At 41.7% G+C, this 144,179-nt stretch overlaps 4 protein-coding genes and 1 non-coding gene across 13 annotated transcripts in view; 2 read left to right on the top strand and 3 right to left on the bottom strand.

Annotated features, from left to right (window-relative positions):
• Window positions 1–43,019: 43,019 nt before the first annotated feature.
• On the bottom strand, window positions 43,020–54,913 carry TNNC1 (troponin C1, slow skeletal and cardiac type). Its single transcript, XM_048491122.1, has 6 exons — window positions 53,449–54,913; window positions 49,456–49,486; window positions 47,492–47,638; window positions 46,958–47,072; window positions 45,326–45,462; window positions 43,020–43,512 (listed from the first exon to the last, which is right to left on the bottom strand). The coding sequence occupies exons 1-6, from the start codon at window positions 53,470–53,472 to the stop codon at window positions 43,481–43,483; spliced, it is 486 nt and encodes a 161-aa protein (XP_048347079.1). The 5' UTR covers window positions 53,473–54,913; the 3' UTR covers window positions 43,020–43,480.
• Window positions 54,914–59,251: 4,338 nt separating this feature from the next.
• Window positions 59,252–76,292, bottom strand: PPAN (peter pan homolog). 3 transcript variants are annotated; one of them, XM_048487651.1, is made up of 12 exons: window positions 76,139–76,292; window positions 69,416–69,586; window positions 67,769–67,870; window positions 67,187–67,237; window positions 66,419–66,589; window positions 65,490–65,566; window positions 64,054–64,161; window positions 62,524–62,647; window positions 62,201–62,279; window positions 60,707–60,836; window positions 60,411–60,571; window positions 59,252–59,718 (listed from the first exon to the last, which is right to left on the bottom strand). In XM_048487651.1, the coding sequence occupies exons 2-12, from the start codon at window positions 69,443–69,445 to the stop codon at window positions 59,312–59,314; spliced, it is 1,440 nt and encodes a 479-aa protein (XP_048343608.1). In that variant the 5' UTR covers window positions 69,446–69,586; window positions 76,139–76,292; the 3' UTR covers window positions 59,252–59,311. The 3 variants fall into 3 exon arrangements, with proteins under 3 accessions (XP_048343608.1, XP_048343609.1, XP_048343607.1); XM_048487652.1 differs by lacking the exon at window positions 76,139–76,292 and adding an exon at window positions 75,702–75,719; XM_048487650.1 differs by lacking the exon at window positions 76,139–76,292 and adding an exon at window positions 71,710–71,865.
• LOC125430364 lies at window positions 67,356–67,437 on the bottom strand. Its single transcript, XR_007244150.1, has one exon. It is a non-coding gene; the product is annotated as a small nucleolar RNA U105B (small nucleolar RNA).
• Window positions 75,708–118,764, top strand: NISCH (nischarin). 3 transcript variants are annotated; one of them, XM_048487648.1, is made up of 21 exons: window positions 75,708–76,069; window positions 82,116–82,199; window positions 85,487–85,669; window positions 86,524–86,572; window positions 87,086–87,249; window positions 88,939–89,034; window positions 89,834–89,929; window positions 92,967–93,119; window positions 93,447–93,515; window positions 94,611–94,796; window positions 95,844–95,972; window positions 98,388–98,501; window positions 103,010–103,118; window positions 106,355–106,473; window positions 109,331–109,386; window positions 110,130–111,455; window positions 111,799–111,973; window positions 113,296–113,449; window positions 113,922–114,050; window positions 115,112–115,315; window positions 115,722–117,368. In XM_048487648.1, exons 1-20 carry the CDS (start codon window positions 75,983–75,985, stop codon window positions 115,303–115,305), a joined length of 3,672 nt encoding a protein of 1,223 aa, XP_048343605.1. In that variant the 5' UTR covers window positions 75,708–75,982; the 3' UTR covers window positions 115,306–115,315; window positions 115,722–117,368. The 3 variants fall into 3 exon arrangements, with proteins under 3 accessions (XP_048343605.1, XP_048343606.1, XP_048343604.1); XM_048487647.1 differs by lacking the exon at window positions 115,722–117,368 and adding an exon at window positions 117,375–118,764 and having other exon boundaries at window positions 75,710–76,069; window positions 115,112–115,273; XM_048487649.1 differs by lacking the exons at window positions 109,331–109,386; window positions 110,130–111,455; window positions 111,799–111,973; ... (2 more) ...; window positions 115,112–115,315; window positions 115,722–117,368 and having other exon boundaries at window positions 103,010–103,126; window positions 106,355–106,476.
• A 5,557-nt stretch (window positions 118,765–124,321) lies between these two features.
• STAB1 (stabilin 1) overlaps window positions 124,322–144,179 on the top strand; it is a 127,254-nt gene continuing 107,396 nt past the window's right edge. For 3 of the 5 annotated variants that reach the window (XM_048491299.1, XM_048491296.1, XM_048491298.1), the window contains exons 1-6: window positions 124,322–124,577; window positions 129,471–129,604; window positions 134,160–134,275; window positions 135,853–135,938; window positions 137,958–138,027; window positions 142,459–142,554. In XM_048491299.1, the coding sequence (XP_048347256.1) occupies window positions 124,497–124,577; window positions 129,471–129,604; window positions 134,160–134,275; window positions 135,853–135,938; window positions 137,958–138,027; window positions 142,459–142,554 (583 nt within the window). In that variant the 5' untranslated portion in view covers window positions 124,322–124,496. Of the gene's footprint in view, window positions 124,578–129,470; window positions 129,605–134,159; window positions 134,276–135,852; window positions 135,939–137,957; window positions 138,028–142,458; window positions 142,555–144,179 lie in introns of those variants that run through there. The other 2 variants (XM_048491300.1, XM_048491301.1) reach the window with 2 other exon arrangements.

Below are 144,179 nucleotides of genomic sequence, written 5' to 3'. Positions count from 1 at the left end.
CAAATCTTATAGGCTATTCATAGCTCACAGTTACTTCACTGTTCTTGATGTGATCAGGAGCTTGTAGCCACTATCAGGTCTGCAAGGATTCACCTGTCACATTTGGTCTCCCCCTCCAGGAGAGATGAGAGAAAAATAAATAATCTTCCTCAGCTGACATTTCTTTCTTCAAATGTCCCACAGTGAGATAAACCCCAGGACATTTTACAAGTGCTGCCATTCAGACCACCATTTCCACAATCTTCTCTAATGTGGTGAGATGAAACCAATACACTTAAAGCAAAACTTGATGCAGTATAATATCACAGGCTCATTCCACACATGCAGAATAATGCACTTTCAAGAAGCTAGCTTTCCAGGTGCCCTTTCAGAGACTGTCTTGAGGAACAAGCAAAATCCACTTGCAAACAATTTGTGAAAGTGGTTTTGAAAATGCGATGCTATTTTGATGACCATTTATTGGAAGGAACGCCATAGACTCCATCTTCCAAAGCAGCCATTTTCTCCAGGTGAACTGATCTCTGTCACCGGAAATCAGCTGTAATCCCAGGAGATCACCAGCTACAACTTGGAGGTTGGCAACCCTACTTGTTGCTAATGAGTGTTGAATAATGTTATCACTTGGACAGTTCAGCAATGGGAAGATGAAAAGGATGATAACAAGAGTTAATAAACAGAAGCCACGATAAATGGTAACCACTATGACTTAACCTGCTTTTTAACAAAAGGAGAGGCATGTTTAATGTACAGTTAATTTTATTCAAATGAGCTAAAGCACATTTTAAAAATCTAAGCTGTCCACAATCTTCTCTAATGTGGTAAGATGAAACCAATACACTTGAAGCAAAACTTGATGCAGAAATATATCATCTGTTTGGGTCTACAACATTTTGTGCCCAATGGTGATGCAGTGGGAACTTATTAAATGTATCTGAAGGCAGAAAATGCCTTCTGAATTACATGTGAACTATATGAATACCTGTCAGGAGGCCTGTTATTTAAGGGATTTGCTTTTGCTGCTTTCTGGAGGCTGAGGGTGGAGGAAGGGGTTAATTGCATTTCTAACTGACTTTTCTCTGTCTTCTGTATGATGTTATACTGTACCAGGTGCTGCCCAAGGTCAGTGCCTGGCTGTATTCACTGTTATCTCATTTGCAGTTCTTTTGGGCACGCATTCCCACGATGGGGGGAGGGGGGGTTGTGCACTCTGCTTTAACTATAGGGGTTTGCGCGGGCAAACCTTAGTTCTGGCATTGGCCAGAGAAGATCTCAATACAAATAAACCACTGTTCTTCTACATGAGTTTGTTGCAGTTTTTGGGATTCTGACAATACCATATGTGAACACAAACAATAGAGTTAGGCTAGCACTTAAGAGAGGAGATCATGGTCAACTCCTACCTCTGCCTTGAAGTTCATTGAGTGACCTCAGATTAATCATAACCTCTCAGTTCAGTTTACATTGCAGGGTTGATATGCAACACAGAGGATAAAATTGTGGGGAGGGAGGAAAAGTTTGTCAACAGGTGTGGAAAAAATGTCCTGTCCTTTAATAGAGACTTATTAAGTTGCTTTCACATTTGCAGAATAATGCACTTTAACAGTTGTTTACAAGTGGATAGTAAAATTGAGTTGCAAAGTACATTGAAAGTGGATCATTCAGCATGAAAGTCCCCTTAATGTGCAGAAAAGAGCCACTGAAGTTTTCATGGCATTGAGGTACCACCCCTCCACACACGTGCCAAGTCAGTCAGTTAAGCAGCTGTTGACAGTCCAGTAACAGAGCAGGGGAGGCTAAAAGAATGTCCTCCACATAGAACCCCTACCTGTTGTTCCTATATTATAGCTGCTGCCTTGGTTACCAATTAGTTAGTGGGTCCAGCTCAAGGTTCTATAAAGTAATTCACGGCTTAGGACTTAAACATCTGCAGTACTGCCTCTCCTGATACATTCCATTGCAGCAGTTTCATTTGAGTAATGTTTCCTAAAGATACCTCCTTGGAAAGGGATAAGAACAACAGCTAGCAGATGGCCCACCTGAGGAAGGCTCCTATAATACCATAGAATGACTAAATGAGTGTTCAGGAATGTATTTTTATAAAGGGAATTAGAGACAGATAATGTCTGTAAAATTTTAGCCAGCTTTCATTGCTTTTCTCATGTTATATATTATTTTGTTTTGTGGTTTCTTTAATTTTGTAATCCAGTTTTAATTTTGTAATCAGTTTCCCTAGAGAAAATGGCTGCTTTTGAGGGGGAACTCTATGACATTATACCATATTGAGGGCCTCCCCTTCCCAACCCCTGCCCTCCCCAAGGTCCACCCCCAAAATCTGCAGGTATTTCCCACGCTAGAGCTAGCAGCCCTGCATTTGTCTCACCTGAACAACCCCATGAATGAACCCATTTCACCACAAAGCTTAGGGTCATGCAGAGAAACTGCTTGGCTGAAAGGTTATCACAAAAAGGGTTTTTTAGAGGCCAGGGTGCAAAGCCTTTGGGATCCATGTAACTGTAGTGCTGCATTATTTGTTCAGGAAATTCTCTTTTCTGAAATCCCTGGATGTTTTTGATGTCTGTGCTAACAAGCTCATGCTTGCCTGTACTCAGAAAAACGTGAGATTCATGAGCACACACAGCTGTTGCTATGACAACCTTCATACGGAGACTCACAAAAGGCCCCAGATTTATAACAAGGAAAAATATAGATGTAAGGCAGCTTTTGTGCAGGACTATTCTGTATTTTTTCTCCTTCTTCCCCTATCTCCCCCTTTCTTTCCCCCCTTTCCTACTCCTTCTCCCTCCTCACAACACTGACAGCAGCCTATGCTCCAAGAAGCAAAAGGATCATGCACCTCCAGCTGAAATATGTGGCCACAGATCTCAACTCTGACAAGGAATGACAAGCCTTCAGTTTCCAGGTCAATATGATTTCATTCACTACATCCTTGAATGGGAAGACTTCAAAGAGCACAAAGTTCTTCAGCCTTCTCTTTGCCTGTCATAATAGTCCCCAGAGGAATTGGCAAGAGCACCATGCCGTGTTGGAGTCTCAGTGCTTGTTCACCCACCAGAGCCAGTGCATGAGCTGTCAACAGCTTTAAATACCATCTCAGTTGGGCGGAGTGGAAAAGGCAGGAGTTAGCATGGCTTGGCAAACACCTGCTGTCTGATCATAGCAAGTGACGTTGAGGCTGTAGAGATGCTCAGTGATGAAAGGTTTCCTCAGTATCTTTGTGCTAAGCCTGGGTTTGCAGGAAGAATCTGTGCTTCTAGAAAGGCCTTATTTAATTTCCTTGCATTCCGTCTTCATTCAAGACTCCTTTAAGGAGGGATTAGACAGATTCATAGAAGGTAGATCTATCAATGGCTACTAGTCATAGTGCATAAAGGAGAACCTCCACATTTGCAGGCAGTTAACCTCTGAATACCAGTGCCAGGAGGCAACAGCAGAAGGCCTCTACAGACTGTTGTTGGCACCCCAGAGTAACCAGTTGGTGACTGAGTAAGACAGAATCCAAGGTGTCACTGATGATAACACCCTCCCTTGAAAATTCTGATTATTTATGACACATGCAGAAGAAAATAAACTGACTCCACAACTGTGAAAATGCAGAGGTATAGTAGCAGATATGTGAAAGAGCCATGCCCAAATTGATTCCAATGCTTGTGGATTGACGGCCAAGAAAATCAGAGTAAACCAAGCGAAAGGGAAACCCTGTATGTACCCCACAGACATGCATTCTGTTTCAAAAGTGTTACGAAAAGTAAATAAAATGTTATTAAAAAATAATTAAAGGTTATTTTTAATGAAGAGGAGAAAGAATCCTATCAGTCCAGGAACAACCCAGTGGCAGTCACACCACCTGGCTGGTTCAGTGCACTAAGTGTATTCTTTGTAACTGAAAACTCTTAGAGAAATCTTCTGATTATTCAAGTCTGTCCACATGTTTAATCTAGGCAGAAAGGGCATATGAGAAGATATTTAATAATTAGTGTGGTGTAGTGGTGAAGAACAGGGGACTCTAATCTGGGGAACCAGGTTTGATTCCCCACTCCTTCACATGAGCAGCAGACTCTTGTCTGGAGAACCTTGGGCTAGTCACAGTTCTTTCAGAATTCTCTCAGCCCCACCTACTTCACAAGGTGTCTGTTGTGGGAGAGGAAGGGAAGGTACTCAAGGGAGTTTTTAAACCGCCTGGAGTCTCCTTACAGGAGAGAAAGGTGGGGTGTAAATCCAAACTCTTCTTCCTCTTCTCGTCTCTGGTGATGTTACTTGCTAGCAGTGCAGTCCTAATACAATTTTCAACTTCCAGGTGGCACCTGAAGATCTCCAACCATTACAAAAGATCAAGATCAGTTCCTCTAGAGAAAATACCTGCTTTAGAGAGTGGACTCAATGACTTTATGTTGTTCTGAGATCCCTCCCCTCCCCAAAGCCAGCTCCTGCCCCCCGACTCAATCTCCCAAAATATCCAGGTATTCCACAACCCAAAGCTGGCAACCCTAAGTCCTAACCAGAGTTACACTCTTGTAAGTCCTATTGAAGTCAATGGACTTAGAAACATACAACTCTGTTTAGGATTTCACTGTTATTCTCCAGTGTTTATGGAGCCATCATATTCATAAGCAACTGCTTTATACCACATCAGACTATTGGACCATCAAGTTTACTAGTGGCAGGAATTGTATCTGGAACATATTGCACACAAATGTGTTTTTATCACTGAGTGTGGCCTGTGCCACAATTTGGGGGACTATATTATAGTCACATTTAGAAATAATATTGCAACATTTTCCTTTCAAATGTAACATTGTGACTGTAGGAAGACCCAATGATAAACAGTATGATGGCCTGTGAGAAAATAAATTTAGGATTCTGGTTTTCAATATATAGGGATTCTATTTGATTACTTTGAAACGGTTGCTCCTTCACCCATGTTTATCAACAAAGCAAGCATTATCTACAGTGCTTGATCAGGCAGACAGATAGTGGACAGAAATGTTGTCCTGTACTATTTAGCAAAAAGTGGGAACTGTAAAAGATCAAAAAGTAATATTTGACATTGCATCTCAATTGCAAATTCAGTATTAGAACCAGGAGTAGCCTTGGGAATGTCTCTTTAATTACACCGTGCATTTAAACTATAGATAACACAATTACAATAATAATCAGATTATATCATTCAGCTTCAAGTTAAGTATGAAACAGAAATACAGTCCGATTTGGTCAAAAACTTGATCTAATTCTTCTCACCAGAGCAGCTGAAGACAGGCTGGAGTACCCAGTCTTTATACTGGTTTGTATCTTCAAGTCTGAAACCAATGACAAATCTCATGTAGCAAGGGGAAGCCCTGCTTGTGGAATGTACTCTCTTTCAATGCTGCTTTTGCAATGCTCACTCAGTTGTTTAGGTTGGTGTGACTGATTTTCCCTTTTAATATGGCAGGCTGAATTTTATGTCTGGATGGAAGAAATCATGCTTAATGTCTGCTCTGTAAATACTTCTGAGACAGGCATGTAAATGGCTATCTTGTTGCCATGACACTGGTGCTCTGCTCTTCTCCAAGGTTGCTATGCTTGAAGGCATAATCCAAAGGCCCGAGGCCAATTGCTTTGAGTAGCTTCGGCAACACTGTGTAAAATAAAAGTCTCAACTGCTTCAAAGTACAAGAATGGTCTACTCAAAAGGCTAGCAGTACCAAGGAGGGGCAGAACTGATTCGACTCTTGTGAGGATCCACTATAACCTTCTGTGAGATAGAGAGGAGGGAGGAACTCTACAGAGATTTTACACTTGCGGAGGATGGGAAGTGGGAGCCATCGAGTTACTTTTTTTTTAATGCACTTGAATCTCCCAAAGCAGTTATTCCTGTTAAGTATTAGACTAATTCTGATCACTGAGCAATTCATTTGGTGAGGTGAAGTTGGATTTCTAGTCGGCTGCAGTAATGTCTGCACGAGTTCTCTGATTCATTATAGTACGCACACACAAGCACCCAATTCAACTCTGGCTGTAAACAAAGCAATCTGCTACTTCTGTATAGCTGTTGTGAATTTTAAGATGCCAGGACTGTGGGTGAAATCAGCCAGTCACATGTGGAGCAGTGGGAAAACATGAAATTATTGCAGCTTTGCTATGCCAAAGCAACATGTTGGATCTCTGTCGAATTGTCAGGACTTAGCTGGTGCTAGTGCCACTCAATGGTATCTGTCTTTTAAGCAATAGCTCTGCATTTTCATTTTAAAAATTCCCAAAATGGTCAGAATTTGCACTCACAGTGTGCCATTAGACAACCAGTAGTAGTTCTTTGCAACTCCTTCCAAGTACTGCCCCACAGAACCCACAGAAAGAGGTTACACAAGCAATGCTTGCAAACCTTCATTTAACAAACATTCATTGAAATTGCAACTCTAAGGCGTTTTCCCTATGGCCAAAATATCCCGGGGGAACACTGGGATCATACATACTGGGATATTTCTACCTCAGTTTCTCCCTCCACACAGCAGCCTGTCAGCACGTTCAGACTGAGGGGAAGAACCCCAGGTGATTATGCATGGCCCCAGTTTAGTTTCATTTTCCTTGCCAACATTTCTGTGCATGTGCAAACTGTCCTGTTTGTCTGCCGTTCTGATTGGCTGCAGCCGGCGAGGTGGGAAAAATAAACTGGTCTGTCTCCTGCAGTGTTTGCATGGGAGCGGGAGAAGCACAGTTTTTTTAAAAAAAACCCCAATTTTATCGGTTTTTTTAAGGTGCGGTGTTGCGAGATGAAAGGAGATGGAGACAAAGATGCGGTTTCGGTGAGAGAGCTGGTGGCAACTCTGCCGATAGCTGTCCCTGGTCACCTTTTATTACATGCTTATCGGTAGAAAGACAATAGGGGCTACGTGATACAAGTCATGCACTGGCAACGTGACTGATGAGTGGTGTTTGCTTGTAAGTCTGCCTAGTCAGCGTTCTTTAAGGCCGAATCCACATCTGAGGGTCTTGAGGTGGGGGTCATGTCGTCTCGTGATGGGAACCACCCTGCCGGGAGCATTCTCAACCAGACCATGAAGTTTCCCTTAGAGCTCGCCACCTCCCCACAGTGCGGGGCAAGGGAAATCTCACGGGGTAGGCCCGAGTTATGTAGAAATCATGGCTGAACTGGGATGTTTCACTTCCTTATCCCAGGATATATTGGCCATGGGGAAAACACCTAAGATCTTCCCAGGTTTGCATTTCAGCAGCCTCACTGGCCAAGAGTCTGTGTCACCAGAGCAGTTAAACTAGCAGCTGCTCAAAGGATCAGCCGGGAAGCCTTTACTTGCCCTACAGAATAGATCAGTCAGAGACATCAAGAGAAGTGGTATGGCAAGTAGAGTGGTCAGATTTGAAGAACTTTTTAAGCTTCATAAAACACACAGGTTGGGTCTGGGGGCCATGTGGACTGTGGGTCTTGTGTAACAATCAGGTGTTAGTTGCAGGTTCTCAATACTGAGGGGTGTGATATCTAATTCAGATTGTGAGTGGGGCAAATGCACAAGAGGAGCTTCAGCCTTCTCTGCCACCCCTAACCTTGAAATGGTTCTGGTGGGCACTATTTGACTCACTGAGGAAACATTATTGGTTGTTCAAATGGATTTCCCCAGCAGGCCAAATAGTGCTCCTGCGGGACTATTTTAGGTTGGAAACATGGTACATGGCTGAAGCCCCTTTCATGCAAACAGCAGTCACAAATGCAGCACCAGGCACATGGGAATCAAGACAGACCTGTAACTCATGGACCCCAGAGTGGGCGCACAGTAATCTGTACAAGATGTCAAAGTGAAGAAGTCGGAGGACAAGGATTGGAGTGTTTAACAATATTCCCATGCTGCAGGCTCTCAATGCACAAGTTATACAAATAATATTTACTCTTTTTTCCTCTAAGGAATACTTAATTTCCTTTTACACTACATATAGAATTAGTACTTTATGAGATGGTTCTTTGAGCTCAGTGGCAGAAGAACTTAGTTCTACTTTTGAAGGTAATAAGCCATTTCACTTAAACACTCCACCAATTGAGTTAGAGGAAACTCAGGCATAATTGATCCTCCTCCACGAGTCAAACTAGGGTGAAGCAAAACTCAGATCAAGAACTGACAGAAACAGCAACCTATGGTGATCGAAGTTATTCAAGCATGGTTCAGTTGTGGGAATGAACTGGGTAGGGAGTTTGCATGTCTGCACACATGAAAGGCCAAATTATTGATTTCTTCTCCTTCCTATGGTCATTGTTGAAAGGTTTTGGTTTTGCTAGCCTAGTTTGTTAGCCTAGTTTTGTTTCTCCTTCCTTTGGTCACCTTTGGTCACTGTTGAAAGGTTTTGGTTTTACTAGCCTAGTTTGTTAGCCTAGTTTTGTTTCTCCTTCCTTTGGTCACCTTTGGTCACTGTTGAAAGGTTTTGGTTTTGCTAGCCTAGTTTGTTAGCCTAGTTTTGTTTCTCCTTCCTTTGGTCACCTTTGGTCACTGTTGAAAGGTTTTGGTTTTGTTAGCCTGGTGTGTATTCTGCTTATTCCTTCAACTCCTGTGGAACTGTATCCTATCGGTAAAAAGAATGGGATTTCTTCTAGGCCTCGCTAGCATACAGCCTTTTATTTTACTCATCCTCTGACAGACCAGAAAGTTCTTTGACAGGAAACTGAGAAATTCGATTGTTGGCTAAACCCTCAGTCATTAGGCAACCCTATGACTTCTGATCCAAAACATCTGATAAAAGTACACTGCACTCCAGCACGTTTACTTCCCTGAGTTTACAAAAACAGTACAATGTCGGCTGCCTGACTTTAACACAGTTCTCCAACCAGAAACTTTTCAGAAGGTCATGTTAATTAAGAGATCATACCCTTGTCAAAACTATTAATGCAACTGCATCGCTGTTTGCTCATGAATACTGAAAGACTGACTGCAAATTAAGACTGTCTCTCTTAAAAGCGTGGTTAATATCCTGGCTCCCAGCTATAGGAAATTCCACGAACAATCCTGTATTAAGGACATACATTTTTAAACAGTTTACTGCTGCCATCTTTTCCACAGTCAGACCAAGCAAAAAAAGCCTGGTACAGATCATGCGTGTAAAATCAAAACTACATCTTCATGGCTATATTGTGAGGCTATGTGCCAGCAAAGAGATGTTTTGCTACACAACTCAAACTCTGTATGTCAGGTGCATACTTATAAAACATAATTGGTGCCAGATTTGTCTTCCATCTGTTTGTTAACAAAGACCTTCTACTTCCCCTCTAGATCTGCAGCTGACATCTACTGTAACAGAAAGGGCCATGGTCATATTACTTCTTAAACTGAGCAGCCCCCTCTATGTTTAATCTGTATTTAAAACATTTACATAACTCAGTTATGGCTACTTCTCCCCTATTATAACAAAGTTCAGAAATGCAGCTGCAAGTGAAGTTTTGAGGGGGGGGGGGTTATTTACTTAATTTATACCCTACCTGTCTTCCCATTTGGGATACCAACCTTCAGGTGATGGCTGGCGATCTCCCACAACTAGTACAACTGATCTTGAGGCAACAGAGATCAGTTCATCTGAAGAAAATGGCTACTTCGGAAGGTGGGCTCTATGGCATTATACTCCATTGAAGTCATTTTGTGGTGCTCAATATTTCTTTACCATACATCAAGCCAAGAGAAGAGAGTTTCAAGTAGCTTTATTTGCAAAGAAAGGGGAGCCAACCCCACATGGGCAGACTCCGCCAAAACAGTATATCCACAGCATGTTTATTCCCTTCTCCCGAATTGGCCACACCTTCTCTGTTCCTTCATTGGCTAAAGGTACTTAGATTCACAACTTTCCAGTCCATCTATTTATATGTTACTCCTCAATATGTGCCCCCTCCCAGGTCTCTTGCCTTACAAAGGGACAGCCAGAGCACACATACACACACACCCATTCAATTGGAACCCGGGGCAAGAGCCCTTGGAACATGTTACGCACCTGAGCACTGTACAGCAAGAGTATAAGAAAGGAACAGAAATAAAGGTAATGATTATTAAATGAACAGCAGTCAGTCTCTAACAAAGCACAACCCAGACCTTCTCAAATGGAAGACAAGGCTTTGGCAAAATTAGCTAGAAGAAAGAGTAACTGTGAAGACTCCAGGGGCAGGAGATTTTTCCTGACTCTATACTATTCTGAGAAATTCAAGTTTACCTTTGTAACAGTTAGTACTTTAGCATGGCAAACCTTTAGAACATAAAAGATCAGCCCATGGTGGAGCAGACCAGAGGGACATCTTAGCATCTAAAAGTGACACATACACATTTTAGCAATGGGAAAGAAAAACATATGTTATTTATACCAGGCAGCCTCCGGCCAGATTCAAATCTGTTGCAAATGTGCGCCTCTGCTGATTTTTATGCATCACTTAATGTCAGATTGAGAAGCAGAGTTTCTCTCTCTCTCTCTCTCTCTCTTTGAAGATCTCATGATAAATTGTGGTACATAAAAGCACAATGATAATCATATCAAAGTAAAGTGCTGAGTGTTCAATGAGAAACAGAGAGAACAAAAGCAACTGGAGAAAACTGAGTTCTGCTCCACAATTATTTCACAGGTGAAATATATGGTATGAGAAAAAGAGAAAAGAAAATATTTTCTTTTGTAATAAGATAAGTGTTTAGAAAAATAATAAAGAACAAAATTGAATAATATTTTAACTGTAAAATATACTGTTAAATTATATGATAAACTTCACAAATACTTCTGAGAGCCCTCCCCTCCACCCCCATAATGTTTGCATTTTGCTCATACAGTTCAAAGATTGTCAGCCTTCCTGATGGATAAACAGTTCAGTGCTGTTGCTGGGAGCACCTTTTCTCAATTACATCTAGCTCATAAACTGGCCACTTATTTAGGGTCTGCTGACCTAGTTGCTTTGATCATTGCAACTGTAACATTCACATTAGACTACTGCAATGTGCTCTGTGTGGGACTATCTTTGAAGACCTCTTGGAAGCTTTAACTGATACAAAATGTTGCAGCATTTTGTAATCTGACTGCGATGAGCTGCTTGGAACTCATAACTCCCAGGCTACATCAATTGCACTGTTTACCTATTTGCATATGAGCTCTATTCAAAGTGCTGTTTATTATCAAATATCTTCAGGGCATGGGGCCTTATACTTGTCAAACTGCATTTCCCAATATATTCCCATAAACCAACTGTGCTTTTCAAATAGCCTTCTTCTGGTAGTAATCCTTCTTTGTGAATGGTCTTTCTGACACAGGCTGTTTCTGTCATATATGTCCAGCTCTCTGGAATGAGTGCTCTCACTTTCTGTATTTAGGAAGGCATGTGAAATGGTTTTGTTTCAAAGATATTCAGATGGACAATGAGAAGTCTGGGCAGATTTAGCTGTATTTTTATTGTGTGCGTGTTTTTTAAAAAAAATCTTGTTGAGTGATTGTTATGTTGTTTTTGTATTTGCAGCTTCTTGGTTTATTAGCTGCCTTAAGTCTAAGGAGATAAATCTAAAGAGTTACCAGTATTTCAATTTAATCAGTAAATATTAGAATCTAATTTCAGAACACATAGGACAGGGGGCAATAAAGAGTGCACAGAACTGGGAGACACGTATAGATAGGTAAGTGACTTTCACAAGGGATTATTTGTACAAATGAAAATCAAATCACTAATGCTGACTCAGAAAACCCTGGAAAGAGAAATAACTGCTATAACAGGAGTCTGCTGATGTGATTGTATTGCGGTTACAGCTGGAGAAAATATTCTAGAAATAACAGCATAGTTTTATTTATTTATAGGCACTTCCTTGATGTTTACAATCCTGGCTTTCACATGCACACATGAACACGACACATGCATTTCAAATCATAAGAAAACCATTAATTTTTGTCCTTTGAATGCCAAACCTACAAGAATGCAAGGTAGCAATAGAAAAAATGAATTCATTTCCTTTCACATCCTGGTATTAATAGTAGGGAGAAACTGATTGATAACCAGGCTTGTGAGCACTGTGTATGGAAGACGAGAACCTGACTTCTTGTTAGTGTTGCTGTGAGTGTGATTGAAAGGACAGGGCTTCTGCTATGGAGCCACATTACCAAGGCTAACATTTTAAAATGTACCGTGTGGTTGTTTGTTTTTTAACTAACTAAGTTCTGAACAATTTAATCCCAAGCAAGCCTTAGAAACCAGGATTTTTCGAGTATAGGCTTTCAAGTGCCAAAGCTCCCTTCATCAGATACAGCAAATAAGAGAGATTCCTGAAACCTTATACTCCTTAAATCTTTTTGGGCTCTAATATATTACTAAGCTCAAATCTAGTTGTCTGCAGCCAATCAATATGGCTGCTGTATAAAACTTCCATCTCCATATGTGTCTTTTGGTGATGCAAATATTAAAGGGAGCTTGGAAGGATATCAGGATATACAGAAATCTGGCAAGAAGAGAACAATGTTATGTTATAAACTCCCTGATTTGTTCATGGATACAATTCAGCACATTTAAAAGGCAAACAGAGGGCAAGTACCTGTGGTCATTGGAAGAATCAATAGTCAGACACAGGAATTTTAATAGGTGATCCCAACTAATAGGTGATCCCAACAGTGCTGATTGTAATAGGTGATCCCAACATCCAGTCATATCTACTAATACTGAAATGAGCTGCCTGAAAAATGTGCATTGGCTAAATATGTGTCGGACATGAAACGTGATCAAAACTTGGGTGAGAATGCATAAATTCATTCTGAGAGCAGGGGACTCTAATCTGGAGAACAGAATTTGATTCTCTTCTCCTCCATATGAGCAATGGACTCTAATCTGGCGAACTTGGTTTGATCCCTACTCCTCCTACTCCTCTCTCCTCTCCCTACTCCTCCTACTCTCTCAGCCCCACTTACTTCCAAGGTGTCTGTTGTGGGGATGGGAAGGGAAAGAAGTCGTAAGCTGCTTTGAGACTCCTTGGTGATAGAGAAAAAAAGAGGGTATAAGAACCAATACTACTTTTCTCTTCTTCAAAAAGCAGTATCATATCTCGGGATTGCATTTTGTCTTTGTTTTCCCTAGCCACAGAATTGCAGAGAATGTATCTGGGAGCTTAGACACACACAAGGTTTATCCTTGAAAAACCTGTACCACAAAGTTTGACTCTGCATTTGGTACCCATGCAAAAGTAGATAATGATGGGAGAAATGAAATTCTGCTACATGAAGTAGGATTCTCACTACCAGAAAGAAGAAGCAAATGTGCTCACAAATACCACAGTTGAAAGGCAAGGTATCATCATCCCTAAAGGTGAAATGATTCAGCCTCACCACGGAGGGTGCCCTAGCTGTCTGGGGTAGCTATTTGCAATATAGTCCAACAGTCCATCCTAGGAGCTACCCCAAAAGTTTTCATAGCAAAGCTTTTTACTGTAAATGAAATGTATGATGATTAGCCTTGTTTTTTTTAACTAATAGAACATACTATCTGTGCCAGATTTAGACACCACAGAGATGCCTGATCCAACTGCAAATACTGGAAAAACAGATTGCCAATGTTCTGAAGTTACAGTCTTGCCTTGACAGATATATTAGATCATTACAATGTCCTGGAATATCTCTTCTGAAGTTCTGACAAATTTCTTAATTGCCCAAGAAGAAAATATTCCCAGAAAACAATTTTACAGACACCTATATAGGAATATTTAGCCATCCATTTGTTTGTTTGTTTATTTGTATATGGACTTTCACAGACACACACGCCTTTCTCCCCAAAGGGTATTACGTAACGCAAAAAAATGCAGTTTAAATATATAAAGTGCAGACAAACACAGTATAATATACTAAAATTAAAAATAAAATAAAAAGTACACCAAAGATAATGAAAAATTACACTTTATAGTAGAGCACACCCTGGGCTGAGCCTGGATTCACAGTATTCGGCCAGCTCACATAAAACTGCAGGCAGTGAGTTGTGGGCAGAGAGCCAGGGGCCAAAATCCCTTTGGCTGTTGTTGCAAAATATTTGTAGACATGATGTTCAATGCATATATTATTTGCTGGAGGAGATGTTCCCAAGATCTCCCTATGCTTTGCGCCTTTTTCTCCCTTGTAGGTTTGTAAGCTTTGGGGAGATGTAAAAAGAATGGTAATGAAGTTATTCAAAGAATGGTGAATGTAAACCCAAAAGAGCTGAATTAATTCATTTCTCAATTGACTGTGAACTCAAAAACTTACGCAAATTACCTTGGCCTCAATTTGCTATCAATATCTAGGGAATAATAGTACTAAACCTTGCAGAACTGTTGAAAGAAGGACCAGTCTTAAGTACAGTTTAATTAAATCCACCTAATATTTGTATTCATCAAAAGATAAAAAGTATTCATTCATATTTGAAGGAAACCCTTTAACATTACAATGCAGTATATAATAACATAAAGGTGCTTGGAATTCAGGGCACAGTTTCAGATACTGTTGTTGATGTTGTCATCGTCATCATTATCGTTGTCATCATCATCCTTTTATGAAATGACAGCCACCAGATCTTCAGCCAGTGTTAGTGTTCATACACATCAGGTTCTTCCCAAGAACCTAGCATATAATAATGAATCAGCATAGTATATGTGCGGTCCAAGCAGTGTAGCCTTTTGTAATTGATAGATGGAGATTTTTTCAATATGTAGATGGTTGAAGTGCTGTCCAAGGTTTTTTTGGTATAACACCCCGTGTGCCGATAATCATTGGAATCACAACGGCTGGTTTGTGCCATAATCTCTCGACTTCTACTCTCAGATCTTGACATTTCGTCATCTTTTCTATTTCTTCAATCTGCTGTTACAAGGTATTGCCAAAATTATTATTATTATTATTGCTATTATTATCAACCTACCTTTCTCAATGAGACTTAAGGCAGATTATAAAATAAGAAAAGCTGTTCAATAAAACAGCAAAGATCTCTAATAACCAAATATGCAGTGGAGCTAGGATTACATATTTGGGAATAATACAAAAAAAAACCTGCCCAAGGGAACAAAACTATCTGAGGTATACCATAATGAAGGAAGGTTTCAAAGGTAGAAGAAGGCATTGCCTTACAATAAGAAAAGTGATATATACAATAAACATTGCAACATTCCAGTATTCTGATCCCTATATAATAATGCCCTCCTAAATGTGTTTGTTTTGCATACTGGAGCAGCAGAGGCCTGGTCATGTCGCTGCATCCTTGCCCTTCAGCAGTTCAGCCTCACCACGGAGGATGCCATGGGTCTACCAGCCATGGCTGTCTGAGGTAGCTCTTTGCAATATAGTCTAGCAGTCAATCCTAGGACAGTGGTGGCAAACCTATGGCATTCCAGATGTTCATGGACTACAATTCTCATCAGCCCCTGCAAGCATGGCCAATTGGCAGGGGCTGATGGGAATTGTAGTCCATGAACATCTGGAGTGCCATAGGTTCGCCACCACTGTCCTAGGAGCTACCCCAAATGAGGCTACCAACAACTGTCCTGGGTAGCTGCCTTCCAGAAGGGTAATGTTTTTCTTCCATTTTGTGTATGGCATCAAATGTATTGTGGAAATGTGTTATTATATTAGTGTGTTTGGTAAGGCACAGCACCCCAAGTATCTATTTATGCTTTATTCATTGTGTACAATGCACAATTTTGCACATAGAAGAACAGCCCATTGAAATGTATACATAAATAAATAGCAATGAATGAACTCCCCACAACTTGAACTGTAACTGGGCTGAGCATTACGAGTGGCATTGATGAACACTTCAGAAAAGATCTCTTTATACCAAGGCTGATCACATTTTTTGTGTGTAGCCATTGTCTTGCACAGATGCTTGGGGACTGTAGTGTGGATATGCAGAAAGGCAGTGCATTAGCCAGGCAACCATAAAATGTTCCCTCACCTTCCAAGTATGTAAGTGCATCACCACAACATCTTTCCCCATATTTACCACCATGGATCCTATCATAGAGAAAGAGGAACAGACGAAGGTGATTTCAGCAGTTATATTTACCGCCCCTCCCAAAAAATCCCCCCAAGAATCAGTGTCAGCAATCAAGACGCAGTAAAGGTTTAAAGTAATCAACTTCTAAGTAAGTATTGATGCTGGCCTCCTCATCAGATGAACTGTATCTCAGTGATAAACTGCCAACTGTTTAAGCATAGAACATAGTGCATAAATCTAATTTTTAATTACAAATATTGCCATAACTGCATGGCATGGTTTGGCTCAAAATAAAAAGAGTGCTACATTGATCCTGTTTTGTAATTTTGCATTATTAATCATTATAAAGTGTGCCTATGATTTCAATCCCTCTCATTTATCTAAGGTCACATACAGTGTAGGTGATGGAAATATAGAGTCCTGGTCTCTTGAGTTCCAAATCTCCACTGTAAACCTCAAGGCTATTCCTTCTGCTTTTTTTTAAACAGACATATGTTCTCTGACTTGCTGAAGGCCCCCTTTTGAGGCCCCAGACAAATTGTGGTTTGTTGATCTCAGAGAAATCTGGAAGAAATTCATTGCAAAAGAATGTATCAGCATCAAAGGGTATTCATTCGCAGACTGGATCTTTGTTTGCCAAAACTTCTAAGAACAATTACTTAATTAGTCCCTTTCCATGCCTTTACTGACCCCTCAAACAGCTGAGGAAGAGATTCCAGAGGCAAACCAATACCACAGCAGAAAATGTCCAGAAAGAAGGCAACAGAAAATCCTAGATCACTAACTTTAGCAGTTGACACCCGCGAGCCTCACCCACACCAATCACTCATTCATATTTCCTCCCAAGTACAGAATAAGATAAAAAGTAGAAAGCAATGAAAGGAAAATAAACTACAGGACTAGCACTAAGAATAATATGCAGATGAATTGGGAATGAAATGGAATTTGTAATTCTGATGAAATGTATGGAATTATGAGATTTATAGTACCATACTAAGACTGCCTCTGAATGGTTTAGGATGCCAAGACACACCAGTGTTATGTTGCTATTGGGTCCCCATTCTCTTCCTATCTCCACAACAGGTACCTTGTGAGGTAGGGGGAACTGGAGAGTTCTGAAATAACTGTGATTAGCCCAAGAACACCCATCAGGCTTCATGTGGAGGAATGGGAAAGCAAACCTGATTACCAGATGGGGAATCAAATGCCACCCCACAGGGCACAGCTTTTTTGATCAGCGCAAGAGAACAAGTGGTCAATCAGATGCCACCCCTGAGAGGAAGTGGCAGGAAGTGAAGCATGGCTTCTGTGGTATGTGTCGAATGAGTCTGGAAGACTAATGAGCTGGGTCATTTAATCCCATTATTGGGTCATGAAACCCCTGAATGAGATAGAGTGGTATGACAGATTGCACAATAAAGGGGAGCCTGAAAGTGCAAACCTTTATCAAGGCTAATTAATTAATTGATGGATTGATGGATTGATGGATTGATGGATTAATGTTATTGGACAAAAATACAGGGAGATTCAAAACACAGGACAACAGTAGAACACAGTAGAATACAGAAACTTAAAAAAATAACCTCACCAACATGCAAAACTAATTAGTCCTACTAAAATTAATGAAGCAAATGAGCCCTCTATAAATTCCTTTTAATCCCATTATTGGTCCATTTATTTGCAGTTACATTTGAAATAACAGCAACTGTACTAAATACAAACATTTTGCTAATATGGGATACCATTTGGGGAAAATGGGTTGCCAAGGGGTACATGAGTGGGAAATGGTTGGGTGCCACTGATCTAGATGGATCAGTTGAGAGGGGGGCATGAGGAATGGTAGGGAGAGAGTTTGGAAGAAGGAACCATGGGTCAGTGACAGAGCATCTGCTTGACATGCACAAAATCACAGCATCTCCCGTTTGCAGGGGCAGGGGAAGGATTGGGTTGTGGGTGATGTGAAAAAGCTCCATCTGAGATCCTAGAGAGCTTCTGCCAGTCTGAGTAGACAATGGACCAAGGGTCTGATTCAGTATAAGGCAGTTTGATGTTTGTATGCAAGGGGGTGGGGGACCTCTTCCAGGACTCTGCTACCTTCCTGTACACCTCTGTATCTAAACATCTGGGAGTGGAGCCAAAGGATGCTCCTCTTTCTTAATAAAGGAGTTCTATTCACTTTTCTTTCAAGGAGCAAACATCTCTCTTCCAATCAACAAAAAACTGACACACAGATGAATAGGTGTAGCAGAAATGAATAGGTGTAGCAGAAATTCAGTAGGGGTTAAAAGTATGCCCTTTGTTTATTTGGAAGAGAAACTTCACAGGCTTCAAATAGGAGTCTGGAAAGTCCACAGAAGTGTGGTGAGTTGTCCATCAGCACATTTGATTCAAAGCAGTGTAACTGGCTGATCTTAATATCTTATTAAAGAATCCGCAAAACTTATAAGCAGTGAAAGGCTCAATCTGGAAAGAAGCATTTCCTTTCTTGTTCAGTTTCTTCAGCACCCCTCAGGGCCTTGAATGGTAATTCCAGAACTGCTCAGATGGGTTAAATCAGCAGAGCTCAAGTTATCTCCCCAGAATCTCTTTGATTTTTCCCTGCTGAGAATTTGGCTTTACTTTTTCCATTTCCATTTTTCACTTTGTAAGAGTTGCCTTGAAAAGAGCAGTAGCCAGAGTTCCTGCCCGTAATTCTTCTTTGTGGGTGCTCTTCACTATGCCATGAGCACCTTGCTCTTTTAACAACTCTGTATTAAGATTTTCAATAGCTACATGCAACGTTGCACTTGTGTTATTTATAAATGTCAGGCTGCCACATCAGAGGATCTTCCTAGCGGATTCCAGGTAAGTATGTGTGTGTGTTTGTATACTGGCAAGCCTCACAAAAGGATACATCTTTTACAGTCATTTGAAGGCATGGTGGCACTCGAAATTCACTCCCATATCTGAAAACTGGGCTTGCCATTTGCTCACCTGTGGTAAAGCAGGGTATGAATTCACAAACTGTAAACTATATATTAATTTCAAAAGTTCGTACCTCATCAGCAATGCCTTAAAAGCAGCTTGATTATCCTGTTCCCTTGCACTAATGAAGAAATGTATATTTGAGTGACCCCTTTGAAACAAAACTGGTTAATATTTTCTTATCCTTTGTGCAAGAGCTCCGTCTAGTGGCAATTTTACTCCTTCACATGTTTTCACATAAGTCTCACTTTTTTGAGGCTCTCAATGGACTTGTTTTGTTGGGGATCTTTGAAATACATTACACAACAGCAAAGTATCCCCAGCCTAATTTGTGTTGTCTCACAGTCTTCCAAATGCTCATCTGCAAAGTTAGCATTTTGTGCTACAAACTGCTTTGAAGCTCCAAGTGTGGTTTTGAATAATCACCCAAATAGCAAGTCCTGAACCCCTTTGAGGTTATTTTTGGGTCTACAACAGCCTCCTAGTTTCTGTCCACTTGCAGAAGCACAAAGGACCAAGTAACTAGCAGGGCCAGCAGTGCTCTTGGCAATGAACAGCTTTTTATGCTACAGCAATACATTCTGGATTGTATTGTATGGCTCCTTCAGACCTGCTGGTTTTTCAGAAGTGAAAAAAATGTTTCACTGTCAAAATGACAGTTCCAGAAAACTCTGAACAATCTGATATTTATATGAATCTACCAGTCTCTGGTTCCATTAAATGCAGCTATAAAGCACGGAGAAAATATATTAGGCTGCTACTACGTAGTAAAATGGTATGTACCATGTGTCCAAAATGTTACTTTCATTCTGAACATTGGGCCATAAGGACAAGGCTTGGAGAAAAGCAAAGTGTAAGCAGCACTCAGTATTTCAGTGTGACCAAGTAGAGCACAGCTCAACAATCTTACCAATAATAAAGCACTCAGGGATGGAATATCCAACAATGAACCCTCCACCAATAAGGAAGCAGGACTGCACAAGCCACCCACCCCAGCTCTCGCCCCCACCCCCAGCAAGCCCTCCCAGCCTCTCATCCCACCCTGACCCTGAGGTAGCGGCTCCTGTGTGACACTGCTCTGGGGATGCACAAGCTCCCCTAGCCCTCCCCCCACCCCTAGCAAGCCCTCCCAGCCTCTCCCTCCAGCAAGCATCTTTCCCGCAGATCAACTAATCCACAACCAGCAAGTCCTCCCCACCACCAAGCACCCCAGTCTGCAGATCAACTGATCTGCCAGCCGAGCAAACCCTCCCCCACCCCCGCCAACAAGCCCTCCTTGCCTCCACTCACAGTGATTACTCCAGCCCAAAACAAGCCCTCCCTGCTGCCACCATCCCCCATCCAGCCTCTCTCACCCCCCCCCCCAAGATAAGCTGGGAAAACCGAGTCCCCTACCTGAACTCACCCCCTGTTCTATCTAGGCCCACTGTGTTCCTTACTCTACAGCAGGCTTTACTGCTAGTTACTGAATAAATATCCCAAGTCAAATATCTTACCAATGCTGCTCTAACCAGAGTTACGCCTGTCTAAGTCCACTGAAGTCAACGGGCTTAGAAAAGTATGCCTCTATTTAAGACTGCACTAATAGCCTCCCCAAATCCAGAATTCACTTGCTATGTATACAAGTAACCGAGGGTGATGCTTGGTTTAGCTAGCATGTGACATGATGAGAGAATCATGATGCTAAAGTCTGCAAGAGCCTTATAGGAACCATTTCTGCAAAATCTGTAAGTAAGGCTGTCAATCAGTTTGCCATCTACATGAATAAACTGTGATCTGTGTCACAGGCTGTCTATACTGAAACCATACTACACATAGAGCTGCATGCCTGAAATATAGCAAAATCAGTTCTGTAAACAAGAGAGACAGGGAATTTCAACTATCTGAATCTGTCCAGCATAAAGAAAAGAAACTGATGTGTCATTCCCCTCTCCAGGGAACCCTACAATTCTGCATCAGGAAATACTTTGGAAAAAGCTATTTATGGGTCTCACTTGTAAAATGTAGCCTAGGACAATTCTAGTCAGCAGACTGGCCTTGTGTAATTTTTACTGTGTAAACTTTCCAAACATATTGTTTCGAAGGGGACTTTGCAATTTAAAGGCATATTGAAAGTTACTGTGATGCAAGGGTAGACTTTTTATTATAAATAGGATGAGGTTTTGTATAATGATGATCTCTCTAAATAGCCATAATTAAGGTGTAGCAGAACTATGCATGATTACAAACTTGACTGTACGCTTCTAAGAAAAGGCTAGTGGAGTGTAAAAACAAACAAAACTCAAAAGTATAGAACATGGAAGATGACTGTGAAAGCAAGAAACCCAAAGGCAGAAGGCTGTGATCATCCTTAAACCCAGCAAGCAAATCAGCCCACCCTTCAAAAGCCAGGCCAAAACAAACCAACCAAAGAACTGCTCTCACTAGCCACGTGTAGGATGTTTGGGTGTCAATTGTGCAAACCACTGTTCTCCTGAAGCCAGAGCAGCTCCTCAAGATCACACATTAAGGGAATGTGTTCTGAAAGGCACTAATCAAGATACCAGTTGGTAACTCTTGGAAGAACAGATAATCTGAATGAAACTGCAGCTAATTTTTGAATCCAAATTGACCAAGTCAGATCAAACCATTTTTCTGTCAGTGTCTGTGGTTACACTTTGTTCTCAGTTTCTCTTTCTCTATGATGTGTTTAAGTTTCATTTCCTTAGGTAGTGATGGTAGCTAATGGAAGAGACATAATTCTGGAGATTTGTGCCTGATTGGCATACTTTCCAACTGGAATACTTGGTCTACATTTACAACGTACAACAATTTTATGTGCAATGTTTTCTCAGTCACTTTGATTGCTCCTTAGCATGAGGAGGGCATTTCTTCTATATAAACAAGGTTGTTCTCTGCCTTAGCCATTCTAGCTATTATACATTAGTTGCCTCATTTCACAAGCAGGTAAATGGTTAGTCTGTACTTCAGATGTTCCAGTACCCACAAGTTCAGCTCCCATCTGGCTTGCACATCTTGATAAGGGATCCAGTTATTTGGCAGGCAGCCTGAGTTGCTTGTGGGCAGCTTGAACCCATTCACCAGGTTGCTTTCAGCACATGCAAACACTCATATCAAATGCACATTTCTCCCACCACTCATTAGCCAATTCCCTACGGTCAATTAATTGCGTGATACGTGAAATATCAAGGATTCAGGAAGAACTCCCCACTGCCTGATCGACGAACAAGGATTCATCCCGGTTCTGGCGCTCATTCTCCCCCTTATCCTGTGTTTTTGCTGAACCTGTTTGAAAGTACAACTTTTTCAAAAAACAAGTCTTTGATCCAGTTTGGAGGGGAGGATCGGGGGTCTAATCTTGGTTCAAATTTCCCGCCGTTGAGCGTGACAAAAATGCCTTACAACCAATTGGTGCTGTTCTCACAAGAGCACGAGAGAACGATAATCAACCAGAAACTTGGATGGGGGAGACATGCTGACATCATAACGTCAGCACGTTGTTACAGAACAAAAAGAGGTCCCGCCCCAACATGGCACGACAGCCAATTAGAAGAGACCCACCAAGCCAATCGCATGGGGATTGTTACATTTACATTACATTTCTTGAATCCGAGATAGGCCTAGATGTCTTCATTGGAAACATGCTGCGGTGGGGAGGTTGAAACCTCGATGAAAAGGTGCAGTTTATTTTCAAACTTGGTTTGATCTAGATTGAATTTCCCGGTGGGGATTCGGACATTATTGCTGCCTTTCTGCCTTTCACCACAAACTATTTAAAGGCAGAAGGGGGGGGGGGGGCTCAGTGATATATGAATACTGTGTAATTTTAGGTATCCAACTAAGTTTGACACACATCAATACCCCCCAAGTCACTTTTATTCCTGCTGGAAAAAATACTGACATTTTTGGCATTTTCCAGCAAAAAAATAGAAAGAGGAAGGGGTAAAGACTCCTTTCCTCCCACACCCACCCCAGCAGCTGCATTTGGAAAGAAAAAGAAGCATTTCAGAACCACAGACAGAACTAATGTAATTTATTCTTTATTGCTATTCTCTTCCTCAATTTTGAAAATTCCTGAGTTCAGTGCACAATGGCAGGGGGGTGGGGGGGAGAGAATCAGGTATGACTTATAACCTTCAAATCTAACTTTCACATTCAGTGAATCCTTCCACCTGGTTTGATGGAGAATGTATGAGCAGCAAGTCCCAACTCCGGAAGTTATTTCATCATTGTGAACTTAGAGGAAAAGTGTCACTATCAAAAGAGTACCTCGCAGCTAGAAAGTCCTATCATGATCTTTTAAAGACCAAAAAGAAATTACATCTTACAAAGATTTGGAACAATCTCCATCAAGCCTTTAACTCCAGAGACAGCAAAAGCTTTTGGCGCATAATTAATTCAAGTGCCGGCGAGCCCTATACAACCATCAGTTCTCAGATTTCAGTGGAAGCATGGAGGACACATTTTACAGTCATTTTCTGCAATCCAGAACTTTTGGATATTCCATGTGCAACTGGAGCAGCAAAGCATTTACCAGAATGGCCTCCTGTCAGCTGTGATGAGGTGGTCACCCTTATATCTAACCTAAAACAAGGGAAAGCGCCAGGCCCTGATGGCCTGCCACCTGAACTCTTTAGAAGATTCCCGGAGTTCTGGGCCCCTATTTTGGCTACCCTGTTTACCAAAATTAATAACAGTGGCTGTATCCCTAAGTATTGGACTGAAGCTATCATTGTACCTCTACATAAAAAAGGTGATCCATCAAATCCATCTAACTATCGCCCGATAAGCTTGCTTTCAGTGGCTAGTAAGCTTTACGCAAGGTACCTTATGATACGATCTCACTGCCTGGTCCTCTTCAGTGCTAGGCCCGGAACAGATAGGATATGCGCCACAGTGTAAAATCCACCGCTTGACCATTGTCTGGTTTTGCAAATCATTTTGGCGGAGAAATATTGCCACCCCAAGGGTGGGAAACTCCTTGCGACTTTCCTATAGATCTGAAATGCGCATTTGACTCTATCCCCAGGGAATCAGCTGTGGGAGAAAAATTGACTAGCGTTGGGAATAGACCAGAGATTACTGTTTTCTTATTAAGCCAGTTGTATTCCTCAACTTCACCTGTCAAGTTCGATTTGTGATCATGCTACGGCCGCCTAACTTCACCTATAGTTTTCCTAACAAGGGGAGTCCAAGCAGGGTTGTGATTCTTGCTCCTCTCCTGTTCAATCTTTATTTAGCGACCTTGCTCCTCATTTATCTCCAGACTGAAAGTGACAAAGACCCACATGTGCACTGCTTTCTATGCAGAGCGACACTGTGTTACTGTATCTTGGTCCAAGGTGGGCCCTGCAAAAGACTACTTCAAGCCTTTGCGGCGTGCTGCACAAACGAAGTGCCCTGTCGATTAATTACAACAAATCCAAAGTGCTGATTTTTTCGAATTCAAAAAAAACTCAGCTGCGTGGAAAATAAGCGCTTGATGTACATTGATTGAACAGGTCCATTCGCATACACGAATATTTAGGAATCACCTTCCACCATTCCTTAACCTGGACCTCTCATATCCACCAGACTCTCAATACAAGTAAAAAACCAAAGAAGTGTTGACGGCAATATCCAGATTTTTTCACACCAGAAGGCGGTCAATTTTTTCCTGCCGCCCAATGGAAGTTTTCGAGTGAAACTACTGCCTGACAATTACTTTCACCCGGAGACTCCAATCTGGGGGGAGCAAAACGCTGAGAATTAGAGAAGTGTTCAATCTTTGTTTTAAAATTAGTTTATTGGGTCTTCCCAACTCAGTCCGCGATACCAAGTTCTTTGTTTAGAAGCGGAGCCAAGGCGATTTTTCGGGTTTGGCTTTCTTTGTTTAAACTCACTGGCTTCGCCTTCATTTTAGAGCCCTCCCGGGCAGTCTGACATATCTCCTGTTAAGCGACCACTTCCACTCCACCTGGCACACCAAAATTATCAATCAAATAAACAACATAGGTGTATCTTTTGACCAACTCCTACTGATGGACGAAAGACAGGCTTTCGGAGGGTTGAAACAACGTAGTGTTGACATGGAAGGGGCAGCTTCATCACAGCTGGAGCCTGCAGAACTTGTTCGCCCACATTTTATGGCGTTGCACGACGATGGCCGGGTTTTATGGCTAAATATCTGAGTAATTTAATCAATCCACATCTCCGTAGATATTTTATGCTTGCTCGGCTTGATGTGCTACCGACTGCCCAAACAAGAGGCAGATATCATGGCATCCCACAGGAGAACAGGACTTGTTCCTGCGCAGCGGGCCTACCCGAAACAACTGAACACGTGCTCCTTCATTGTAAAGATTTGGCAGTCTATCGGTTGCTTTTTCTCGAGGCCATCTTGAAGAAATTTTCAGTGAGATCAGACAAGGAAATAGTTTCATACTTGCTTAGTGACCATCATCCCAACACTACTGAATCAGTTGCCAGGTTTTTAACAAAGGCACTTGGATCAAGGAACTACAGACCTCACCTGGAGGTTGGCAAACCTAACCCAGCTGCAGGAAAGAGCAAACAAAGTGTAGGAGATGCCAGGGACTGAACCTGAGACCTTTTTCATGCAAAGTAGATGCCATCCCTTCATTACATTCTCCCATTGGGGAAATCAAAGCTGCAAGTTGAACCTTCAAATCTACAAAAGCTCATTTTATCTTTCTGATCCATCTTTCTTTCCTTAGTGTCAAGGAAGAACTAGTATTACTAGTTCTTCCTTGCCACTAAGGAAAGAAAGATGGATCAGAAAGATAAAATGAGAGTAAATATGGGGATGTTCTCTTAATTACCTAAGCGAAAGCTCTAGTACTAATGGAATATAAAACTGAAGCAAAACCTACATGTGGAAACATCCAGACTCTAATCCAAACTTCTCCTACAAGCTTCCATGGATCACTTGTCCAGCAGCTTTTAACAAGAGAATTATTGCTTGAAATATCTAGTGGAAAAGATCTGTCCAGCGTGTTATATTTAATGGTTCTTCCTCCTTCCCTGTGGACAGTAGCACCTTTGCTTCCACATGGAGATTTTACTACAGCTATTTTTTGAGAAGGGAATTTCACATGACATCATCATGCACTTGCCTACCTTCCAAGTGTACCTCAGCTCTGCTGCATAGTTTCCAAATCTGCTTTGGTCTATCATTCTTAAAATGGTATCAGCAAAGCAGGTTTGGTGGCAGTGTAAAATGGGCTTCTTGCAAGGGTTTTTAAAACTGGTGGTTGTTACATCTCCATAGTGTTAAAACAACATAGTAGTATGACTTTCTTTGAATTTTTGAAAAATGGCAAAAGCCTGTGGCATTGCCATAGTAGTAATGAGACCACAACATAGGCCGTTCCCCCGTTCACCGTTTGTTGTGCGCTACTCTTGCCAAGTAACGCGGGGTCCAGCGGCACTCCCCACTACAGGGGCGGTGACAACGCAGCCGCCCCGACTCTGCCGCTCTCGCGCCCCCTCAGCGCGCGTAATTTCTGGCGCTGCTCGGAACAGCGTCTTTTGGATGACCCCGCACAGAGTGCGGGGCAGTGGGGAAACCCAGGTGGTTACCCCGGGTTTCCATTTTCCCGCCGCTTGGTGACATGGACCCTCCCATCTAATCAGTGCATGGCAGGGCATGCGCGATGCGCGCGCAGCTGGTTAATTTTTTTATTTTTAACACAAGGAATCCACGTCTGCACGTCGTTTTTAGTGCACATAAGCATAGATGTGTCCACAAATAGTTGTGGATTCGTCAGGATGTTCATTAGTCCAGTTGAAAATTTAAAAAAATTCCCGCCACAGCACAATGCAGCAGCCAGTCAGGACACCTCCTGAGCAGATCATGGGGAGACCTGCCTGGTTGCTGTGCGGCTGCCGCACTCATTGGACGAAGGGGCGGAAGCTGCGGTGGGGAACATGACCCCGCGCTAAAAAGGTCCTGGAGCAAATGAAGCCGGTGAGTATCGACATCATTTTAAAAGTGGGGAAACGACCATAGAATGGCCCCTACACGTCTCTACTTCATAGTAGTTCTTTTGATATTGAAATTTCATATGCCCCACAGTACTCATTGATTCTTAAAAATTAACATTTTTCAGGTAACATAAATGAAAGTAAAAGATGAAAATGCTGGCATACTTTTTCAGAATTAAAAACACAGAACTGAATCTCCTCAGCACACACCGAAGCAGCTATAGTAAATATGCACAATAAAGGGAGGTGGTGGTAATGCTAAGTAATGTGTGCCTTCTGATATTCAAGCATGCTACATCATATCTTTTTATGAGCGAATACCAATCTGTTGACCTAGGAGGCTTTAAGAGCTGCAATTTGAAACATACTTACCAGGATGAAAGTTCTAGTACAGTGAATGAGACTTATCTTTGAATTAAGTAAACTGAAGAAGTTTTGATGTAGAAATGCTTTTTTGTTCAGAATGTGATCATTGTGGGACTAGAGAAGAGGGGCAATTCTAATTAAACGTACTGATGCTGCCTTATACTGAGTCATATCATTGGACTAACTACTCTGACCGGCAGAGTCTCAGAGTGAGGTCTCAAATCTTTCATATGTGACCAGATGCTTGGGATTGAACTTTTGATGTCTGCACCCAGAGTACAATATCCTCTGGATATTGTAGATCTTACATTCAAATAACAGATTGTGAGAAATGCAAAAAAAAATTATCACTTGTGAAAAGAGCTTTAAATTCTGTCTGAAGTGGATACCCGTAGACTGAGCTTCAAAGAGAAAGCATCAAGAGAAAAATTACCCTCCAGAAAGCTCCTGCCTCCTACAGTTACAAATAACACCTACAATTAGGATAATTGAGAGAAATTAGAGGGGAAAATGTGTTTCTGCAATTCAAAGTGTTGAGTCTGTGCCTTTAGCAGCCTGATTTTGACTGATATGCTCACTACCCCCTGTATGCGTAGTGAGTCAAAACACTGGTTCTTTTTTGTGCCTTCCTCACCAAACAACAAAGGAGAGCTAAAGACTGAGGAATGTATGGCTTTTAAAAGTGTCAAACAGGGAGTTCTTAAATCCTCTTCTTCCTCTTCAGAAATTCTATCTTTAAATTGATGGCGTCTCTATAATTATGCCTGAAAAGCGTGGTGTGGTCTTGCCTGAAAGGTACTACATAAGAATTAGCTGACTATTAGTAATTTAAGCAGTTCTCATCATCAGACACTTTATTTGGACAATACTTTCACTTCAAGAAGACAACTCCAGTATGACTGGTTTGAAATTGATTATACGTTGTTATCTTTGTTGAAGTCAGCAAGCCTTGCAAATCAATCCACTGTGAACATTTAAATGGACTAGTAGGATATAAACATTTTAATAAAAAATATGTTGTGTGAGAGTATCTCATCAAAATCAACAGGTGCATTCCATAACTGTCTAAATCTAGCAAAAGTCAGGGATGATACTGATTTTCTGGATCTGTTTCCATCTAGTTTCTGATCTGATGCTGGAACTGAAATTGATGGATTATCTATACCACTGTCAGGGGAACCTAGAGTCCAATCCAGAGTGGGGAAATGAATCTCCCACTGGATGAGGCACAGGTTTGCTCCAATGGGGATCCCCACCCCACAGCATAAGGGGCACCGCTGCCAGTGGTGGGGACAACCACATCTCCAGGGGGGTGTACCCTGATGTGGAATTGCACCCTGACAGGGGAATGGGCATTCCAGGAGCTGGCCCAGGAGGAAACTGACTGCAGGCTTTCAGCCCATGGACACCGCAATGGACAGCCCTGAAAAAGTTCCTTTCCCCTTGAGGTTTCCCAGGGGTAGGAATATTTCATTGTTTTCCTCCTACCCATGCTGCAGGAAACCCGATAGAAGGAGGCACAATCCCGGCTGCCACACTCCCCTGCCCCTATCTGGATTGAGCTGCTCATCTCCTGTCAAATCTGCAATTTTCATTACTACTAACTATAGTAGCTTTCACAATCATCTGTCTGCATTGGAGGCATCATATTTTAATCTGTTTAGCAGGCAGATTGTAAAAGGTGGTGTTCTGTTCCATGGCATTTATTAAAAAGGGGAGGGGTGCCAGAAAGTTCCATCTTGCCCCCATGTTATTTAGCATCTACATGAAACCACTGGGAGAGGCTGTCCAGGAAAATGGAGTGAGGTAATATTCCTGTAAGCTCCCATGCAGCAGCTTCACTCCACCTAGCATAGTCCACCTAACATAGTCACCTAGCATAGTTTCTTTCCCTAGAGTTCGTTCTATCATTAACTGGTACCAGGACTTTATGGTGGCTGCTCCAGACTTGTGGAAGAAGCCAGGGAGGGAGAGGCTTCTACTTTACAAGCATTTTTGCACAAGGCTGTAAAACATAATTATTCCATATAGCTTTTGGGGACACTTTTAGTGTGGACAAAAGTGACAGCATTTTTTCATGTCAGGGAATATTAAGAAAAGGATTTGGGAGTGGGGACCAACTAATATTGTAATGTTCTTTTATATGTCTATTGCGCAGCCACATTTGGAATACTGTGTATAGTTCTGTATCTCAAAAATATACTGAGGAGTTGAGAAAAGTGATGAATGTGGCAACCAAAATAATTAACATGCTGAAGAACCTTTCCTATGAGGCAAGGCGAAGGAATCTGGGTCTTTTCATTCTAGAAAAAAGGTGACTAAGGGAAGGTGGTAGAGGTTTTATAAAATTATTAATATGGTATAGAAAGCAGACACATTGTCCCTCAACACTAGAACTTGGGGAATCATCAAATTTGGTGGGCAATAGATTCAGGATGAACAAAGGAAGTATGTCATCACTTAACAAGTAATTGAATTGTGGAACTCACTAGAAGAAGAAAAAGATAAGAAGAAAAAGACTATTCACCGTGGTGCAACATTTACAGTGCTGGACTTTTCTCTCAATCCCTAACTTTTGGAATCAAATTTGTACAAAGTCTTTTGAAAATTTGACTGAACTGCGTTTTAAAATATTCAGATTCAAAGCACAAAGTATCAGATATTAAACGGAGGTACTTTAGAGCAAATTCCAGACTGATTTCTTTTTTAAAAAAAAAACCCTAAACCTGACAACCGGGTATAGCATTTTGGCTATGCAGACAAATCCTATACAGACCAGCCCTGATAACAAGAGAAGTTACAATAAGAACAGAAATAAATAGAAAATAAACCTGAGAGGAACCAGCATCTCTAAGTGACTCTATCTGGTGATCTCAGATCAGGACATATTCAGCTAACATAAAATTTACAAAAAAAAAAAAAAAGCGTAAGACTCCAATGAGCTGACAGAATACGTTTGGAAAAACGAGGTTTAGATCGGACAACCAGAGAAAAAACGCAGAAACAGTCTAAGGCTCATTCCGCACACGCAGAATAATGCACTTTCAAGCTGCTTTCAGGGCTCTTTGAAGCTGTGCGGAATGGCAAAAACAGTTGTGAAAGCAGCTTGAAAGTGCATTATTTTGCGTGTGCGGAATGAGCCTAAGCAACGCTTTCTCTCATCCTAAAACACGGACGTTTTTCGTTCCTTTCTTTCACCGGAACTTTCTCAACGACGGTCAGGATTTCCAGCCGGACACGATATAAAGCAGTCTTTCCTGGCCGTTCTTTCCAATGCGTGTGTTCTCTATGGTGAGGGCTGCTTCCTTCCCAGATTGCTTCACGGATCTCCCTTCTCTTCCGTTTGTAGCCCCAGCGGTGTTGGAGGTGGAGGTGAGCCTTTCCTTTCATCATCCAGCTCCATCCTCCCCAAGGAGGATGGGAAGCGGACCTCAGCGCATGTTCTTTGTTTTCCTGGGAAGATGTGGATGGGAGAGGCATTGGTTTGCTGCCTCTGACGAGGGTGGGGAAAGGGATGCGATGGCAGACGGGATGATGGGAAGAATGATCCTGTGGGCTTAATGGCATCACTTGGGCGTTAATCCCATAAACAGAACCTGGAGGGATTCGACCAAAAGATCATCTAGTCCAGCAGTCAGGGCACATAGACCCAAACCTTCCCCTTTTTGTTGCCCTTTCCCTGGTAGCTGACATTCAAAAGATACAACTCCAAGAGGGCTGGTGGTTTCATCTAACAATCATGTCAATACACACTCATAAGATCCTTTTGTCACGAATTTGCGTGATCCGCTTTAGGAAGTCATCAGCCTTGGATCTAGTGCCTATGAATTCTATTGAGGTGTTTTTGGAGATTATGGTATGTTTTGTTGATTTGGAATAATAGATCAGCACCCCAGTTCTTGCATGGAACTCATGTTTATGTGGCAACTGCTACAGTGAAAAGTGGTGGTGGGTACCACCAGCATAAATGGTTTATCTCGAATGCTCTTCTTGGAGCACAAGTCTGTCAGTAGCTACTAGCTGTGATAGAAGTTCCACATGTTGCATATTTATAAGTTGTGCTAGAGACAGACCATAGGATAAGACTGCAGCTCTCATGTCCTGCTTGTAAGCCTCCCAGAGCACCTGAGGATCCACTAATGGATACAGAATGCTGCTTTAGATGGATCTTGTGGGCAGCAGCACTTTCCTTACGTTCTTAAAAGGAAGTTTGAGGTGTTGGTGCTTTAATGTTTTCATAGGAGCCTGCAGAACTTCCTCTTTAAATTAGAGAAAGGGGGGTTTACTCCTGTGAAGGTTTTTTTTCTGATAAAAGCCCTATTTCTTTAGCTCTCCTTAGCCATGGTAGGCAAAAAAAAAGTTAATACCAGTTGAGTGTTTGGCTTTATTTATTTATTTGAGCTAATAGAAATTCTCCCTTCTCATTTGCTGTGAGGAAAATGGTGAAGAGAAGGTTTAAACCTGCTTCTTCACCCCATCTATGATCCATCTCCTGCTGCATCAATGCCTTCTTAACATTTAGCAATAAGTTAAGAAAGATCTCATCATGAATTGCTGATAGAATGTGCACTAAACCCTTAGAAGGACAAGAAGGATTTCCATTTTCAGAATTTGGAAAGGCAGCTCTGATTGTTTTGTTTGCATGATGGAAATGCAGAATCATAGAGTTTGAAGAGACCCCAAGGGCCATCAAATCCAACCCCCTGCACTGCAGGAATACACAATCAAAGCACCCTTGACAGATGGTTATCCAGCCTCCAAAGGAGACCCCCCACCTCACTCCAAGGCAGTGTATTCCACTGTCAAACAGCTCTTACCATCATGATGTTCTTCACAATGTTTAGGTGGAATCTGTTTTCCTGCATCTTGAACCCATTACTTCTGGGCCTAGTGTCTCTGGAGCAGCAGAAAACAAGCTTGCTCCCTTTTCAACATGACATCCCTTCAAATATTTAAACATGGCTGTCATGTCACTTCTTCATCTTCTCTTCTCCAGACTAAACATACATAGCTCCCTAAGTCCTCAAGGCATAGATTCCAGACCTTTTACCATTTTGGTCACCCTCTGGACCCATTCCAGCTTGTCAATATCCTTTTGAATTGTGGTCTCCTAAGACTCTGAGATGGCTCTGATTTTTATTTCTCTCAACAGGTTTGAGCTATGGCCAAGTCCAAGAACCACACCACCCACAACCAGTGTAAGTTTGTGTAGGGGACATAATTAAATGTAATTACTGGCATACTGCTGTTATTCATACTTTGACTTAAATATGAAAGAGTGTTTGAATTGTAAGTAATGGCAGTTGTATATAGACACACACCAACAGATGTGCTGACAAAACTGTAGTTAATTATTGTAAATAGGAGGATACAACTCTTGGAAATGCTCATTAACAATTCCAGAAAAGTAGAACAATACCCTCCTAAATGTCCTCAATCTTACAATATGCTAGCAATCCCATACATAATTTCATTCCTGATATTCGGAGATGTGCTTCTTTCCCTCAGTAACACTTAATGGTATTGCATTTAAATATGCAAAGTGCTTCACCTGACATGGCCTTGAAGGGTAGGGAAGAGAGACTCACAGAATGCCTATGGTCATCTTTTAAGAACATGGCAGAAATGTCAGTTGAACTAAAAATGTTCTGCTTCTAATCTAGTTTTTGGCCATTGTGTTACTTAGGTCATTAGTTACATCAAAACCATGCAAATATGGCATAGTTAACACGTTTCTCTTTTGTTAATGGAGACAGATAAAGCTTACACAAGAATATAAACATATGCTATTGGCTACCTTTATTCTAAATGTGATAATTGTGTTATCTCAACAGCTCGCAAATGGCACAGAAATGGCATTAAGAAGCCCAGGTCACATAGATATGAATCTCTGAAGGGGGTAAGTGCATTTCTGATGTACGGGATACAGTAAATAAATAAGTGTAGGCTACCTTTTGTTCTATTTTGGCGAGGTTGTCGTGGTCTCAGCAAAGATTATTCAGTTGTGTAAAGAACTCATAGGGCATATTAAATCTCCACCCATCATTTGTATTTACATTGGAGGAGCTGGTGACCTGCTACCCTTTTATCATAGCAACATTAGGAGACCTCATTCAGCCATCTCAATACTAGTGAGATTTGTACCTAATTGTGCACCAGTTCCTTTGCAAGCTGCCAAGCAAATGATATTTCTTTTTCCCCTTCCTCTTAAGGTTGATCCCAAGTTCCTAAGGAACATGCGCTTTGCAAAGAAACACAACAAGAAAGGGCTGAAAAAAATGCGAACAAACAATGCCAAGTAACCATCTTGCCTTTGAATGCGAAAGGGACTGACTTGCTTGGAATCCGATGAGCAGTTTTTCCTCCTACTGTTTGTCTTTCACTCAAGGCATTTTGTATAAATAAAATTGGATGTAATGTACAAGTGTGAATATTGTGCTCTCTGTGGTGTTATAGGAGGCTGGGCCTTCTGAAAGTGCAGTTATTGCCTCTTAGCATTGATTTTGGGGACAATGGGATTGAATCTTGCCAACTCTATTCCAGTCTCTGGTGTCTGTCCTATTCTCTTTTCCTGCATTTAAAGCACCACTGAATTAAGATAGGGGAGCTGATCCAATTGCAGCATGCTGGATCAGGAGAGGAGTGCATTGTAGAGACAGGATATGTGGAACACAGGGTAGTTAAGGTGATGGGTAAGGCGGGCATAAAACCTCAGCTAGATTGTATTCTGCCTGGAGGCTGTGAACATGGGTACCAGACTGGGATTTTACATATAGTTGGCGAACTGTGTTGGTGCAAAGGGGATTATGGAGGAGCAGGGTGCTGGATTTAAAACGTTGATTATTCTAAGTTGGTCCCCCAAAACTTTGGCTTCAGGTCTGTCACAATCCTGAGAATACTGACTGAGGACGCAGCATTTATCGCTGGTTTCATATTCCTTTGCTGCCATGCAACCTTCAAAAACTTGCTAGCAAAGTCTGAAATTTGTTTTTTACAGGAATTGTACCTTCCTCTGCAAAATGTTCCTACAGCTATGATCAGTATCCATTGCCATTCAACCACATGTCCACTAGATGGTGCCCGTTTTCAAAGCACACTGGTTATTCTCCAACTAAAAATTTGGAGCTGAGAACTAATTTTAAATGTGGGAAATATTGTAAAGTCATAACTAGGTTATTTGTCCATTGTATCTGAAGAAAGTGTCACTGGCTGTCAATCACTACTAAGTAATATAAATACATGTGAAGACTACTTTTAAATCAGGCCAGTTTGTTGTCTGGTTCAACGTATATCTAATGTTATCAAGAAGAATAAGACAGGCATTTGGAATCTGGAGGTATACATTGAGGCTAAATTTAGTAGCTAACATTGATAGCCCTATCCTACATGACTTTGTCTTATTCACTTCTAAATATTTTTAACCACTACTTATTGAAATGTCTGTCCTACCTGAGCTTGTCAGGCAAAGCCCCATATGCCTTTTCTCACAGTGAAGGTGCTTTCACCCTTTGATAACTTTAGCTGCCTTTTTCACTCCTTTTTTCACATGTACAACATTTTCCAGAGATTAAAATTTGTTGAAGAGGGCCTAACCTGTGGATAGTTGGGCATAGCAGGGGACGAAACTGGGAGGGAAAAATCCATTCAGTCAGTTTTTATTTAAAACTTAATTAGTACACACACAGAATACAAGTGTTTTTTGGAGATTCGACTGAAGTCAGTTTATGTAAAACTGATCAGAACTTGGAAGGAGATGTTATTTCAGAAGTTTCCCCATGTGATTTCTAAATGTAAGTGGTCATGTAATTATTTCCATGTCTGAACTACAATATGAGGAGCACAGATTATATTACTGGTGGTAAGGAAAACTGCTTTTGAATCACATACTTCCCATAGTTATCACAGATAGTTGCATGTAATAAAAACTAAACCTTGCCTTTCTAGAGTCTGAAAAGAGCATAACCATATTGATATTGGGTGATCTACAAACATGTTTAATTGGACTTAATTGAACCAAGTGGGTTCAAGAATGCTTTTAAAATGGCATCCTATTTTGAGGCAATGTTCATTACTGACAACTCTGTGTACAGTACATTGTATAGAACATTTTGCCTCTAATAAGTTTGAGATTGGAACATACAGCTGAGGTACGCTGAAAGAGGGAATAAGCCTCAAAGAGTACTCTTATTTTTTAGAAATAAATTCACCCACCCTACCCATTGTGTTTGAGGATTTTGAAAGAGGAAAAATGCTACCCACCTTCATTTACTTGCTGACTGAACAAGTGCCCACCGGCATTCTGGAGTGCGGTGGGACCAGAAACACATTGGGGCAAAAAAAAATTGTCCTGATGTGCTTCCTCTTTGCTTATCCCTAATAAATGCTGTGATAAAATATGAGAAAGGGGTTGAACTAAAAAAAAGTTGAAGGGGATAGCCTTGAAGGAGGTATGCACAGAGGCTTGATCCTTTCACTACTTTTCAGCAACTTCTCTTAACATTTTCTTTTTTAATAATTTTTATTAATGTTCTTAATATAGTTATACAGAATTAGAAAACAGTAAACAGAAAAAATAGTTAACCATAGAACCAGAACACAGCCACAGAATGGATCTTAATATTTATAACTTATAAACATATAACACCATTTTGACATAGAGCCTTCTGTCCTTTTTTTCCCATCTAACATTCTGTTCTTTGATGATTTCATTAACGCCTACCACTGATATTTATCAATTTAACAATTACTTATAATCTTAACCATTTTCATATTTACATTATTGATTCAACCTTGTACTGAAAATATACTTCCCACTTCTCATCAAACTCAGACTTTTACTTTCTGTTTACAAGATTTGCCGATTTAGCCATTGCAGCATATTCTCTTTATCTCCCCAAATTTCCGTATTTGGGTGTCTTTCGATCTTCCAACTGGATGCTGTTATCACTCTGGCAGCCGTTAACATATACAGACATAATTCACTCAGTTTCTTTGGAAAGTTCTCAAGAAGAATACTGAGCAGCATTGTTTTAGCAGCAAAAGGGATTTAGTCTTGAATATTTTTTGCATTTTCACATATACTTTCACCCAATATTTATTGTTGTTGTTGTTATTATTTAAATTTATTACTTTTTAATACTTTTTCAAATTTACCACATATGAAAGAAGGATCCAACTTCTTGACATTTCCAGCAAAGACCGTTGCTATTTTTGCTCATTTGCATAATGTCCTTAGGAGTCATATACCATTTCTAAGACATTTTAAAGTTTGACATGTAGTAAATTTAATATTTGTGAACTATAATGCCTCCCATTGTTGGAAGGTTATTTCTTCTGGGAGGTCTTGCCTCCATTTTACCATGCAAATTTTTACTTGCTATGTTTCTGTTTCATATTTAAGCAAGATTTTATATATCCTTCCTTCTCTGAACATTTTCCACAATACAGTTGTAGGGTAAATCAGAATAGTCTTCTGGTGTCAGGCATAGTCATGACCTAGAAGATCAGGTCCTAAAAATGATTAGTAGCAAAGGAGAGAGAATTGGTGTTTTAAATTTTGGACCAAAAAGTATTTGGTTCTTTTCCACTTGTGTTTTACTGCAAGGTTTTTGCCACCACTGACCTTCCAACACTGTCCTGCCACACAAGAGTTTCCCAAATATGGTCTCCTGTGCTTCCAGCCCAAAATAGCTACATGTGACACAATAGAGCACAGAATAATGCACTCCAAAGCTTCATTGTGTGCCGAGGCTTGGGAGCCTTGGCAGTAGGAAGGTATCAGGTTTGTTTCCACACACTTGCCATTTGGACACTGCTGCTTTGACACAAGAATGACATCCCAAAACCGTTGGGGGCAAAGGTTTCATGCTTGTCACTCTGGTAGATGAGCTGTGGAGGCACAAAACTCTTGCTGTGCTATTTTTCATATGTGGATATACATTTATGTTTCTATCATTTCATTCCACACTGGGCATCCAGCCACTGGTTTAGTGTAGCCAGTTACTCAACATACTTCTAGCTAAATGTGCAGTAATTAAGAACTTAATTGCCACCTTTTCCTTTTCACAGGAACATCCACCTTCCTTAGGCCCCTTTTTCTTGGCCATTGAGGCATTATCTGTATATGCCTGTGGAGATAGGGATCCAGAGACAGTAAAGAGAATGAGAGTGCCATATGGACTATTAAAACTCCTAGCTGTAGAGCAGGTTTTTTTCTGATATTCATGTCAGGGGCTATCCTGTTTGTATGGCAGCTAGGGGGTTTACTGTAGTAATAGCATTTAAGAACATAAGAACAAGCCAGCTGGATCAGACCAAAGTCCATCTAGTCCAGCTCTCTGCTACTCGCAGTGGCCCACCAGGTGCCTTTGGGAGCCTTCCACATGTAAGGATATTGTGGAACGCCCAGAATGGCCTTCTGCGGCTGTTGTCTCCCGATCACCTGAGTTCTGTTAAAGGCATTTGCAATCCTTCAGATCAAAGAGGATCAAGATTGGTAGCCATAAATCGACTTCTCCTCCTCATAAATCTGTCCAAGCCCCCCTTTTTAAAGCTATCCAGGTTAGTGGCCATCACTCACCTCCTGTGGCAGCATATTCCAAACACCTCAATCTACACATTGGCAAGTGGAAGAAGGGTTTTCCTTTTATTAGTCCTAATTCTTTTCCCCCAGCATTTTCTGCAATGAATGCCCCCTGGTTCTAGTATCTGTGAGAAAGAGAGAAAAATTCTCTCTCTGTCAACATTTTCTACCCCATGCATAATTTTTTGGTAGACTTGCAATCCATATCCCCCCCTCAGCCTCCTCCTCTCCAAATCTAAAGAGTCCCCCAAAGCGCTGCAGCCTCTCCTCATAGGAAGGTGCTCCAGTCCCTCAATCATCCTTGTTGCCCTTCTCTGCACTCTCTTTTTTTTCCTATCTCCTTCACATATCCTTTTTGAGATGCGCGACCAGAACTGAACACAGTACTCCAAGTCTTGCGGTCGCGCGATCTACTGCTTTATATATAAAGGGCATGACAATCTTTGCAGTTTTATTATCAATTCCTTTTCTAATAATGATCCCCAGCATAGAGTTTGCCTGGTTTTCACAGCTGCCATGCATTGAGTTGACATTCCCATGGAACTATCAACTAAGACGCTTCTAAACTCCCTTTCCTGGTCTGTGACTGATAGTGTCATTGACCCCTTAGTAAGCGTGTATGTGAAGTTTTGGATTTTTTGCCCTATGTGCATCACTTTACATTTTGGCTACATTGAACTGCATTTGCCATTTCTTGTTTCCACTCACCTAATTTATCAAGGTCCGCTTTGGAGCTCTTCAAGAATCCTTTGTGGTTCTCACCAATCCCTACATAATTTGGTATCATCTGCAAACTTGGCCACCACGCTTACTCCAACCCCTACTCTTCCGGTGGTCATTTATGAATAGGTTAAAGAGCACTGGTCCTTCCAAAGCGGATCCTCTTGGGGATCACCACTCCCCGACATCTCTCCATTGTGAGAACTTCCCATTTGTTTCCCTGTTTCTCCAACCAGTTTTTTAATCCATAGGAGGACTTCCCCCCTCTTATTCCCTTTCCATTGCTGAGTTTTCTCAACAGTCTCTGGTGAAGAACTTTGTCAAAAAGCCTTTTGGAAATCCAGAGTAGACTTAATGTCCACCTGGTTCACCCTTCTTTCTGTCCATACATGCCTGTCTTTTTACACCCTCAAAGAACTCTAGTAAGTTTGTAAAGACAGGATTTGCCTCTGCAAAAGCCATGCTGACTCTTTCTCAGCAGGTCTTGCTTTTCTACCTGTTTTATAATTTTATCTTTAATGATAGATTCTACTAATTCTACTCAGGAACAGATGTCAAACTGACTGGCCTGTAATTTCCTCGGGTCCCTAAGATCCCTTTCTCTTAAAGATTGGTGTGACATTATGGCCATCTTCCAGTCTCTCAGGGATGGAGCCTGATTTCAGGGATAAGTTGCATATTAAAGTGAGAAGATCAGCAATTTCATGCTTGAGCTCTTTAAGAACTCTTGGGTGAATGCAATCTGGGCCAGGGGATTTGGTAACATTTAGTTTATCAATGGCTGCCAGAACTTCTTCCTTGTCTATCACTATCTTTGCTAGTTCCTCGGATTCACCTCCTAAGAAGCTTGGTTCAGGTGCAGGAATGTTCCTCACCTCCTCTTGGGTGAAGACAGATGCAAAGAATTCATTCAGCTTCTCTGCAATCTCCCTGCCATCTTTTAGCACACCCTTTGTTCCTTTGTCATCTAACGGGCCTACCGCTTCCCTTGTATAGGGACCATTTGGTCCCTTATACTTGCTAGACTTGATTAAATGCTTCTGGAATCATGGGGAGGAAGTGACAACTTTTTCTCAGCACTGAAAGGGAAGAAAAAGGAACAAACGGTATCCTTGGGACTTAAATCAAAACTATAGAGGTAGTGATTTGGGGGCATGCCCGTCTTGCCAAGCTAAGCAATGGGTTGTCAGTGCATCATCCTAAAGCAGTGATGGCGAACCGATGGCACAGGTGCCAGAGGTGGCACTCAGAGCCCTCTCCGTGGGCACGCAAGTGCCCCCCACACACATCTAGGCTGGCCTGGGCTGCTGGGCTCGATTATTAGCATTAAACCTCAGACCTAGTTTTGGGGAAGCAGTGTAGGTAACCCTGTTAAACCCCACTGATTCTCATGCAAGAACTAAAGCACGATCCTTTGCCTGGGAGTCAGCTCAGTTACTGGCAATGGGGCTTGCTTCTGAGTAAACCCTCCTAGGGTCTTGATGCACCCATTGGAAGAGTTGCACAGTTGCTTCAAAGCAAAGCCACCAACTACCACCAAGCTTTCTCCTGAGTAACGCATGGCTCGGAGCCAACCATTTTTTCTAAACAAAAACCTCAGTATTCAAATTAAATTGCCGTGTTTGGCACTTTGTGATAAATAAGTGGGTTTTGGGTTGCAATTTGGGCATTCGGTCTCGAAAAGGTTCGCTATCACTGTCCTAAAGGTTGCCATGCCACCTTTCAGCAGTGTGAAGCAAACTCCATTATTGTTTATTGCTAACTTATTTGACGAAAACTTTTTTCAGTCGTTATATCCAGGAGCCTAGCAACCTGATGGACATACATACTCCCAATACAAGTGGTCATCATGTCACCTTAACAGAGCACATATTTTGCATATATGTACAGCGTTGGTATGTATGAAACAACCACTACATTTTCCATGGTTCTGGTTTGGGATAATGAAGATAGTGCATGTAAAATGTGTGCGCCCTTTCTTCCCCCTGTTCAGACAACATAGCAACCCATGTATCAGGGGCATTATAGGTAGTTCATGCTCCTGATATATCCCAGTGCTATCTCAGTGCTCTCCATGCATGAGGATGAAAAGTGCTTAATGCTCAGATTTTTTTAAATTTCCAAAATCTTACAGAATGTGTAATATAAATATTTACAATATCACAAACAGCGATCGTTACTTTTTTGAGATGTCTTTTTAAAAAGCAGGTATACCTTTGGGGCAGGCTGAAAAATGACTACATTGTGATCTGGTTCCTTGTTTATTATTTTGTGACACATTTACAAGCATATAGCTTGATTAATGCCAAAGCATGGGTCCCAATCATATGAGAGAATCTATGTACGTGCAAGTGTACACATATAAATTGGGATACATTGGGGTATATGCTCATTGAATATACTGAGCCAAATATATGAATGCCATGAGCAAGGCCAGAGAACACAATCATGCTCTTCTATGTGCATACTGGGAGCACCTGAAGAAGCCATTAAAGTCAGCCCAAAGTATAGGAATGTTACTAAAAGTTTAGTTTAAAGCAATGCTAATCTGACTCGAAAAAGAGAAATGCCTTAAAAGACTTTTCTCCAGTGTTCAGGTGCCTGGCCATTGGAATTCTGGTTCCTTTATTTCAAACTCATACCTTCAACTATCATCATAATCCTGTACAAAGAGGTGTAGTTAGATTTTCTCTCTTCCACAGTCAGACATTGCAGAAGGTGGGGAGTCCTTCCACTGAGCTGAGATGATAAACAGAAAGAATCTAATTTATAACGTGAAACCTAAGACAAGGCTAGGTTTGCACTGTTCATATCTAAAGTTGGGAAAGTGAGTGTGATTTAAAGATCCAAATGAGCATAAGGTGGTGAGGAATTCAGATGGCATAATTTTGGTATTAGATCCCCACTGAAGGCAAAGGTTCTTAAGGGATAGAGATCCCCAGGCAAGAACAAAATGTGGGAAGGGGGAGAATCAGAATGCCTTGCCCATTGATCCTTTCTAGCTTCTCCTTTCAATATGAATAGGGCTGATATAAGTGAGAAGACGGGTTCAAATGCTGCCAACACATATAGTTTGACCCTGATACACAAGGTTCATTCACTTTTAGGTCATCCCAAATGAAAGCAATTAGCATAACGAATTATACAGCCTTATTTAGAAATACAGTATATTTTCTTTTTTGTTTCTGGAAAATAATTTTATTCTTTGTCTTTCAAGGCAGTGGGCTCTTTAAATAGTTTGCTCATCACTTGCCTGTTGTGGCAGTTCTAATCCCACAAACTTTCCTCACCTCTCCCAAATGCTTTGACTAAAAGCAGGACAGTGATACGTGAATTGAACAAGCCAAAGGGGGGAGGGGGAACCTTGGGAGTAACAATAGATGAATGGAAGGATGTGACAGCTGCTGAACAGTGTTTGCCCTGAAGACTCCCAGCATGCCCTGAAATAATGTGTCTATAAATAACGGCAAGTCATAATAGCGTAGAGGACATACCTCACTTGAACATTTTAATTAAGGTCAGGCAGTTGTTTCTGGAGCCTAGCTAAGCATGTGCAGCCTCCAGAGCTGCATGGCCTCCCTCCACCTCATTTCTTCCCTTCCTTAAGTTAAAGACCAGGTGGAAAGGGATGAACCTCTGTTTGGGTTTCTCAAGTTAGATGCCACCTTAAGCACATTCCCTCTGATCAAGAGCCCTGGTCAAGAAGCCCAAGAGGACTTTAGATAAGGAGGCTTCTTCTCCATGTGCTTCAAGGAAAGCTTCAGCTCAAAGCATACCACCCTCTGCACATACTGGACATGAAGGGCATTTGAACTCAGAGGAGCTGTGTGGACACATCATGGCTTCTCTGTGGCAACTGTTTTTAAGGGTTGTGTGTTAGGAATACTATTAGCCCACCTTAGATGAGCGATCTGTAATAGAAATATGTATTAGGAAACAGGTCTGAGTTCAATGCAACATCTGTCCAGTTTTTAAAAGTATGATTTTCCTCTGTAATTAGTCTAAGCTTTGTCATGTTTTGCTATTACCAGAGAAGCCGACAACTTTTACCTTTGAGCAATCCTTTCACAGTGTGGCCGACAAGACAAGTGGCATTGTTTGTGGACATTCAGTAAAACGCCAGATTAAATAAAGATGTTTTAACCTGGCGCCTAAAACAAGATTCCAGGTGACCTTTGAGGGTTGAGGTATTCCAAAAAGACAAGATCCCACCAAAGAAAATGCCCTGACTACACTCATCGCATGTCTTATCTCTGCAGCCAGGTACACAAAGAGCAGAGCTTGGGGAAGAAGATTTTAGCAGGTGTACTGGATAGTACAGAAGGGGGTGGCAAAGTTTGCTTGTTTTAAGATAAAATCTCCCAAACATAATGTAAACACCAACAGAAACAGAGCTTCTTTTGAATAACCATGCACTGCAGCCATTAAGTAGGAATTCCTTCACCCAAACAGCCAATGCAGCCTTTAAATTATTTTATTAACATTTCAAAAAGTTGTTTTTTATTTTGTACACTCAGTATTTTTTACACATCACATAAAATCAGCTGGAGATGAGGTACAAGAGGGAAGAGATGGCATACACCACTGTTAAAGAATCACAACAATTGTTCAAGCCTTAATTGTTGCAATATAGCACATTTCTCATTAGGACCAGGATAACTTATCAATGCATTAAGGACCAAATTATGGTCATGGAAAACAACAGCAATAAATGAATTACAATAGTCTGACTCAATAAATATCCACAGGGTGATGATTTGAGGCACTGAAGGTGAAATGGCTCATGTTTTCAACAATGTTCAGTTCACCAAGTTTAGCTCTTGCCTTCATGCAATTAGCAAGGGAAAGAACTGATGAAATGGCACAAGTCAAAACTGGAGGTCTTCAAAAGTGGAGCTGTTCCTGCTTGTAGCTGAGATTTACTCAACACCTTTCATGAACTCCAGGAACTCTGCCAAAGAAAGGAAATAAAAGATGCAAGAATAGTTATACCACGTCCAGAGCATTAGGGCATGAACTAATCTGCATTCCTATTTCCTTCAATCCTTCTCCCACCTGTGCTGTAGCATGTTTGGATTCCCTGCCACTGATCTCCTATTCTCATAGATTTTCCTCTGTGTGCAAAGATCTGTGCTTATACATGAATTATTGCACATTTATTGATGTGATGAGTATGTGATGAGTCATGGACTGAATCAATATTACTTAACACTTTTTCTAGAACCCACCCTGCTACCCATTCTTTTATTTTGTTCTTCTTCCTGGAAGTATCATCAAAAGTTAATTCAGGATATGGAAACCTAAACCACAGACTCACACAAACTATTGAGAACTGACAATACCAAGGTGATGCAAAGCAGAAAGTTATGAGTTTCAGTTCAGAGACTCCTGCATGTTGCAATGCAAATTAAGGCTTCCCTGTCATTTAACAGAAGGAAATACAGTGGGTCATTAAAATGTGGCTCTTTTGAAATTCTGGGCAAACTGAGATATATGTCCTATTTTTGAGGCTCTGGGAAGGAAGCTGAAGGATCCGGATGTACAAGTTGTCATTTCATCTCTACTTCCAGTTGAAGGACATGGCCCAGGGAGGGAAAGAAGAATAGAGGAGGTGAACAACTGGCTTCGCAAATGGTGCCACCAGGAACAATTTGGGATCTTGGACCATGGATCTGTGGTTGCATGAAGAGGGACTGCTGGCAAGGGATGGGGTTGCACCTCTCACCTGTAGATAGAAACAGCTTTGCCAGGAGGCTCACAAACCTGATCAGAAGGGCTTTAAACTGAATTATGTGGGGGAGGGAGACAGTATGTGAGGGAGGGGGAGGGAAACAGGAAGCAGACAGGAGTTCATCAAGTGATAGTGACGATAGTCCAAAGGTTTTAGAGAGAACTGAGCAAATAGGTCAAGAAGCCAATAGTGGGAGGGAAAAAACCTTAGAGAAGCAGCCACAGGAAATGCACCATGGCCTTCGATGTCTCAATACCAATGCACAGAGCATGGGAAGTAAGCAAGATGAACTCGAACTCTTAACACAGCAAAACAAATATGATATTATAGGTATCACTGACTAAACCTGGTAGGATGAGTCTCATGATTGAAACATACGAACTGAAGGGTATAACCTATTTCAGAGAAACAGGTCAAATAGGAAAGGAGGAGGAGTAGCATTATATGTAAAATATTATTACAGCTGTGAGCAAATCCATGACTTAAATCATGCAAGCCAGGTTGGGAGCATTTGGATAAAAATTAAGGGGGAGAAAAACAGCAATGATCTCATTGTACCAGTCTGAAGAGATGGATGATGCGTTCTTGGAACAGATGATCAAACTTTCAGAAAGGGAAGTAGTAGTAGTAATGGGAGATTTCAATTATCCAGCTATTTGTTGGGAGTCAAACTCTTCAGTGACAATCAGGTCCAACAACTTTCTCACTTGCCTTGCAGACAATTTCATTGCCCAGAAGATGGAAGAAGCAACAAAGGGAACGGCTGTTTTAGATCTGTTCCTAACCAATAATGATGACCTGATTAGTGGACTGGAAGTGGTAGGATCCTTAGGTGGGAATTGCCAGAGAAGTTAAAAACAACAAAAAAGGATTTTTTTGGTTATGTTTGTAGCAAAAGGAAGAAAACAGATGGGATAGAATCACTGCATGGAAAAGACGGCAAAATGCTATCAGGGAATGGAGAAAAGGCAGAACTACTTAACACAGTTCTTGCTGTGATTCTTAGGAAAATAGGGCACAAAAAGGTACTCACCATCATAATCAATCTTGCCATCATTATTTTTGTCTCCATCCTTCATCAGTTCTTCAATGTCATCTTCAGTTATGGTTTCTCCTGTAGCCTGTAACATCAGCTTTAGCTCATCCAGGTCTATGTATCCATCTGCATTTCTGTGACATAATTCAAGTGCTCAGAAAAGAATGTAGTCTGCCTACAAATATTTTTTCAGGGCTGGGTAATTTTCACCAGCAGGTTGTTGTGCCATGGCTGGGCAATGCCATGCCACCTCCTAAGAGGCTTGCTGTGTCGTGGCCAGTGATGCAACAGGGATGCTCCCCAAACTGTTCTATGCAGCTCCATGGGCTGCCCCTACTTTTTTGCCAGCATAAATCTATGGTGACAAATGGGAATGTTACCAGGCCAAAAGGGCTCAGGAATTTGACTAAAGCTTGTCCTGCCCCAAGATTGCCACCTTCAGTGCAGACACTGATACTCAAGCATTATGTTGCCGCATTGCTCTCCTACAACAGCATAAGTGCCTCTGCAAAATAATACAAAATATTATTTGAGGTGGAGGGAGAAACTGACTTCCCGCTGGATCAGGATCCAGGCATTGCAGAGGGGTGTTTAGTTGCTTCCTGCCCTCCTAATAGCCACTGATAGCCGCTGAAGCCAAGGGGAAAAGGAGGGTCTTGAGTTGTAGCCGAGTAAAGCCATGGTGGGAATATGAGCATTTGAATTTGGCACTCCCTTTTATTTACCTCTGACATTTTATGCTATTATGACCTTTTGATTAAACTAAAAATTGACAGCTTAAATTAAAGCAATGAAGCATATTGAAGAAAGGTGGAAGAGACAATACATAACTCCCTTTGTGTTCTTCATTTTCTATTAAAAATATACATACATGCTTTATAGATTAACAGACATACACAAGTTGAATCCTTTCACTGTCTAATTTGTCCTTTAACCTTTGAGATAAGTTATTTTTTCCTTCGCAGGCAACTATGTATTAAGTAACCAGAATGGCTAGATTTATCACATAGGTAATCCTTCAGTTTGCAAAACCTGACAAAGGCTAACAATTATAGAATGTTTTGGAGGTCATTAATTCATACGGTCACCATAAATTAGAAGTGACTTGACAGCACAAAACAGAAACACGTGTGTGCCTCAAAATATCTATGCAATAGGGTAGATCTTTGTCTAAACCTAGGTAAATCCCATGTTTACAGAAAAATCTGGACATTTTATATTTAAAAAGATATAAAAATTAATGTGAGGTGTCAAAAACGACCCCTCCCAGTAACTTGTGACATCCATATATGTCCAGGCATTGTAAAAAGCAAAGCAAAACAACCCACACAAAAGCTTAAAAAAAAAGAAATGACCAAGTAGGAGGGGAAATGCGTAAGTGGAAAACTATGGAGGAGGATGAGTTAGGGTAAAATAAAGTATTGAGAAGGCTGGGACAGTGGAAGGTAAACATACAATTCTGATTGTTGGTGGGGACAAGCAAGAGGAAAGAAAATGGGGACTAGGTGGGACGATGAAATGTCCTCTCCCTGAAAGTCATGATGGGTTTCCCTCTTGTAATAGTAAACACAAATATTTATGCCAGCTTAGTATGATCAGTCTATAATGTAAACTAATTAAGGCACTTACTTATCAAACATTCTGAAGAGATCTGAGAGTTCCTCTTCTGTTTTTCCTTTGCTGTCGTCTTTCATACATCTGACCATCATAACTAAGAACTCATCAAAATCTACAGTGCCGCTGCCTGTCAACACAGGATTAAAAAAAAAAAAAACCAGAGAAATCCATCTCTCAGTTTGAACAAATTCTGCTTAAATGATGATATAAGAGCAAGTTAAACATGATAATATAAGAACAAGTTAAAATATTATAAATACTTGGGTCAAGGTTAGATTTTGCTTTAATGGACAATTGTGTAAATTGTTGTCACTCCTCAGATCTGACATTAGAAAACTTGTATGGTGTGTGTAAAAAAGATTCTCCCTTAACTTCTTCCTTCTTCATTCACTCCTTGAGTTCAAAGAATTCTGAAGCAGGAAGCTTGTAAAAGGTCACTTTATTTTCTTACTTCTCCTCTTACTATCCCTCCATCAAAACCATTTCACTATATTTACAGCATCCTTCCTCAATGTTAAACCATCCACAATTCTAAAAGTTGCTCACCATCTTCATCAACTTCATCAATCATCTCTTGGAGTTCCTCAGGCGTAGGATTCTGTCCCAACATTCTCATCACTTTTCCAAGTTCCTTTGTGCTGATGCACCCATCCTCTGCACCAAGGACGAAGATGTCAAAAGCAGCCTTGAATTCTGTAGAAAAAAATGAAATCAGTGTTTATCATTTTGTTGTTTTTTAACAGAACACTTGACAAAATCAAGTTGATTGTAGTACTCTCAGCCATTTATTTTTTGTTTAATCATATCTTACCCCATTCCCAGCGAAGTTAGACTAAGGACAGCTACCAACAATATAGTCACATATATTGTACAGACATAATCATAAAACATACACACACACACCACTCTTATCAACAGCAGGGGACATGACGCTTCAGTAGGGTGCAGCAGGGGAGACCAATTTTTGTAAAAAAACATTGCTGCCATCAGCCATAGGGAGAACATCTCTGTCTTACAAGCCCGGAGGACCTGGGCCAAGTCCCACAGAAACCAGACCTCATTCAACAGAGTGTTTCACCAGGCTGGGACCAGGGCTAAGTAAGTCCTGACTCTGGTCAAGGACAGCTGAATATTTCTTGGGCCAGGAACCACAAGTAAGTTATTTCCAGTTGAGTGCAGTGCTCTTTGTGGGTATATTGTGAGAGGCTAACCTGCAGATATAATTGTCTCAGACCATTTAGGGACTTAAAGGTTGTATATGTGCTGTACATGGGGTCTTCATAAGGACTCATACTGTTGCTTTCTAGACCAGTTATAGTTTCTGGAGCAACCTCAAGGGTAGCCCTGCATACAGCAATTACAGTCTAGTCTGGAGATGATCATTGCATGGATCACTGTCGCTAGATCAGGGAGGGGCAGATAGGTTATCAGTTGCCAGACTTGGCAAGGATGAAAAAATGCTATCCTGGCAGTATTTGTGACCTGGATCTCCAAGGAAATGGAGGCATCCAGAACCACATGCAAACTCTTGATACAGGAAGCTGGTATAAGTTGAATCCCAACAGAAATCAGGAGCTGAATTCATATGATGGCAAGAGATGGTCAGCGGAGCTTTCACTTGTTTCCTTATTATGCAAGTTGTTAACTTCCCTCATAAGTGTGTGTATACAGCATTAAATAACCTAAGGTTTTTTCCTGTGCTTTTGTGACCTCTCATCTCTGCAAAGCAGGATCTTAGGAAGTCCTGCATATATATTAGTGTACAAACTGACAGGCTTTGTAGGCACACTTCAGAATCCTGTAACAATAAGGATCGCATTCATTTATACAAAACCATTTGTTTACATGTAGGGCTACAGACACAGGAATCAGGGTTGGGGTCAACAGGCACAGTTGGACCCCCCTCCCCCTCCATGGACATACTGGACATACTTTGAACAATTGATAAAAGTTATATTCCTGCTTCGCAAGCAATAAATAAAATATTCACATCTTTATCCTGGATAAAGCCCAAGTAGATATGAGTCCAGGTCCAATAAACCAGAGTTTTGGCCTGACTGAAATGCTAGCAGTTCCTTTAGAATTTTGTAAAAACAATTTGAAATAACCTGAACTCTCCTACTCAGCCTGAAAAAAAAACATGTTTCCAGGGATACTGAATAGAACTGGAAGAGAGTTTGATGGGATTTTACAGTGGTATTTTACAGTATTAGCCATGAAGAACTCAGCTCTCTGCTTCCACTTCTGAATACCCTTATATGGAGAAGACATCAGTTGCTCAAGACTTTAAAAAACCCAGCATTTCAGCAGTAAAGAGGAAGTATGGAGAAGGGACAATGCTGCCAAAAGATTACTGTATAAATACATCCCCCAACCACAGCTCTTTCAGGCTGTTAATACTAGCTGGTTTTCATTGGCAGTGTTTAACCGGTGACCCTAAAGACTTTCATTCCAATTACAGGCTGACAATTGGGCAACATTCATAGTAACATTAAGAAGAATAAACTTACCATTTTTTTGTTCGTCTGTCAGCTGTTCAACCTTTTAACATAAAAAAATTATTAAGTAAAAACTGCAATGCATGTTTGATAATATGCAGCTTTCCTACACAAGGAGCCTTCTGCTAACACAAGGAATTCTGTGTTCCACTGGCAAATTTTCTTTTGAGGGAAGACTCTACTATTAATAAAATGCAATAATAATTAATATGAACCCAATGGCCTCTGTATTTATCTTGTTATTTGTATTTATCTGTATATCATCTTGTTACCGCAATCAAGTATAATGCAATCCTATGCAAAGTTATACCTTCTAAGCATCTTAATTTCAATGGACTTACAGTATAATTGTACTGAGGATGATACTGCAAACCTCATACTGATAGACCATATTTGCAGACAGAACACAGGAGATACTGCTTCATTAAAAAATAAACTATTTCTACTTCCTGAATTCATTGGTTCTTAGTGCTACATTTAATAGAAAGCATAATATCTTCATTTATTGGGTTTTTTAAAACCTGGCACTTTATTTGCTGGCACTTTATGTGCTAACTGGCACTTTATGTGCTAACTTTCCCCTAAGGCATCTTGAATGCTCCTTGTTGGTTCCCAAGGTCTCACAATAGTCAGTTATCCAGTTGGGAAAGTTCTGTTTGCTGATCTGTGAAACTTCTAGCTCATAACTGACAAGAAACAGCATCATCAGCATTAGCAATTTCCAGTGCTTATTCTGCATTTCAAAAGAATTTCACCATCCTATTGTTCCTTATTCCTAATCAGCAGTAGCTTTTTGCTCTCTTTGGGTTCTGAGGACAACTTCAGAATAAGCTGATACTCTTAGCTCAATTTGGGGTGGGGTGGGGGAGAACAACCATTACAATTAAACAATAAAGTTGGTTGGGAAGCCAGAACTGACCCATAGAAGTACTGATTTACAAAAGAAATCCCTCTACCCTACTAAGCTTCTATGCCATTAAAACAAAGAGAAGAACAGGAAAGCCTCAGAGATGATAAGGACTATCTGTTCTGGATGATTACAGACAACAATAGTAGCAAGAATTCTGTGCAGTATTTCATAGTGAAATCTAAATCCCTTTATCTAAGCCCTCTGTGATAGAAGTGGAACAGCTGGGAACTGCTTTTGCATTGTGACAGCAGAAAATAAAATAAAGGGTCGCTGGAGACAGCAAACAAATGTCTCTTGTCACCTTTATGCAGCTCATATAACTTGACTATTTTGGCATACAGGCTATTTTTATGCCCCACTGACTGAGGTGCTGCTAGTAAGAATACTGATTGTCCGCAGAAGCTGATTGGCATGGGTATTTATCTGAGGAGCCTTTTATCTTGACACATGTCCCCGGCAGTGTTTTTTGTGCAGCTCACTGGCGTCTGGAAACCGTACCAAAATTAGCCCTGCATGAAAGAGATGTGAGTGGGCAAGGTGATGAATCCACCAGGTTCCTTTAGTCTACATGACAGCTGCGTTTTAAAAGTATTGGATGGATGGATTCAGTGCACAATTAAATTTGCCTGTCATTTTGTGGTAAATTAGATCTTTCGTTCTTTCATCTCCAGCTAAACTCACTGAATACTACTTTTGTTGTTGTTTTGTGGAGTCATGATAGGGCTGGACTGGAGAGACTTGGGTTCAAATCTTTACTCAGCTATAAAGCTTACTAGGGGGCCATTAATGTCACATCACTCAGCCTAATTTACCTTACAGGATTGTAGTGATGATTAAAAAAAACTCATTTGAATTTCTTAGAGCAATTGCTATAAAATAATGCTATATAAAATGCTTTGAAGTAAATATGTTTAAGTCATCTTAGGCTACAACAATAATACTAACACCTGCCATTTATGTTAGCTCTTTCAGTATTCAAAGCACTGCCCTGATAACAGCCTTATAAGGTAGGCCAATATTGTTATGTCTTTTTGCAGATGGAGTTTGTATGTGAGACAGGGGGAAAGAGGGAGCTTGGCCTAAAGTCATCTAATGAGTTGTTGCAAAGGTGAAATTCAAACCAGGACCTCCTTGATCACATTTTCCTAGCTGCTAAGCTACACCTTCCCCAAGGGAACACTTAAAAGAATCACCTTATCTCACAGAAGTCCCAGAAGAATAAATGCAACAATCAACTAAGGATCACTGATAAAGAATTCATTGAGAAGGTTCAAACCACCACTACCCTGTGACAGGAGATTCCCTTGTACTACCAGGACAGTAGCCATACTGGTCTGTTATAGTAAAACAGAAGAGACTTCTGGCCCTTCAAAGAATTTTTTGTAGCATGTTAGTTAGACATTTATACCCTGCATTTCTCTCCCATGGGTCCCAATGGGACTAGAATGATTCCTTTCTTCTCCATTTTATTTTCATAACCTTGTGGGGTAGATTAAGAGAGAATGACTTGCCCCAGGTTATCTAAAGAGATCGAGTCTGGCCTTCTAACCACTGCACCATCAGATGTTTGAAGGGTGCCTTTTTTGGCAAATCTACATGCATGGGCATAGAGAGAGAGTGATATAATGTAAGCCATGGGTAATGAAATACAAAAGTATAGTCAGTCCGTGATTTCCATGCAAAATCAAGGATGTAGTAACCATTCAATTGCCCTAGTAAGAATGACTAAGGGGAGGATCATTAAGATATGATAAAGGGTTATGAATATGGTAAAAGCAATTTAACAATTGCTTTTAAGAATGACAATAACCTTTCCCTCACTGAATTTATGATGCTGTTCATTGCATGCATTCCTTGTAAGATTGTCCTGCATTCCACTAATGGTTGCTGAAGTTTGTGGGTGGATGCAGCCCCTTTTCTTAGTATGCAATGCAAAGCATGTGAAACCAAATGCACCAGAGTCTTAGAGACTCTTTTGGTGAAAAAAATACTTCCACATTTTAGATAATAATGTGTTCATAACCCCAAACACTTTATGGATTATGAACATCACAAAGCATCTGTTTAAATCTCTTTTTGGCTGCTTACCACTCACCAGAATATATTCATCCCACTTCACCTGTCTTATTAGGGATCCATAACAACACTTTTCACCACAGAAGATCACATAACCCAACTAGTTTCTAGGACAATAGGAATTCTATTTCTTTCCTCCCATAATTCAAACTATAATAGTTATAGAGTACTTCTATTATTGTAATTAATTTGGCTGCTCTTCTTCGTGAGCTAAAATCAGAATTGGCCCTTGCTGTTGATAATTAGGGATAGGAAAGATATTTGGTGACTAATTTCAAATTACATTCTTCATAATAAAATTATATATCTATACATTTATCTAGCAAGGGAAACTCCAGAAACTTAACATTTTAATATATACAAAATAAATTGTTGAAGATTCCAGCTTCCTACTGATTTCAGTTAATCATACAAATATAAAATAGATTTAAAATTACTTTTAATCATCTGAAAATGCATGGGTGTCCTACTGTTACTCACGTCACCCCATTAAACACAGCTTGCTTAAGTATGTCGGAGTCATCATAGGATCAGGCAACATATACAAGCCTGGATTTTTACATAGAACACAATTAGATAGGATTTTACCATAGCAACCCAATGCTATCTTTGTAAAAGAAATTACTTAGAAGAAGAATATTAGCTGTGTAACATAACTTCATCAAATAAAAACCTCATATACAAGGTTCTACATGATTAGATTAAAAATTTAAAATTAAAGCTATATTATCATCATAATTATCATTACTAGCATCAGAAAAAAACCAAATACTTCTCATGACTTGTTAAGACACAAAGGGAGCAATCATAAGCAAGTCTGCTCAATAAGCCCCATATTACTCAATGGGCCTTATTCCCAAGGAAGTTATTTTAAGACTTCGTATATAACCCAGAGCCCCCCAACCCCACACAGGCACAGCATCTCTGTGAAACTGTGTTCTAAGAAGACCAAACAATGCATTTTCACTGTGATCCATCTAGACTCAGAATTATACTATGCTATGTGGAAATGTACTTACTGCCGCCTTATAAATATCATCCATGTTTGGTTATTGTTGGTCAGTAGCTAGATTGAGAAGGCAAACTGTACAGAGACAGCCTTCAAGTCTCTGTCACTCTCTGTTCCTCGATGCTTTGCTTATATAGTAGACTGACAACACTAAATGTGCCAGTCATGGACTCCTCATCATTACACAGCCCAGAATGCATACACCCAGGAAAGGCTATGCTATCCGCTTTCAAGTGAGATTCCTCTCCCCATCACAAGAGGAGGTATGCAAAGTTTGTTTCAACTGGCATTCCTAAAGCTTGATGCTGATTACGCTTTGTCTTTTACTTCAGTGGGCTCAGAACTGACGTTTAATCTGACTCTTGCTACACTTAAGTGTATTTGTGTGATCATATATTGCCCACCAATATTTTGGATCCCACAGTTAATACTGACTGGGAGCTTCAGTCCTGCTGGGGGTAAAATGTAGATAACTGGTTAGGGCAATGGCAAACCAGCCCATAGTCTGCCTTGTGAACATTGTGATGTAGTGTTACTCCATGGGTCAGTAATGACCAGGTGCTTGTACAAGGGCCTCCCTTTACCTACAGCCAAAAGGCAATAGCAAGATTAGTGTGAAATAGGTACTGCCCATGAAATCTTTAAGTAAATTTCCCATGATAACACCAGTGTGAGTTGGTCCAATTCTTATTCATGCTAAATGTTTCCAGAACAATTTGCTGTCAGTCAAATCCTTGAGGTTTATAAAAGCACAAATCTCACAGTCCAACCTCTTTAACCATAATAATGCTTCCAGGAACAAAGACACCAGACAGACAATTTTTACACACATTCCCTGATTTTCTGGCCTTTTCATAAAACCATGAACAAAGTAGAGAGAACAAAAAGAATATCTTTTCCCTCTCCCAATATACTGGAACTTAAGGGTATCCAGTGAAGCTGATGGGCAGCTGATAAATGACAGAAAAAAGGAAATACCTTTTTTTTAACTCATTGAGTGATTAAAATGTGAAATTCCCCGCTACAGGATGTAGTGGAGGCCACAGGCAAACAGATTGGGGATAGATTCATGGAAGAGAGGTCTATCAGTGTCTACTAGCCATGGGGACTAAAGTGAGCCTCTACGCTGTAAGACAGTCAACTTCAGAATTCCAGTGCCTAGAGTCAATAGCAGCGGAAAACCTCCCCCTCTTCTATGCCATGTTGTTGGTCCTCCAAAAGAACTGGCTGACCACTACATAAAACAGGGAGCAGGACTAGATGGACCACTGGTCTGATCCGGCAGAGCTCTTTATATATTCTTATGCCTTCTAATGTTATTTAGGAAACAGCGGCACTGTGGTTGTGAAAATGGCAGCTGGAGTTGCAATTATAGGCTGTAGGCCCAAACTGTATATATATGTACAAATCTGTTCAACTTCCTTCACGAGGTTTGGATCCATTCTTTGTGGAATTTGGAGGGATCTTCATACAATCTCTAATTACCCCTTTCCTTACAAACAGAAAGTTGAACCTACGATCTAAACCTTCAATCTAAATTTATTTTATTTATTTTTTATTTATCAGTCTTATATACCGCCCAATCCCCGAAGGGCTCAAGGTAAGGTGTGCATATGCAATCTGAATTAGGACAGGGAAGGTAAATATCCTTTCTTTCAAGCCACTGAGCTACATGTAATCCCCAGGATTTCCTTAAAAATCTGAAAGGTCTTTAAAAAGACCATGAAAGGTCTTTAAAAAATTTTTCCATCACAGCTTGGGATCATGATTTATATGTGTTTTTAATGTGTTTTTCCTGTACTATAGAGCATCTTGATTATTTTTAAATTGAAAGGCTGCATTTAAATACATTACATAGTAAATAAGCAAGTGCTAGAGTGGCTTCAATGTTTAGGGCAGTGATGGTGAACCTTTTTGAGACCGAGTGCCCAAATTGCAAACCAAACCCCACTTATTTATCGCAAACTGTCAACCCGGCAATTTAACCTGAATGCTGAGGTTTTAGTTGGCTCCCTCTTCCTCAGCCCCACCCACTCAAGCAGGGGCCAGCCTGCTCTAGCCTCCAGCAAGTCCCACGCGCACTGCTCTGTGCCTCTCTAGCATCTCTGCCTCCTCTGTGCCCCCCCCTCGGGCAGCAGCCACCCGGAGCACAGGCACCAGGCCCGCCAGCCAAGTCCTCCCTGCTCACCACGATGTGCGCACATTGTGCTCAATGACCCAGGCTCAGTTACCCAGGCCAGCCTAGATGTGTGTGGGGTGGGTGGGTGATTTTCCGCCACCCACATGACGAACTCTGGGCCCCTCCGCACTGTAGGATTCAACCTTAGTTCGACATAGGTCCGACCTGGGTACTCCGCACAGCCGTAGCGTTTGGCTCATGTCTGTCTCTGCCCCCCCCCCCCCCCACTCTCACCATTAAATTTTCAAGCTCGACTGGGAGGTACAACTTCCTGGCGAACTCGGGTTGCACTCAAGCCGAAGCCGAACCCACCCACCCTCCCTCGCCTCGACTCTGCCAGCCAGCCAATCACAGTGCAGTATTTCGGCCATGCGCAGAATGGGAGACTCGTAGCAGCAGTGAGAAGTGCGCCTTTAAAAAAATCCTCCTATTTAGGTAAACAAAAAAAAAGGGACGCGCACTCATGTTTCCCGCCATAGAACGGCAGCCAATCGGGAATGAGGAGCGGAAGACGCGAGGAGGCAATCCCGCCCTCTGAACTCGGCTCCGGAGACACGAGTCAGCTGCTGTGCGGAGTAACAGAGGAGTCGAGCTCAGGTAACGATTTCCGAAGACACAAGTCAAATCCTAGTTGCCTCTGCTGTGCGGAGGGGCCCTCTGTGTGCGCATGCCCACAGAGACAGCTCCGAGTGCCACCTCTGGCAGCCGTGCCATAGGTTCGCCATCACTGGTTTAGGGTATTCTCTCCCTTCCCCCCATCTGTTTTAAGTTACCAGTAGCCTTAATCAACTATAGAAGAACGCATTGCTTACTTTGGGAGATTCCATATAAAAGAATAATTTCCTGAGTCATGGACACAAGAATTATTTCTCATTTCTTCCTAAAGTACTATTGGTCTTTTTAAGCCAAATCATTTTATCTTCACTTAATCCTTGTTTACCATGACAATTATTTCACAGCCTCAGTTGTTTTTGGCACACAGTGATTTGTTTTCCATTTTACTGGAACACCTGGTTTTTCTTATCTTGCAGCAATGCTTTGGATTTTTGAAAAAATAACTTTTGGATTCTACATTGTAGTGTAGCCTAAAAACTGCGCCCCCTGCTGGCTGACAATGTAAAAACACTAAAAATAGGAAAAAAATTAGAAATGAGCCCCAATTTTTCTGCACCAATGGTGGGCGCCCGGGACATTTGTCCCTGAATGTCCCCATGGTATGTATGCCTCTGCATGGAGTGGACTTGTGTTAGGAGCAGAATCCATGCAAAGTTCCCACCCAAAATGGGTTTTATACCATCGTTAGCCCGTGTTTATTGGCCATGTGGAAGAAGCCTAAGTGTTTTGTCGAAGGCTTTCACGGCCAGAATCACTTGGGTGCTGTGTGGTTTCCGACTGTATGGCCGTGTTCTAGCAGCATTCTCTCCTGACGTTTCACCTGCATCTGTGGCTGGCATCTTCAGAGGAACTGTTAAGAGGGAGAACTGCAAATGGAGAATGGAGCTGCTGTCCAGATCCTCTGAAGATGCCAGCCACAGATGCCGGCAAAACGTCAGGAGAGAATGCTGCTAGAACACGGCCATATAGCCCGGAAACCACACAGCACCCAGGCCTAAGTGTTGTTGCAATGTCGGAATTCTTCCTGAAATGTGATGAATAGTAGTTGCATTGAATAGGAAGGTGATCCTTAATACTGCAAGCAAGACATTAAGAACCTATACTAAAGACGCAGATAAAAGGAAACTTCCACGAAACGAGCAAAAAGAACTAAGGGGCTCGGACTATCTCTAGAATTTAATGATACATGTGTCTGTGCTTCTGTATAAGATTTGTTGTCTACTCGCATGTCAGGACTGCTTGGATTTTGATGTATGTATTAAATGCATATGTTATTTGTCGCAATGCGGAAGTTTCAGTCTCACTTTCCGTAACCTAAGTATCATTTTTCGGGCTTTTGGTTGCCTGAGCTTTTTCTGTACATGCTAATTACTGTAGTTTATTGATTCAAACCTGATGTCCAGATGGTCAGGCAACATACATTCCCAGGAAAGTACCCTCTCACCCAAGCAAGTAAATCAGCACTTCTGCTTCAACTGAGGTCAGTGAGACAGCATTGGAGGGGTGGGATTGGGGAAAAAAATAGATGGTGATAGCACTCATCAAGGATTCATACCTGCATAAATGGTTAGTTCTAGCTATTACCTATTTTACCCTACTGCCCCACATCTGTGTCTCTCCCTCTGCAGTAACTGTCATATGAATCCAGTCGGTTGTCACTCCTAGCCAAACTTTGATGACAAAGTTCCTCACCAGAGACTGTTGAGAAAACTCAGCAATGAAGGAATAAGAGGGGAAGTCCTCCTATGGATTAAAAACTGGTTGAGAAACAGGAAACAAAGAGTGGGTGTAAACGGGAAGTTCTCACAATGGAGAGATGTCGGGAGTGGTGTCCCCCAAGGATCCGTTTTGGGACCAGTGCTCTTTAACCTATTCATAAATGACCTGGAAGTAGGGGTGGGTAGCGTGGTGGCCAAGTTTGCAGATGATACCAAATTATGTAGGGTGGTGAGAACCACAAAGGATTGCGAAGAGCTCCAAGCGGACCTTGATAAATTAGGTGAGTGGGCTCAGAAATGGCAAATGCAGTTCAATGTAGCAAAATGTAAAGTGATGCACATAGGGGCAAAAAATCCAAACTTCACATACACGCTACAGGGGTCAGTGCTATCAGTCACAGACCAGGAAAGGGATTTAGGCGTCTTAGTTGAGTTCCATGGGAATGTCAACTCAATGCATGGCAGCTGTGAAAAAGGCAAACTCTATGCTGGGGATCATTAGAAAAGGAATTGATAATAAAACTGCAAAGATTGTCATGCCCTTATATAAAGCAGTGGTGCGACCGCACTTGGAGTACTGTGTCCAGTTCTGGTCGCCGCATCTCAAAAAGGATATTGAGGAGATAGAAAAAGTGCAGAGAAGGGCAACAAGGATGATTGAGGGACTGGAGCACCTTCCCTATGAGGAGAGGCTGCAGCGTTTGGGACTCTTTAGTTTGGAGAGGAGGCGGCTGAGGGGGGATATGATTGAAGTCTACAAAATTATGCATGGGGTAGAAAATGTTGACAGAGAGAAATTTTTCTCTCTTTCTCACAATACTAGAACCAGGGGGCATTCATTGAAAATGCTGGGGGGAAGAATTAGGACTAATAAAAGGAAACCCTTCTTCACGCAACGTGTGATTGGTGTTTGGAATATGCTGCCACAGGAGGTGGTGATGGCCACTAACCTGGATAGCTTTAAAAGGGGCTTGGACAGATTTATGGAGGAGAAGTCAATTTATGGCTACCAATCTTGATCCTCTTTGATCTGAGATTGCAAATGCCTTAACAGACCAGGTGATCGGGAGCAACAGCCGCAGAAGGCCATTGCGTTCACATCCTACATGTGAGCTCCCAAAGGCACCTGGTGGGCCACTGCGAGTAGCAGAGAGCTGGACTAGATGGACTTTGGTCTGATCCAGCTGGCTTGTTCTTATGTTCTAGCCAGAATGTACCTAACAACCAATCCCACAAAGAGTCAGCCCTGTTTTTGCTTCTGCACAGCAATGATGCAAGTCCAATACAGACACATTCGCAAGCAGCTTGGATAGATTCTATATTACAAAAACAAACACCAAGTGAAGCAAAGTCTCAGAGCACTACACTGGCCCTTTCTTCCCCGAACGTCTCTGTTTTCTGAAGGCTCCTTTTCTCTTTGGAACCTGCTTCCTCGGCAGTCCAGGCCTGCCCTGCTTCCGGGCCCCCTGAAGCCTTGAGCCATGCTGCTGTTTAGCATGGCACTGCCCTGATCGTTGGGCCTGCTTCCGCTTGGCACTCGATGATCTTCCTTGTTGCCTCGTATCCTGCTGCTGCCCTCTCAGACCAGGTGAGTCTCTTGGCTGCCTGCCCTGCCTGGGCCGTGGAATCTTCCTGTGCTTCACTTTTGAGATTTTGCCTACAGGGGGTGGGTTCTGATCACCTGTAGAGTGGGAGTGTTTGTATCTTTTTCTTGGCTTGATGGATTGGCCAAGCCCTCGTTTCCTCTTGGTGCTTTGCGGGAACAGATCTAGAATGGATTTAACAAGGAGAGCATTAGGCAATGAAGTGGTAAGGACGGGCACAGTTGCATCAACAGTGGGTTGCACCTCAGAATCATTGCTAGATGAAGAGAAACAGGAAAACAGATGGGGTCAGATGCAAATGGAGAATGGAGCTGCTGTCCCTTTCAATGGAGAAAAATTGCTCCTACTAACCCTGCCTCTTCTATACAACTCTGAATCCCTCTTAGATTTCTTTTGCCTCTCCATGGATACTCCCCTCACCCCAAATACAGGCATGCGTAACTAAGAAACTAGAAGTGTGTTCAGGGTTATGGATAAGTGTGGGTACCAATTCTGAAGAGGTTGAAGGCTACCTTCCACGCACCTTACAAAAAAATTTAAAACTATACAAAGCAACTATGTTAAAACACTAAAGGCAAAAGGCATCTCAAGTGACCAACTTCATTCTGCTACATGTGAAGGCCAGGCAAGAGCCAAAAGTTTCAGAATGCTATACTGAGAGTTCACCAAAAACTGCAAGTAGAAAATTTCAAACAAAGGACTGGGAAAATGAATGCACATGCACAGCACACCCCTTCTCCAAGGTGAATGTATCAGAACATGGGGGGGTATTTTATGCCCAGCACAACCGTTTTAATCAGCTGAATCCAACAGAATGTGCCATACCTCCTACCAAAAACAAGCATCTGACACCCACCTTCATCAGGCTCTTCTCCCACTTCCTGTCGGTAATATTCTGTATCATCATCTGATGGCTCATCCGCAATCTGGTCCTCCTGCAGCCCAGGATCCTCTGCATCGCTATCACTTCCCTCTGCTGGCTTCTTCTTTTTCTTTATCCCCTCCAGGCTCTTCTTCCTACAACCCCCCAATCCAGTGAGACTATCAAACACACAGGCCAATCCTTCCTACACACCCGAAACAAGGCACTTGCCTTTTAGTCCGTTGGCTCACCAACTGCATCAACATCCAATCCCCACCCCCACCCCATACCTATGAGCTTCTCTCTGTTCCTTCTTACGGTCCACATCTGCATCCTGTTTGTGGCGGCGCTCAACCTTCAGCTGTAACTTTTTTTCTTTCCTCACTAGGGCCTCCTGGATCTCTTCCTCGCTCTTGTGAACTGCAGGTAGGAGTCAGAATTGATTGGAGTGGGTGTGAAGTCACACAAGGCAGACAGTTCAACCCCTCCCCCTTGGCTGCCTATCTGATCCCTCTGTGAAGAACAATGCAAGTGGGTACACTTTGTTTTGAAGATCAAATCACCAACCTCTGGGGCTCCTGAAATATTGTTTTGATCCCAGAGGAAGAACTGAAAGCCTGCCACAGAACCATTTGTCCAAGGCAGGAAGTAAAAGCATTTCACATTAGCAGTGGCTAGAACCAAAACTCTGAAAGCAAAGACCTGGCAAGGATGAACGTTTCAAAATTACAGGTCAGGTTTAGACAAAGATTTCTCAGGGTAACTCATTATGCAGGGTAACTCATTTATTTATTTATTTTATTAATTACATTTATATACCACCCTCCCCTGAAGGGCTCAGGGCGGTGAATGAATATACAAATAGAGCACAAATAAAATCAAATTATGTCTGACTTTCTTAAGTCACTGTGACATTCAGTGTTACTCAGAGGTCCATCAACAAAAAGCTGCTGGTACCGTTTACGCTAACCTGCGCCACGTTCCTATGCCCAGGGGCAACAGCAGCCAAACTCCAGCAGGATCACCCCTCCGCCAGGGTAAGTGATCTGGGGAGAGCAAAACCACTGGAATGGCCAACCCACAGCTCCCAAGAGTGGACCACCCCACCTCCCAACGGGGCTGCAAGTCTGTATTCCATGACTTGCATGCAATTTGGCTTTTCACAGTAGGTGCAAAATGGGTTGATATTTTTATGCCCACCATTCTCTTACTCTCTTCCCTTCTAAAACTCACTTTTCAGGCTCTTTTTTTAAATTAAAAAGGCTGTGTCGCTGATGTAACCTCAGGTTTACACCAAGCCTGTTTAAACAACTTGTCAAATGGTGGGGTCTGGCTAGTTACCTGACAACCTGCCCTTTTAATAGCTTGGGATTACAGCAAAACCAAGTTCATGAAGCTACTAGCAGACCAAAAGTGACTAGAGGGTCATGAATAATCCTTGTTTATAAAGTCAATTAAGGTCTGAAACACAAGAGAAAATCAAGGATGCTGGTTCTTTCTATTCATTTCCAGCTCCCTGCTCTTGAAAACCTATGAAATCTGAAGCTTGTATTCCCAGGCTGCTGTGAGAAAGCCCATGAAATGAATAGAAGCTCCTCCAAGGCAGACCTGTGTTGCCTTTCTCCCATCTCTTTCTACTGCCAAGAGAAATCAGATTCCTTTTCCATGCTGGCTTGGGCAGGCTTTCATAGCACCGCTGTTCACCAAGGGAGGGCTCTAAAGGTATGCTCTTCTCTCCTCCTCAGTGACAGGCATCTATGTGGAAGAAGGCCCAGGATACTCACTGAAGTGATGATACAGCACATTGCCTTGACCTAAGCCTTCTTCCACCTTGACGAGCTGCAGCCTCATTCGAGGGCCAATCTGTACAGGGAGAAGAGACAAGCCAATCATGGAAAAGAAAGTCAGATATGCCCTGAGGCACAAAACAAAGCAACCTGCAGAAATCTAGGAAATCTTATGGCTGATCCACTTCCAGAGAAATGGCTCAGACTGTCTGAGGTGGCAGCATCAGCAAGATATCAGTTTTACATTGCATCTGCCTAGCCGTGTGCTATACCCATTACACCCACCATCTCGCCCACAAGAATAGGGGCTTATGGCTGACCTCAGTAAGGCGCACTGCACTCTGTTCAGATTTCATGTTCCCACGGCCTGCATAAGCCTGAGGCAGCTCTGTGATGTTGTGACTGCCGTCCTGCTCAGCTTCACTCTCGGAGAGGGCAACATCTCTGTGCAGTGGGGAGGGAAGGAAAATATTATTGTTCTTTTCAGAGTACTTTTAATATAAGTGAAGTATATGACACAGAACAACAGATGGGGTCTTGCCTCATGTTTAAAAGAAGCAGAGGAGTGGTAGAGAAAGCAAGAATGGGCAGAGCAAAGCAGCAATAGGAAGTAAGACAACAGACATTCTGAGCCAACAGTTTCAGCATAAATAGAAAAGAGAGCACTGCAAGGAACAGGAGAGAGGAATATCAGACTTAGGGAACAGAGAATGAAGCATCCTCTCCTTCTCTCCCCACCAGGAAGTCAGTTGTGGATTCAGAGAGCATCAGACAAATCAACAATTTATTTGAACATGAAAGCCCTGAGGTACAGGAGAACACAGGAGACAGGTTTCTGCTCCAAGGTGGGGGAAGACAGATGATGGCTATAAAACCGGATCTGGGGTATGGAACAGGTAGCAAGTGCCAGATAACCTGATTGGGGAAGAGTTGGGGTGTCTCCCATGAGGACAGGAGCCCTAACTATGGGCTGGAGAAGACTACCATCAAAACAGATCGAAAGATTTTAAAAGATACTTTGTCCAGATGCTGAGAACATATGCTGGGACCCAAGCTCTGCAAAGGGTGCAGTAGGGAGGTTGGGTATGTGTTTACTCCACCAAAGAAGAAGAGTTTGGATTTATACCTCACCTTTCTCTCCTGTAAGGAGACTCAAGGTGGCTTACAAGCTCCTTTCCCTTCCTCTCCCCACAACAGACACCTTGTGAGGTAGGTGGGGCTGAGAGAGTTCTGAGAGAACTGTGACTAGCCCAAGGTCACCCAGCAGGAATGTAGGAGTGCAGAAACACATCTGGTTCACCAGATAAGCCTGCCACTCAGGTGGAGGAGTGGGGAATCAAACCCAGTTCTCTAGATTAGAATCCACCTGCTCTTAACCACTAACAAAGACAACTGTACTGTAACGTGACTTAGCTAGACCTGCTATATATTTTTATTTTCCATAGATCTGTCTCACTAGGCACGACAGCTAATTTCCATGTATGTGGAGTCTGTAACAATAAAGCTTGTTTTTCCTATTTAAGAAAGCAGGCTGTAAGATTCAAATCCTACCCACAGTCCTAGACTGCTTTTACATGCTAAGGACAGGCATGCCCTGAGGGGTACAATAATTGGAAAGTTCTGCCCTTTGTACTTGCTCAAAGGCAGCCTTACCAGAGTTCCTCAAAACACTCGTTACGTGATGGGCATGGTTTTTATAACTTGGGGGTGAGGGCATGAAGATAAACAAGCTTTTACATGCAGGCAATCATGCAACATGCATATGGGAACACACAGCCCCAGTGACAATGGCCCACTCTCACTTAAATACCCAGGAGGAATCTGTCCTCAACCCAGAGCACATCTCTTACTTGACCAACAGCTCACTGATGTCTTGGAGGCGGCTCATGTTGGGAAACTTTTCCTGGAGGAACTTCTTTAACCCTTTGCTCATTCCTACAGGCACCACTTTCAAACTGCTGCAAAACACCAGAAGTGGGAGGGGTGTTTGTGAGGATTCAAGGGGAGAGGAATGCCAGCGGGACTGGAAGAGGGAGCATGGAAGCTCCGGATCAGAACAGATGCTTAGCACGCCTGGGGTCCCAAACTCAGTATCAGCCTCCAGTATCAAAGGCAGCAGATCTAGAGACCTTTGACTGCTACTGTCTGTGATGAGGAAATGACGTTATTTGGTACTTGATGAGATGGACCAGTGGCCCAACACAGTACATGGCATCTTTATAAGAAAGCAGCCTAGAGCAAAATAAGATGACCATGAGGTCAAGGAGATGGTTTTAGCTCCTTGCCTCCCTCTAGGTGAAATATCCTTGGTAACAGAAATGACTTTCATACTACATATCCTTAAAATAAAGTTGGTCTCTAGCCTTTTGCTGATGTAGGGAACAAGCTAGGGATCTGAATAGCTAAACTGGAATGAGGTATCAGAGAAGAGCATTTTGATGCACCCAATTAAACACATCAAAAGCTAACAGTATCATCACTGCCTGTAGACCCTGTCTAGGCAGGTGGTGTGATGTACTAGAAAGAGAAGTTGGAATGATGAACTTGTCAGATTTTACAAAAGCAGAAACATCAAATAAAGGTTTGGCACTCTGGACAGCACTGCCTTCCATTTTTAATTGCTTGGGTACATCAGTGTTTACTTCGGAATAAAGTCAGAGACATCAGCAGACTATACTCTCGTCATTTGCATCCAGCTCATCACTAGAATGGGAATTTTCCTGTTCTTGTGCACAGGTGCAATCTTTGATATGCAGCACTAGCCAAGCAGTGTAGTGGATAGAGTTTGACACTATCCACCTGGGTTCAAATCACCAGTCAACCCTGGTGTTGAGCAGAACCTAAACTACCCTGCAGATCGGTTGGGCGAGTAAATACTCTGCTGTACCCTGAAGATGGACAATTATCCTCCCAGTGAAGCAATAGGCTGGTCATTTCTACAAGAATGAAAGCACACATGTAAACTTCGATAACGCAGGTGTACTGCTGTGATGTAGCACATAGATGACAGAGTGGAATTTGGAAGTCCAGGAAGCTCACTGAGTGAGTGGTGTGTGTGTGTATGTGCCTTTTTCTCATCCAAGTCTACCTCCCATGATTTTTGTGAGGATAAAATGGAGGAGGGAGCCACCTGAGCTCCTTGGAGTAAGGTTGAGACAAAAGTGGGATAGACAGGTGACTGGCCCCCAAACCTGTTTAGGTACTTCTTGCAGAAGTGGCTTGACATGTTGTCTGATCTGCCCTCCCTGACATACACCCAGTGCAGCAGAACTTAGCAAAAACTTACTAGTGACGGAATTCAAGAGTCTGACTGTCTGGTTCATAGCTGATCAGTACACAGCGCTTGATAGCATTCAGGTTAACCTGGAGGCAAAGCAGAACAAGCCATGAGAACCAAGATACATAAGGGGGAACAGAGTCTTCCCCTAACTAGCACTTTAGGAAGTCTGTCTGAAAAAAGGTCTCCTCCTGCTTAGAATAGCAGGAATATTTTGATCCAAACCAGTAAAGCAGAAAAGGGAATGCTGTCACAGTAGGCTTGCTTTCAAAACAAATGTGGTACCAGGAGCCAGGCAGGATTTAAAAATCTTTCACCCACCCACACACCCATCCCTCTGGTAATATTTTTATATACCATGGGTAAAGCTGCTCAGACAAGGGGAAAAAAGGCTGTGCTGCTAAATGTCAGTGTGATGAAGAGACTAGAGTTTAAATCTCTGCTCAGTCACATAGTTTACTGGTTAGTTCTTACTGAGTGGAGAAACTGCATCTTGATTGTACCATTTCAGGCTGCAATCTCCTTCAGACAAAAAGGATATATTTTGTACAGAAAGCTAGCATGTTCAAGCCCAACCTCCTCACCAGCACACATCTTTCCTGTACTTAAAAGGGCTTTTTTTGTTTAAATGAAGAAGCATTTAGCCACATGAGGCACGGCAGTCTGAAACTGGATGACGCACACCACAGGTCTACCACCTCAGCAAGGACTGAGTTACACTCTCTCAGCCTCATCCACCTCAACAAGTCTGTTTCAAAGATACTCAAACTGGGATACACTTTGGCTCCTTCAGGGATGGGCAACATGCAACTATGGTAAACACACATTTTCTTGACAGAACAAGGCACAGTTGGGGTACACACAGCATAGAATTCAAAGCCCAGAGGAACCTGAGTGGCAGACCACAGCTAACAATCTCAAGGCTAGGTCACACTCACCCTGTGGACATTGATGGAGGGGAACATGTTCTGGAACATAGTAGCCATGACCTTGATGTGCATCCCTTGAAGGCCAAAGTTGTTCAGCACCAGGAGTGGGTGGTGGGTGAACTGCTGCTCATGCATCCGGTGCCGCTTCAGGGACGACACGACATCCTTGATGAGTGAATACTGAAGAGAAGGAGCACAATGGAAGAGTCAGGCAGCAACAGGGGAAAGGAGCTCTGCTGAGAAACAGACACCAAAGGCCTGAGAATCCTGAAACCCCGAAGACTCTTTTCAGAGGGACACAGCCAGGGCTGCAGAGAACTCATTATTTTGAAGGATTCAGCTTCCTGAGCAGCTCGCCTTGCATTGTTTTTAATAAGTACATATTTCTCTGTCAGATGTGGTCGAAAAGGGGGTGGGGGATGTCTGCTGCTATCTTAGAAGCCAAGTGAATAAATCGGCCTAATAGGACTCCCAGTGATCCCAGGGAAAAGCCAGAATACTGTTTGCCAAAAAAGAGAAATTATGCAAGGCAGCTCAATCTGTAGTTTCTACAGACTGAAGAATTTGATTTTCCTTGACACGTATTTTCAGATTGTGTAACAAAAATCTGCACCTTGATAAAGCATACAAAGACTTAGGCTTTGCCTGACTATATAACACACATCCGGGGGGAAGGGGGGGAGCCATAGATAGAGCCTATAACTAACGGGGGTTTCAGACAGAGCTCCAGCCCCATCTAGCCTTCTCTGCCAAGGACATCATCATCCCCTGTGGTACCTGAATAACTCTGAAGGTCAGGGTTGGTCCACCAGGAAGACGGAAAAGTTTCTGAGAAAGACAAAAATAATCAGCATCAGAAAACATGAAGTCCAGGATACCCCCTGCCATCTAATTCAACAGTAGGCAGCAGCCACAGTTACAGCCAGAGCTTCTTCACTCTGCTTTCCCCGGATGCATCAGTGCGTTTACTTTGAAGTGAGAATCACAGATTTCACTCAGAAAAATACATTGTCATCATTTGCATCTGGTCAGAAAGGAACGCTAAGGGGATAAGTCAGCTTGGCATACCAGTGGACACCAGGTATGTGTGTTCATTGAGAAAAGGAGCTAGACTGGATGTTTTATGTGGCAAAGCAATTACATCCTCAGTGAGCAAACTGATATGCAAAGGATTTCTGAATTAAGGAAGTTTGAAAATTCCATAGATCTACAGGAAAAGGAATCAAGCTGCATGCAGAGCCAGAAACAGATGGAACAAGGACGCAAAATCAAAACTGCCTAAATTCCAGACTTGCCAGAGACCTCAGTCCTGAGGCTGCTGGTTGCCTGCACTGAGCAACACCTCATTTTGTCACTTACGAGGTTGATAGTGGCGGGGGTTTTCGTGAATATCAAGAAGTGAGTCACGCCCAAGGGTCCAGCCACTGCCACAAAATCCTTCAGATTGTTCTTCTTTCGCATCTGAAAGAGACAGAGCCATTCTATGAGACTTGATAAGGACAACCTCTAGGATGAGAAATCTTCAACAGACATGAAGCTGAACAAGGTATTTTCCTGAACCTTGGAACATTTCAGAGATAAACATTAGCTTTAAAATCTGAGTGCAGCGTCTCTGAAACGCTCTAGAGCAGCGGTTCTCAACCTGCGGGTCGTGACCCCTTTGGAGGTCAAACGACCCTTTCACAGGGGTCACCTAAGACCATCAGAAAACGGTCTTTTTATATTTTATATATACCAATTTTATGGGTGGGGGTCACCACAACATGAGGAACTGTATTAAAGGGTCGCGGCATTAGGAAGGTTGAGAACCACTGCTCTAGAGTTCAAGAAAATACTCTGTGCAGCTTTACCCTTGTTATTCACAGCCTCCATCTTGTTTCCCCTACCTGCCATTTCAGCAGAAACTGCACATCCGCCAACATAGTTGCCTCTCATAAGTAAGGTAAAAACATTGCACGTGCAAACATGTTTCTTTTTTAAAAGGCATATAGACCAGTTTTTGGATAGCACAGTTCAAGTTGCATAAACATTGATATGCATAATTAATTCCACTGTTGTTTTCAAATATTTCTTGGCCAAAGAGTCTGGCCTTTGGTGAGAAGAACTCTGAGCAGGGCTAGTTTGTTTGTCCATGGATGGTTCAAGAAACATTACTGACCATAATTGCTTCGCAGTGGCCCTACACAGAAATAACTTAAGCCCATTCTCTTCATCCAATAGCTTCCACCTGACCATTGGGATCCCATCTAGTGACCAGGCGGGGGTGGGAGGGAAATAGAATCAATTATTTATCTTCACATACAACCAATATATTCCATTCCCTTCAGATCCAGGATTCAAATTTAGGAGCCTTGATTTCCCTTCCTCCATTCTCTCCCACCAGATGACATTTTACTATCAGTAGGCCTGGTTTTCTTCCATGCCTCATTTATATTCTTTTAAAACTTTCTTTGTAAAGTTAACACCTGCAACCTCACTTGGAAAGAGGCCCCAAAATCTTCATTTCTAAAACAGAATTAACATTTATATGTGTCTGCAAAGCAGATTACCACTATGATAACAATGAACCTTCAGCTTAGCAAATTTTTGTTGTTATGCTGTTGCAGGAATCTATGAACTGTGACCATCTTCCTCAAAACATAGCATTTATTTCTCCCTTCCAAAAATGTGATGGGAACTCAATTTATTCATGTCTTCCAAGTTCTATTTCCCCATGCATAAATTTCAGAAAAATGATTTTGCATCCAAAGAGAATCAATCAACATTTCAGCTGAACTACTGAGTATTTATGCATTTCCCTCAAATGTCAAATATCCCAACAGAAACAGTAAAGGATCAACACAGGAATCTAATAAACTAGGATGTTAATTACTGTTTTTTGCATGCTCTTCAAATAACTTTGAACAACTATACATTGCCACCATACATGAACGTATGATCCTTGTCACAACACTAAGAACATTTTCTAAAAAATTTCCTCAGTGCATACTGGCTAAAAAACTCTACCTTGAGATTAGTAGCTGTGTAGGGTTCCATCACACGCCGGACATCCAGGATGAGCTGCTGCAGGTTTTTGCCAACATGACCACGGTGAAAGACAAAAGAGTGAGGAACAGAGCTGTATTCCTCCTGAGAGCGATGCTGGGCAGCTGCACGCTCTTTCTTCTGATTCTTAGTCTGCAAAGGAGCAGAGGGAGAATTACATTAAGAATGGCATGAAGGAGAGGTACCCCCCCCCCCCAGGACTTAATGTCTCACTCTAGATTCTCTCTCCCCATCCCCCTCCACCTAATTATCCTTTCCAAAGTTCCCCACCAAGTGATACTTGGATTAATGACAATAAAGCCCTCTATTAGAAGTTCATAACTACAGAATATCATCCCTCAAGCAGTCATGCCAGCTGAGAATCTTGGTGATTTCAAAGCACAACAACACATTTATAACAATACTGACATGATTGTTTGGCATTCTATTCACAAATAACCACTGAGATTTAAAGCATTTAAGCCAGTGTAAGATATGAAACTGGATGAGATAGATGTACCAGTGGGCTAAGAAAATTCTCTCTTGGGATTTTTTTTCCAGAGGGGCAGTCAATCAGTCCAGTCCAACTGTCTACCACTTCCAAGAGCAGGAAAAAAGTATTTCCATAATAGAACTGGTTAGCAACTTTGGATTTTTCTTCAAGTTTTTTATCCTGCAATGTCTAACTTGGCTAAGTTGCTTCAGACAGTTGAACAATTTTGCTAAATTACTATTTAAATAAAATGGGCACCAGTAACATGGGAGCAATGTGAATGATATATATTAACTCATAAGGAAGGTAAGACCACAAGCATTTTACAAGTGCTGGGAGACCTCCACTCTGCCTTGAATGCCTGCTGTGCAACAACCTTGGGCCAATTACTTACATACCTTGCAGAGCTATCATGTAGATAAAATAGAAAAGGGGAAAACACTGTCAATGTTCCTGAACTTGGATGTTCCATTTTGTTAACAATCTTACTGATAAGATTTATGCTTCATAAACCTGCCTAATCATTTCTAAAATGTCATCTAAACTAGCATCCATCATCGTAGTTTGTGACAGCAGAATCAATAAGTCAATTCTGCCTTATGTAGAAAATTACTATTTATAAACTCTTCTGCCAATTCTGCCTTGCTCTTTCACTGGGTAACTTAGTTCTATCATTATGAGAATGAGAGGATGTCAGTTTCTCTTTACTAACAGGACAAGAACAGGAGTTTTGCAGGCTATTACAATTCTACAATATTTTCTTCCTTACTAAGATGTATATAGCAAACCCCACTAGGCACATACTTATATGTTATGAGGAGAGAGACAGTGGGGTTATGAAATGCAAAGAGCTAGGCTGAAATATAATTATGTAAAATTCAGATGCAACCAAGAAAAATTACAGAGACCTTCAAAGTGTCAGCGATCAGCCATTTTTCTAACATGGCTAAATGAACACTTGTAATGATAAAAACAAATCTGACCTGGATGGCTCAGGCTAGCCCACTCAGTCTTGGGAAGCTAAGTAGGGTTGGGCCAGGTTAGTACTTGGATAGGAAACCACCAAGGAAATCCAGGATCATCAATGCAGAAGAAGTCAGCGGCAAACTACCTCTGAATATCTTTTGCTTTAAAAATTCTATGGGGTCGCCATAATATTAGCTGTGCCTTGACAGCACTTTCCAGCACGATGACCAAGCAAGCTCTACTCTGTAAGTTTGTGCTGAAATAAAACCTCAATTTCTATGATGCTACCTTTGTTTTTTTGCTGCGACTGATTAATACAGCAATTCTTTTAGAATCCATACCAGATCCATCTTCTCTTTGTAAAAACTACATAAACCAGAAACTCTCAAAATTACTATTTCCCCACAATCATGCAACACTTAAAAAGTCGTTCTGCTCAAACTCCTGGAACTCCAGCCCTCGTACTCAACCCATTATTAGGAAAGACAGCGACGTCTTAGCGCCAGGTCAATACCCAGGACACTCGTGTTTTAACCCTTTCCCGCCGAAGCTCAGTAACTACCTCGGCCGGCCGGCCCACCAGTCCCTCTCTCGCAGCCTACACGACCTCACCAGGAAAAGAAACACAGTGAAGGGGAGAATTACGTGTGTTATTCTGAGTTCCCTGAAGGAGGACAGGATAAAAGTGCAACACTTGGTCTAATTCCTTTCCCCCGTCCACTAGATTCCCAGCCCCGTTTTTATGCCAGGCCATTCTAAGGCTCCCATTCTAGATTCCCTCCATCTCTCCCCAAGAAAGGAAAAAACAATTACTGACTTTGGTCGGTCTCCCCATGGTAGTCACACGTGGCGGCGGCGGCGGCGGCGGCGGCCACGCGGCACCCAAAGATGCTCCTTCCGGTTCCCCTTCCCTACCGCCCCCAAAGAGTTCCGGATCTGTGCTCCTTAATCAACCGTCCGGCGGGCTCTTGTGGCTGCTCAGATTTCTCTACCCACCTTGCACTTGAAATGCCTGTTTTGCAAGGCTTACTTGTGAGTAAACGTGCATATACTCATGCAAGGCGGCAAGCCCTGTGCACGCTACTGTAAGACTTCTTCTGAGGAAGGACAGCTAACATCAGACCGTCCAAAATCAGACTTTTTACTCCGAAGGTTTCCTCATGCATTGGTTTTCTCAGGGTTGCCAGCTCTGGGTTGGGAAATTCTTGGAGATTTGACGGTGGAAAGGGAGGTGGGAGGAGTTGGTGAAGGGAGGGTGGGTGTCATTTGGTATAGTAGCATAAACATAAAAGAGTCATTTTCTCTAGGGGAACTGATTCGATTTAATTTCTGAAGGATGGCAGCCTTATTTAATAGGTAGGGGGTTCCATCTATTCCCGGGAGCGTTTCGCAAGCCTTGCAGTTTTTAAAGTACAAGTACCCCTTTAAAAGGCAGCACCCCTGGTGTGAAACGAGCAGGGCAGTAGTCATAGTCGTATTAATGATGGTGTTAGGACAACAGCTTTATGGAGCAAGGTATAACAACTGTCACCAAGTTGATTGATTTATTTAAAGCATGTTTATGCCCCCCTTGCACCAAGCTTAGGGTCCTCAAGGGTTGTTTCTCCCTCTGGCCAACCCATCTGAGAGACAGTTCAGAGTGGCACAATGAGGAGGGAATTGGTGCTTGGCTCTCTCTTATCCATTAACATCGCAGGAGCTGAATAGCATCACCTACTGGGTCTGTGTTATAGCTGGCCTGGTTCAAGCCCAGGCAAGATAACTGCTTTGCTTGCATCTGGTCAGCAGAGGCAGGTGCTGACAAGGGAATGGGAGTCTCTTGGTCAGAGCAACCCTAAACCATCATGTATCATTATCTGAAAGCAAATGAAATTCTAGTAACAGTATCTCCTTTTTTCTTCAAAAAAAGAAATCCATTATCTGTTAGTCTGGAAGATCTACAGGACTGTTTGTGGGTATGAAGAGAAAAACAGCAACATATGCATAATGAATACACAAATGTGAAAGAAATATATTTTTGAGTTATAAATTACATGATGTGTTGGTATATATACTTTACTGACTGCTAAAAAAAGGAGCTTTATTCATGTGCTGTGAGTGGACCCTCAGTATGCATTCATTTTATGTAGGATGTTTAAAAATTTTAATCCACAAAAACTCCTCTGGAATAAATCCAGTGCATTTTGGGGATAACAGAGACTGCAATCTACGCATGCTTACCGGAGAATAAATTCCACTAAACTCAGTGGAGGCACAAACCACAAATGTAGCCAGAGTGGCATTTTTTCAACTTCACCAGATCCACCAACCAGTTCCCTACCTATTTTGCCCTGGCCTAGCCACTGTGATGCACACAACAATCTAGACTGTGTTTCTATAACTCACTCTTTGCAGGGTTACCTTTGAGACTACAACTGGTTCTCCAACTGGTTCTTGAGACTACTTCAAAAACTCCAACTGGTCACAAATGCAGTACTGCAGGTCCTTACAGGGACCCTGTGGTGAGCACATATTTAACCAGTGTTCTATCAACTGCACTGGCTCCAGGCGGAGCACCAAATCAGGTTCAAATTTCTGGGGTTGATCTTTAAAGCCTTTAATGGTCTGGGACCTTCATATCTGCAGGACCACCTCTCCCAGCACAACCCACAAAGATTGTTTCACTCATTAGGAGACAACTTACTGATGGTCCCTGGCCAAAAAATAATCCGTCGGTCCTCACCCAGAGCCAGAGCCTTCTCAGCTCTGGCCCTGGCCTGAATTCCTTTTCAAGTGAGATCTGGCCTTTGCAGGACTTGTATCACCTTTCAATTTTTGTTCAAAGTACTGGATATACATATAAATATATGGATATACAAAGTACTGGATATACATATACTTTAAAAATGTTTATGCCATATTTCCACTAGATCAGGGTCTATAAAGCAGAAAACATAAAATGATTAAAACATTTACGCAATTGACATATAGTTAAAATTATAAAATAATTCAATTAAAACCATATAAACCACACTTGAAGAAGAGCCTGTAACCATTAATGGGAGTATGCCAGACGAAACAAAGAAGTCTTCATCTACTGGTGAAGAACACTGATAGAGATAGGCAAACCTCAGTTTTGGAGCCACAACTGAGATGGCCGTTTCTCAGGTCACCTGTCTAGTTTCAGATAGTGGAGCAACCGAAGCAGGACCTCCAAAGGCCACTGGAATGTATGCTCATATGGGAGGATACAGGCCATAAGATATGTTGGTCTCAGGCTATACAGGACTTCAAAGGTCAAAATCAGAACCTTGAATTGGGTCCAAAGCAAATTGGAAGCCAGGATAGATGTAATAAGACTAGAGTTTTATGGTCCCTATGAGCAACTCCAGGCAACACTCTGGCAGCAACATTCTGCACCAACTATAACTTCCAGAGTGTCTTCAAGGGCAGTCCCCTTCCCACAAAAATAAGTGCACCACTGTGTTAAGATTGTTTATGGCCAGGAAGGGCCACACCTGGCTCACCAGCAGGAGCTCCTGAAAGGCATCCCTGGCTACCGCTACTGCCCCTTTTAATCCAACAGTAGGCCTGGGGTAAGGAGCACCTCCAAGCTACTAACTTGCTCCTTTGGTGGAGTGCAAACCTAACAGAGTTGAGTATCACCTATATATAGGTGACAGTTCACCCAAATTTCCAGATGACCTCTCCCAGGGGCTTTACCCGTATAGCTGACTAGATGCATATCGCACCTGAAAGACGATCAGGAAGGAAATCATGAGCAGTGGCATCAAAAGCTGTTGCAGAACTTTTGCGAGCTAGCAGATGAAGTGAGAGGACAGGGGAGAACACTGGGCAAGTGAGAGATTACAACTGCTGAGTACCTCGCCTAAATACGGCTTTTACATGACAGTGTCTCAAATATTAGATCCTTCCCAGCTAATGCATCAAAACTGTGATGCATGTTTACAAATGTATCAGACACAGGAATAAGGAAACTGCAATTGGACAAATACTAGTTAAATATACTGGTTTTCTGCTCCCCCATGAAGTTAAGTATAACAATGTTGACAGTAAATTAACATTGGCTTTTGGCTGCTACAAATAGAATCTGCAATACTGTCCACGCTTTTGAGCAAGCCCATTGACCAACAAGAAGCACTTCTAAATAAACAAAATTAGGATCGGACTGAACTGGACTGCTAGTCTAACATGGATGACGTCTGACCAGCCATTCCCGACGTTACAGTTTTTTAGACTCAGATTTGGGGGTGGGGTGGCTCTTTCTCTCTCGATATCTATGTCACCTTTCCCCCAGTCCCGTTTAAACTGAATTACGTTTTGATTCGCCATTGATTTTGGATCTGTCCCCCCCCCCCCACCTTTTCTGAATATTTATAAACACGGAAGGAGCTTTGACCCCACTCCCCAATCTTGTCAGTCATTACTAAGTGCTACTCGGCTCGAACTGTTCTGTAGGTACCGAGAATGCCCAGAGATTGTGGGTCTTTCAAGATTTTGCCAACAGGGCTGTAAACAAGTTATCATGGCGCTTTTTCACGAGACAAACGGGCGCCTCCTCCTAGTATTTATTTTCTAACAAAGATCATAAGGACTAGGTGAGGTCCCTCGGCCCTCCAGTTCCACTAGCAAAAAAGCTCCGGCTCCATCCCTAGAACTTGCCCTCTTGCGGGCAGCGCTATTGGGTTGAGCAACCACAGCCCCCTCCTCCCACTGCCACCCACCGGCCCTCTCCTTACGCCAGGGAGAGCAGCCGGCATTGAGATTTAGCCCCTCCCCCCGAACAGTAGCCCCTCCCCTTGCGCGTGCCTCCTTGTCTCGCTCCAGAGGCTGCGAATGGAAGCGGTGGCTTGACGGATCCTCCCTCCGGCCCTCTCTAGGATGCTCACGGGAGGCTGACTGGGTGGGCTGGTGGTGATCTGAAAGTAAACATGGCGGCCGCGGCGGCTGTTGCGCTGCTAGCCGATGCTAAGGGAGGCGGCGTAGCAGCATCCGCCGGAGCTGGCCTGAGGACCGCGTCCGAGTGAGCGGCGCGGGGCACCCAGTTGCCTGTATTCCCCTTAGCCCAGCCTTGTCCTGCCTCGGCCGAGATGGAGGCGGTGGGGGCCGGGGAGGAGAGCGAGGAGCCTCCCAAAGAGGTCCGGATCCTGGGCTCGGAGCTGGTGGAGAACTACACGGTGAGAGCCCTGGCCTCCGGGCAGGGAGGGAGAGCGGGCCGCGTCCCGCGTCGGCTAGGCTTTTCTTACGCGCTGTCGTTTTAAGGGCTTGAGGTCCGGCGGCCGTCCCTGTCAACAGCCCGATCCGAGGCTGCGTGTCCTTAGGGCCGGTTCGGGTTCTCGCTTTGAGACGCCGAGTTATGCGGAGCTTTTGCTCGGCCTGCACCATTCACAACAAAGCGCCAGGACCCCCGAAGGAGCGGAAATAGATGTTTCTGAGGGGCGACATGGTCCGCATCCTCCTCCTGTGCACTGGGCATCTCACAGCCCAAAACACCCGGGGTCTCTGGCTGCTGCTAACTCAATATCTTTTGTATCCGGTCTTTCTCCTCCTAACAAACCAGTTCCTTCGCAAAGCAGCCTTTGGGATTGGGCTGAAAATACGGACGTATTTGAAGTGTTTTGGTTTCTGCTTTGTTCTCGTGGTCCTCTGACTGGCCCATAAAATATATGTGACTTACACATGTGTTGAAACCCTTCAATTATTTAGTCTTTTAAACTGTGGTGGTGTGGAGGAGAACAAGATTTTGGTTTGCTTAGCAAGGTTGTAGTAGTGGTTCTGTTGTTGCTGCCTTAACCCAGTTTTATCACTGTATTGAATGTTAACATGCTAAAAACAAGCATCCACAGACTCTTCCTATTTAAACGCTGTACCTCCAACAGCTGTTACATAACTGAAAACGGTTGCACCAACCACTATCTTCTAATGAATTTTGGGTAAGGAATAGCCATTTTAATCCTGCTCCTACTTGGACTTTTTGCAGCACGAAATGACAAACATTGGCACTACATTAATTTTAAAGTATTGCTTATTAAGTCCTTAGGACTTTGTATATAAACAAGCCTTGCTGAATCACAGTTTTGTTACTACTTCAGATTCTTTTCATAATGATCAACCTTATTTGTAGTTTAAATTTTTGGTGAGGTACACATGCATTATAGGATTTTGACAATTTTTTCTGAAGTGTGCTCTGGCTAAAATGTGGAACCGCGATTCTTTGAATGCAAGAGATTTTGAAGGTGATGTAGCCAAGTTCTGTGTTCATAGTATATAATAAAATTATAAGCCATTGATCTAGTTAGATTTGGGCACTCTTAAATTCTTAACAGTGCAATAACAGTGCAATCCTATACAAAGTGATTCCAGTCTGAACTGGTACTTAAATTGGCTTAGACTGGAGTTAAGCACATGCTTAAGATTCCTGCCATTGAAATCACTGGTGTCAAAAGTATTTGTCTATTGTCTTAGGCATGTCCTTGAGCTGTTACCAAGTAGTTTATCCTAGATTTCCTATAATGAGCTCAGAATGGTAAACATGTGTTGGCTTTCCATTTCCATTCCTGCCTGGGAATTAAGATCAGTGGGAGAGGCCCTCCTGACTGTCCCACCCATTAAAGAGGCTGGTCTGGTGGGTGTGCAAGAGGGCCTTTGGGATGGCAATCCCACAGTTATGTAACAGATCCCCAGAGCGGTGTGGCCTCCCCCTCATGTTCAATCTTCAGGAGACAACTGAAGACACTTTTATTTAAGACATCATCTGATTATTTTTTGTTTATTGGCAGTTCTAATTGAGATTTTGAAGTGTGGTCTTTTTTGGTTTTTTTAATTATTGTTGTATTTACATTATAAACAGCTTGCTGAGGGTAAAGTGTAGATGACTGAAAAGGCAATGACAACCCACCCATAAACAAAGTCTGCCTATTTAATGCCATGATGTGATGTGACCTCATGGGTCAATAATAACCTGGTGCTTACAGGGGTGGGGGGTGGGGGCTACCTTTACTTTTATTATTTACATTGCAAGCTGCCTTGAGTTCCATAAGATAGAAGGGCAGCTAATAAAATGTTTCAAATAAACCTCATTCTCAAAAATCATTGTGAAGTTGGTTGGGCTTAGAGGGAGTAATTGAATGAAGGTGATACATGAGCATAATGGCCAAATGGGAACTTGGTCTACCTAGCCCAGGGGTAGGGAACCTGCGGCTCTCCAGATGTTCAGGAACTACAATTCCCATCAGCCCCTACCAGCAAGGCCAATTGGCCATGCTGACAGAGGCTGATGGGAATTGTAGTTCCTGAACATCTGGAGAGCCGCAGGTTCCCTACCCCTGACCTAGCCCTATCCTTACAACATACCTATTTTCTGATGAAAGTGTCCCCATAAAGCTGTTCTAGCAGGCTCATATGAATAATAAGCAAAACATCATTTATGAGTTAATAATAAAATGAGTGCTGTCAACTATGTTTGAAATCCCAGTAAATATCTTGGAAGGTAATCAGTGATGCATATAATGCTCCACACTTCAGCTAATCTGTATGCTTTCTATTTTCTGAACTGTGCCACTGGTACATGTGGGAGAGGTTCTGCCAGAAAACTGTAATGGAAGGGAAGATGATAGCGCTGAGAAACCTCCAGTATTTCATCTGGGGTTCTCCCTCAGCGTCTTTCCCTAGGGACCCACATATTAGAATAGCACGGTTTCCTCCGATTAAGAAATAAGTGTATTTTATTGTGTAAGAAATGTTTACAGTCATTTTGGATGTATTTGCAAGCTAACCAACCAGCTTCACAAAAGGGGATAAAGTCTACTATGTGTAATGAGGCAGGAAGAAAAATTTTAATAACAAATATAGATACTACAAGTGAGATGGAAGACAACTCATTTCTCCCTCCCTCACTATTTCCTCTTTCTTTTCTCTTAATGCTCCCATACCCTCTTCCTTTCTGCTTTCTCTGCTTCACACCCAACAGAAAATCAACACTTATCTTCCCCTTTGTCTTCATCTCTCTCTCCCCCACAGCAGATTCTACCTAGGAAAACTGTGGCCTAGTTGTATAGTGTATGCCACTGGGACAGACCCAGTTTCATGATTGGAAACCCTCAAGTACTTGTGGGGGGGGGGGGGTGCGTGCCTCAGTTTCCCTAGCATTTCACTCCCATACTAATTCCTCTTTTGCCTTTTCCTGGTGATCCTCGTATCCTCTCCAGTGTCCTTGCTTAATCCTCTCGTCAACCATTCAACAATCTTTTTTCAGCCTTTCATATTCAGCTATATTTCTTATGTGTTTACTTCATATATACCCCACCTTTCTCCACAGTGGGGAGTAAAGTAATTTATATTACTCTCCTTTTTATCCACAGAGCCACATTGTGAGGTATCTTAGACTGAAAGTATGTGACAGGTCCAAAATTACCCAATTACCCAATCCAAAATTACCCAATGAGCTGCCATACGAGAAGGATTCAAATCTGGGTGTTGCAGACTCTATTCTGAATCTCTAACTTAGGGATTTCCAAAGTGGGTGCTGCCCAGCAAGGAATTTTTGGCCGGTAGGGGGGCAGTTCCTGGGCCACCTGGTGAGTGAAACGTTTTTGGGGCAGAACACCAGCTGCGACCCGATCTAGCTGCAACAGCTTTTGCAAAGCAGCCAGCTCTGCCCTCAGAAGCATTGTTCCCTGCCACCGTCAGACATTACTGCTGGCCAGGCCAGTTTGGGGGTGGCAGTGGGAGAAGCCCCCTGACCAGCTTGGGGAAGAGAGAAGATGGCAGCCCCCAGCCTTGCGAAGCAGCCCCTGAGGTGGGCGAGTGAGCTGACTCTCCCTTGCAGAGAGCAGCCGAGCCCTGCACCCTTTTGGCAGTGATGGCTGCATGGCTGCATGGCTGCATGGCTGCATGGAAGGTGCAGGATGCAGGCTGGCCACTGAGGAAGGCAAGATGCTGGGGCCAGGCTCCTGTGGTTGGCTGGGGCTGTGGTGACTAGCAGGCTGGACAGAGCAGAGAGAGGCAGGTTTGGCACACACAACTTGAGCCCTGCAGGGTCAGGCCTGCGTGGCTGCACTCCCTCTGGCCCAGATGCTCCGGGCTCAGGCTGGGGAACGGCTGCTGGGCTTGGTGGCCTCTCAGATTGTCCAGATTCCTAATGGGAGTATTGGGGGGGGGGGCAAAGCATCTCTCCTGCTTCTTTCTCACCCTGATTCTGTCCAGCTTTGCAATTTTAATTAGTAATTTTAGTGTGTAGGATGAGTGGAGGGGCATTGATTTTAATATTAATTTTTAAGTTCACGCAACCTTGTCATGAAAGCCAGAGATTATGCCTAAGTACTGGAGTAGGCAAGGGTTTTGTCTGTTTTTTGGGGAGAGGGGGAGGGGAGTAAACCATGTGAGTATCAGTGGTTCCATTTCAACCAGTTGAATTGTTGCAATCATGATCCAGACTCTGGGAGAAAAAAAGGAAGGAAGAACTGGTTTATTGATAGTTAGGCGATCTCCTTCTTCTTCCCCTATCAGAGTATCCCATCATTTGTCCAGTACGGATAGCTTAACAACCAGTAATTGCAGTGATGTAACTTTTATTTTATTTTATATTTTGATTTTGGCTCTTAAGACCTTGAGAGGTCTGGGACCCTCATACTTTAGAAACTGCATCGCCCTGTATGCTACTTTCCTCTGATAGTTATCTACTGGTGGTCCCTGGCCCGAAGGACCACTGGCAAAAGCACGGGGGTCAGAAGGGCATACAACCCACACACTATTTGCCTGGGTCACATGGGGGGGCGTATTTTGACTCTTCGCCCTCCTCTCCACCCCATGCCCAACCCTCAGCCACACTCCCCCCACCGCCACGCCGCCACCCCTGCAAAAAAAGTCAAGCTGCTGTCAGTATAATATACTTCTAATTTTATGTTGCAGTATTATTAAATACAAAACAATGGTTGAAAACTAACAAGGGACACGATCCCGCCGCAGTGAAGGTACAGTGGAGGCAGTGATGGAGGATTCTGGGCAATGCTGGGCGTGCTGGGCTCACCAGCATCATGTCGGTTGGTCAGGAAGGGCAGGAGCTCAGTGGCAGAAGGCTGGGAGCTGCAGGAGGCTTGCTGGTGGGCGCTGTAACCACGAGGGGACAGGAGCTGCGATACACACCAGGGTGATTCCTTCCCCTTCTTAGCTTTAATTTAATTTGAATTTAATTTAAAGCCCGAGGTGCTGAGGGCTGCTCACAGTGACCGGTAAGGGGGGGGGGGGGGCACAAGTATTGCAGGTCCCCACTATATTAATCTACCGGTACTCTTTTGAGATATTCAGGAAAAAATAGTAAAATAAACTGTCCTTTACTATAAATATGGCCGAGTCAGAGAGATGCGAAATCATGCTTGATGTTTCTAAAGCCGCAACCCAAGAGTTTCTTTTGTGGAGTTTTTTTAAAAAAAATTTTTTATCACTGTTTCAGTATTGTGAGCGTTCATATGAAGAAAGTGCCAGGCATAACTCTTCAAGCTTTAAGAGTAAATGACTCACAACCCACTTCTTAATAATGTAAGACTACATTAATATGCTGTAATCAAAATGTGTGCGCTAGAAACATACCAAGGCATCTTCAAATGCCATTCATTCTTATGTTGTGGTAATCATATATATATTTCCTGCCTATGAGGAAATTCCACTGTTCTGAATGATTGGCATATATATGCGCGTACATTGTTCCCTACAGCTACACTGTGTTTAGTTGTAGTAGTATTGAGGCATACTACTTCTTACTTTATACTTGATTTTTTGCCTAACTTTAGTGAAGTACAGGACTTTGAAGTAGTGTTTAAAATAAATGTTTTGATGCAACATTTTTGAACTATTATGAAGAAAAATCCTTTTTTGATTCAAAAGCTTACCTTTTGCATGCTGAGCATTAGGTATTACAAATTAAACCTTCTGTCAGTTGCTCAGTGTTTTTGTCTGTGGTGTGCTTGAGAAGTATTTTACCCCGCTGTAGCACTAACGTGGTTGGAAACGGACTTGAATCCAGCCAGCGTTTTCACTCCATCTCAGCCAGGTTCCCCTCCTTAATAAAATCTCCAGTGCACATTTCTGTTGTCTATTAAGGTCAAATGATCCCAAATACAGCTGTGGTGGGAGATGGGTTGAAGGGTATCTTTGCTTTCTTCTTCACTAGCTGGTTGGATCCAACCCAAGTTTTCTCTGTCAGTTAAAGGTCTGTTTCTCATTTAGGTATATATCATTCAAGTCAGCGTCGGGAACCATCAGTGGATAGTTAAACATCGATACAGTGACTTCCATGACCTACACGAAAAGGTAAATATTCTAGTAGTTGATTGTGGCTTAGTCACTGGGCCAGTTGTGTTGCAGTGAATGGCGGCCTGTGTCACAGTGTGCTGGCATTCTTCCTATAACTGCATAATAAGGAATGTGAACCTGTTAAGGATACTCTCAGACTTAATTATTAATTTCTTCATATAAACCCCCCTCCTTTCTCCCCAATGGGAAATCAAAGCAGTTTACATCATTCTGCCCTCCTCTGTTTTATCCTCACAACAACTTTAGGCTGAGTGTGTGTGATTGGCCCAAACTGTTCTCTCAAGTTTTTGTTGTATTTTTGATAAAATTCTCCATGAACGAGCCTGACGGGGGCGGGGGTGAGGCAGGATATAAGTTTAATAAAATAAATAAACAAGTGGGCATGGCCAGGCAGGCATTTTGCCCAGCAAGGCTTTTGATTGACTACTGGAGATTGGCTTGGCTCTGCAGATTTTTTTTAAGTTGCCTTAGCGGCATCTGCCACCACATCACAAGGATCTGCACTGTGTTGCTGAAGTTAAGCTGTGGCAATCATTTTACGGCTGGCTGCGCCTCCTGTGGCAGACATTTTGTTGTTGCACCTACCATGCCATGTTAGAATTCCAAATGTCCCTGCAGGCTCAGAAAGGTTGGGAATTTCTGAGCTAGATATAGTTGGGAGTAGGCATTGTCTAGTACCGGGTAACAGGGATCACAAACCCTTTCAAGCCTGCAGACACCTTTAGAATTTGACATAGGGTGTTGGATGAAATTGTAAAATGGCTGCTATGGGAGGTAGAACCATCCACAGAATGTTAGGAAGTGAGGTTATGTATGACTCTAATAGTAACTCTGCAACATTTCAAGCAGAAGTAATGTTTAATTGGATGCCCTTTAAAATGAACACATGCTAATGTGGTGAAGATCCTTGTCCTATGGAGGAAGCTGTTGCAGAATAATTTTTAAACAATCAGTGTAGCCAATCAGAGGCCCTGTTAAGCAAAAGCTCCACCTAGCAGAGGCGTAGCTAGGGGAAATGGGGCCCGGTGCAAAAATCTGAGTTTTGCCCCCTCCCCCCCATGGGCAGTTGCTGTGATGCTGGAATCCACCCCCAAACAGCATCACTTTCAATGGTGTTTAAGCTAGGGAGCCCAGATTCTCCTTTTAAATCCACCTTAAAGGGAGAATCTGGGGTCCCCAGCTAAAACAACATTGAAAGTGATGCTGTTTTGAGGTGGATTCTCCCCCAGCCTGAAACAGCATCACTTTCAATGTTTAAATTGGGGACCTCAGATTCTCCCTTTAAATCCATGCCGAAGGGGGTGGATTTAAAAGGAGAATCTGGGGAAATTTGGGAGGGGGGGTACCTGCTGTTAGGCATGCAGTTGTTAAGCTAGCATCAGCAAAATGTCAGGGTATCTTTAGGAGACTCTCCTGATGATAACACCCAGGTTTGGTGAAGTTTGGTTGAGGGGGTCCAAAGTTACGGACCCTCAAAGGTGTAGCCCCCATCTCATATTAGCTCTCATTGGAAACAATGGGGGATGGGGCACCCCCTTTGGGAGTCCATAACTTTGGACTCCCTGAACCAAACCTCGCCTAACTTGGGTGGTATCATCAGGAGAGTCTCCTGAAAAATCTCTGAAATTTTGGTGCTGCTAGCCTAAAAACTGCGCCCCCTTCAGGCCGAAAACTGAAAAAAACACTAATAAATACCAAAAAAGCACAAATGAACCTGCAATTTTTGTGCACCCCCAGTCCCCTGGTAGCTTCGCCTCTGCCACCTGGCCCCACCCACTTTCTAAAGGCACTTGGTGGATGCTGGGAAAGGTGTCAGCAGGCTCCATGGTGCCCCTAGCCACTACATTAGGCACCCCTCTCTTAATATCTTCTAGTACTTAACCATATGTTATGTACTAGCAGTCTCACAGAAAGCTCACTAGAAGCTTACAGAAGTAATAACATTTCATTATCTACAAGATTTGAAATTTTCATTTGAAGTCATTTTAGTTATTGGATACTGAATCACTTGCTTGTCAATTTAGAGATTAACAGATCGTTAAACCATGTAGTAAAAATGAAACATTGAACATAAGTTACCTGTGGAAGAGAAATGGTTAATATGCACTCTGCTAATTCTCAGAGCTTTCTTTAAAGCAAAATTAAAGAGGAGTTTCATGGAAAAAAACTAACAACATTTTTTCCTGCAGAAGCTGGGTTGATGGAAGGTACAGGAAGGGTGATTTTACCATTACCGTACCCATGGCAGCCTCCTGGCCCACATAGGTTTTACTCCACACTTGTCCCAGAATAACCTTTTCTAGGGCCAGAAATGTCTCCAGGGAGGAGGGGAAATCAGAGAAGACGTATGAATCTTGTGCTGCATCTGTATATGTTTTTCCTTTCAGTAACCAACATCTTTAGTTACAGATAACGTCACATTTTTAAAATGAACTTGGTATCCCATTTTCCCCACAGAAAAAGCTGGGTGCATGATTGCAAAGATACAGATGGGGAAACAAGCTGGATTCCTAAGACTTTCCACTATCATTAGGATATATTGTACTATGTGGCCAGGGAGCTGTCTATGATTACTGAATTAAGAAATTTTGGGAGGTTGTAGGAAGATTAATAATTTCTATTTTCCTGCTGGTAGCAGAATTTAAAGAGTCTTATGTCCTTGCATGTTTGTGTGTAAACTATCATCAAGTCACAGCTAATTAATGGCAACCCCATAAAGTTTTCAAAGTGAGAGATTAAAAGAGGTGGTTTGCCTTCCTCTGTGTTATGACCCTGGACTTCTATGGTGGTCCCCATCCAAATGTTAGCCAGGCCTGACCCTGCTTAGATTCTGAGATCTGAAGAGGTTGGGCTAGCTTGGATTATCCCTGACAGGATGTCGGGGAGGACAATGTAAGGCTGAAGACACGAACTCCCCATTTAGATATAGTCAGCATATGTTAATGCCCATCATTACTTGCTGGACATACACAGTCAGCTGAGCCAGCTGGGATCTAGGCCCACTGAATAAATTCCACCTCTCCTAGTAAAATAAAGGTACCCGTGTGATCCATGAACCATGTTATAAACAGCTACGTTTGACAGTTTAAAGAGCATTTGATCTATTTTGTTATAAATTCATCTTCCATAATACTAAGATTGCACTTTCTAGTCAAAACTGCCAAAATAAATGATAGTATGTCAATTTCATCCTATTTTATAGTGTTTTAGTATAAACATTTTAACAATATGTTTCTCAAAATCCTGATTGAAATAAAAAAAATGAACCATGGCATTTTTTTCAGCTTGTTTCTGATAAGAAGATAGATAAGAATTTGCTGCCTCCTAAGAAGATCATTGGCAAAAATTCCAAAACCTTGGTGGAAAAAAGACAGAAGGAACTGGAAATTTATCTACAGACTCTCCTTGTTAAATTTCCCTTAGCTGCACCCAAAGTATTGTCACACTTCTTACACTTTCATTTCTATGTAAGTTGCATTCTACTACATTTTAATGTAATTTGCACGATTCAGTCTACTTAAGTTCTTATTCTGACAAGTTGCACCCTGAACAACCTGCAAATGGAAGCCATATTTCCAATGTTGCCTTATGAGCATGAATGCGCACCAAAGTAGCTCAAGGCCACTGCACAGATGTGCACACATGCACACACACATATTGCAGTGCCTAGGAATCTAGCCTAGTTAGTTAAAGACAGCTTTTGAAACATGGTACCTTTTGGTCAGAAATAAACGCTCCCGCCTATAGATTTCCTGTTCCCCATTTCTGCTCCCTTTTGTCTTGTGGCTTTATCTTCTCTTATTCCACAGCAGTACTTTCCAGTAATATTTTATGTTAGCCCATTTGGCATTCAGTCTATTTTGCTAGGCACACAGGGCTGGTTAGATCTACATCCATGCAGCTGAGGTGAGATGCTGAGAAGCCACCAGTGGGGCACAGGAACTGGTGATGAGCATGAGTTAATGCTCATCATTACATCCTGGACCTACACAGCCATCAGCTGAAATGGAGGCTAGACCCTGAGATTCTGGCCACACTTCTAGGACTCAGCGTGCTCCCACTGTGTCTAGGCAAGCATGGCCCTTATCTCCTTCCTCCTCTCTTTTGTTTGCTAGAAGACTAGCATCTTCACAGGTATGGGTTGCTTTTTTGGCACTTCACCAGAAAGGTGGTTTATATCTGTTTTAGATCATTTTAATCCTGAATGCATGTCTAAGATGTGGTGTTAAATCTTTTATGTTGTTGAAAGGATTGTTATGTTAACTACTGGCAGATGCTTAATTACTATACACTTTTTATTTCCATTACTTACTCATTGCAGGAAATCATTGGGATCACAGCAGCGCTGGCTGAAGAACTTTTTCACAAAGGTATAGAATCATAGAAACACAGAGCTGGAAGGGACACCCCCTGTACAATGCAGGAAAATGACAACTACTTTCCCCTCAACACCCCCAGTGACCCTTATCAGTAATTTAGGCTTCTAAATTTCTTAGTGTCTGCTGCCATTTTTTACTGAATTTATAACAACTTCAAAGATAATGTGAACAATCAAATAAGACTTTTCCTTTAATGTATTAGAAATTTCTTATACTGCAGTGGTGCATCACTTCTTCTTAAATGATATTAGTATAAGGTGGCTAGGTACAAATATTTCTATTGTGAGATGGTGAAAAAAAAACCCCTCCTCCAAGCCCTATGGTTATTTTTTTCTATGCACATCCAACAGCTCTAACAGTCAGTTTTCTGGGACTGGAAGGAATTCCTGTGGGGAGGGGGATCAGAGAAAAATCCACATCCCTCAGTGTCTTCTGATGAGTTTCTGAATCCAGTTCTTAGAAATTCAGGTGAATACTTGCTAAATCTGAACTTCTGCTTTCCAGGGGAACAGTTGCTGATGGCTGGAGAAGTCTTTACCATTAGACCTTTGCAGTTATATGCTGTTACTCAACAGCTGCGTCAGGGAAAACCTACGTGTGCAAATGGAGATGCCAAAACTGATTTGGGTCACATCCTGGATTTCACATGTAGACTCAAATATTTAAAGGTAAAAAGTCTCAGAGCGTCTCACTTGCTCTGGGCACTAACCACATTGGAATAAACTAACTCAACTGTTACGTTTTAAAAAGTCTTAACATTTGAGACTGAAAAAGACACCATGACTATTTTTTCAGCCTTTCTAAAAAAGTGTACAGTTTAAGGATGTGCACCTAAAAAATTGGCATATTTTGGACTTTGGAATGGCCATAAATGTCAGTCTTCTGTGTTATTTGAGTCCCCCAATGCCTTTTGGATTTTCAGATTTTTTTCAGAATTGAGACATTTTGGGGTCCATTATTCCCTATAGATTTTTTCCAGGATGCTGCAGTAGCCAGAATTTCAGGGAATTTAGTCCTGCCTGTCCACTAATGACTCCCCCCCCCCCCCAAGTGTCAAGTCGATTGAATCAAGGAGTCCAGTCCTATGAACCCCTCAACAAAGTGCATCCAGCTATCTTGCTTATCTGCCTTGTTTCCTGTGGTCTTTCTCCAGGGCAAAGACACCAATAGCCAAACACCCAAGTGCAAGAAACCTCTAGCCAAAAGCTTCCAAACTCAAACAGAACCAATAAACCAAGCAGAACCAATGTTAAATTAGAGAATCCCAGCAGAACAATAGGCCACTGTGGCAAGCACGATAGAATCAGTATCAAACTGGAGAATCCAATCCAATCTAACCTGCAAGGTAATACTAAGACCTGGCAAGAAGTCTCTGATGCAGACACTAAAATTGAAGAAAAACAGTCCTGGGAGCCTTAAACTTCTAGTCCCAAAATATTCCTGTGTATTTCTGGAATTTTGGGGGGCAGACACCCAAATATATCCAAATTATTTTATTTATTTATTTATTTAATTTAATATACCGCCCCATCCCCGAAGGGCTCTGATTAGGTATTGATTAGGTATTTTTGAATATACATTCAGACCAGAAATATTCAAATGTTCAACCCAGATACAGATGGTTCTCCCGCCCATCCCATTCTACTTGTTGTTTGTCCAGCAGTAGGAAAGAGGGCCAATGTGTACAAAAGCTTAATCTGAAACTCATATATGACTGTGATTATGAACAAGATATCTATGTTTAATTTCAATGTTGTAAGTAAACCCATATTCTTCAGTGGAGTTAAGACTCAATTCACATTTCCCACTTATGGTGTTATGGTGTTCATAAAAGGAGATGTCTCATCTCAGAAAAGTGGCTTGTGTTTGGAGTGGTACATTTTCTTAGTGAGGGCATTCATATATGTGAATTGACCTTTACAATTCCTAGATTTTGATGTCTTTCAGACTAAAACCTGAACCACATTTCCTTATTCAGCTTTGCTAGAACAGTTCACTGCAAACTGTAGGTCCCAGAACAGTTCAGATCTAGGATTTTATTTTTAAAATCTTACAAATAATTTTCTGCTTTCTTTTAAAAAAGAAAATGTCCAAATCCTGTTCAAAAATGAAGGATTTAAGTTCCTTTATCATCAAATAGGACAACATGCAAGCACAAGGTGGCAGCTTTAGTTTAGATCTTCGTTGTATCTATAGAAATTTGCTGATAAGTTCTCAGTACTACATTGTCTACAAATATAGTAACTAGTAGGTTCTTGGCAGAAAGGTGCTGTGAACATTTGTGGGTCATAATCTCACATTCAGTTTGGTGAACGTGCATATTTTTGTGCATTTAATACCTTGTTTTCTATTATTAGATAAATGGCGCAGGTGGACCTTTTGGAACAAGTAACATTCAGGAACATCTTCTGCCTTTTGACCTATCGATATTTAAATCTCTTCATCAGATACAGGTATGGGTGTAAAAGAGCTTGGTATACACTTTTCTAGAAGTTATTCAAATGCAGGCTCTACAGACGTAATTGTTTGTGATTACTGTATGTTGTACTATGTTTATCCGTATTATGAATCAGGTCACTGGTCGAGCTATGACAGTATTGTTTATTCTTACATGGGTCAGCTTTCAAAGCCTCAGCTGATTTAGATGTTACAAAGTTCTCATAGATGCGGTGAGAACTTTTGATCATATGTGTGCTGGGGACTTAATTCCCAGACATACTTGCACCCAATTTAAAATGGGACAGCTACACACAGGACACATACACTCACATTTTTCCAACTTGAAAATTGGCCCTGTGGAAACTGCTGTTCACCCTTTTGGGAAAATTTTAATGTAAACATTGGTATATGCCAGGTTCCTCAATAAGGAAATGATGGCCCCTTGGGGCTGTTTCAGAGTGCATGCAAGTTGCACTCCCAGTCTGCACTAGACTCATGCATATTTGTGGAGAAGTCCCATATTTCAATAATCCGCATCTCTGTTTATGCTTTTATTGTTTTCCTTTTCTTCCCCAGGCATTTTTCCCCTCTCACATGAACAAATGGTGATTGTATAAAGTCTGTTGCTTTCATTCTGTTCCTAATATTTATAAATTGATTTCAGACAGTTATTACTAAGATATTATTCACTGTTCATGCAGCCAAGTCCTATCAGTCACTGCCACATCATACCATATCAGATAGGAGTTTTGCTTGCCAGTACAGCTGTTTTATTTTTCTTTCATGTTGTATTTTTAAATCAAATACCAACAGATAAATCACTGTGGAGCAAACCTTGTTAAAGGGCTGACAACTTCAAAGAATACTTTAGCAACACTGAGTGTTCAGTTTTCAGCAACTTCAATGATGGTAAGGCTGAAATTTTAACCAAATGCATGTTAATCATATGGATTGGATTCTGAAAACCCCCACTGGAAGACACTGAGCGTCCAAGATCTTCCTTCCCTCCCCTTTCCTACCCCAGAATTTATTCCAGGGGTTGAGGGAGCCGTGTGGACGAATAGCAGTGTGAGTCAGGAAGCTGTAGTGGGGAGAGGAAGGCAATAAGAGAGCCTTTTTGCCTCTTGAATGAGTGGAGCTCCCCTCACAAAAGAGGACAAGTGGAGCAATTTTGCACTCTGCCACTGCAGGTCGCTAACTCACATGGCTATTAATTCATGCAGATCCATTGACTGTGGGAACAACCTTTCCCAGGGTCAAAAAAACCTTTGGGTAGGGGGAAGCAGAGAAGATTTTGCAGCCCTTGGATTTATAGGTAAAGGGTTCCAATCCATTATGACTTCTGTATATCGTTTTGCCCGAGTGGTGCATATGTGCAAGTGTGTGTGTACAGCAACATCCTGAATTTCCTCTTTTTGAAAGCACTGGCAAGAACCCAAAGGGATACTCAAGACCATGGAGAGACATTGCATTGTCCCAGTGGAGTTCTTCACTTTTAAACAGCAATACCTATTCCCTGCCCCTACAATATCATAAAATCCTTTAAAACCCCATCAGTTTCAAGAACAGTTTGATATGCAGGATGGGGAAGAGGCCTGGTCCAAGTCCTTGCTTGGGCTTATGGCTCTAGTTTCACAGATTTTTGGATCCTGGTCAATATATTAAAGGCAGGCAGGAAGTGTAACATAGCATGTATGTGAAGGTGGTGATGTGAACTAATTAGTCTAGGAATTATGAAGGGAAGAAGAGGAATTGTTAAAATTAAGCCTGGGACAGGAATGGAGTGAGGAGCTAGATTGCCTTATTTTGCCAAAGCAATGGGATATGGCCTTAAAGCTTATACCTGTTATCTCCATGGATCTTAAACTGAGATTATTCAGCAAAAAAATGTTCAAAATATATTGGACACCACAGCCATTCTTTAGAAAAGGAATGAGTAAAGTGCTGGCATTGTATTGTATTTATAACATTTTATTTAAAATTAATGGGGCCCGGCCACGCGTTGCTGTGGCAATTGTCCTTCTCATCACAGTCCACAACCCACACAGATGTCCATGCAGGTCCAATGATCCCCAGCATAGCATTTTGGGAGCAGCAGTGGCATAGTGGCTAAGAGCAGGTGGACTGTGATCTGGAGGAACCGGGTTTGATTCCCAGTTCTGCAGCTTGAGTTGTGGAGGCTTATCTGGGGAATTCAGATTAGCCTGTGCACTCCCACACACACCAGCTGTGTGACCTTGGGATAGTCACAGATTTTCGGAGCTCTTTCAGCCCCACCCACATCACAGGGTGTTTGTTGTGAGGGGTGAAGGGCAAGGAGGTTGTAAGCCCCTTTGAGTCTCCTACAGGAGAGAAAGGGGGGATATAAATCCATACTACTACTACTCCTACTACTACTTCTTCTTTTGGGGTAGTCAAATGGAATCCCTCTTTCCCTTTTCAATTTACATTATTATATGGTGCTGTCTTGGTTTTTAGTATAAGGTAACCCTTTCCATTCCACAACGGAACTGTCCAGAGTGCGAATCCCGCTGTCCATGAGGCTGGTTGACACGCACAGTCCTGGCTTGGGTAAGGCAGAACTGGGGCAAGGAGGCTATCCCAGTCAGGCAGCAGAGGCAGGGTGGTGAGGTGCTCAGATCGAGGCCAGCTCGCTGGGTTTTTAAAGGGCCACGTGCAAAAGAAGCGGAGCCAGTAGTGTTGGTTTGCCCCTACCCCCCAGATTTTCTTAGAAGAAAAAGGCAAACTCCAGCTTGCTTTTAATTAAAGAGAGCTGTGGCGAATATGGGTGAGGAAGTGGGTAACTGGTAGTTGGAGGTGAGGGAGGGCAGAGAGAGGTGTGTGACGATGAAGTGGATGTGTATGAGAGTATGTGTGTTGTGTGGTAGTATTGGGTGAGGCACAGAGAGTGAAAGTTACGTGCATGTGTGTGTAGGGGGGGAACCCCACCTGATGTCTTACATGGCAAAGTGTGTATGTGTTTCACTTCCACTCGTATTACCTAACAGTATTACCTATTTACTGTTTTCACTGCTCATCTCTGCCCATGTGCACAAACATTCTAAGCCCTCATACCAAGCCCTCAGGCCACAGACAGACAGGCTGCATGAACATTCTAAGGGTGACAGTTAAACAGAGCCAGCTTCATGGCCTGGTGCGCCAGGAAAAAGACGTTTTACCTGGCTCAGATATGGACTTTTGGCGATTTGAAGGTCCGATTACCTGCCCGCAACAGGGAGGGACGTCATGTGAAAATTTGGGGGCGATCCGTCCAGCCGTTTCGGCGTTAGGGCAAGACCAACAAACGAATGGTTAGCTTTTTATATATATAGATAATGTATATCCTGTGCCCCATTTTTTTCTTTAAACAATAGAAAGCAAGCAAATCCATAAATATTTAAGTTGATCTTCAAAATTCAGATTATTATTTCACATATTTTAATAGGAAGTACAGTACTGAAGAAGAGTTGATTGATTAGATTTGTATACCGCCCTCCCCCGAAGGGCTCAGGGCAGTGAACAACAGCTGCAAATAATGGTTGTTATTTTGTATGTCAGCATCAGGAACACGTTCAACTTATTGAGAACAGAGAGTCGTAGTCCCTTACATATCCTAATTTGATTACGTATAGTTTTTAACATTGTTCAGCCATCCATATATGCAAAAGTGATTGTGTCCTGTAACCATGTTTCAGGGAGATGGTATCGTGAAAGTTTTGCTTGGTTGTTTTCGTTACAAGTGCCATCTGTTGAACTTAATGAAGTTTATTTCCAAATTCATCTATATAGGATTGCACCCTTAATATTTCAGGCCTGCTTCTGCTTGTAATAATTAGTAATTGTTTCCTGAGCTAAAACTCTAAGTAGAAATTTTTTTTAAAAGAATCATGAAATGTTGCAAGAAAAAAGGTTGTGTTAAACATTTAACTCCATACGTTCTGAACAGGAGGTCCTAGTGCCTGAGGCCTTTGAATTTGACCAGTGGGAGCCTGAAGGTGCACCTTCAAGTCATCCTGTGACAGCAGTTATTCCAACCTGGAAAACATTAACAACTTTAGATATGAGTCACAATAGCATATCGAAAATTGATGATTCTGTGGTAAGACCTCATTATAAATGTCTTTAAAGATTGGGATGATAAAGTATGAGTACCACCTACAGATACTTTCACAATGAAGAGATTGAGGGTTTTGAACATTGGCTTGCTTCAAGTAACTTGTTTGATTCTAGCCAAAGGGCTTGGGCAGAGGGTGCTTAATAGATTGTCCCTGTGACAGACTGCTTTGGAAATTTGCTGCAATTTCAGAAGAGGATTGCTGTCTAAGAAACTGAAATGCAAATCTCTTTGTAACTATACACAGTATCAGTCACACAGTTATTTGTATTGAGACCAGTTGGTATAAAGGCTGTATTTTCATTGTTCTAGAAACTGATGCCGAAGATAGAGTTCTTGGATTTGAGCCACAATGATGTACCTCTAGTGGAGAACTTGCAGGTTGGTTTTATACTTATGGGGATTTATAACATTCTTCTCTTCATTTTGAGATCAGCGCTGCTTTTTTGTGTTGGAAAATGGCATAACTGTCAAGATTATCAAAGCTGTAATAATAAAAATTAATTGTAGGGATGTCCACTGCATTTAATATATTACAGAATCTTTTCATTGGTTGCATTCTGTTCCTTCTTTCTCTCTGTGCTCATTTAAAGAATGCTGGTCCATAATTAAGTCATGTGGATTCTGAGTTGGACTGAAGGACCAACAGCAAGTAGAACTTTTCTGCTTACCCTTCCAGAACAGGAGACCTTTGAGAATTGCATTGAAGCACTGGTGAAAATCATCTTTTGTGCTGGTGGAAATACCACTGTGCTTGTAAAACATGAGGCCGGAATCTAATTCATTATAATTTACTTTCCTTGCCAAGAGTTCATTGAGCAGTAATGGCCTGAAAAGCTAAGCTAGTATGCCTTTTCCATTTATACCCATGTAGCAAAAGAAGAAGATTAAATGTCTTGTCTTTCTAAAAGTGCTGCCGATTGCAAAATAGGATCTTGTGTCTCCTACAGCATGATTTCAATAGGCAGTACTTGAGATTAGGAATCTTAAACATACATTTGGTAAGAGGACAACAACTTGATTGTAAAGACTGCTCTATCAGGAATGTTATAACATAGTTCTAAGAAGTCTTATGCCAGTTGATTAAAAAAAGGGGAAGCTAAATTATACTGATAAGGAAGTGCCAGTACATATGGTAGCTTCCTTGTATTGTTGCTTCCCTTTAGATGCTATTGGAAGTTAATAGTTAACCATAAAGGGCTTGCATGGCTAAAGATTCTAATTTAGACTTCAATGACTAAAATAGTATTTGATCATAGAGGCTAAACCAATTGGTAGATTAGATTGTTATAGGGGCATGAAGCCAGTCTCTCTTCAATCGCCTTCTAGAATCACATTTGATGCTTTTAATTCTAGTTTTCAAGAGAATTAATGGGTAACAAGTGTGCAGTTTCTAAACCTTGGTGTGTTAGGAAGACATAGTATGAATTCTATTTGATTAGTATGTAATCTGTTTTTTTTTAATTCTTTTTCCAGCATCTCTACAATCTCGTTCATCTGGATCTGTCATACAATAAACTTGTGACATTAGAAGGCATTCATACAAAACTTGGGAACATCAAAACTTTGAATTTAGCAGGGAACCTTCTAGAAAGGCTCTGTGGCCTTAACAAACTGTACTCCTTAGTGAACCTGGATCTTAGCAACAACAAAATAGAACAGGTATTTTAGTGCTGATTAGTAAAATTCCATGTTCAGTTATTATTCTTAGACAACAAGGAATCTACAAATCTGCATTATCTTGAGATGCAAATCATATAATCTGGTTCTTGATTCCCTAAGGATCGTGACTGGTTTAGCCTCTCTTTTTATATTAGCAAGTTTTAACTATTATGGAATGACAAAAAGATCCAAAGAAAGAAACCTATCGTCAGCTGGTCTCAGAAAGTTTAAGTTCAACTTTCCCCTCAACAGGTTTTAGTCCATCTTTCTCCTCAGCAGCACTATTTCATCTGTTGACAATAATAAATCCATTTTTCGTGGAGGTGGAGGATTATTTGCAAAATAGAATAAGAAATGCAATATAAGCACATTTTCTGATAATTTTGTTCTTGACACAATATTTTTTTGTCTGTAAAGGGAGTTGAATACAGAACTCTGCTGCCATTATCTGTAGCCAGTCACTTTAAAGAGAGTGATTAAGTAGTGTAAAATAATTCCTTGTTTGCACCAGTTGTAAGTAGTCCACATTCACTCTGATGGGATTCTTTGCTCTTTTGATTGGATCTGATTTTATGTATGTTTTGCAATGTAATGTAATTCACCTATGCTTTGGAATACTATACATTCTAGGTGCCTTTTGCATAACTCTGCCTTCAGCTATCCTTTTATACTTCTAGGTGTGTGTAATGAAATGTATATGGTCGTATTATTCTTTCCACTAAGTTGAATCAGATTACTCTTCTGCTATGTCTTCTTTCAAAGGAGAAATACTTTTTTTTCAATAGAAAGAGCCTTTTTTGTGGTAGAAAAAGCCTTCCTTTGATATAGAACAAAGTTGAAGGAAGCCTTAATTTGAGGAAGACTTGGTGGAAGGGATCCAATTTAGCAGGAGAGTCACAAGACCCAGCCTATAGTTTGTGTATTTTGTACAGGGTACAATACATTTTAATTGTTGGAGCATTATTCACTTATGTAACTTCCAATGGTAATTTGAAAAGATGTCTGATACTTTAAGGTTTTGAATTTGCATATATCTGTATTTTTCAGATTGATGAAATAAGGAACCTAGGAGGACTCCCATGTTTAGAAAAAGTGGTCTTATCCAATAATCCTCTGAGCATTATTCCCGATTACAGGACCAAAGTATTAGCTCAGTTTGGTGACAGAGCCTCAGAGGTAATTCTTCATAGACTTGTATTTAATGGCTTATCTGACTGTTTCACTTTCATGCAAAGTACAAATTGGAAATGGTCAGCTTTACTGATCATCAGTATGGTGTTAATAGCGGAGAGAGGGGTATAGCCTGCTTCCTTATTTTTAATACATTATTGGTTACTAACAGTAAAGTCCGTTGTACAAACAAATACAACTGGGTCTAGAAAACTGTTGGTGGGTTAATGGTGCCTGCCGAGGGAGCCAACCCCTCCTGCATTTCCTTCCCCCTTGGTCCTGTGACACCAGCTCTGCCCTTGCCTTCCTCCTCTTCCTGAATACCTGCACTGGTTAATCTTTAAAGTGTCACAAACCTATTTTGATTTGTCTCAGGCTAGCCAGTTTTTCCCTAAGCGTAACTAGATCAAAAGTCCCTGGAAAAGACAATAATGCTGTCTGTTAAGTGCCATCAGGTTGCTTCCAGCTCATGTTGACTCTATGAATCAGTGTCCTCCGAAACATCCTGTTGTTAACAGGTCTTGCAAACTAGCACTAATGCTAAAAAAAGTTGAAAGCAGCCGGAAAAGAGGAAGCCCCAGTATGAGATGGATTAACTCATTTGCAGTAATACTGTAATATTTATTAACTTTTATAACTGTACTTTTTGTTTCTTTTTCTCTTATGATTCAAGTTTTGTACACATGCACAATGATAAAATAGATGCATCTTCTATTTTTTTCTGTAGGGAACACTTCTGAAGACTTGTTTAATCTTTGTTATAGTGTTGTGTTGCTTAAACTGCTGCACTGATTTTGGCTTGTTTATTTAGTTTTATTTATCTATATATATAAACGCGAAATACCACTCACTGACTGACTGACTAATTGGCCCTTTCCGCACGGGCCAAATACAGCGTCCCAGGGACGCTAAAAACAGAGTCCCTGGGAGACTGTTCGCATCCAGCCTCACAACTCCCGAGCAGCGCGAAGCTGCTGTTTCCGAACCTCGCTCCCTGAGCAAGGTTGTTCAGAAACAGCAGCTTCCAACGGCAGCGGCTGGAAGGTGCATCCCCCCCTTTCCCAAACGCCTTACCATCCCTCCGGCTTTCCGGCGCATTGCACAGGCCAGGGGACACACACCCCGCCCTGTGACTCCAGAGTTGTCGCGCAGGGCAGGGGGGCGTGTCTCCTCGCCCGTGCGACGCGCCGGAAGGCCAGAGGGATGGTCGTTTACGCCGACACCCTCCGCAGCGTGGCCATGCGGAAATGACCATCAACAGAACTCAAAAACCACCGAAGGCACACACATGAAATTTGGCACACCTGTTCCTTACATACTCCAGGTGCTCGCTAAGAAAGGATTTCCCAAAATATACACTTTCACTCAATTTATTACCTATTTACTGTTTTACCTTCTCATCTCTGGCCATCTGCGCGAACATTCTAAGGGCAAGCCAACCGCCCAGTCCACAGACATGCTGCACGAACATTCTAAGAGTGACAGTTCAACACCACCAGCTTCATGTCATTCATTAACTGCACTCACCACCGCCCTCCACAATGCATGTGAACCTATTTGGAAACAAACCCATCAGTCCAAAGACAGGCTGTGAGGAAATATGCTGCATGTCACCCCAAAGTTCACAAACAGGCTGCAAAAAAGTATGCTGTCACCCCAAAGTTAACAGACAGGCTGTGAAAAAGTACTTCTCCACCCACCCTCATGTTAACAACACCAAATACTACAGCCAAATACTATCAAAATAGATTACAAACCACACTATCACCTTGGCCTACTAAACATTTGTCAGTTTTTGCATATGGACATCAGATTGCTTACTGTGAAGACAAATTTATTGCTCTCAGCCTCCGATCACCCTGTGCTTTGTGTCGTGCTCTGAAGTGGCAGGATGAGTCCCCAGGAATGTGCTGCAGTGGCGGTACAGTCCAGCTCCCTGCCCTTCAACCCTACCCTGAACCTCTTCACAGCCTTCTCACTCATCAGCATCCAATGGCAGAACACTTCCTTTCTGCATCTCGAAAATACAACGGCTGCTTCCAAATGACATCTTTTGGGGCCCACCAGGTGAAAGAGAGCAATAACACATTGCATTAGAAAAAGACAACCACAGGAAGCTGCTGCAACATATGCAAAAACAAACCCACCAGTCCACAGACAGGCTGTGAGGAAATATGCTGCATGTCACCCCAAAGTTCACAAACAGGCTGTAAAGAAGTATGCTGAATGTCACCCCGAAATTCATAGAGAGCCTGTGATGAAGTATGCATAGCGAAGCACGGGTGCCCTGCTAGTTTGAAATATTTCTGACCTGCACTCTGTTTAAATACTCTGAAGCAGCTGATGGTTGGGTTAGTTTCTTCTTCGGTCCCACGTTATCTGATGAGGAATGATTATGACTAATTTCTTGATGTTTTTTAGGTCTGTTTGGATAATACTATAACCACTGAAAAGGAGCTTGACACTGTAGAAGTATTGAAGGCAATCCAGAAAGCAAAAGATGTCAAATACAAAATGAATAACTCAGATAAAAAGGTCAGAGTTCAATATTTGTTTATCCCAAACATTTGTATTCTGCTTTTCTCCTGATCAGTAGGATTCAAAGTGTCTTACATAAATTTGAAAAACAGTTTTATGATCAAGAAGCCATTCAGTAGAATGTTTTTGGTGGATATTATCCAGCCTGTAGGCAAATTAATATACCCAATGGATGTGGCCCAGTCGACAGTGATTTCTTTATGATTTTAACAGTTTATTGATGTTAAATGAAAATCAATGAATAGCTGGAAGAATGTGAGTACATTCAGAACATCATCAATATATCTACTTCTTAACATGGCTAAATCTGTAGATTCTTATTCAGCAACTGGAGCCAGGAACGAACAAGACAGAACTTTCCTTGTACCTGGTGGAGGTGGTTGACAGGGGGACATTTGCAGAAAAATTTGAAAGCTTGAAAATACACTGGAGGTTAAAATTTCCCACACTAATATATCTAACTTTTAGTTTTAAGAAACAACTATCTTCTTTGTCTGTTGCTAGGCAACTGAAACATTGCCAGCATTCAAACTTTGGATTCCATCAGTAAAGATTAGTGGGATTGGACAGGGCTTTTTGCAGGGCTGTTTTGGCCTTGAGGGAGGATTTCCTGCAGCAACCATGGGGTAATTTGAGACCATCTGACTTGCTTGACATCCACAGGCCCAGTTCTACTGTTCAACAGGATCCACACTACAAAAGCTGGTGAGATGTGATAGAGTTTCAGACTAAGATATGGGAGACCCAGGATCTAATCCCCACTTTTCCATGGAAGTTTTCTGGGTGATCATGGGCCAGTCACTGTCTCTCAGCCTAATCTATTTTACAGGACTGTTTTGAGGAAATAACAGGATAGGAGGATGCTGGAAGTTGCCTTGTGTTCCCATTATGGAAGAGGCATAAATGGAAAAGGAACCAGGGTAATGTCAGAATCCCAAAAACTGAAACAAACTCATGTAAAAGAACAGTAGTTTATTGAGTATTGAGATCTTCTCTGGTCAATGCCAGAACTAAGGTTTGCCCGTGCAAAACGCAATAGTTAAAGCAGGGTGCACCCCCTCCATTGCACCCAAAATAACTGCAAATGAGATAACAGTGAAGACAGCCAGGCACTGACCTTGGGCAGCACCTGGTACAGTATAACATCATACAGAAGACAGAGGAAAGTCAGTTAGAAATGCAATTATCCCCTTCCTCCACCCTCAGCGTCCAGAAAGCAGCAAAAGCAAAATCCCCTTAATAACAGGCCTCCTGACAGGTACAGTGGGGAGATGGGGGTTGCCAGGAGGAGGGAAAAAGGGAAAATGTGGCAGGGATGATACAGGGGAAAGTGAGTTGACACCAACAAGTCTTGTTATCAGCATAGTGTAGTGGTTAAAAGATGCTGAGACACCAATTCAATTTATTATAAATGGAAGAAATGCAAAAAAAGCACTTTTTGAAGCAAAAAAATGTTTGAGCATGCCAGTAAACCAGGTCGATTTCTAGCACACTACTTAAGGAAAGAAATTGGAAGAAGGATTATAACAGGTATCAAAAAGAATGGTATTCCAGTATATTCGGAAAGAGCAATACAAGAACAATTTGTCTCCTATTTTTCTGAATTTTACAAAAAGCAAAATGTGAAAGAAGAAGCAATAAAAGATTATATTGCCCAGATTTCCATGAAGAAATTAACAAAAAAAAACCATAGAGACATTTTGAATAAAAGTATATTCATTCTCAAACTATTACAATGTATTAAAAAAAAATTTAAGTGAAAGCTCCAGGACCCAATGGTTTAACCCCAGAATATTAAAAGTACATGGAAGAAAAATAAATTATACTTCCATAAGAAATGATAAACAAACTTTATATAAAAGGGAATTTCCCCCTGACCTGGGAAGAGGTACATGTGACTTTAATATACAGAGAAGGGAATAACTCAGAATTACCACAATCATATAGACTAAGATTATTAAATGTGGATTATAAATTATTTGCATCTATAAATCCAAACTCTTCTGCCTTACCATGCAACTGCACTAAACCTAGCAGCCAACACCACTTCAATGGCCCTAGTTTCTCTGGATAGAGGCTACCATGGAGAGGAAGGAGAGAAAAGCTGAAGACAGGAGAGCACATAAAGGTGGGTTGACTGGTAGGTGGGAAGAAGAGAAGGAAGTAGAAAAACAGACAAGGTTATTGGGAGTTTTCAGGGAACAGAATAGTATCTTCTGCTGAAAGGGGTTGGACAATATCATGGGATCATATCACCCCTGTGCAGAAAGATCTGTACTGCTTACCCATCTGTTTCCAGGCACAATTTCATACACTGGTTCTTACCTTTAAGCCCCTAAATTGCTTAGCCCAGGGTAACGGGAGGAGATCCTGCCAACTAGTTAAAATCTGCTCCTTAAGCCCTGCTCTCTATGCTCCCACCTTCAAAGGTGGGGCACGTAGTAACCAAAGGTAGCATTTTCTATGGTGACACCTCACCTTTGGGATGCCCTTTCAGGTTTGCCTGGTACTTAGACTCCAGGCTTAAAAAAACATTATTTTTTCCCAGGCTTTTGATCAGGCTTTTATCTGATGTACTTTTTAATGGTTTGTTTCTGTTTTTGGGATAATTTATATCAGTGCCATAGGAAGGGAAAATGGTGCCCGGGGAAAAATGGCACCTCCCAAAACACCCTTCACCTACCTTTTTAAAGCTAAAAAAATGAGCAGACTTAATCTGTGGGGGCTGCTGCAGGCCGCAGAGGCAGCCTGAGATGAGGGGTGGGGTGAGCAACTCTCCACCCCTTGCACCCGCGCCTGGGGTATTTGTCGCCCCCCAGCCCTGTGGTAGCTCCACCTATGATTTTTATGCTCTGAGATCTTACAGTACTGCATTATAGCTTGATGGCCATTATGAGGGTTTGCTAGACAAGCACAACAACTTTGCCAGTCCTTCCAGGCCTTGATTTCTGTCCGGGGGGGGCGGGGGTGAGCTGAAAAAAGTAAAAAATGAAAGGGAGGAAATGACACAAAAAAGGGGAGAGAAGAAGGGTAATGTGAAGGGGAGAGAGATTGGGAGAAGGTAAGAAGGTGGGAGAAAAGAAAAGAGAGGCTGCTAAGGAAAGGGAAGGATGGAAAGCTGAAGATGGGGCAGTGTAGGTAAAAGTGAGTTTGTGGGGGAGCAGGAAGCAGGGAAAATGGTAGAGAAGCAAGGAATAATGTGGGGAGGGAGTAAATGAGATGCTCCATGCCATTGACTATGGGTCCTCTGCTTGTAACTTCTATTTAATGAATGGGATCTAAATTCTTTAGTGTGAAAATGTTCAAAAACTGTGCACATTTCTTGGGGTGTGCACAAACCTTTTTTCTTTCTATTCAGTTATCTTTCCAATGATGATAAATAGTATTTTTTTTAAAATTAGAAGTTTCACAACGTGGCTAGGATCTTTTGTGTTTTATAATGAAACCTACATGACTACAAGACACCCTGTGAAGTAGGGCTGAGAAAGTTCCGAAGAACATAATTATATCATTAAAGTTTCTGTTGGTGCTGTTGATGTTGTTCTTTCCCAAGACAAATCAAACTTAAAAATATATTGGAAATCATTCCGCACTGATTAAAATTAAGTACTCAAAAGGTCAAGGAATAGTTAAAAAGGCCACTAAATATAAAACTGCCAAGTATAAAATAAACACATATTAAATTAAAATCATCTGCATTCATAAAAGGCCCTGAAAAGCCTGCCTTATGCACATAATATCACAATTACAATGCATAAGGGGTCCTACGAGACACTTTTTTGATCCTTGAAAACAGATGTGTTTCAGCCAACTGGCCTTCCTTGGTGGTCAAAAGTGGTACGATAATACAATTTTTCACTACCAGACTACAAATTACAATTGTGACAAGTTTTATGACTGCAACCAATTGTTAGAGAGTTGTTTACAATTGACACCCAGATCTTCCACACAAAGCCATATCCTCTTAAAGAGTAATATGCAATGTGCCTGTCATGCCCAATTCTGTTTTGGCAAAACCCTTTAATTCCTCAGTCATATGCAGTTATTTTAGTCTAGAGCAAATGAGGAAGTCCAAGTGGTCTGTTTTTAAGGGTCAAAATTCTGGTTTGTAGTTTTAATTCTAGTTTGTAGGGTTACATTTGTCCCTCCCCCCTTTCTTTTGGTTTGTGCATTGATTAACCTATGAATAATGTTATTTTGGGAAATGTTTCTGCATTTCAGTTATCTGTTACTGAAGTTGAGTTGTCTGCTGAAAGTTGCTTTAAACGAATGTTTGTATTCCTATGTTTTACTTTTTAAAAATTTGCCTATCTAAAATGTTGATAATTCAGTATTACTGAGATCAAGTATCTTAAACAGCGAACTATGGAATAGTTCCCTAGGTAGTTTCAGAAAAAGCTTACAGAAGAGTGTGCAAATGAATTTCTTTTGCCTGTTCATTTTTGCTCTGGATGATGGATGTTTGTAGCCCCTATTCCTAGCCCTTCCATTTTGTTCTTTCTTAGATTACTGAGGATTCCAAGCTTTCTGCTGCCAGTTCAAAATCAAACTGTTCTTCTCTCCCTATACACTCTTCTTCTCCTTCTCTGCCTCATCCTGTCTGCTCCAGTCAAGGTAATCATGTATGTATCATGCTGTTGGGCTGGGTCTCCTGGTTCTGCCTTTCTAGGCTGCACTGATATACATGAATTTCTGTACATAGAAAGGGGTTTGACAGCATCAGTGGAAGCATTAAGGCAATGGTTGAAATGCTTTCTGTGTTTGGTAGTATCAGTACAGATAGTAAATGAAAGAGCTAAGCTGCCATGTCGAGTTCCTCTTTTATAAATCACATGAACACATCAAGCTGTCTGTACACTGAACCTCACCATTAGTCCACCAAGGTCACCAGTCTGACTACTCAGACTGGCAGCAACTTGGGTAGAGGTCTTATACACCCTGTTACCTGGTCCTTTCAACAGGGCATGTTGAGAATTGAACCGAGCTCCTTCGACATAAGCAGATGCTGTACCTCTGAGCTACAGCTCCTCTCCTGACAATCAGAGAATATCATATCTTCATACCTGTTAGTGTTATAAATGACCCCAGTACCACCATAATCCTGGAGGGAAGGTCTGCCCTTTATTATGAGAAGATTTGTAGGAATGCTTAGCACTACATTCTTGCCAAAAAGTGTATCACCTCAATGGAATATTCCAGGCTTTTCATTTTAAAAATAGAACTTGAGGCAAGAAAATAGGCTGCTGTTAATAGCTGAATGAAAATTCCTAAGAGAGCTGCAGAGCTGACAGTTCAAATAATGCAGCACAGTATTATAGGGTCTTAACGGGCAGCTCTATTTTGCTGATGTACTGCACTGCTTTAAAATATTAACAAGCAGATAGAAATGGTTTGAGTTGAAATATTTAACCATTTTTTAAAAACTACTTTTTTAAACTCTGAAAAGAAACACAAACAGTGAGAATAAGGGCTTCCTAAATATTTACCTTGCAGCAGAATAGAGGGTAGAAAGTTGAAACAGTACTAAGTAAACATGGTGTTGGTATTTAAGAAGTTCTGTGGTATGGAGGTAATTCACTGGAATGTTGGCCATGATTTGCTACTATCAGATAAGAGTTGGCCCGGATTTTGTCAACTTGAATAGCTATATCTCTGAATATTTGATTGTGTTTTTAGCGCCCAAGAGAAGGCATGGAGCTGAAGGATTAAGCCCATAAGATTGTAATTTCTCAACTGCATTTACCCAGCCCACATTAAAATAATCTAGGAGAATTATAGAAGTTAATTCAAGAGGGTACTGGGATAACGTAAGCCAAAAGCATCCTTTTGATGACAACATCCTCAAATCTGTTCTGGGGAGGGAATTAGAAACACAGTGTGGGACACTAAGTACAGATCTGAGGAATTTATACTGAATTGCTTCCAGGAAACAGAAGTCTTTGTAAAAGAAGATCTGTGTACCACACAACAGTTGAGGTATCACCTTTTCCTGAAAAATGTTAATCATGTTAGGTATATGAATGAACTTCTTTTTGGAAAAAAACTAATCTCAGGGAAATATATGGTTTATTATATTATAAGTATAAGCATATTATTAGATTATAGCTGATTGTGCAAATATGTATTTTGATAATAGGCAAAATTACTTTATAGGAACAGTTGTATGGGCTTTTTCAATCTAAAGGGGCAGGGGCTTGTAGAAAGACCAAGTAAGAATGAACATGGGAAAGTTGTAATATTAAATATTATTGGAAGAGATTTGATTGTTAAACAGTAGTTTTAGGATCTTAGCTGATTTTATAAAGCCTAGTTGGACTTGCATCTTTCTAAAACTTCCAAGAATTAATGTGTATTGTGGCATTTTATTTTCTCAAGAGATGATAGCTGAAGGTGTTTTTAATGACAGCATCTGTTTCCATTCATTATTAACTGTGACACATGTCACTGAGGAAGTTGTTTTTATGGGAAAAGCCTGGTTTAAACTTTTTACAGGAAATGGAAAAGTACAAATAATGCTTCAACTTCCTCAGAACTTTTACTTGCTGCTACTGCCAGCATTCAATGGGTTGTTTCTCTTTTCCTTTGGAGAAATGATTTGAGTGTGATACTGTGGTATCCTTTTGAACACTTCAGAACAACTGGATATGTGTTAATATTCCCTGTTAAAGAAGCTGTGAAGCAGAATTGTATTTGCAGTGATGCATGATAGTTCTATGCTGTGATCCTGAAGTACCCTGTGCCAGTAAAATCTGTTAGTCTGACTTCTGAGTATTAGGGTTAAGCTGTTAATTGATTTCACTCCGTTCTGTTATCAAGGATTTCCTCATGCAATCATACAGCTATATTTACTTTAATTCTACTGTTTTGTAGCTAAAAATGCTTGGATGGCTGATTTTTATTTGCATTTTAAGGAGTCAGAATTTAGGGTGGGCTACCTTATAGGGTACAAGAACCGCAAACTAAAAGGACATGCTTTTTATAGATTAGGAGGCTTGTCCTACTGATTCCTTATGAATCTTGCAGCTTCTCATTTGCAGGAAGGCTGCCTAGAAAGGAGCAGGTAATGGTAAACAACTGTGTGTGCAAAATTTCATATATAGCAAGAGTGGAGAGAATGTGGCAAGCTGTTCTCTGTTTTTTTTCTGGGCAGTGTCCTGAATTACACAGAATTTTTCAACTGGTTAAGAATGCTGTGTGGAAGAACCATCATCCCAGTTCAGATACTTCACACATTTCATTGTGCAGAGAGAACTCTTACAAGCATGGGCTGTTCCATTTGTTTCAGTGATGCATGCAAATCATTTGAATCCACATAATATGGGCAGCCTGAGTGGGGTTGGACACCAGAGTTCTTGGGCCTCTAAGTAATCAATCTGTTAACATGTTGAATTTGTAAGGTTCATTATCACACTTGTAACATTTGCTACATCTAAGTTATCCTTGAGAGCTGGGATGTACATCTGAGTGAGATAATAATGAGGTGGTAGAATGGAATCAACAGGTGAGAACTTGCAATTTTTTTTCAAAGTTGCCACTACTTTAATAATTTGTAAGTTGGAAACCAGTACAACATGCAAAGGAAAAGTAGGCTAGAACTTTTCTGCCAAATATGCTAATATTTTATCTGCAGAGAGCACTAAAATATGCCTCCTTGATCTACAGTCTGAAGTGGCACACCCTCTTTTCCCACCTTGTTTGTGGGTAAGCTAGGCATGAACTGTTTCCAGCACAGGGTGAAGCAAGTTGTGAATGTACACATAAAATAGTGATATGATCATAGGAATATTTTGAAGTCACTTTTGCTTTATTTCACACTTGTGTTATTGAAGAGTTTTGCCTGTCTTTTGTAGGAATAACTTGCAGAAAAGCAGCTCCAGCCAGCAGTTTTTCATCAAGTAGTTTGACTCCTCAAAGCCATACAGTTACCCAAAGATGCTCTGAAATACTAGAAGCAGGAAGCAGAAGTCAGGTAACGGTGTTTTTCTTTAAATGAATGGAGTTGTAATCCTTTTTCTGTGAATGGGGTTTCTCACCATTTACATAATCAATTCATTTGTACCCTGTCAGTGGAATCCTAAATAGAATTACACCTTCTAAGCCCTATTGATTTTAATGTACTTGGAGTATGACTCTGTTTAGGATTGCACTATAGGTTGTGTTCTGTTTTGTAGTGCATACTATGGATTCTGTTGCCAGCAGATAAAGACATCCAAGAGTCAATAAAGCGCAACTGGGAGCAACTACTACATGCCACCCTATCCAATAACACAAAACAATTCTGGCAACTAACAAATAGGGGCATGTGTCAAAATCTCCCAATAGCAGCTGACATCACTCCTTCATTATGGCAAAAACACTACTCTGGAATTCTCTATACCGACCAAGAGATTGACCAAAGATCAAGCATTAGCCCAGGCGAGGATTTGCCTGAATGGGCCCCAGTTAACAGGCAAGAGGTTATTGAATTAATTTACCAACTAAAGTCTGGGAAAGCAGCTGGCCCTGATATCATTGTAGCAGAGATGTTAAAAACTGATCCAGACTGGTGGGCTCCAGTGCTGGCCTCATTATTTACCTGCATCAACAAATCTTTAATGATTCCCAAGGACTGGCTAAAGGCGACATCGTTGTAATTTCTACAAAAAAAAGGAGACCCCAGTGTCCCTCTAATTATAGGCCGACTCAGCCTTTTATCTATCTTAGGCAAATTGTATGCTAATTATTTACTGAACAATTTAAAGAACTGGACAGACCAACACCAGCTACTCGCCCAGAGCAAATCGGGTTTCGTAAGCAGGTAATTCCACTCTAGATCACTGTCTAATTCTCCAACATCTTGCAAGCAAATACGATAATGGGCACAAGGAAAAGCAAGCTTTATGCTGCTTTTCTAGATTTGATGGGTGCCTTTGACCCGTAGATAGGGAACTGTTATGGTATAAATTAAAATCCTTAAACATGGAACAGAGACTTTTAGCTCTAATTAAAGCTGCTCCTACACTAATACAACTTGCCAAATAAGAACTCCAAGAGATGGCACGCTAACAGAATCAATTAAGGTTAATAGTTATTAAACAAGGTTGCTCCACTGGCACCCAGTCTATTTTGTCTATTTCTTCATGACTTCCTGCAACCTTAACCAAAATCGATGGCCATCCACCACGCTTTTTAGGTTCCCTACATATATCTACTCCTGCTCTATGCAGACGACGCTAGCCTTTCTTTTGTCATCTTCCCAAGTAGGCTTAAAATGCCTACTAAACTGCAGTGCAGATTATTGTCATGTAAATAAGCTGACGCTTCAATTATGACAAGTCAAAGTTATGATCTTTGCAAAATCTAGGCGTAAATACAGCTGGAAAGTGAACAACCATGTCCTAGGAGCAAGTAAGCCAGTTTAGATATCTAGGGCTCCTATTCAGCTACAACCTATCTTGGGTCCCCACAGCAAAACAAGTAGAGAACAAAGCTAAGGTGAACGCTGCAGCGATTCTTCGATTTTTCTATTCTAAAGGACACCAATTTGTCCCCGCTGCACTGAAAATCTTCAATGCAAAGATAATCCCTCAGCTATTATACGGAGCCCCAATATGGATTACCATCTAAATTAAATCTGTCCTTTGAGTCAGTACAGGCATACTCTTTATGCGAAGAATTTTAGGGGATCACCAAGGTGTGTCCCCTATGACACCCTAATAACAATGAGAGAAAATCTGGACAAAAATAGCATGGGAAATTCGATGGCATGGACAAGAACATTTTAAGTACTGGACTCCAAATTCATTCTTGCAGGAGCCCAAAACCCAATAGCGCTTTATACATCGAACTCTTATCAGAAATCTGCTTCTGTGAAATGGTTGGCTGACATAGATAAGAAACTTAACAACATGGGCGGCTTATTACAGCTGCACCAGTTCCAAACTATGTCTGCCATCAGAATTCAAAATGAAATCAAATCTGTTGTTTAGGTCGAAAGAGAGAAACTGGGAATGGTGCAGTGAGGGGGGGCGTGCTGCTCTCCACAGGCCTTTGGGAATTGTCCGGACGTCAGACCATTGTGCCAAATCCTATTTGTATACATTTTGTGCAACCCCAAACATCGCGAGAGCATACACTTCTGGCTCGCTTAACGCTTCTGCCTAACGCCGCTATGACTCTTTGGTGCAGGTATAATAACACTCCATATGAGAACAGGTTATGCCAGTGTACATATGGCCGCTTGTTGAGAGACTGTTCGAACATGTACCTATTGGAATGTCCAATGTACGAAGTCAAGTATTACGCTTCTATATACATCTTGCTGTCCATTGATAGAGAGCTCAAAACGTGATGTTAGGCTACCATCTGTTATGAATTTTCTACCCAACTGTTCCTGTGGATCTTTGTATGTGAGAATGTTGCAAGTTTTTTGAGGAACTATTTGGTAAGGCGCAATCATTGCCTACATAGTAGCAATGGCTAAATTATTTTATGTGTGCATGAATGTTGTGAATGTTCAACGCTGTTTTAATGTATTTTAATATTTGAATGTCTCAGTTAGTAGATAAATGCACCTTTTTACTAACTCTGTAATTTATAATGCCAATAAAGGCTTTGGAATTGGAATTGGATAAAGACATCTAACATCTAAAGATCTACATATAGCAGCCAGCCACTATCACAAGCTGAAATGTATTAAGAAATCCCACATTAACATTGCTCTGTGATTAGGTTCATATGTAATTAATGATGATCACAATAATTTAGTTGAAAGTATTTAACAGATCCCTTTTTCCAAGGTGGTATAAATATGATTGATTTTTGTTCTGTTATCTGTTTTGTCTAAGGTACCTGCTTCAGAATTTGACATTTCTAAAGAAAATGAGAATACCCATCACATGTGGTGAGAAAGAGGTTTGCTTATGGAATTGTGATATGTATCTGTAACAGCCAGAGGCTTTTGAAGAAAAAGAGGAAAAGCGAACTGTCAGAGTTCCATAGTAATACCTGTAAAGCATAACCGCATGTGCTGGAACTGGTTCCTGAAAAAGGGGATGAGGATAGCAGAGATGTACCCTCAGTCAGGGCAACTTCTGATGTAGTCTACTGTTGCTGACTCTCCTCCTCCCGCTGTGGCCAGCCTGGATCCATGTTCCCAACTGTCCAGCATTATTAAGGAAGGGCAGGTTGTTGCTGCACGGTGGTGATATTCCCGGTGGCAATGACAGAAGCACTCCCAGTTGCCTACACTGACCAGTGCTTTCAGAGAAAGGGTGTGCCAGTGGTGCATGCTTGCTAGTGGGAGAAGGATGCAGGTGGTAGGCATGCAGATGGTGAGGTGGAAGGGAAGGAAGGAGAAGGCTCTTCTGGTGAGCAAATGTGACCATCTTCCCAGGATCACCCCCCTCCCAAACTTGGAACCAGCCCTGAGCAGAGACATGGGCTGGTGGGCATAGGCTCTGTAAGTGTGCCAAATGTGTGAATCTGCTGATATGTTTGCTTCTGTCACACTGGCTATCATGTTCTTAAGTATGTTGTGTATTTGTAATAGTAGATAAGCAACAGTATGAGACTTAGAAGTAGGATGACTGTTTTTAAATTGGCCTGACATGGTTTGTTCCTTTCTTTATTTCATTTTGTTTAAAGCTTGGATCAGTCAGAGGAAGAACCTGATGCCTTGCCTGACCCTTTCAATACTGTTATCCTACCTTTTACTTGTATGTCGTACACTGCCACAAACCAGGATTTTGTGCAGCACCTCTCTGCCTTGATAGCAGAAGCTGTGGAAACTGCGGACCCTTTCTTGGCGGAAATTCAAAACACAGGGAGCCTTTTGAGTGATTCCAGAATTACAGACTCTGAAGATGGCTACTTTGAAATGGGACTTCATGAAGGAGACCGCGTATTAGAGTTCACCACTTGTTCAGATATTGTCGCAACCTCTTCTGACAGCACAAAAGCAGAGCAAGATCACATACTCAAAGTCCTCTGGAGTTTTTCAATTCAGGTTCATAAAGAACTCAGGCAGTTTGCTTCCTGCTTGGTTTTGACCCATAGTGTGGTAGCTGTATTTGAGATTCCTCAAGACTCCAAAGGAAACTGCCAGCATATTTTTTCTGCCTTGAAACTAGCACTGTGTTTTCCATATTCTGACCTCTCAGAATTTGGCTTTTTAATACCAGAAATATGTCTGATGCTCAAGTTAAAGAACAGCGACACCTGCTTATTGGTAGTTTCAGATTCTCAGAATCTGCTAGATTTCTATTCCTGTTTACATAGGTGGTGTTCTCAGTGCTGCATGCCTGTTTCAGCAAGTTCCCTCCTGTATTGTGGCAAAGCGAGTTTGCAAGAATTTGTCTACCAGCTGATGGGATTTTATCACATTTCATCTGAAAACACAGAAATAAAAGGATGTTTCCCGGTGTATCTTTTCTGCCATGATAATGCCACTACTGAAAAAGCTTTGTGTCAGGCAGAAATAGCCAGTGGTGACAAAACTTATCCTAAATATATTGGTGGCTCCAATCTTTATTCAGCAGTTTCTAAATCTGCTGAAGAGAGCCACTGTATGTTCCATCCCTGTTGGATATTTCTAACACCCCAGCACCTGCATATAGTTCAAGTTGACTTTACTGTGTTGCCAGGTGAATACAGAGAGACCAAGGATGCACGGAGCATATTCAACCTGAGCAGGATTCCCCTGGCTTCTGTTCTTTTGCATCCTACCAGTCATTCTATTCAGCAAGAAGGCTCATTTTCAGATGGGCATATGCTAGAATTCCTCATTGGCTACAAATTCATCACAGCAGTGTTTGTGCTACCTCATGAGAAATTCCATTTTCTAAGAGTCTATAGTCTTCTGAGGACACTTCTGCAAGACATCAAAACTATAATGATATTCAAAGCTTCCAGTAATGCAGAATCAGTAAGAAAATCTCTCTCTGACTTCAAGAGGCTTGGCCAAAATGCAAGGTGATAACCACTTTTTAAAGTGTGTGTTATAAATTGGGAGAATGGATATGTGTTTGAACATGACTTGTGAGGTTGATGCTGTTGAAGTGATGATAAAACACTTTTACAAATAGTCTGTTTTGAATAAACTGTTGACTGCTGTAGTTATTGTTAAAATTCTAACCAAAAGTTCTTACAAGCAAAGTAAAATTCTGAGGATACTCGAATTGCCTCATTTTTGTATGGAAGGACGTATAGTTGGGCTCTGCTGTGAAGGCTGGATGATATGTAAACATTAAATGCTGCGTTTGTGGCATTCATTTAATTTTTTGACAATATCTTTTTTATCTCTTCTGTTCTTTAGCTTTTCCAAGCCTCATTTGCCATTTTCATCTCTCTACCCATCTGAATTTCTGATGCACAAAATTACTGAAGAAAATCTGATACCTGTGCACCTTCCAGTCTCTTCATGTCTTCAGTATGTAGCTGGGCTAAAGGAAAAAGCCATTATGGAATTTTTCCATTGCAGCATTGCTGAGGTATTATACAGCAAGAAAAATTCCTTGTAGCGGAGATTCCAGAAGAGTAACCCTATTAGTCTGTTGAAAAACTCCCATCAAAACTCCTTTGAAAACATTTATTGTAGTGGGGGCGAGAGTGCTGATATTTGCAGGTTTTGTTTACAGGTCATGTCTTTTTATTGGCTTGAAATTAAGCACAACAGCTAAATCATCACCATTGGATATCGCCATATTTTATATTCACAGGTTGTGTTTGGAAGCACCTTCATCCTATAAATGCTACAAGCAACCAATTAATCATTATTATAAACATGCTTATGCCTGACCCTTTTATAGGAGCATTATAATTCATATGCTCATATTTCAAAATGCCTTGATTACTTGAAAGGAATGGAAATGGGGGCTTTTAAAATAGAATTAGTATGAGGAGACTATGGCCATTTACCCACTGAGAAATTAAAGCCAGATACAACCAGGTTTCAAAAGAAACAGAATCTTTTCATTGAGGTTACACCCTCCCCATTGTGTGTCTGATGAGGACATTGATGTCTATCACGGTTTCAAACAGTGCAGTACTCCCCACAAATGGGCAATCTGCTCAGCAACTCTGTTCTTCCTCATCCTGATTGGCTGTTGTGTTGTGTTGGGGCAGGAATTTTTTAAAACTTTTTTTTTTTGCTCAGCTACATCACCACGCACATGCATAGATAGAATTTCCTCAACACTTTTTTTTGCACTAAGCTACGTTTATGTGTGGCTTCAACTTTTTCAGCACTCTTTACCCATGCAGCTGCGCTGGCACGAAAGTCTAATTTTAGTTTACAGTTGGCACAGAAATCATGTTCCACGCAGCCACGTTTCAACGTAGCCGCCACCAGTGCGAAACAAAAAAAAAGGGCGGCGCACACATTGCGCACAGCCCACTGCGCTCTGATTGGCTGGAAGGCTCCACGTCACTCCCTACAGCGGGAAAATAAACCTAGATTCTGTCCCCTGATCCTCCCCACCGATCCAGTTTTGGCACGTGTTTTTTAAAAAGGTGGTCTTCCATGCAGGTTCTTAAATAACACATGATAAGGGGGAGAGGGAGCGCCAGAACTGGGATGAATCCGTGTTCAGCAGCTAAGCAGTGGGGAGTTTTTGCTGAAACCTTGATATTTTGCGTGAGTATCACGTGATTAATTGACCGTGGGGAATCAGCCTACTTTGTAATCATCACCAATGAAGTCCAAGCCACAGGTGTAAGGAAGGCTTGGCTTTATATCAGTATACATATTTTAACAAATCTGTATGCGAGGCTATATTTGAACCATCAGTTGATTATATTGGTGATATTATAGGTGGAGAATGAAGAGCTGAGGCATCTCATGTGGTCATCTGTTTTGCTTTACAAAATTCCTGACGTGGAAGTCACAGCTTGTGTTCTACTCTCAACTAAAGCTATTTACTTTCTGTTGGATGATAATGTGATTCATTCCAGTGAGCATCCTTTGGGTAAGAAGACGAAACTCTTTGCTTCTAACTATGTCTGTAAGAAGGGCAGTTTCAACAAAAAGGAAGAGAGCCATATGCCATTTCTCTGAGGCAAATTGCCTTCCAAACTTGAGAGCTGCTATAAAGAATAAGGAATAATAAGGAATATAATAATATAATAAGGAAAAAGACAGATAACCCCATGAGACCCATTTTTTTCTCTACTGAGACTAATAGCAGCTCTTGCAGGTAGGTGAGTAATTTATTTCTGAGAAGCAGTTCACTATTTCCCTGACATCGTGGTTCTGAGCCAAATCTCTTCTTTCCCAGCTGCTTTTGAAAGCATGTTAGCTTGCTGCTAAGCAGACGTAATCATTCTGTTACAAGGGGTGCATCTGAAGTGAAGTTGGGAAATGTAATATTGATTTTCAGGCAATTTTAAAATACATGTTTACATAAAATTTTTAATCACTATACATTCTCTGTTTTATAGATTTTTGGAACAAGGGTCCATTTGATCATAAATTTAGCTCCTTCCATCTTTCTTGTTGCTTAGTTATAAAATTGAATGATCTGCACTCTGTAAACATTGGCCTTTTTGATCAATATTTTCGACTTACTGGTAAGTAGATGTGAGCTATCTTTCTTTTTCCCTTCCCTTTGTTCTCTCTCCCCCATCCGAATTTAGACTTCATGCTTCTTTCTCTTTTCCATAAACTGTAAACTTTATTATGTATATAGATAGCTTTGTATAAACAACAACTGTGCTACTTTCACAGTTCAGCCTCAGTACTGATATTCTCCAATTTATCATTCTATGCTTCACTATTTTTATTGAACACAGCTAAAATAGTGTTTGTTTTTTAACATGTTTTGATGTTCTTATGCTCATTGTGAGAAAGCCTATCATGATTTTCTTTCAGCCCACGTCAAGCTTCATGTTTCAAAGTGGAAAAGAATAAATACAAAAGAAAAGAACATTTTTGTTGTCAAATATAAATTCCCTCAAGTTTTCCCCCTCCTTCAGCTTTTTCTAGTTACAACATGATGTTTGATGGAAGTCATGTAACAGGGATTGTGGGCTCCATTAGGTCCAGCTTTATGATTTATTTTCAGGGTTTCAAGCAAGGCAAAGATTTTACAGTGTTTTTCACAATACTTTTAAGGGTATTTCTTTGACCTTTATTTGCAGTGAATACTAGTAAAGTGGGAGCGGGTGATATCCCATGAACAGGATTGAAGACAACACCATGAATTCCTGGACACTTCCTTTGCAGTCACTAAAAATATATGATTGACATAGAATTATTGTCCTTTATCTCCAGAATGCTGCTGTGTAACACAGAAAATATTACACAAAAGGTTGATTTTGGTGTATTTTGGAGTGTAGCTTCATTATACTAGACTGATAGAAATGTTTTGCCCCCAGTGGTGTTGTACAACACTCAGTTTAGGCGGCTTAGTAGTGTATTTAGGAGAACAAGGAAGCAGACCCTGCTAATAAAAGACTCAGCTCCATAAATAATGTGACATGCATAGAGGCTTTCCGCAGAGAAAAGTGTATATGATATAGGAAGGTGCAGATGATAGAAGTATGTGAACAATGCACCAGAAATTTTCTGGAAAACCACAATAAAGGTATAATAGAACATTTCAGCTTTTTTGGTTCTGTCTCCTCTTCAGGACATTCAGCAGAACATATATTAACTTGCCTAACGAGAGACAGTTACAGTACTCATGCCTTTATTCAGCACCTCATGGCAGTGCTCTCATTGCTGGCAAGGACACCATCTCCAGAACCAGTGGACAAGGATTTCTACTCTGAATTTGGAAAAAAGAATAAAGGTAGAATAATTCCAAATGTTGTTATAATATGAGTGATGGGTGCCTTTTACCAGAACATTTCAGACATACTTTATGTATGCACGGAATATTTTTCTTTTAAGATTCTGTCTTGGTCATTTGCGGACATTTAGTGTATTGCCATCCCTGGCAGACCAGGATGGTTCTCCTGTTTAGGGCTTTGGGAAAAACAAGATGTTTCTGTAGTTTTCCATAGGCAGAAGCTCAGGAAATCTCCCAGATCTTGTGCTGAGCAGCAGAGGGGGGATCTACTTCATATGTTGCTGTCTTCTCTGAGGTTCCGTAAGTATCAGGGAGATTAGTATTGTTGAAGGCTTTCATGGGCAGAATCAACCCACATGGGTTTTCCAAGCCATGTGGCTGTGGTCTGGCAGCCCTTGCTTCCAACATTTCACCCGCATCAGTGGCTGGCATCTTTAGAGGCACATCACAATGACATGTATTTCTCAGAGAAGATGCCATAGATGCCTCTGAAAATGCCAGCTGTAGTATTGGGTAAAACATTGGGAGCAAGAACTGCAGGACTGGAAAACCCACATAGCCCATTAGGGAGGTATCCTTCTGCTTTTCTTTCAGAAGGAAAAAAAAGAATCTCTTGGCTTGCTCGTGAAGTAGGGAGTTTTCAGGTTTTTCTTTGGCAGTCCTCCCCCATTACAAAGTCTGAGAGATTCACTGCTTTTCTTGCAGTTTGGGATGTGGGTCAGGAACCTTGAATTCCTTTATTACTCTATAGAAAACATGATGTAGTGATTAAGGTGTTGGACTTGGCTCCATGGAGGTTTGCTTGGATGACCATGGACCAATCACACACTCTCAGCCTTCATCCTGGCTAGTGTTTGGATGGGAGTCCTCCAAGGAATACCTGGTTCATGGAGGCTAGCAATAGCAAACCACCTCCTATCGACTCGCCTTGAAAACCTGTGGGGTTGCCATAAGACATCTGTAAATTGATGGCAAAAAACTCTCTATAGGTGGTCACCGGATATTGATGTGGCCAAGTATCTCGTGTCAATAAGAACTCCCTTTCCTCTTATTAGTGTCATCTACCATTTCGTCCTTTCCCAGGCTTTGTGAGTGTAGCTTTGCTTCTGCTTTTCTTGAGAGTAACTGCATTCTAAAACTGGGACTTGATGCTACTGGATGAGCACAAGAGGGTCTCCATTGGACCGGATCTAACAGGGTTTTAATTGGACCATTTCTGCGTAGGCAATGTAGTGGGTCCTTCTTTGGTAGAAGCATATATATGAAGCATTAAAAAATAGCAAACAGTAGGGCAAATGTCCATAAAATTCAGAAAGAAAGGGTGAAATGTAATTGTATAAATCAAGGAAGTACAGACACCATTCACAAGAATAGTAAAGGGCCATTTCTGTAGTTTTGCAAAAACAATTGAAAAGTTTTATTAAGGTAGCTAGCACCTATGACTAAGGAAACCCAAGGCCTTATTCAGCGTTCAGAAGAGATTGTACAAAATCTTATGAAATCTTTAAGGTGCAACTAGCCTCCTGTTTATGTTTGCTGCAACAGATTAACACAGCTACCCTCTGGAATTTTTATATTTTTAATATGTCCTTATTTTTACATTCTAAAAGTCTTGATTTGCATTCCGAATCAAAATATGAACAACTTTTTAAAATCTGGACTTCTATAAAAGAAAGATATTCATATTTATAAGAAGCTATGTGTGATCTGTCACTACAAATATTGCCAAGTATATTCCCCTACCTTCTTAAACAGATTCTGCAAGTAGCTGAGCTGATTCTGCAATTCACTGGAGACAGTGAAGCAGAAATAAGCAGGGAAAGTAAAGAGATGATTTCACAGTATCCTGATTTCACCGGATCTGATTATTAATTGTTTCGATTGCATGTATTCATTTGTCAGTTAAAAAGCAAGCTTGTTGAACCTTTTAATGGTCACTAGGTTTCTTTTAGAAATTTCCAAAATATCGCTATTTAGCATCATACTTGGCATTTTACACAGCACTTCCTAGATTTCTGAGTGCCTCCATAGATCTTTCAACAGTCCTGTCAAAGACTAAGAAATACAAAGTATAAGTCAAAACTATAACTTTTGCTTGCAGGAAAAATGGAAAACTATGAGCTGATCCACTCCAGCAGAGTGAAGTTTATATATCCCAACGAAGAAGAAATTGGGGACATTGCCTTTTTGGTAGCAGAGAAGATGAACAGTGTGGTTAACCTTCAGTCTCTGAACATCCTCCTCTATGTGTTGGCATTTCAAGTGAATGCTACAGAAGGATCTGTTCAATGCAACAGCTCCCTGCAACCTAAAACTCTGATCTTAACCAGTTCGGATTTGTTTCTCTTTGATGAGGATTACATCAGCTACCCGCTGCCTGAGTTTGCCAAGGAACCACCGAAGAAAGATAAGTATCAGCTTACAGATGGAAGAAGGATTCGTGATTTAGATCGAGTACTCATGGGCTATCAGACATATCCTCAGGCCCTCACGTTTGTTTTTGATGATGTTCAGAATCTAGATCTCATGCAGAACCTGACCCTTGATCACTTTGGTAACGTTCTCAGTTTTCCTAAAGGGCAGGCTGCCCAGGAGGTCAGTAGCGATCGAGAGATCCTGTGGTGTGTCTTCATCCCAAGTGCAGAAAGCCGTGAGAAACTAATATCTCTTCTTGCTAGACAGTGGGAGATCCTGTGTGGCCGAGAGCTGCCTTTGGAGCTCACTGGGTAGTTTTACTTACTGCACAGCTAAGGGATTCGTTGGAGGAGTATGAATTTAAAGCACAGTATTGAATTAAGCAGGGATTGGCATTCTCTTCACAGCAACATAATGTGGCATTGAAGCTTGCCTCTGTATTACCATTATAGTTTCTTGTGCAGTGAAGAGTTTTTAATATTATAGCATAATCTGCTAATGAGTTAAACTGGAATTTTTTTAAACTCTATTTTTATGTAACAATGTATATCCAGGATTCTAATTAAGCATCCCAGGCAACTGTATGGAAAAAAAGGAGTCAACATAAACAAACATTCATTTAGGGCTGTTATGTTTCCACTGTGTCTTTGTACATTTATATATATTTAAGTCTTGCTATTCTATACATAAAATGTGTAAATAATGGTAACAAAAGATGCTTGTGCTATGTTAAAGTGCAATGTTCTTTGTACAAGATGTATTTTATTGCCTATGCTGCTAACAATTATTTAATGATCTTGCAGATAATTTGTACACTTGTTTTTTATGATGTGTCAAATTGAATTTTGTTTGTTACTCATGAGTGCGATGGCAAAATTCACCCTTTAATCAAATGCAACTTTTGAACACTTTTAACGGTTGAGAAAGTTACCAATTTCATCTTATCGTCACAGACATGAAGATTGGACAGGTTTGACAAGAGTGCCCTTGTTGCTAGCAAATAATAGTGCATTTGTGTTTCAGAGCACTGTTTCTGTTGCCAATTTTCTCAGTAAATAAAGTGGAATTTGACACAATTGCTCTTCTCACTTTGCCTCTTTTTAGATGCATTTTTACAGTGCCATCGTTTCCCATGTACTTTGATCATACTGCAAGTCAGCAATACTTTTACCTTCTTAATAGACCATTGGCCTATGAAGGAAAAAATCAAGAGGAGCCACAAGGGTTCATTTTATCATAAAAAATACTTTTGAGGAAAAAGCAAGCTAGATATCCTCATATGGAGGATTATTTTTGACAACCATACTTGTAGAGCAGTGCACTGCAGGCTGTTGAAATATTTCGTGTTTATTTTTGAAATGTCACCCTTTTTGATTAAAACTGAATGCCCATATGCAGCCTATCCGGTGTTCATGCTAAAACACTTATGCTAAATGCTTGGGCACTATTTGCATTCTTTGGAAATCAAAAACTTTGGCTCTATGGATTTTTTTTCCAGTCTCCATCTTTCTCTTGTATTACATGGCAGTATACCAGCTACATCAAACATTATTGCTACTGTTGGGGGTGGGGGGGTGGGGGGAGGTTTGGCCCAGGAATTGGGAGGTTTCCTGTTCCGAATGGAGTCACGATCCCCCTAAGGGAATCAATTCATAGCTTTGGGGGTGGTGCTAGATCTGAGTCTCTAGCTGGATGAACAGGTGGCAGGGTTAGCCAGGGATGCCTTTCACCAGCTTTAGCTGGTGAGCCCCTGCAGCCCTTCATGTGGGTGGAAAATCCTTCCACTATGGTTTATGCCTTGATAACATCAAGATTAAATTACTGCATTGTGCTGTATGTGAGGTTACCCTTGAGGGCTGTTGTACTGAACCATGTGGCTGGAATGTTGACTGAAGGAGAGAAAGAACCATATTGCTCCAATCTTCTTCCATATACACTGACTCCCAATTTCCTTCCAGGCCCAATGTAAGGTGCTGGTACTAATCTTTAAAGCACTATAAGGCCTCAAGCCATCATACTTTAAGGATCACCTTCAGACACCCCCGCCCCCCCATGCTTTGGGTGCCCAGCCATCTGAGGCTAGATGGAAGGCAACCTGAGAAAGACCTTCTTGGTTGTGGTACTGAAATTATGAAGTTTCCTACTCAGGGAGGTTCATCTGTCTCCCTCTGTTTTTTAGATAGAAACAAAAGACATGGGGTAGATATCAGCAAAAAAATGAAAGTAACCACCATATTTAAGCTGCTAATAATATGATAAATACCCCATGAAGTGCCAGGTGCTTTAATTATACCAAAAGTGTTCTATGTGAAAGTGCAAAACACAATACATGAACAATAAATACCAAGGTCCCTTCACTAGGTTTCACTTATGGCCAATCCGTGCTGTCCAATACAAAGCATAAATATAGCTGTTTCAAGTTCAACGGTACAGCCTTACAAACATGGACACCTCTATTGGGACATCATCATTATCTCTGTAAGTTGACAGTCATGAAATACAAAGTTCAAGCCTTAAGACAATCTCTAAAGGCACAGGACCAGTCTTAAATTCAATAGTACCCAGGTCACAGGTGGAAAAAGCTACTCTGGGAACAGATGATAATGTACAATCTCCTGGTGGGTAAATACAGTATATCAAGACTTAATTAAGTCACTTTTTCCAGTCAAGTTGGTAAGTATTAAACTTTATCCTGTTTAGTTGGTAAGTGGCAAGAATTATGTCCATGGTAAACTTGCATTTTCTATATTCTTTATCAGTTCTTATATCTAATCATGCTTCGATGTATAGAGATTCATAAGAATTAACTTTAAGATTCCCTTCTCTAGCATAGACTTCACCTTCAGGGGCTCTGTTTATTGACTTCCACCAGCCAATGTAGACTTTTTTGTTTGATTCCCCCCCCCCTAACTCTTTTTAGCTGCCTTTCTGCTTGTATGTTGTGTTAAAATACTTTTATATACCATATAAACTTGTGTATAAGCCAACTCGTGTATAAACCGAGGCACCTAATTTTACTACCAAAACCTGGGGAAACTATTGACTCACTTATAAGCCAAGGTGGGAAGCCCGGAGGCAGAGGGAGCTCCTTATTTGGGCAGTGACTCCCCCTGATGTCATTGCCCAAATAAGGAGCTCACTCCACCTCCTGGCTGCCTGGGCTTCCTCAAACCCAGCCGGGAGGTGGAGGGAGCTCCTTATTTGGGCAATGACATCAGGGGGAGTCACTGCCCAAATAAGGAGCTCCCTCTGCCTCCTAGGGTTTGAGGAAGCCCAGCCAGCCACAAGGGCGGCAATAAGCGGCTTGTGCAGCCGCAGGGAGGTCGTCCGGCCACGCCCCCAGCCTCGGCAGAGGTCTGAAGAGCTGGCTGGTAAGCAGGACTCGTGTATAAGCTGAGGGGGCATTTTTCAGCCTTAAAACAGGGCTGAAAAACTCGGCTTATACGCGAGTATATACAGTATTTGTATTTTAAGAGCTTTATGGTGCATGAATTGTTTTAATGTTTGTTGGTTTGTGGACTTGGTCAAAAGATTGCATAGAAATAAATTTTAAGAGGAAGCTTCATAATGGGGCAATAAAAAATTGAAGAGGAATTATACAAACTCTAAATAGCTACAGTGGAGAAAAACAATGAGGAAACAATTACATTTCTCATTAAAAAATTCTGAACATTGATCTCCAAACGTAAATTTTCCTGTTTCATTTAAATGTATTCTCTCTCAGCTGTTTCTGACTGGAATCTGATTGGTTATTAGCATTAATACATTTGAGCTCTTAGCAACTAATTTCCAAATGTAGGAAGTTATTCAAATATTTATTATAGTGGACTCCCTTTTGATATAAACCACAATTGCTATAAACACCTAAGTAAAGTTTGTAGGCCCTGTGAATACGAAAAGCAGTATTCCATGGAAATGTCGAGTATGTGAATACTTTTTTATTGTTAGCTGACAATAGTTTTGTTACATTGATTTTCATCTTCTTGAATGGAAAGAATACCCTCCTCCAAGATACAACAGTATTCCAAGGCATGGAGCACTGGTCTAGATCTGGACATGCCAACCTAATCTTTTTACAGTCATCACTTTGGGAATTGTTCTCCTAACCATTTCATGGATGTGTGTTGATCCTTTCCTAGTTCACTACCTGACACAGTTTCATGCACACATTCAAGCAACCAAATATAACATTCTGATTTTGCCTCAGAATGCTGTTTGTCAGTAATGAAGTTGAAACATAATTTGGTTAGCTCACCCTTCATTATATGCTCTTCCCCCCCCCCCCCCCAGCTTCAGATAACTTAACCAATCAGCCTATTGGGAACCAAACAAAAGTGGTTTCTCTTAACATTTAAAATGAGAGGGTTTTAAATCTTTCTGAAGTGCTCTAAGTAATTTGTAGACATCAGAAAACCTACACAATGTAATGCATGTTTTATGGTCTACCATAAGTCTTGGCAGTCTTTAATTTTTGTCAAGAATACATAAACACAGGATTTCAATTGCAGAAAACTGCCTGAATCTAAATGAAGGCTGTAAATATTTTACAAAATATTGGTCTTTTTGCCCAGTACTTTCTCCAAGTATATTCTGTTATTTTGGGGTTGAGGGTGGGGGAGTACCAAGAATCAAATAATTTGCATCTGCACACATGGGGTGGAAGCAATTCATGCAGGCAGAATATGGTGTAAATTTCTGCTGTAGGAGTTTACAGCTGAACAATTTTTTTGGTGGTGAAAGGATAACAAGAAATATGAGGAATCATATATGTTGAAGGGGCCTTGTAAATATTCTGAATAAGCAAAGTTAAGGCTGTATACAAATTCTTATTTTCTGTTGCCTTATCTCAAAAGGAATATTGAAAACTTGGAAGTACCGAAAAAAGCAATAAAAACGATCTGGTGGATGGAGAATTTGCCTTATGAAGCAAAACTAAAGAATCTGTGGCTTTTAAGACAAAAATAGGGATGACGTATTAGAGACCATGCATGGTATAAAGTGGAGAGAGACTGTTCTCCCACCCATAATGTTAGAATTGGGGGGTCGCCATATGAAACTGATGCAAGAGACACAAAACAAAGTATTGCTTCACACAGGGGAGATGAAGTCCTAAATGGCACACGTGTTTTAAAGGGGGTTGGACAGATTTGGGGCCTATTGCTGCTTGATAGTCATTATAGCTGAATGTGGAGCTCCACATTCAGAAGTAGAATTTCTGTTCATTGGGAGATGATGGGAACTAATCAGCAGGTAAAAGGCTTTAGGGCTTCCCTGTGGCCAGCATTGGAAACTGCACACTGGATGGGTTGTTGGTCTGGTACAGTAGGGCTAGAGTTAATGCTCTTGAATAATCTTAATTCTGCCACAGTGTTGCCTGCATGTCTCAGTTCCTTCCTTTTAAACCCCTGCTGTATGGGATAGTGAAGTATGAGCTATTACCACTTTATGTTGCAAATTAATAGAGATGTAGACTTAAAGGTCTCTGATTTCAGTAAAGCTCTTACATTCTTGGTGCAAAGCATGTCCACTGTTGACATGAAGCATAATAACTAAGTTTACATCCTCTATAGAGCTTGTGTGTGTACAACTAAACAACTACGTTTAGCTAATGGGTATGTAACATTGCTATTGATGTCAAACATCAGCATGCCTGTCTGATTTGTTTGGTGCACAGAGCCAGTTTACTGTCCAGACCAGAAATACAAGCCCTGAGGAGCCAGTACTGATACTGGGGCTTCGCTTGAAAAAAAGAAAGAAAATCCCTGTGATCTCACATGTCATCTGCTATGCTGCATGGAAGAGTTGCTGCTCAAGAAAAATGCACCTGCATTCCCTTTGGATTGTGGAACTAGCCGTGTAGGTTCTTGGATCCTGGCCACTCTGTGATGCTTGTGAAAGTAATTTTTCTAACAGGTATTATTTGTCTCAGGGTGTGGATGGAGGGTTTCAAAGCCAAAAATAGGAAACAGTAGTTCCATCACTTTCTTACTGGTGTTTCATACAAGTTTTAATTAATTGTGATGTCTACTTATGTCAATTGTGTAGCTTAACTGTAGTAATAATTTATTTAATAACTGCCCTTTAATTTAAATGCATAATAAGAAGTTTAGTGGAACAAGATGTAAATCATATACAGACATCAAATATCAAGCATACAAAGGATTTGACTAGGGGAGTTTTTTGGTGTGGTGGTGTTTGGCAACAGACTTAGCCACAAAGTTAGCCCTAAAGTACTTTATTACTCCAGTGTTGCTGAAAACAACACTAAGCAATGATCTAGGTTGAAAATGACTTGAGATGTTACTGCATCAATATTTTATAAAGATCAACTTTATCAAATACTTGTACTTTGCTGTTAGATATAAGATTTAAAAAATCACCACATTAAGGTATCCTTTGGATCAATAACAAGTCTAGTTCACACTTTATCTCACAGTTACACACTGTTAACCGGTTTCATTCCACACTGAAAAAAACAGGATTTCCTTCCATCTGTTTTGAACAGATAGATGTGAGAGGAAATCCGTAGACATTCCTGTTTTGAATAAACTTTTTCTTGCTCAGGGTTATCTTTTTACCTCTGAGCTCTTTTCTTTAGAAGAGATTCTACTGATTTATGCTTAGGGTAAAAATAATTCTGCTGTTGCATCCTTTGGAATGAGAGATTCGGAGCACGCAAAACATTTCTCTCTGTTTACCTTTAAGTTCTGGGTTTTCTTGGATCTAACTTTTAGTAGGCGGAGTTGTCTTACAAAAACTGCATCCGCCACATCCCTGGCTAACGCACAGGGCTCCTTTCAGTAAAGGAATGAAGATGAAACCTCATGTCTTATTCTTTTTCTTACCAGCCATATGCTTAATTTACACAGCCAAAGGGCAGAAAAATAAGGTAAGTTTGTAGTTCTTTCTTTGAGACTTGCAGTCCTGTGTCCCCATTGAGCTTACTGAAGAAGTTTTATTTCCTTCTGAATAAATTGTCTCAGCCTGCATGTTAAGTAGATATTTTGTAAATATATGACGTAATTTTTTTATTTCATTGTTCAGACCATTAAAATCACTTTTTCAATTAGATTTTATAGTTAGACTATATTTTTTCAGTATGTATTTGTATGATTTGTGTGTGTGTGCCCATTTGCACATGAGCAACATTTAATTATTAATCAGAACAATATTGTTAATGTTTGGATTGAAAAGGTGCCTTGGTTTAATCTGATGGCCTATTTTAATATCAAAAATTGCAAAAAGTTAGACAGTAGGTACCATTCTAAATATATCTTCTGACATTTTACCCACTGCAACATATCTGATCGTTTTCAGAGTCAGGAAACTGGGTTGGATGAACATCAGGTCAGATTCAATGCTATACACTCACCTTTTAATGTATTTATTTATTTAATTCACTTGCAGTTCACCTTTTTCCTTAGTGGGAATCCAAAGTGGCTTCCATCATTCTCTTGCTCTGCATTTTAACCTCCCAAATCCCCTGTGAGGTAGGGTAGAGGCTGAGAGTGTGTGACAGACCCAAGGCCACCCAGGGAGCTTCCACAGCACAGGTGGGGAATTGAAACCTGAGTCTCCCAGGTACTAGTCTGACACTCTTAACCACTACACTGAATATTTGCCAGGTATTCAAACTTGAAAAAAGTGGGATTTGAAATAGAACATATGCAAAATTGCCAGAGATGCCACCCCCACCCCCCATTCCAAGCGTAAATACCGTGTTTCCCCGAAAATAAGACAGGGTCTTATATTAATTTTTGTTCCCAAAGATGTGTTAGGGCTTATTTTCAGGGGAGGTCTTATTTTTTTCCATGATTTTGTGCCCAGATCAGCTGCGCCGGGGAATCTGTAACTAGGGCTTATTTTTGGAGTAGGGCTTATATTTCAAGCATCCTCCAAAAATCCCGAAAAATCATGCAAGGCCTTATTTTCAGGGTAGGTCTTATTTTCAGGGAAACAGGGTGAGCTCTATGTATGCTTGAATGCCATATTTAAGTCTCATTATTGAATAAAAATGATGGTCGATCTCACAAATGATTGATTCACTTGACTGCTATTTTATTTCATGTGCTGGTGCCAACAAAGGCCAGTGCATTATTTAAAGCTGTCCCATTTTATATACTGGACTGTCTTGTTAGATGCTGCATTTCACAGCTCCTTTGTCTTAACTGGATGAACTGTGAGTAAGGGTGCTTGCTTACTGCTTCTTCCCCCCACACATTTTCCCTTCTATCTGTCCCAGCTGATGTGCAATGCTACCAAGGGGCACTGTATATAGCAATACTTTGCCATGGCTACACTTGGGGTACATGTGGTGTTGATAATACATGCTTCAGATGTGGTTAAATAAGGTATACTAGATAAGATGTACTACATGATCATGACATCAAGCTATGCTGCTGTTGAAGGCTGGGGAAGTTTGCATAGCTGGCCTAAATAATGTACAATAAATACTTATAATAAATGTAGTGACTAAACTAGAGGCACTATGAAACTTCCCTAGACTATTTAGAGTGTTAAACTGTCTATGATGTGTTTGTGCAAAGTACCGTGAAGTCACTCCTGACTCTTGGCGACCCTATGAATCAGTGTCCTCCAAAACATCCTTGCTCAGGTCTTGCAAACTGACTTCCTTTATGGAGTCAATCCATCTCATGCTGGGTCTTCTTCCTCTTTTCCTGCTGCCGTCAACCTTTCCTACTATTATTGTCTTTTCCAGAGACACTTATCTTCTCATTGTGTGACCAAAGTACAACAGCCTCAGTTTTGTCATTGTAGATTCTAGGCACACTTCAAGCTTTAGTTGATCTAACCCCCCCCCTTTTTTTTGATGGTCCACAGTATCTGTATCACTTACCTCCAATACTACATTTCAAAGGAATCTATGACCCCTTCCGCACACACAGAATAATGCGTTTTCAATCCACTTTCACAACTGTTTGCAAGTGGATTTTGCTATTCCGCACAGCTTCAAAGAGCATTGAAAGCAGTTTCAAAGTGCATTATTCTTTATGTGCAGAAGGGGTCTATGATACAGAGTCCTTAAAGATTCATATGTCACATTCAGGGCAATTAAAATATTTTTGGTACTGCCTGTCCTGGTTTGCCCCAGTTCACTGGGGCAGACACTTCAGATTATAAAGAGCCGCTCTCTGGCCCTGAGATCTCTGAAGCACAGGGGCCCTCTGAACGTTTGCAGGTGCTGCCACAGCAACCACCAGTTATGATCTCCACAGCAGTCCAGGAACTACCTGTAAATGCTCACACCCCATTGGCACCGTCTAATGACCTGAAGCTGCTGCAGGAGCTCTGCCAAGGTCCCCCCGCAGATGTTTCCCCAGAATCTCTGGATCAGAGACAGAGCATCAGGGCAGAGACAGACCTGACAAAGGACCACATGATAAGCAGCCTGGGGGCTTTCACTTTCCAATCTCTCCCAGGAAGGAGATGAAGTGAAGTAGCTAGGGTTAGTAGCTTCAGGTTCAGAAATACCTGGAGATTTGAGGATGGAACTTGGGGAGGGGAGGAACCTTGGTAAGATATAAGCAGTGGTGGAATTCAGCAGATTCGCACCACTTCAGCAGAACCGGGGGGTAAAATGGTGCTTGTAAACAACCAGTTGTTAAATTATTTGAATCCCACCATCAGAACCAGTTGTTAAATTATTTGAATCCCACCACTGGATATAGGGCTATCAAGTTCATCTTCCAAAGCAGCCATTTTATCCAGGAGCAGTAGAATAAATGTTTTAAACAAATAAAATGCAAATAAGGGACCTATGTAGTCTGGAAATCAGTCATAATACTAGGAGATTTCCAGCCCCTGCCTGGAGGCTGGCAACTCTAGAAGTAGCTCTAGTCAGATCTGGGACTTTAACCAGATCATCAGAAATGGTCAGATCACAGTTTCTTACATATGTCTTCAGAATTTTGGATGTTTTGTAGATTTTTGCTGGAAGTTTTACTTGCTGTCATTGCTTTGGCTATTGCCTGCTTGCCTCCATACCTGCCTCATGCCTACTCTTCCTTATTCTGCTAAGAGGCACTCTGGGAACCCCAACCCGCCACCCGCTCCCCTTATGGCAAGGAGGAGGCCGTAAGTGGGGTCGGGCGCTGGGGTGCAGGGGGGCACGGGGGTGTGGGGGATGGAAAAATAAGGTCTTGCCCTGGGTGCTATTTTCTGCCAGTATGCCTCTGCTGCCTACTTTTCTTGACTCCTAGCTGTCTGCCTGTCATGACTCCTGTCTCACTGCTGCCACCAGATCACTGCTCAGCCACAGTGACTGTGTGAAGATGTTAAGCTATACAGAAAGACTAGCTCTGTGAAATGTGGGTAGCTTAGCCCAGACAACTGCAGGGAGCAAGCAAGAGGACTTGTCAACTCTTCTTGCTGTTATACCAAATCCTCTTTGGAACCCTATACTTTAATACAGAGCCGGTTTTGTGCTGCAGAGAATTATTTGCTCCTTCCTAAATACTTACTCAATTAGTCCCTGGCAGTAATGAACAGAGGCCAATATAGAATTCTGTAAATTTCAAATTTTGTTAGAGACAGAATCTTCATTCTCTCTAATAACAGCAACAGTAAAGTAGGTGGCTTGAACCAATCATGAAAGCAGCAAGACCATACCAAATGCCCATCATGAAGACAGTGCAGCTCACCTTCAAATCAAAGTTGGGTTTCTGCATACTTGGCTTTCAGAATAATGTAAATTAGAAAAAATAAGGATTTCCCACTGAGCATGAAGACAGAGAGATAGGGAAACTGGCCTGCTCAAGCACTTCACAGCTGATAGTACCCTGAAGGTTTCCCAATAATTTATCTCATCTGCTCCCTCTCCCCCACACAGTTCTAGAACAGAAAACCAGCATCTGTCATCTGTTTGAGGGTAATTCAAAATGCACCAAGTCCATCTATATACATCTTTTGGGTAGAGTAGATGGAGAGGGTTGCTCACAGGGCATATTCACTATAGCATTCAAATGCAGCAAAACATGAGAACTGTCACTGTTGAGTATTGCTGTGTTTTGCAGTGATGGATTATGAAGTAATATGGAAGCCCTGCTTGTGGTGGTTGATCAGTGACGGCTATTTCAGATGGGCAAATTATCACTTGCATATAAGCACTGATGGAACTCCCTGTAACACAACAGGGCAGGGTAACTTAAAGTGTGCGGTGGGGAGTTCTTGCTGGATATTTCGCATGAGTATCACGCGATTAATTGACTGTGTGGATTCCACAAGAGACACTGGGAGAAGGGAAAGAGTTAAACACCCCTTCAGTGCCTCTCAGTTCCAAAGCCTACCTCAAACAATATACGCACACTGCATTTTTAAAAATGTGCCACAGATGTGTAAACCATTATTGTCTATGACATGTGGTTGGGCATCCAGACTATGCAGTTATCTGAGTGATAGTGCTTGCTGCGAACTTTCAAAGATTTCAAAATATGGTGATCTTTGCTAGATTACATTGAAAAATGAGGAATAGCTTTTTAGAGTACATAGTATAGGAAACTAAATAGTCCTGTATCCTTTAGGAAGGTACTGTTTCCTGCATCTATACATGTGTACATATTATGAATCCAAAATGGAGAGTTTAGTTTGTGGGACACACAAATGCCTTAGTATATAGGGTTCCTCAGCATAGATTCCATACGTCTGGCATTTTATTTTATATTGGCAAAGAGAATTTAAGAGGGCAACACAATTTACTGTTACTTTTTTTCTTTTTAACAAGAAGTTGTATAAGAACAACCATGATTTCCTTCCTGCTTTGCAGTTAAAGTCTATGCAATGCAACAGAAAGCTGACTTTTACCCAGAACACACCCTGTACTTCCTGTGCTGTAGCTAACAGATTGGCATGTCCGCTAGGGTGGATAAAAACAAGCAGTTTGGCAGAAAAGGGCTGCAGGTAAGAGTTCTTTTTCCTTTCAGGTTGAAGTGTGAATCATTACTTCTTAAAGCTTTTGTGCTATCTGCCTAAAAGTATGTTCCCAAAATTATGTCACATTATAGCATGACCTGGAAATACAACTCCAGGTGGGGCTACATAGGTGGAAATAGAATTGATTTTTATCCGATTTGGTCCCCAATTACAAAGAATATATTTAGCTTCCACTCTAATAGTGTCCTGAGTTTGTCCCTTTGCTTCTTCCCATGTAGCAGAACTGACATTAAGAGATAGCAGAGTCAGGCTTGTCCCAAGGCATATGGCCTGCTAGAGAGTCCACGGTTGGTATTGCCAACTTGCAGAGATGGATTGTGGAGTTCTCCTGGAATTACACCTCTTGAAGGGCGGACTCTATAGCTTCAGATCCTTGCTGACTTTCCAAAATCTGCCCTCCATAGGCATGACCCTCAAATCTCTAGGAATCGCCTAAACAAGAGTTGGCAACTCTACCCACTGCTGCCTGAGATCTTGACCCCGTTCTCCCCATTAGCAGGGGCAAACTGGCCATTAAAGCCGCTGGGGAAAGTACTGGTAGATCAATAGCCTGCCTGGAAATCTGACTGGCCCCAAGCAAGTGGCAACCCACACCTCATTTGGGGTGGCCTTCATAGTTGTAGCAAGCCATTGACCTTCTCCATGGCAACAAGAGAGCCATTAGCCCTTACCATGTATAGGGTGGATGAGTAGCCACCACATCCAAAGAACTGGCTACCCAGGTGAGCTGCTGCTGGGATGTGCAAGCTACTCTCAATCCCCACTGTGGTGAATAAGCTAGCTTCTCAGGCTACACAGGTGAACACCTACCACAGTTGAATGAGCTGCCTGTCTGAGGCATCTAGTGAACAGTTACGATGGCAAATTAGCTGGCTGCTCAAGCCCCCCCTTAAGTAGCCATCACAGTGAGTCTACTTGTGCCTATTTTCTTCCTCCGTTGAGGGGTGAGCCCCTTATTAGGGTTGTTTTGCCTCCTAGTCTGTGCCTGCCCTCTAGGAATGGGAGAGCACCCTAGAGATTCCTATAGTGCCACAGGGACCTCTGGGGGAATCTGTGATTTCATGCTAGGAGAGATATTGGAGGGAGCACAGCACATACCTTTTTAGTCTTGCCAGTGTTGATTGGGGTATGAAGGAAAGTCTTTCTGCTGCCTCTTCCCAGGAGTATTGGGGTATGAAGGAAAGTCTTTCTGCTGCCTCTTCCCAGAAGAGATCTTGTGCATGAGGGAGTGACAAGAATCACATCTTCCTTAGGATACTCCAAAACTTGGAGCCACAATTTGCATATAAGTTATTGATGCAGTGAAGAGTAAACTGCTGCACTTGGGAACACTGTTGAGGAAAGGCTAAAACTTGATATTTGCCATAACACTGGGTGGTCTGGTGCTAGATAAAAGGGGCTTGAAGCACGTGTGTGCATATGTAGTATGTTTCTCTGCACAGCACGCACTGAAATTGCATTGCACCTGCCATGTTATCTTGCAGTATACAAGTGTACTTCGCATGATCACTGATTGTTGTTTTGCCAATACATTGTTTAGACATAACTTTATTATTATTAGTAGTAGTAGTAGTGGTGGTGGTGGTAGTAGTAGTAGTAGTATTTAGTTGTTGTTGTTGTTGTTGTTGTCATTAATTCGATTTCTTAACTGCTCTACCCCTGAAGGGCTCAGAGCGGTGTATGTGTAAACAAAAGAATAAAACAATAAAACTAGTGCACAAAGACAATCGTACAATCGTTAAAATCCATGGAGTCAATTAATTAAAATAGCAGCAGTATAACCCATCTACCACTTGGTAGGTGGCGCCCGGTCTTAACCCTGGGAGGGGACCAGCAGATGGTACATGGGCATCGAGAAGGGGGATATCTGAAATCATATTATGCACTTGTGTCTCATTTGTTTATTTTTTTCCATTTTCCCTCCATTTTTCCTGCCCCCTCCAAGCCAGGAGGTCTCCCGTCACTTAGCAGATCCATCTCACTTCAGCAAGGTTGCTATATTATGGATCTTCTGAGAATAGTTTGGAACTTTCTGTCATAATCTCAGTTCATTTGAGAGTGTTCACTGAACAATGTCATATCCCGCCCCCCCAATGTTAATTGTTAATTTTTTTAACAGAAAAAACCCCGAGTAATCACAACATTTTCAGAATGAATATTATATGCAGACAACGCATTTTGCAGCCAAGTCTCGGCTTTGGATTTCCTTCATTTCTTTTCAGAGAGGAACCAACCCAATGACATGTGTTTCAGAGGCATATCTAGGCAAACTGGAGCACTGGGACAAAACCTGAGTTTGGTGCCCCCCCTATGGGCGGCCACCCTCCCCCACCACAACCAGACAATGATTTTTTTCACCAGCTCACAAAACATCTCTCACCTCCAGCAAAACATACATGGCTCTCTCCCCACCAATTCTCTTTCCTAATTTTGTCCGCACACCAACCCTATGAGGTAGGTTGTTAGCCTGAGAAACAGCTCCAAGCCAGTGCAAGTGGGTATTAAGCATGTAAATCTCTCGCAAATCACCCCCAGCAAAACATTTGCCAAACAAATGTCAGCATAATCTCTCCTAAAACACCTCCAGTGGAATCTACCCCCGAACAGCATCACTTTCAATGGTGTTTAAACGAGGGAGCCTAGATTCTCCTTTTAAATCCACCTTAAAGGGAGAATCTGGGGTCCCCAGTTAAAACAACATTGAAAGTGATGCTGTTTTGGGGTGGATTCTCCCCCACCCTGAAATAGCATCACTTTCAATGTTTAAACTGGGAACCTCAGATTCTCCCTTTAAATCCATGCCAAAGGGGGTGGATTTAAAAGGAGAATCTGGGGAAATTTGGGGGGTGCCTGCTGTCAGGGGTGCAATTGTTAAGCTAGCAGCACCCAACTTTCAGGGTATCTTTAGGAGACTCTCCTGATGATACCACCCAGGTTTGGTGAAGTTTGGTTCAGGGGGTCCAAAGTTATGAACCCTCAAAAGTGTAGCCCCCATCTCCTATTAGCTCCCTTTGGAAACAATGGGGGATGGGGCACTCCCTTTGGGAGTCCATAACTTTTGGCCCTCTGAACCTAACCTGGGTGATATCATCAGGAGAGTCTTCTGAAAAATCCCTGAAATTTTGGTGCTGCCAGCTAGCCTAAAAGCTGCACCTCCTGCAGGCCAAAAAGTGGAAAGACACTAAGAAATACAAAACACACACAAACGAACCTGAATTTTTGCGCCCGCCCCCACCCCCCAGTGACCAAATGGGGTGCCCAGGGACATTTGACTCACCATGTTTCCATGGCAGATACGCCCCTGATGTGTTGGCAAGCCTCATGTTGATGACGTCACTATTTTGCTTTGAGGTCACTGAACAGAGTGGAAGACAGCAACTTTTCCTCCCAGTCAACCTGCAGTACAGCCAAAGCCAGCTTCATTTTATTGAAACACTTCTGAGACTAGAAAAAAAGTTATGGTTCTGTCTGTGCATTAGACCTCTGGTAACTAGAGGAGATTTGCAGCCAAAGCACTCCACGTAGCCTTAGCTTTGTTAATTAAATATTTGGGGACTTCAATCAATTGCTGCCCCAGTAGACCTATTCATGCCCTCTCAGCAGCAGCCATGCAGTTTTCCTTTGTGGCTACAAGAGAGCACTTACAGGGATATCTGTGGTCTCAGATTTAAATTGACTTTAAATGTTTTAGGAATTCAGATCACACCTTTTCGTTGCTTCGCTATCACATCTTGGGTTTCCGTGCTGTTGCTCTTCTAATTACTACATTGATTCAAGTGTTTGATACATTCCCTGGCACCTACTGGCAGATTTGTGAAATGCAAGCTTTACTATAGCCCAAGAGTAGAGCACCCACAGGGACATGTGGGGTCACATGTCCCCAGGCACATGCCATCCTGTCTTGCCCCCCCCCCCCCGCAAAATTGCCTCCATTTACCTCCTCCTCTGTGCTGACTCAGCTCACAGGTCAGCAGGGGGGAGGGGATGGCACCCATGGGGCTGCAAAATCACCCCCAACACACCTCCCCCTTACCCCCTTGGCCGGCCCCGGCCCTGCCAGGTCACTCCTTCACTCAGTGGAGGCTGAAGGAACAGCCCAGCGGGGTTGTCGCAGGGCGCCCCACCAGACCCGATGGAGGCCACAGTCAAATGCCCCTCGGCCTTGCCCTACCAGGCTGTCCAGGACTGCCACCGGCTCAGGTAAGTGGGGTGTGGGGGGTAGCTACCACAGAGATGGGGGCATGCGGGGGTAGCTACCACAGGGTGTAGGGGGCACAGGGGGCATTAGGGTGCCATTTTGTCTCAGGCACCATTTTCCCCTGCTACGCCTCCGGTCAAATGCAATTGGTTTGGATGGTATTTGTGATCAAGCTTAGATTTGGGTGGTCTAATTTTGATCAACTTGATGCAAATCGCCCATTGTTTAAGAAGACAATAAAGAAGCAATGCATCTGCAATTCTCCCTGATGGTATGGCTGCTCATGATAACTACTCAGGGAGGGTTTTTTTTTTAATATTTCAGATATACAGTACAGCTGGAAGAGATTACACTTTCACTATCAGGCTGTAGTCATACTTGCAAAAAGGACATTGAAGAGAATCTCTGCTGCCCGGGATACTGGGGTTCTGAATGTTATGGTAAGGCTTTCAGTTCAGTGCATCATATTCCAGCCAGTCAAGGGCTCTGGGTCATGAAATAGAAACCTTGCAGCATTCATTTATTTATTTAAATAAATAAAATTTTAATTTAATTATAGCTACTCGCCCCCCACAACAGGGCTCAGGGTGGCAAACAACAAAAAATACCAACAAACAATAATAAATCAGCGGCAATAACAACAACCATAAACAGTAAAACCAACTACAGATGGCAGGAAACCCACCCCCCTACCTCACCCACCAGAGGCCAATGATGATAGCAGTCAAGCCAGCTGGCTAGATGGGAATGCCTGGTGGAAAAGCTCCGTCTTACAGGCCCTGCGGAACTCATTCAAGTCCCGCAGGGCCCTGATCTCACTGGGGAGGTTATTCTACCACGTAGAGGCCAGGACTGAGAATGCCCTGGTAGAAGCCAGCCTGACATCATTTGGGTCAGGGATCTCCAGCAGGTTCCCCTCCAACAAGCGGAGGGACCTGATGGGGCAGGACGGGCAGAGGTGGTCCCATAGGTATGCAAGACCAAGACCGCTCACACCCTTAAAGGTTAACACCAGCATTTTGAATGTGATCCAGTACTCAATCGGTAGTCAATGGAGTTGGTACAAGACTGGTGTGATCTCGTCTCCACTTGACTCTCCAGAAAGGAACCAGGCTGCCGCGTGTTGAACTTTAATTTGGGGATGGGACCTGACAAAGGGAGACTTGGAGCTGTGTGCATTCAAACCTTGTGTCCTGACTTGAGCTGGCAGGCAGAGATACCAGGTTACAGCAGGGAACCAAGTCCAGTCCAAGAGTCAGAAGTCTGATTTCAGCATCAGAAGTCCAGTCCAAGGGTCAGAATGCACAGAATCCACAAGTCAGAGGAAGCATTGCAGCAGTCACGAGCTCTGTTGTGTCCAGGCCTGGAGCAGGGCTGGATGCACAGCCTGCTTCTGCAGACGCTTCTTGCTCTGAGTTTTGACCTGGCTTTTGTTTACCCTGTAAAGCCTGCAGGAGCCCTGGCTGCTTCAAGCCCAGCCTTTGTTGGTTCCCAACCTGGTCTGAACTTACTGGGCTCTGCTCATTCCCTGAAGACTCATCGCTCTCCAGGGGATGGCCCATGACACCTTGCAGGTCTCATTAGGCACACAAGGGTGTTCAGCATTGGCCCTTACCATTGGCAGGTAGCATGAAGATTCTGGATTGGCCCCACGTAATAGATAGCCTTTGCCTGGTCAATGAAGTTTTGCCTATCCCACTTCAGGCTCCATCATCTGTCTTCTTTGGGCAACTTCGCAGCCTTCAGGTCCACTTTATGGCGATCTGTTAAGTGAGATCACAAATGGCTATAGCATCTACAAAAGTGGAATCATCAGAACAACAGCTATTAAGTTCACTGTAAAAGCAATTATTCCAGTGTAGTAAAAAAGCTTAATACACTGTCACTAGTCTGAGATTCATCTGCCTTAGTGGCAACGGAAAGTTCCATAGCAAATATATTAAAGGAAAGAAAACAATAGATGAGAGCCAGTATGAACTTCATTCTAAAGGCCTGTGTTTGGCTGTCTGTTTGCCAGAATGCCCAGCTGGATTTGGAAAACCGTGCAGTGGCCATGGGACCTGTTTGGATGGCATAACAGGGAATGGAAGTTGCATCTGCAAGGTCAGTTGGGGTCACTTACCATGGGTAGGAGTGCTTATATATTTTCTTGTGTGGATGGTTGTAAACCGCTCCTGGAAACACTATCTATATAATCTAACACCCATCTGTGCCCCCTTGCTGCAGATACTTAAATCCACTGATAGGGGGCATACTGACCCCCAACAAACAAATCTGAAAAGTTTCTAAAAATAAATGGAGGTTTAAATTACCCCAAAATAAATAAAGCATTCTATGTCGATGCACAGAGAATGCTTTTACCTTTGGTGGCAGCCAGTGTCAGCCTGCTGCTGATACCACCCTGGGTTGGTGAAGGTTGGTCCAGGGGGTACAAAGTTATGGGCTCCCAAAGCGGGTGCCTCCATCCCCCATTGTTTCCAATGGAAGCTAATAGGAGATGGGGGCTACACCTTTGAGAGTCCATAATTTTGGACCCCCTGAACCAAACTTCACCAAACCTGGGTGGTATCATCAGGAGAGTCTCCTAAAGATGCCCTGAAAGTTGGGTGCTGCTAGCTTAACAATTGCACCCCTGACAGCAGGCACCCCCCAAATTTCCCCAGATTCTCCTTTTAAATCCACCCCCTTTGGCATGGATTTAAAGGGAGAATCTGAGGTCCCCAGTTTAAACATTGAAAGTGATGCTGTTTCAGGGTGGGGGAGAATCCACCCCAAAACAGCATCACTTTCAATGTTGTTTTAACTGGGGACCCCAGATTCTCCCTTTCAGGTGGATTTAAAAGATGAATTTGGGCTCTCTAGTTTAAAAACCATTAAAAGTGATACTGTTTGGGGGTGGATTCCAGCATCACAGCAGCCGCCCAAAACTCAGATTTTGCACCGGGCTCCATTTTTTTCCTAGCTACACCTCTGCCCAGAGGGGAGGGCAGAAGGGGCTGCCCGCTGCTGGCTGGGAGGCCAGCTGGTGGGGGGAGGGCAGGACAGGGGAGTCTGCCATCCTGTAACCCTACCCTTCATTCCCTGCCTTATGGATATGATTTTTCATGCAATGATAAACTGGTAAATATCAGCAACTATATGTGTGGAGCAGGGGTCCAAACCAAAAACATACCAAGTGCAAAAATGCCTGTTAGCAGAATTAAAACACTGATTGAATTATTCCAGATAACTAAGGCTGTAAGTCTCATGGACTGTATCTTGAATACCATACCCTGCAAAGGTTGCTGTATTACAAGGGATCTAGGATACATCTCATCACAAGGTTTTGCATTTTCTCTGCCTTTAGAAACCATCTCCTTAACAATCGATCCTTCCCTGATCCACTCAAAGCCTCAGCCAAATTTGAATACCTAGGCAGAGACTCCAAGAAGTAACTCTGCATAAAGTCATTCAAGACTAACCGTGATCCAATCACAAGAAACAATTGGTGCTAACAACCCAGTACTTAGAAAAACAATAGATGAGCTACTAATCAGCTCAACCCAGCAATCCCAGCATGGAAACCCAGAAAATCCAGGAATAGAAACTTACTTGCTCCCGCCTCAAACTATTCTATGGGATATAAAAGCACAGTGCACCCCAAGTTCTTGCTGGCTCTACTCTAGCGCTAGCTGGCTAGCTAGCCAGCTCCTAGTGAGCTCGCTGGCCCGCTCCAGCTCTTTACTGGCTGGACCTCTCTTGGCATAGTTGGTTTGAGACACGATATCATCCTTCGCTTGGATTTCCATGCTGGCATAGGAAATAACCCATAAACTGAGATTACAATCGCACATGAGAAGGACACACAGGGAAGCTTGATTTAAATTGAGTTTTTCTCTTCTTGATTTAAATAGCCTTGATTGTTAGTTTGCTACTGACACAAGAAGAAGCCTACCAACCATAGCATCAGATGAGCAAACCATATTTCTGTAACCTAATCAGGTACCACCAAAATGGCTGTGTGTGGATAATTTTAATGTTGTATAATGATAAAGTGTCATGTTTACATGGCACGGCTGATTATATTCTAAGGGATATATTCTAAGTGACAAGGTTAAAAAATGTCGTTGTTGCTTTATTTAGGACAACTATGGAGGCTATGCTTGCCAAGACTGCTGGGATGATACTCATTTTGGCTCAGATTGCCAATCTGGTAAATAACAGATTTTGTTCAACTACAGTGAAAAGTTATCAACTGGAGAAGGGTATTTAAGTGGGCCAATGCTGATTGAAATATCCTTTTTAGAAGCATCTTTTCCAATTGGATGGCTGCAACAATGGGCGAAGGGGGTACTGGGTTTATGCCCTGCTAGAGAAATCAAGTTGGGCATTGTAGGGAGCAAGATGTTGAACCTAATGATCTTTTAGTCTGATCCAATTGGGCTGTTCTGTTGTTCTTATGTAATGAGTGGGTGTAAAAAGTCTCTTTCCCACTGCTCCACAAATCGGTTGCTTGAATTGCCTTGTCATTTCCTTTGTTGACTATAAGTCTACTTTAAACTACTCTCATAAATATTCATAGAATGGAAATTAACAAGCAGATTTGGTAAAGTAAATAAATTACTTGCAATATATGAAAATAAGCATTTAGTAGGTTGTGTATTTTTGATTAACCACTATAACTTAAAATGAAATGAACTTAGCAGCCCAGTTTTTAGTTAGCTAAGAATCATGAACATTTCCATTTTGTCTGGAATTTCTGAGTAACTTAAAAGGTTGCACAGAAGCTGGTATTTTTAAGACAATGTATATTTGGATAAGGGTATAAATAGCACTTTTCTGGTTTGTCTCCTTGTTATTATGCATGGTTTCCTGTAGCCCCCTTTCACAGTCGTTTAGAGTTTCATCTTTGCATTCTATCCTTCAAATGGTTAAACATTTTTAAAGTGGTTATTTAAATCATGTCATATATTAAATCTCAGAAATGGCCCTCAGGTGTACAACAGACTGCTGTTGTTTCACAGGATATTGTAAACCACCAGCTTCTGGTCAATGAAAGCATCTTTTCCAGACCAATCATGTTGCTGTGCAAATTGGTCAACAAATTGTAGGGCAACGTGTAACACATATATGTAAAACCTGTGTTGAGGCTGGCAAATCAATTGGAAAACACTTCCTCATGAAGAACATGGATTTTAATTATATCACATAGTGATCAAAATTTTCTTATTGGTACGCAATGTATAATATTTTTGGATTTTTTTAATTTTCTCACAAAATGCTGTAAATGTTAAACCTTTCTTCCATCTCTCCCACTGTTCTATCAAAATACCATCACCACAATTTCCAGACCATTTAATCATTACAGATTTAACCACTTCATCTTTTGTATCCCATTGCAATACCATCTTATACATTTTGGTAATCTATAAGAACATAAGAACATAAGAACAAGCCAGCTGGATCAGACCAGAGTCCATCTAGTCCAGCTCTCTGCTACTCGCAGTGGCCCACCAGGTGCCTTTGGGAGCTCACATGCAGGATGTGAAAGCAATGGCCTTCTGCGGCTGTTGCTCCCAAGCACCTGGACTGTTAAGACATTTGCAATCTCAGATCAAAGAGGATCAAGATTGGTAGCCATAAATCAACTTCTCCTCCATAAATCTGTCCAAGCCCCTTTTAAAGCTATCCAGGTTAGTGGCCATCACCACCTCCTGTGGCAGCATATTCCAAACACCAATCACACGTTGCGTGAAGAGTGTTTCCTTTTATTAGTCCTAATTCTTCCCCCCAGCATTTTCAATGGATGCCCCTGGTTCTAGTATTGTGAGAAAGGAAAAAATTTCTCTCTGTCAACATTTTCTACCCATGCATAATTTTATAGACTTCAATCATATCCCCTCAGGCGTCTCCTCTCAAACTAAAGAATCCCAAGCGGCTGCAGCCTCTCCTCATGGGAAGGTGCTCCAGTCCCTCAATCATCCTCGTTGCCCTTCTCTGCACTTTTTCTATCTCTTCAATATCCTTTTTTGAGATGTGGTGACCAGAACTGAACACAATACTCAAGTGCTTTTTCCTTGTGTTATATAAAGGCAGGGTGGGGAACCTGCAGCTCTCAGATGTTCAGGAACTACAATTCCCCATCAGCCCCTACCAGCATGGCCAATTGGCCATGCTGACGAAAACTGATGGGTGTAGTTCCTAGTATCTGAGCTTCTGGTTCCATTCCGACTCTCAGAGCATGACAATCTTTGCAGTTTATTCTCAATTCCTTTCCTAATTATCCCCAGCACAGAGTTTGCCTTTTTCACAGCTGCCATGCATTGAGTTGACATTCCCATGGAACTATCAACTAAGGCATGCTAAATCCCTTTCCTGGTCTGTGACTGATAGCACTGACCCCTGTAGCATGTATGTGAAGTTTGGATTTTTTGCCCCTATGTGCATCACTTTACATTTTGCTACATTGAACTGCATTTGCCATTTCTGAGCCACTCACCTAATTTATCAAGGTCCGGCGGAGCTCTTTGCAATCGCCCTGCGGTTCTCCACCACTACATAATTTGGTATCATCTGCAAACTTGGCCCTGCTTCTACCCCTACATCCAGGTCAATTATGAATAGGTTAAAGATCACTGGTCCCAAAGCGGATCCTTGGGGACACCACTCCTTACATCTCTCCATTGTGAGAATTTCCCATTTACACCCACTCTTTGCTTCCAGTTTCTCAGCCAGTTTTTTTAATCCATAGGAGGACTTCCCCTCTTATTCCTTCATTGCTGAGTTTTCTCAACAGTCTCTGGTGAGGAACTTTGTCAAAATGTGAAATCAAGTAGACAATGTCACTGGTTCCCCCTTATCCACATGCCTATTTACACCCTCAAGAACTCTAGTAAGTTTGTAAGACGGGATTTGCCTCTGCAAAAGCCATGCTGACTCTTTCTCAGCAGATCTGGCTTTTCTACAGGTGTTATAATTTTATCTTTAATGATAGATTCTACTAATTTGCCAGGAACAGATGTCAAACTGACTGGCCTGTAGTTTCAGGTCCCCCTAGATCCTTTCTTAAAAAAGTGGTGTGACATTGGCCATCTTCCAGTCTTCAGGGATGGAGCCTGATTTCAGGGATAAGTTGCATATTAAAGTGAGAAGATCAGCAATTTCATGCTTGAGCTCTTTAAGAACTCTTGGGTGAATGCAATCTGGGCCAGGGGATTTGGTTGCATTTAGTTTATCAATGGCTGCCAGAACTTCTTCCTTGTCTACCACTATCATCACTAGTTCCTCAGAATCGCCTCCTAAGAAGCTTGGTTCAGGTGCAGGAATTCTCCTCACCTCCTCTTGGGTGAAGACAGATGCAAAGAATTCATTCAGCTTCTCTGCAATCTCCCTGTCATCTTTTAGCACACCCTTTGTTCCTTTGTCATCTAACAGGCCTACCGCTTCCCTTGCTGGCTTCCTGCTTTTGATGTACTTGAAGAACTGTTTGTCGCTGGATTTGATGTTCGCAGCCATGCGTTCCTCATAATCCTTTTTTGCCTCCCTTACAGCTAACTTGCCTCCCTTACTTGCCTCCCTATCATCATTTATACACAAATTACATTCAAAATATGTCATTTGTGGATTAAAACAAGCTTTCTTATTATCATCTTTAAACATTTCTAACAGTTGGTAATAATGAAACCATTTTTAAATTATATCTAAAGCAGTCATAGGTTTAAATTCACATTTATTATCTTGAAAAATCAACAACTCTCTATATGTAGGCCATTTTTCTTGCATATTCACTTCTTTTCTGGCAAATGCTTCAATTGAAGACCATAAAGGAGTAATCCCTGTAATAAAGCTCTTATATTTCAATCTCTGAATTATTTTTGGTCAAAAAGCCAGTCTGGACTTCACGTATAAAAGATCTCAAAACACTTTTTAATTTTCTTGCCAGAATTGCTGCAAACAACTGATAATCATTATTCAAAAGAAAGATTGGTCTGTAATTCTTGACTTCACTTAAATCTTTTCCTTTTGCAATCAAGGTTACATTGGCATCTCTCCATATATCTGGCAGTTTCCCTTTTTGTAAAATCTCAGTCATCATTGCTAAAAGTGGATTCATCACTACTTCTGCAAATATTTTGTAATATAGCACTGGTAATCCATCTTGTTTAATTTCACTTGGTTTATAACTTCAACTAGTTCAATTGCCGAGACTGGGCTATTCAATGTATCCTTTTGCCTTTGAGATACCTGCAGTGAGTTTTGTTTATTTAAATACTCTTCAAAATTGTTCTCTTCCAACTTAGTGTTTTCATGCAATTTTGAATAATATTTATAAAATGCATTCCTTATCAACAAGAAGATTTTGATCAGTATATGGTATAATTGAAATGCATGTTCTTTATGAGGAAGTGTTTCCCAATTGATTTGCCAATCTCAGCATGGTTTTGTTTTTCATATTACTATATGTGCAAATTGGTCAAACAGTTGGACTTTTCCTGTCCATTCCTAGTTACTTCACATTGTTCTTATGGGGAAGCATAAAGGTAAGTTCATAGTAACTGTGGTATCTTGATATATTGGTCCCAGAAGTATAGTATCTCCACTTTTGCATGGTGTTTATAACTTTGGTTTGCCTTATCTCTGACAGTATGTGAGTGCCAGCATGGAATCTGCAACCATGGGATCTCTGGTGATGGAGGGTGTACCTGCTATGGTGGATACACTGGCCCCAGATGTGATCAAGGTAAATGTTGTTTGCATTTTCCATCTCTTAGGTTTCCCAAAATGTGTTGGTTTTCAGGTTATACATCCCTGATAACTGATGTGCTTTATGCCACTATTGGGCCAGTGTCTTTGCTGAATGCTTCAGGTCTTGCTATCTTGATGGAAACTAAGTGTTTTGTTAAATGAAATGATAAGGTAATCACTTGTTCTCTAACATTTTCTATAATCCTGGATGGTTATATAAGCAACATTGGCTTCTGAAAGCCTGCCACACTACAGAACAAAAATTGGGTTGCTTGAGAGTACAATGATTTGGTTTACATCCAAAGTTGGAAATTGTCGGTTGTTGTGCCTGTTTTGCAAGAACTGCTGCAGCATGAGTGCCATACATAGCTTGTAGCTTGAAACTAAGGCTACCTATACCTATTCAAAACTTGTGTCTTTACTCCCTAATCATTTTTAATAATTTCCTGCTGCTCTTTGCTTAGGAGGACTGTGAAAAAGAAATGAGCAACAGTTGACTCAGTCTTACCCTGTCTAGCACTGTCATGTTTCTAGTAATTTGTTCTTGAAGTACCATATAGTTAGAATATGTCTCCTCATTTTGGCCTATGAAGGTTGGTAAATAATTAAACTATTAACTTTCTTGTGACATTATGTTTCGAACAAGATTTCACGATATATTTTTCAGCCATTGGAATCCTACTGCTCACTGTTATGTTCCCCTTCCACCCCACATCTCAGAACACACATTCAATCCGGGATTTTTATGGATACAATATATATGTGAGATATATTTCTGATTTATATTAATGCTAACAGCTATATATGATGTGGAGCAGGATGAAACAGGCTAAGAGCAAGCCTAGAAACGGCAAACAGTCAGTAGAGAGTTAATCTACTCATTTGCTCCTTGATATCCACACCCAAGTCAGAGCTACAGTTAATAGTTGTGAATGTGCACTGCGCCTTGAATTGAGATGCAACCTTTCTCCCCTTCAGCTGTTCCTAAAATTTCCTAAGTGCTCCCATTCCTGATTTAATCTTGCTGCCTCTGCAAAATTACAATAGCCAGATACTTACTCTGCTGGCCATCTATTCAAGGTGCTTCTAATGTAATCAAGAGAACAATTGGCTACCAACCCCCATGGTTTAGAACATTAGATAGAGCTGCTAATTAGCTCAGCCCTGCAACCCAGCACAGATGCAAGAAACAAAACCTAATGCAAAGGGTCTCTTTTCACGCCAAACCAGTTATCCACCCTATAAAAATCCTGCTCACCTTAAGCTTATTGCTCATTTCTAACCTGAACCTCCCTTGGTCAAGTTGGTGTGAGACACGATATCGTCCTTCTACGGGATCTCTGTGCTGGCATAGAGTCCCTGCCTTCTCCTTCATCTGCTGCATTAGAACCATTAGGTAACGTATCACCCTGCTGTCTCCCACTTCCCATTCTATCATCCAAACCTATTTTTCCCACCTTTTTATATCTCTAGAAACTGTAGCTGTATGTTGCCTCCATATCTTTACTTCAGTATGTGTGCTCTGATCAACCAAATTTATATAAACATTTTAAACTTGATTTGGACTCGTGTTATTCTGTGGAATTCTTCATGCCATATTTCCCCAGATACATAGTCTCA

Source organism: Sphaerodactylus townsendi, linkage group LG03 (genome assembly GCF_021028975.2).
Source record: "Sphaerodactylus townsendi isolate TG3544 linkage group LG03, MPM_Stown_v2.3, whole genome shotgun sequence".
In the NCBI taxonomy this organism is placed as follows: domain Eukaryota; kingdom Metazoa; phylum Chordata; class Lepidosauria; order Squamata; family Sphaerodactylidae; genus Sphaerodactylus; species Sphaerodactylus townsendi.
This window is presented reverse-complemented; position numbering and strand designations above follow the sequence as displayed.

Excerpts from the sequence above, each read along its gene's own strand:
- TNNC1 (XM_048491122.1), bottom strand. The coding sequence starts at position 53,472 with ATGGATGATATTTATAAGGCGGCA. Across the intron at positions 49,487-53,448 it reads ATGATATTTATAAGGCGGCA|GTTGAACAGCTGACAGACGA; the intron begins GTAAGTACATTT and ends TTATGTTAAAAG. Across the intron at positions 47,073-47,491 it reads TGATGAAGTTGATGAAGATG|GCAGCGGCACTGTAGATTTT; the intron begins GTGAGCAACTTT and ends CTGTGTTGACAG.
- PPAN (XM_048487650.1), bottom strand. Across the intron at positions 67,871-69,415 it reads ACACAGCTACTAATCTCAAG|ATGCGAAAGAAGAACAATCT; the intron begins GTAGAGTTTTTT and ends TGTCTCTTTCAG. Across the intron at positions 60,837-62,200 it reads TGTGCTGTATCATCACTTCA|TTCACAAGAGCGAGGAAGAG; the intron begins GTGAGTATCCTG and ends TCCTACCTGCAG.
- NISCH (XM_048487647.1), top strand. The coding sequence starts at position 75,983 with ATGGAGGCGGTGGGGGCCGGGGAGGAGAGCGAGGAGCCTCCCAAAGAG. Across the intron at positions 93,516-94,610 it reads CTCTAGTGGAGAACTTGCAG|CATCTCTACAATCTCGTTCA; the intron begins GTTGGTTTTATA and ends TTCTTTTTCCAG. Across the intron at positions 103,119-106,354 it reads TCCTGTCTGCTCCAGTCAAG|GAATAACTTGCAGAAAAGCA; the intron begins GTAATCATGTAT and ends TGTCTTTTGTAG.